The sequence below is a fragment of the Halichoeres trimaculatus genome, unplaced genomic scaffold (genome assembly GCF_033239565.1).
Source record: "Halichoeres trimaculatus isolate MK-OKI-2021-1 unplaced genomic scaffold, fHalTri1.1 fHalTri1_scaffold_12, whole genome shotgun sequence".
Taxonomy (NCBI): Eukaryota; Metazoa; Chordata; class Actinopteri; order Labriformes; family Labridae; genus Halichoeres; species Halichoeres trimaculatus.
Genome location: NW_027437190.1, coordinates 36,012,739 through 36,155,562, shown reverse-complemented (window position 1 = coordinate 36,155,562; position 142,824 = coordinate 36,012,739). Strand labels below are relative to the sequence as shown.

Below are 142,824 nucleotides of genomic sequence, written 5' to 3'. Positions count from 1 at the left end.
TGTAGCTGCAACTGAGGAGACTTAAGCCCCGCCTCTTAACCTTGTCTTCAGACCTTGGGTAACATCCACCTCCACAGAAAAACAGAGTCTAGTCAGCAAAGAGGTGAGTGGGGCCGTATGAACAGGATGGTAACACAGATCTTAGTATGTTTATTTACAGACAGTACGTCTGGTTTGAACGCGTATAGATATCTGAGTTAATCAGTCCATACAGTTACTAAGGCTGGGAGAAAAATCTGATGAATCCAAGTTTTAGGACTGTTTCTTTAACTTTTTAAAACTGGGATTTTTGTTCATTTTTTTCTATTTATTGTGTTTTTTTGTTTGTTTTTTTATATATATTTTTTTTAAATTATTATTTTATTTTATTTATTTATTTATTTATTAATCCTTATTTCAGACTTTGTTTATAAGCTGGGCTGGAAAAAGAAAACTGGGATGTCAGATCCCTTTTTATTTGGGGGGAAAATTTAGCCCCTGATGTAGTCTGTAGGCATCTTCTTCATCATCATCATCATCATCATCATCATCATCATCATTTAACTTTTTTACATGGTCTGGTTTTAAAAAGCAAACTTAAAAAAACCCCAGAAATATCAAAGCATTGTTCTTTAAATTAAATCAGCATCGAAAACAATCGTAAAAGAATCAAATCAGGAGAAAAGCAGATCCAACCCTACAGTAACTACCAACTAACCACAGTGAAGAAAGACAGATCACTGGTTGAACTCTGACTGGGTTTGTTGGGTCACTTTGGACTTTTTGACCCACGTCAGTTTCCCTACTGTTTGCATCAGGCTCTTTGTAACTCTGTGTTTACACCATCAGGTTAAAACAGGATCACAAAGTGAAGCAGGTGTTCTCCAATAGAAAACCCTCCATCAGCTGGAGTCAGAGCAAACAGGCCTGTTTCATCCTCTGAGCTGTGAATGAATACATTTATTGTTTGTCTGGATTTACAGTGAACTTTTCAGTCCATGCAAAACAAATTCAAAGCAGCTGAAGACTTTCTGTTTGAGTCTTTCTTCTGGTCGCTCTGTGAAAAGAGGAGGAAGGACCAACAGAGATGAAGAAGACAAACATGTTCAGTCTTGATGGAGCTGAAAAAAAAAAACAAAAGTCTGAGCCTGTGCCAGTTTTAGCCGCACCATGTGAACGTTTATTCTTAGCACACGTCCTCCGACTTCCTTCCCGTCTGTGACGAGCTGAGGATCCAGAGAGAAACACCTCTCCTCTCCCTGAAGGAGCGCCTGCTCTCACCAAACTGCTCCTTCCTCCTGAAACAAAACACGGCACCGCTCCAATGACCTGACGGAGGGTCAACAACCTGCTGAGGGAACACGGCGTTCTGAGAGCGCAGGCGGCGACAACATCAGCTCAGGGAGGGAGAGGACGCACGTCTGACGGCAGCAGGAGCAGTTTGACAGAGGAGAATAATGGAAAAGAGAATCATGTTCAAACCTAAAAAAAGACTTTGATAAGATCACAAAGGAAACAGTTACCAGTTCAGTCTGCTCATGTGAAAAACTCTGACAGGAAACTCTGAGAGAAGGAGGAAAAATCCAACATGTTCCCACAGCGATGATGAAGAGACAGTTTTAACCTCAGTGTAAACATTTGGCATTTTCAACACTGGAAAAACTTTTTTTGACATTAATATGAATACATGTTTAAATATTAGTGAACTATGGAGGAGTGTTAAGGTGGAAATGTACAAAGTGATGTAACCAGAATAGAGCAGTAACATAACGAGTTAAAGGTGGTAACGTCTCCAGATTATAGACCCAGAGTTACAAGAATAAAGTTGAGATGACACAGGATCGAAGTCACAGCGTTAGAAGGTTAAAGTTAAAATTTTACAAAGATAAAGTCCTAAGTTTACGAAAGAAAGTCTTAATGTTTGAAGATCAGTTGTAACCTTACAGTATTAATGTTATAATTTTACAAAATTTAAGTCTTAAATTTAGGAGTGAAGCCATAAACTGATGAGTATAAAGTTGTGATGTTACAAGAATACTCGGGCTGCTCGCAGTTTTTTGGGAGCTGATTCAATTTAACTTGAGATTTAATTAATGTTTCTGATTTCTGTAATTTTGAGTTTTTCTTTTTTAACTCCAGACTGTGAAAAAGTTTAATGATGATGATGATGATGATGTCTACAAACTGAACCATTTTCCCCCAAAATTAAAAAAAATCAGTGGATCTGACATTCAAACTCTTTCCAACCCAGGTTAATTTAAATTGAGTGATTTAAATTGAAAAAAAAAAAGGAAAGGTTTATTTTAACAAACAAAAAATAAATTAAAATAAATAATATATAAGTATAAAATAAATCAAAATAAATAAAACATGAATATAAAAGTAATAAAATATTAACAAAAATGAATAAAAATATTAATATAAAATAAATTAAACTAAATAAAATATCAATGTAAAATAAATAAAACTAAATAAAATACTAATATGAAATAAATATAACTAAATAAAATATTAACATAAAATAAATTGATAAAAAATATTAATATAAAATAATTAAAAATAAATAAAATCTGAATATAAAAATAAATAAAAATAAATAAAATATGAATATAAAATATAAAAATAATTAAAAAAACTCTGGATATTGTGAAACATTGATTTTTTTCCTCCAAAAGAATCCAGTCTTAAAGTCGGGAGATGAAGGACGAAATAAAAATAAAAGCAACAACATGAGAAATTCAGTTTTAATACTTCAGAGGTAAAGATGTTATATTTTGTAATTTAAGAAAGTAAAGTCGTAACATTCCAAGGGTAAAATCTGTAATATGAAATGATCATGGTGGTGATGTCACCAGAATAAAGTTGTCACGATCAAAGATTAAAGTCTTAATGTTACCAGATTAAGTTGTTACGTCAAAAAAATTAAGTAACATTTTTAATTAAATGATGATGAAGTTGTAACGAGATTAAGTAGGAGCAAAATGAACACGTGGTTAAATGTTGTTGGTTCCTGGACTCCACATCATCTGGTTCATGTCCCCCCCTGACCCCCCTCGTCTCGTGTCCCTGTCTGTCTCTGCTGTGTCGTCAAATGTCTTAGATTTATTTCATCTACAGCGTGTTTTCCACCGGCCAGCAGGGGGCAACTGTGTGTGTAGCAGAAACATCTGGTTCAGCAGAACTCTCTGAGACACTGAGCGTGCTCAGTGAAAGTTTGAAGACTAGTTTAACTTTTTCTGGTGCAGTAAAGTGAGCTGGTCTGGATCCAGGGCTGGTCTTATCAGCACCATGTGGTTTCCCTGGGAGCAGGAAAAACACGCTGCAGCTCTGCTCCACTTTCACATCCAAATAAGGTCAGAGGATCTGGACACGGAGCAGCCCACGCTGGACGTCTGAAGCTCTGAAGTCTCTGATCCGTCATTTCATAAATCAGCACATCTACACGTTTAACCCAATCAGCCAAAGTCTGAACGTCACGTTTATTGACGTGTTTGATGCCAGACAAAGTCTGCTAAGGTCATCAGCCTCAGACCGCTGCTGCACAGAAACGATAGCACGCTGCCAAGGATAAGCCATATCTGAATGCTGCACCACTCACCAGCCAGACTCCAGTTCAGACTCCAGTTCAGACCCCAGTTCAGACTCCAGTTCAGACCCCAGTTCAGACTCCAGTTCAGACCCCAGTTCAGACTCCAGTTCAGACTCCAGTTCAGACTCCAGTTCAGACCCCAGTTCAGAGCAGAGCTGACTCAGACCATGCTGGAACAGGACACATCATCCCCTGGATTAAATCTGACCCCTGATAACCATCCACACCACCAACACCTGAAAGACCAGAGTCCAGACCGAGGTGCTGATGAGTCCTTTGACCTCTGAGCTCAGACTATTTTTAACCTCAAACTGTTTCTCTGCACACGGTGACTCTGGACTGTAAACACTGCACAGAGAGAAGGAATAACCTGAGCGAGCACAGTCAAAAATTACTTTACGAAGTGAGAGGAGCGTGCAGAAGAGACGAGCACACAGCAGGTTAAAGGCTGTTCAGACCTTCACAAACCTCCAACACGTGTCCGGTTCAGAGCCGTATCTGAAAGTGGACTGACTCCACAGTGTCAGAGAGACCTGTGCTGTTCACCCTGTCAGACACGGAGCAGATACGGGTCACATCTGAGCCAAGAAACCAGGTTCAGGCCACTTCACTGCAGAGAGGAAACAACACTGACACCTATCAGGCCATCACCTGGGGTCAGCGCCCGTGGGGGGAAATGAGCTCACAGCAGCAGCAGCACAAGCTGTTTGACGTTGGCAGAGACAGTCTGCCAAGTTTTTTCAACCATCAAGCAGCATCGTTTCAACACACGTCCCAGCTTCTTAGGCTAAATTCAGTTACAAGTTGCTTTAGGAAATCCCCCAAAACATGTTTGTAACTTTAAAACAGATCAGATGAATGTCTGAGGAAGTGACGTGCAGAGACTTTTTCAAAGGTAGGGGCTACAAGGAAAAAAGAAAGGTTCATGAGTCTGTTCTCACCACCGTAGAGGCACTTTACAGATGAGCATCATGATTTAATCAGACAAGAGGGCCGTTCAGTGTGCTCTGCCAACCAAGAAGACACTTTAGCTCACGTTTTAGGTCCATGGGGCACTAAGGTGTACGTTTTGGCACCAAAGGAGGCACTTTGTCTCATGTTTAGGATCCAGAGAGCACTTTAGTGCCCAATGGCTCCCGAAAGAGCACCTTAGCACGCTCTTTGGCTCACAGAGGGCTCTTCAGTCTGCATTCGGCTCCAAACGGGAACTTTTTTATGTATTTTGGCTCTAAAGGGAGGACTATGGCACATTTTGGCTCCCAGACGACACTAAGGCATACGTTTTAGCTCCAAAACAGCCAGCTTAGAGTGTGCTCTGCCAACCATGAAGCCCACATTTTAGATCCATGGGGGGCACTCGAATGCACATTTTGGCTCCAAAACAGGCAGGTTAGTGTGTTTTAGCACACAGGAAGACACTTTGGCATGTATTAGGATCCCGAGAGAGCACGTCAGCACAGTTTTTCACCAATTGTGCCATGACCCCCCCCCCCGTTGTACACTCCTGTGGTCAGGGAAAGCATACAATAAACTATGGTGTTTCTAAACTGAGGTGTGGAAACTCTGTTATCTCTTCATGTGTTCATGTTTTGTTGATATGGTCTCAGGTTTGAATATGCTAATGTTCAGACGTGTGTATAAATACCAACTTTGATCTGTTCCAGGGAAAGCAAACAGAGGAAGCTGTGTGTTAAAGTATCCACAGTCTTTTTTCAAAGTCAGGACTCGCTGATGCAAATGTAGATATTTTGCATCAGTGAGTCCTGCTCCTGTCCTCTGACAGACCAACAGACGTGTGCAGAGTCAGTGCTGGGATCAGGTTTATGAATGCATCTCATGACAGGATGAAAACATGGACTGAAGAACTCATGTGTGAGGTTTGAACTACATTTAGTGACTGATGATCTCTGGGAAATGTAGTGCAGGAGCACCACAATCATCAACTCTTTAAAAAACAGTATTTCATGCTAACTTTGAGACACTGATGGAGGATTCAGTAAAATCAGATCAGGAGCCTCAGGACTCATGTTTCAGAAAGTTTGTTTTTAATGTGTTAAACTTGATCCTGGGGATCAGGACTCTTCATGAAGCTGCTGCAGAGACTTCTCTAAAGTTTTAAGTTTCTTTTTCAGCGTATTAATCTGACTAATCATCTCCTGATTGAGCACGGTGTGTCTTCACGGCCCAGCCGAGGCCTATCTCTGCATCTCAGGGTCAGGATTCTGAGTATTTGCAGCTGTAACTGCTAACAGCAGATGAGTACTTCTGTTAAAGATAACCGTGCGTCAGCTGACTTCCCAGAAACTGTTGCTTTTTCTGAACGGGGGGGCGGGCTGTTGCTACGAGGAAGTGCAGAGGCCTGCAGCCAATGCGCTGGCTGGGTGGAAAGGCCTGCCTCAAAGCTCCAGTTACCGAAATGCAAAGTTTAGAGCAACAGGCTGGTTCTGAGGGAGAGGCTCTGAGCAGTGAAACCTGGTGAAATCCACTTCATACGCCTCTGAAATGAGCTGAACCCTTTGATTTCAGGGACTTTAACAGCTGTGTGCACAGAGAGACGTCCTGTTGGTCTGAGTTTCTCTCCTTACTCCTCCTGAAGTCCACTTACTGAGGCTGTGCTGCACACAAACTCCTCGTCTGTCAGCACAAACTGGTCCTGGGTTGTGTTTTGGTTCGGCTCCTGCAGGGCTGGGCCGTAGTTTTATATAATCAGTCCTCCCCGCTGTATCTGAATGTCTGAATGTGAACTATGCGCCCAAACAATCACTTTAACCGCTCCTTCAGACCATCCCATGATGGGAATGTGATCACCTGCCTGAGGGTTTGTGCTCCACGTCCCTGCAGAGGATTGACTTTGACTTCTTTGACACGTTTGTTTAAGCAAATCCAAAGGAACTGAACGTTTATGTTTGTTGTTCTGTAGTTTGGAGGAAGAATATTGTTTTTCTGTTTGTTTGACATGTTTTAATGTCTTCTCCAGTATTTTCTGTGTCACTGTAAAAACAGTGAGTTTTCTGCAGGGTGTGATGTGTTAAAGTAATTAAACCTCCATCTTTCTCACACCTTCCTCCTGTCTGTGTTTTTTAAATGCTAAACTGCAGCGTGATGCCCTTTGTGTCTGTTTCTGGCACTTTACGGCCAACATCAGGAGTTATCTGGATGAAATCTGGAAGGTGATAGAGCTGCAGCTCTCTGCAGAAATCTGGAAAGTTCTAGTTGTTGCTTCCTGCAGCCTCTCGTTTGCCTTCTGCAGAAGAAACTTCTGGAGAAATGATTGTGGCACAGAAAGTAGAGAAACTAGTGTTTGGTAGATGATGATAACGCCTCATAGAAATAAATCTGATATTGTTGTAAAGTCCGTTTATTTCTGTTTTTTATGAACCCATGAAAAATTTACTGAATCTTCTCCGTTAGTGCCAAACAGCTGCTTCTGCCATCGGCTCTGGTTTGGTGTGTGTTGGATGAATACAGGAAATAAGACATATTAGCATCGATATTGTCTGTATCTGGAGTACCAGAGGCTGAAAACAAGAGTAACTGACAGAAACAGCAGAATAAGCTGTTTGGTATTGGCAAGGAAGGAGATTTGGCAAAATTTTTTTTCCTAAGTTTATTACAGTACATCAGTTTTATGAAGTAGAGATCTGCCTGGTAACACAATCACCAGGTGGAACGGACAAGTTTTTAAAGATATTACTGTTATTATTCCATTTTTAATTTATTATTGATTCATTATTTTTATTATTGTTATTATTGCATATTTTATTCAATTGTCTATTTATCATCACTATTATTATTACACTTTCACTTTATTTTTGTTATAACATTTTTATTTATCATCTAACTCTTGTTTTTTGTTATTTTGTCTATTATTACTTCATTTTATTTATTTATTATAAGGTTTCTATTTTATTATCTAATTCTTATTTTTATTATTATTACATTTTTATTTTATTATCTAATTCTTATTGTTTTTATTACATTTTTATTTTATTTATTGTGTTTCTTTTATTTTATTATCTAATTCTTATTATTATTACATGTTTATTTTATCATTTTTTTATTATAATTACTATTATTACATTTTTTATTATTATTATTTTTTATATTACATTTTAATTTTATCATTTATCCTTTTATTCTTATTGTTAGTACAATTTCTATTTTATTATCTATTATAAGTACTAATATTATAACATTTTTTATTTTATTATTATTATCATTTATTAATATCATTTTTTTTTTTATAATATTACATTTATTTCATCATTTATTTATTTATTTATTTATTTTACTTAGGGGGAGGGGTTGGAAAGACAACCAGGAAATGGTCCATACCAAGAGTCAAACCAGCCGCTTGGCTCATGGTGCTCCAACCCTTCCCAGTCTGAGGCATGGTTCAATCATCCCTGTATTAGATCCACCTGTTCATGTCACAAAGCTCAGATCAGCTCAAACTGCTCCCTTCAACCTGACGATGAGTCCCCTGGTCTCCTCTGGCCTCCACAGTCTCCAGGTCTGAGTCCAGCAGAGCTCCTCTGGGACGTGGAGGAGCAGGAGATTCTCATCATGGATGTTCAGCCACAGACCTGCAGCAGCTGGTGATGGTGATGTTGTCATGACGACATGGAGCAAAATCTCTAAAGATTACATTCGGAGTATAATCACTCTCGACTCACTGCTTTAAGAATAATGTGCAGTATACGTATTTGATGACAACATTTGTGCAATAATGTTTTTGTTTTTTAATTTATGTCTATTTTTAAACCATAGTCATAGTAAATGTTCACACTTATATTTAATACTTATATTCAGTTTCACAGTGCATCATGCTTCCATTTCTTCCATTCTGTACTTCTTTCTTTTTTTTTTGTACTTTTTGTTTTTAACACTTTTGAAGGGATTCACTGAAACTTAAAAGCAATTTCTCCTCAGATCAATAAAGTATTTCTGATTAGGAATCTCTTATTGAAGGTAAAAGGGTCAAAGCTGGTACTAAAAAGGTCAACATAAGAAATCTGTTTAACCATAGTCATGTAATGTTTGCAGGAGTGTGTTGTGTCAGCTTTCTGTTTGTGCAGCTCAGTCAGAGATGGAAACGTTGTTACTCACAGCTCCTCATGGGTTTAAGTCACATTCATTACATGTTGCTGATGATTCCAGTTTAGTGATTGTACATGTTGTGTAATTGTTTGAGTGTGGTCACCTGGCTTTAATGTTTCATCACACGGTTCATGTCACTGTGAGGCTAACAGGAGTAGCTGTATGGTGGTGATGAGTGATGTGTAACTGTTTGTTTATAACAGAGGCTTTTTCTGTGTCCTGCTCAGAAACTACAGACGTGTATCTGCACACTGGGAACTGCTGAAATGTACTGATGATCATTATTTTCTTTAGCAAATATAATCATGAGTGGATTTAGATTTCATCACTTAAAGCTTGTGATTTAAAGAGGTTAAAAGGTAGAAAAATGTAAACACCACAGACTCCTGAAGGTGGTCATTAAATCAGTGATTAAAGCTCAGATGAAGAGGATTTACTCCATCAGTAATGTATTCACAGTCACTTCAATAATGCATGTTTTAAAGTCGTTCAGAGAATCGTACACTTTGCATTTTCAGCCCCAAGACACCACAGTGCTCTCTGCACCACCCCCCTCCACCAGAGCATGGTGCAAACTGCTGGAGAGCATTGCCTCAGCTTCAATTCCCCTCAGAGCAGCAGCAGCAGCAGCAGCACAGCGTGATGTTCAGCGTGCTGGGTAACCTGTGGAGGCTAACATCATTAGCAGCAGAGGACATGAGGAGGTCTGCTGTGGAGCGTCACCATGGAGAGCAGCGCTACTCCATTTCCTCCTAAGGCCTCCATGAGCGCCGTGTTTGTCCTGTAACCCGAGACAACGGGAGGATCTGAACAAACAAAGGTGCAGCCACTCAGCGGCTCAGGGATCCTGCTGTCTCAGACACATCCAGGAGGACGTGGATACATTTCTACGTTTATGTTAAACCCACAGAACAGGAACCTTCCTGACTCCTGAACAGTTTACAGCCCTGAACCATAAAGACATAAACTCCTGGTCTAAGCAGCTCAGACTCTTTGAGCAGACAGAGCAGAGCTGTGAAACTCTGAGGCTGTTGTCAACTCTTTTTTTCTTTACCCCAGTTTCACAGTCTGGTTTCTGCCGCTGCATTTTGCTCTGCTGCACCAGCTCTTTGCAGATAACAGCCCGCTCTGCTGCAGCTCGCAGAAAAGCTGCAGATGCAGCTGAGCGACGCCGGTGACCACAGACACATCTCATTTCTAGGAAACGAAAGCTACGTGTGGGGCGTGGCGTGAGCTAACATCAAAGGCTGCGACGTGCGGGGGCGTTAGTTTAAAACGAGGTCATTCGACATGTAACAGCTCCAGGATGAGTGCGTCGACAAGCTTCAGCCACTCATAGAAAGTTCAAACTAAAAGGTCAAAACGTGATTTAAACTCTTTTTTATTACTTTATACAATTTAACTAGCTTACAACTGGATGTGAACTAATTATCATTGTCTGTTGTTATGCTCTGACTTCTACCAAATGAAGTCAACTTTGGTGCAAACAAGCTGCATCCTTTCAACTCACAGTCCTGGTTTATTTCAACCCAAACAGACTCAAACTTTCCAGCATTCAAAACTCAAACAGTCCTGTGTGTAGCATCCTTCGCTTTGTGCCGATCCAACATTTTCACAACCAACCCCTCCTCCTGTCGTTCAGACGTGTCCATACGAGGGGTCCAGGTGCTACGAGTGGGCTCAAAAGAAACACCATCACATGAGAACTGTGATGAAAAAGCAATCAAGCCAAAAATCTGGTCAACTGTCTGTCCGTGGACTTTTTAATTTGCATTTACATTTCTTAAAAAAATAAATTTCTTTGTGAATTAAATAAACCTAATGGCTGGGCTGCTGTCAGAGCAGTCTCTTATTGTGAGGCTGGGTGTGAAGAGGAGACAGTCCAAGGTTGAAGAGCTGAAACGCAGCCAGTTCAGTTTCAGAGTCCTTTCTGAGGGAAGTCCTGGGCTCATGAAAAAACAGTCTCTAAAAGTCCAAAAGTTCACCTGATCAACAGGGCCAGTGTCGCCCCGATCCCTGCAAAACCAGCAAAGGCCATGAGCGTCGTCCTCACCGTGGACTCAGGGTCTGCTACTCTAAAGAAGTCCACAAAGCCATCCTGGAAACACAGACAGAGGAAGATTAGACTCACAGGGCAAAGACTGCGCCTGACACGTAGCCTCACTTGCACAATGAGGGCAGTTATGCAACCCTTTTTTCCTACAGACGGTCTCTCAGCTCTTAGTCATAACTCACCCAGGAGTTGTTTTTGACCAGCCAGTCTCTCTGGTCAGTCAGCAGATATGAAGAGATCCCCTCTGCCACCAGCTCCACACAGTCCCCCCGTCCATTGTCTTTCAGGCTCTGAGACACAGCTGCTCCGAAGGCCATCAGGCTGGCGATTCGGCCCCAGTTGGTCGTCCCGTCTGCAAAGAGGCTCTTTGCTACTGCACTGACGAATGTGGCGTCCTGCCCTCTGTCATCCAGCGACAGTTTGTTGATCATACCTGCATGGGGAAAGGTTACAGGCTTCAGTTTGGCATCTTGTTTGAGCATTTTCATGCAAATAGAAGTGAAAAGAGGGATAAAAGCAGTGCACTCTTTCTGCATTTATTTGGTGTTAACTTTATTCAAAGTATGCACAATTTATAAAAAAAAAAATACTTTTATCATTTGAAGTTCACATTTTCCTATGACTTCCTGTACCAGCTCCTCAAACAGTGTCCACTGTAAGTACAAGTTTTAATTTCTTGGATGGTATTTGGATGCAGCAGCACAGTCTGCTGAAGTAAACATTAAAAAAAACACAATTAACTCCTGATTATAATCTGTTTCTATGATCAAAGGAAGCTTTAAATGAACAATACTGATCAATATAAGGCAAAGGAAAAAAAGTGAGACTATTTTAAATTACATTAAAGCATATGAAGTGTAGTTCCTCAATGTAAATGTGTCCAAAAGCAGTTAAATATAAGGTGTCTGTAGTGTAGCTGAAAATGCTAACTGCTAACAGCTAACAGTCTGAATGCCACACATACAATAACCCTCAGTACATACCATTGTATGCGTATCTGTGCTTGGCCAAAACGTCCTCCACCACTCTCTTCATGGTGGTTAGTGCACTGCTCTCCTTCCAGCCCGGCTTTGACAGTCCCGTGTACTCTCTGAGGAACCGGCTAATGAGCTGCCTCGTGTCGATCTCAAACGCCTCGTACGCCGACGGGCAGCTGGACACCTCGGTTTCACTGTCCGTCTGATTGTCGGGAGTGCACGGCAGTGAGCCGTCGATGTCCTGGCTGTCTTCCCGAATCCCCTTTGTAGCTGAAAATCCTTTCACAGAGTCCACTACTAGCTCCCTGGGCCTCTTTGGGGTCTCCACGTTCCCGTTGTGGGAGTCCAGAGCAGAGTCCATGGCGACTTGAGGCGCGGAAGCTCCCGGGCCGTAGTGCATCGGTCCCTCCACGACTCCATTTTGTGGCAGAATGTAGCTCATGACTCCGGTCGTTACGTTGAACGCGGCCCGCTTCGTATGCATGATATTCATTTTGACTTCTGATTTCAAGTTTCTCCTTCTTTAGTTACCTTAGAATTAAATTTAAAAGAGGATAGTCCGTACAATTAAAATCCTATCCTAGCTCTTGACTAATCTCCATGACAGGGTCGGTTGAAACGGAAGTGAAGGTTCGACCAGCGTCCCCTATATATTTGTAACTGGGCGTGATTACGTACGTCATGCGTCACCCTTACGTACGAACAGTAACTTCCCCAAACAGCTCTTTTCAATTTCCTTCCACATTTTTTTAGATTATTGTTTTTATTTTCAACTCACAGAATTAAAAAAAAAACAAAAAACAAACAAACAAACAAAAAGTAACAAGACAAACCACATATATTTATTATTTCAACAAACCAAAAGACAAGATTACGTTTTCGCGTTTGTTTATTTTCAAACCATCTTCGAAATACAGTTGAAAATAAGATTAGTTTAAATAAATGTTGAAGCCGGGCTAATTCTTTTTAGGCTAAAACATATAATCGGAGGTTCCCACAGTGATTGATTCTCAGGTTATTTTTGTATTTTTCCATGACATCAATAACGGTATGTTCGGTATGGGGCTACCGGAAGCACGCCTAACAACTCATCAATTGATCATAGTAACTACATAAACAACAGCATATTTCACAGATGAATCAAAGAGAATGTAAACAGTGACCAATATTTTTTAGAAGTAATTTCATCGAGTTATTTATCCATTTTTACAACATGGTGTCCTTTTTACACCATTAAACTGTATTTTAAGTCAATTATACCAAAGCCTAACAGCATTGGCCTTTATTCTGGCATAATAAAGCTTCTTTGTATTCTGATATATGAAAATGTAATTAGAAACATCGCCAATCTATATGGATAAACAATATTTGTAAAGCTAAACAACAAAAATAATATTACCCTGTGTTAGAAATGAGCACATACTATTGTAATGTATAATTTTTTAAGAACAGCACATCTGTTTTCTCTGAAACATCAGATTTTGTGCTGTCTGAGGTGTTCCCAATCTGTTTTGGTTGCTAAATGTTCTGTTTATGTGTCCTGAGGCTGAATTTCTTATCACACAGCCCCTCTGTGTTTACACTCTTCATAAACACAACTTTCTATTTCTGGTTGAAAAAAAAAAAACAAAACAGAAAAAGCCAGAACTTTCTGTTCTCATCGAGCAATGTTAGAGTAAATACTGTGCTTCCCCCTAGTGGTCAATGTTTGGTAGTGCACCTGTGCATTCAGATCTGTTCATGTTTTAAAAAACATCAACGAAAACAAAACCAGGCAGAATCTTATTAATGTAAAAGTTTATTTCAAATACTGACAAAAATCCTCTCACCCACTCCCACACAACTGAAACATTCCAAGTACGCCTGTACTTTCTGAAGTCTTAAAATCATTCCTGTGTTTCCAGTCATCCTCTTTACCATGTAAACCCTTTTTTCATGGAAGCTAGGGTTCCTCTGATTTCCCTGCAGTTAACCCGGGCCAAGATGACATTTATTTCAATGCAATAAGAGAACACAAGAAACAAACAAACAAACAAAAAAAAAAGAAACAATTTGCAAAAAACAAGAAAACAGGTCAGGTAAAAGCAGCACAAAAGTACTTCAGAGCACACAGCCTGTCAGTTCTTTATACATTCTGGCACGTGTTTATCAAAGCTGAACAAGAGACACCCTGTGAGTGGGGCTGAAACAAACCCTGCTGGTTCCTCCTCAAGTAGCGTTCAAGACCTCCTGTTCACTCTGTTTCTACCAACATGCTGCTGCTCATTCACCCGTCTCTTTAAGCAAGCAGGAGCTGTCAGCTGTCCAACAGAATACAATGTGAAATGATCCTTTAAAGTGACAGCTCTGAAGCAAATTCAACAACGCATCATAAAAACAAAGAGTGCAGAGCTGACATCGAGGCTCGCCCCAGTCCCAGTGAACGGACTTTCCCACAGGAGATCAGGACTGGGACAGAGAGACCTGGAGAGGAGAGGGATGGACTAGAAGAGGACAGGTGTTCTTTACAGGGTGGCATCTCTCAGATTTGTCTTTGAATCAGCAGCATTTACACATATTTTCATATGATACAGATTCACAAAGCCTCGAGTAGTGTTAACAGAGCGGAGAGAGGAACCAGTGAATCAGAAACCAGCTCAGGCTGTCAGACGCTGAAAGCAGGTGGGAGAAAAACACAGACGCCCCTTCCTGTCAGACTCTATTTACATTGGCTGAAACGGCGAGAAGCGACGACTCGTCCAGCGCCGGACTGAGCACGCGTTCAGGTCAGGTCTGTTTCACCCCACGGCAGATTTGACACGTTTTAAAGAGACGGTGGAGTGTGTGTGTGTGTGTGTGTTAGGGTTCCCTGAAGCATTTTCATACAAGGAGGGACGACCACTTTGATCAGAGGTCAGAAAAGCAGCCGCTTAAAGCCTGTGACGATCAGCTGAGGAGCTGACACCTGTGGTTATCAGGTTACCGGCTGTTTACTCTTTAACGCCTCTCAGATCAACAATCAGTCTGTGTGTGTGTGTGTGTGTGGTAAAAGTAGGTCTCCACTCTAAGGTTTGAGGGACGTAAAGTTTTGCTTGAATTAGTGTTTTGAAAACTAACGACAGCAGAAGAAGAGAAACCTTCTGCTGGACTTTCATGAGTGTATCCTGAAAGCTGAGAAACTCCTACTAGAGATGAAAAATTAAGTTTTTGAGCAGCTAAGAGGAGAGATTCTTCAGGGGAATCCCAAATGAGTAAAAACATTCACTGTCCATGAAGGCTGTGACTGCGGCCACTTTCATCTCCTCGATTTAGACTCGAGAATTTCGCTTGTGAGACTCTGACGCTGACTTTCAGCAATCTCTGGATCCAAAGCTGACATAAAAGTAGGATATAATCTTTTTTACTTCTTATTTTCTCAGATAAAGGCGTCTGAACTGAAGAGACCGCAGTTTGGGTGTGATGGTAGCTGCAGTGAGATTTGGCTCTGTTGGTGGTAAAGCGTCAAACATCAGAGCCAGAAACTTCCAGATCTGATCCTCGTGTGTTCAGCTCTACCATCTGTCTTAGGCATGTTAGCAGGTCTGGGCCTCAAAGTGCCAAGCTTATCACAAACGGCGTGCTTTAGAAGTTATTTACAGAAGCGTATATATATATATACTCTATGCAGGGAGCTCAAACCCCCCACCAATCTTTTAGGCTCTCAGTAAACACACACGTCTGGATGCAGCTGAGCTACGACTGGGCTCAGGTACCGGTGGATGAGGACACACCGTGTCCCCGAGCCGCAGCGTGTGTGAACACATGGATTGTCAGGACAGCAAACAGGAAAGGAGGGAAGGAAGCACGGCGCTGACGTCTGAGGGCGTGTGTGATTTGTTTTGGAAACCTGTGATCGCGAAGCTGACGCCACGCTTGTGTCACAAAATGAATCTGTTACAATCATGCAGCGTTTTGAGAGAACGAGGACTTTGAGCAACACGAGGAAACGTTTTCACGCCCGCTGGCTGAACCAGCTCAGGTTTGATCGACGTAAAGAGTGAGATGAGAGTGATCCTACATTCACGACCACATCCTCCCAGCGTGGCGTCAGAGGACGCTAAAGCAAGGCCCCGCCCACCCACAGGTCATGGAGGTGAAGTCAGCGAGCGTGCTGCGGTGATGGTTCCTGACTCCCTCTCACGCGTTAATTTGGTGTCATCAGATGCAAACAGAGAACAAAGGCATACTAACAGACTACAAAGTGCATTAACTCCCCGTCCAACCCGCCATGACGCACACCCACGGAGACGCATCCTGGAACACCCGAAACCAAGACAGGAAGGAGGCGGTGGAGCAGAGTGCGCCGAGGGGGCGGAGCTGTGCGTGGTGGGAAAGCAGAGAAGGCTGCGACCTCGCCGGGTCGCCCGAACCTTCGTCCCTCCCACCCGGCCCCGCCCACACACAAGCAAAATGAGTTCTTAAACGATACAGCTCTGCCTGACATGTCGAAGCCAGCGGTGCCTGGGGATCAAAAAGGAAGAGAGAGGGCTGGATGTTTGGGACGAGGAGGAGGAGGAGGAGGAGCGGGAGGAGGAGGAGGAGGAGGAAGGAGAGGAGGAGGAGGGGAGCCCCAGGGGGATCGGGTGCTTCTCAGGCGGCGGCGGCTAGCCCGCTAGTTTGCTGGTCACCAAGGAGGATTTCCTCTGAGGCAGGTCCTGCGGCGTGGGAATGTGGTCGCCGGTCACCAGGTTCTTGTCGGGCCCCGCCACAGGAAGCTGCTTGTTCTTCATCTTGGCTTTGGCCATGTTGTAGTCGCCCGAATCAAAGTACTTTTGCTGCGTGGGAAAAGAGACGAGTTAATGTCTCTCCTAATTTCACACAGACACACACACACACACAAACACACACACACACACACACACACACACACACACACACACACACACACACACACACACACACATCAGCAGTTGTTCTTCAGTTTCTGCTAAAACAGAGCCACACACTGGACCACTTTAAAATCAAAACCAACTTTAAACTAGAACCCACCTGATTAATCGGCCTGATTAATCGGCCTGATTAATCGGCCTGATTAATCGGCCTGATTAATTTGGAGGGCAGATTAATCAGGCCGATTATAGCCCATCACCAATTAATCAACATCGGCTAAAATGTAGCCGATTGTAAAAAATTTTGATCCGCGGAGATTCTGTCGCTCCTGCTCCTGTGTGTTAATTAATATAAGGCTACTACACAGCGTCTCACTTCATAGTGCCATGCAGGATTAACCTGGGCTTATTAATTCACAAGTTATTGTATTCGTTGAAATAATTTTTGTGAATGTTTCAATGTATTCTGTTGTAATTGTATTTATTGCATGTTTTGAAAGCAGCTTCATTGTTACTTAAAATCTAGTTTAGTCCCATGCATTAAATGGAAGATGGAACTTTTCAATAGCTAGCCATAATTTGTGTTCATATACAGTATCAATCCTGTGTATATCAATGAATTCATTACATATTTCAGTCGATATATCGGATATCGGCTTCTTTTTGGCCCCAGTATCGGTATCAACATCGACCCCAAAAATCCCATATCGGTCAGGCTCTACTTTAAACACCACAAAAACTGAAACCTCATCAAGCGTTTTTGTCTTATTCTAGGTAAAAATTAGGGATAGGCCGATTATCGGGGCCGATATTTGGCATTTTGAGGAATATCGACCTTTTTTTAAAATCTGACGGCCAATATTAAACCCTTTCAAAACTGTGTTGATTTGACTCTGATGCTTCTCTGCACAGAGTTTCTCCCTGTCTAAACTATGGAAGCCCTAGATGGTCATTTAAAATCAGTCATGTAAAACCAAACAGAAAATTAATTGAACTGCATCACATGCCTGTAAAAAGCAGCACAAACTCAATTTTGTCCAGTTTTATTGCCGTTACAAAGAATTTGGAAAGCTTTATGTACCGTAGAAAACTTTAGCTATTTATTTTTAAAGTTTTCATTTAACTTTATAAAACATGCTGCTGAGCCTGGGAGCTGTTTGATAAACATATGCTTAAAGGCATTTGATTGCAGTGAAGTGTTGGAGTTTGTATTGTTCAAATTGTTTACGCCAATATTTTCACTTTGACTGCAAGTGAATATCAGCTTCATATATCGGTTATCAACCTCCTTGCCCACTAATAATCAGTATCAACCTAAAAAAATCCATATCAGTTTATCTCTAGTAAAAATTGTCTTATTACACTCTGTTTTTCACCTAACCAGTCCAGAAAAAATGTCTGATTTCAAGTTATTCAAAGACAAAATGAGGTTAAAAAAGTGAAAAAAAATCTGCCAATGGAAGAAGAGAAATTGCTGGAAATTTTTTCTTGAAATTAGAATAACATCTAAATACAAGAAACTTTTCTCTTGTTCCATTGGCAGATTTTTTTTTCACTCTTTTAACCTCATTTTTGTCTTTAAATATCTTGAAATCAGACATTTTTCTGGAATGGTCAGGTGAATGTGGCTCAGATTGAGTCTAACAAGACATTTTTACTGAAAACAAGACAAAAACTAGGGGTGCACCGATCACCGATCTTTGAAAAGCCTGACCTGATGATGTCGATTTGTATTTTTTTATTTTTTATAACTGACAGCATACCTCCAATGTCCTAATTTTATTTTATTGAAAATCATTAAACAATACCTGTGAAACAATAAAATCTTTATGTTTTAACGAACCCCAAAGTTAAGGAAATCAGCACCGATCGATCAGTGCATGTCTAACAAAATCACTTGATGAAATTTCAGTTATTGTAGTAAAATCCAGGAAGCTCAAACACATAAGGACAGCTGGGACAGATTTCAACATGACGATCTTTGGATCACACTGAACATCTCCATAGGCTCCTGAAAGAAGACACTTAAACACAGAGCATCAGCTGTTAAAGTGTCAGTACCCATCATCCTCCTGTGTTTCAGTCTGTTTTAAAGAGAACTCCCTGTGGTGCATTAATGCAAAGAGCCATAAATCAGATCGTGAACATTTTAATAAACTCTCTGTAAAAACAGACGGACAGGAGTCTCTCAGACACCACGGCTCTCTGACGTTCACAGAGGAAGTGTGGTGAGGACTAAATGCTGTAATTTACTGTCCTGCTTCCCCAGCCTGCCTCAGCTACTCCTACTCCCCGTCAGTGATTTCCCACAATGACTTTCAACAATCTCCAGAGGTGGAGGTTGTCAGCGCCATACGCAGCACGCGTGGGTGGAGACAGGGAGAGGTAGATGTTCAGATGAAGATAAGTCATAGAGGTGGAGAATAACTGAGCGAATCTCCAAACAAAGGTAGAAGAATATCCAGCAGATGGGTTAAAGCTATAAAACTGAGCAGGAAACTAAAAATGTTGTTTGTTGAAAATCAATCCTAGTAAAAACCCACTTTCTCCACATCGCCCCCTAAAGGAGAACCACTGAAGTGAAAAAGGTGGTCACATACCCCTTTCTGTAGTCTCTTCATCAAAAAGTCTGATCCTCCGGGCTTCTGGCCCAGACCGGGGTACTTGGCTTTCAGCTTGGCCTCCTCGGCCTTCACTGGGTTAGCGTTCTTCTCCTGACAGTCCTGTGGAGACAAACACAGACGCACGTCAACACCTCCTGGTTTCTGGTATCGGTGGATCGGTGCCCCTCAAAGCTGGATCGGTATCAGTGGGAAGGTTCTGATCCATGGTGCCGATCCAGGCAAAAAGCTTTCTCCCTTTTCTTTTTTTATTGACGCTCTTGGAAACTTGATTTGGAGTGTTACCTCTGATGCTCTGTCTTTGTTTTTTTGCTAAAATTATTAATTTCTTCACATTCTGAAGCTTGGTTTTTACCAAACTGCTGGTAAATGATTAAATATTATAAATATTTTATGGCATAAACAAATATTTACTGTAGTAATTTTATCTACTCATTTTTTGCCTTTCACCTAAAACATTAGCACTCTGATCCCACAGTAGAGCAAACAGGTCATTATGTAACACTGGTATCAGACCAGGTATCGGTATCAGAAAAGTTGGATTGGTGCATCCCTATCAGGAAGTGCTCTGCTTGTGTGACAGGCGCTGATTTACGGTTGGACTGCAATTCCAAAAATGCAGCTTCTACAGGAAATCCTAAACTGGGTCACTTCAGTCTGAAATACAGGACTGAAAAAACTTTCTGCAGTCAACGGGGCTGTATACGCTGAAATCCTGAGGTTAACTTCAATACCTTTTGAAGACTTTTTTAAAAACATTTTAAAAAGTCTTAAGACCTTATCATGACTAAGCTGCTGTTAGCAACCGGTCTTTGACAGTTGTAGTTTGCATTTAATATTGTATTTACTATTTTTCTCTAGTACTTAAGCTCTATTTTTCTACTTTTTGTAATATTTAGTGTTTCTCTTAATGTCTTTCTATTCATAACAACTGTACTGAGAGAGTGCAGTTTAAACCGGCGTCAAATTTCTTGTATATTGAAAATACTTGGTGAATAAAGGCGATTCTGATTTCAACATAAACTAGGTAAACTGAGAAGGAATAAAGCTTGAAAGAATAAATCAAACTAAAGGCAGGTTGATTCCCATTCCCACAAAAAGTAACAGCAGTTATTCAACGGCCAACTTGCAGAAAAAAACAAGAATTTATTTCATCATTATCAAAATTTAGGACATGTGCTCCAGATTGTGTTATTTGCTTTCTATCAGCGCTACATACGGATGATGACTGTACGAATTGAGTTTGTCTGAGTTTGTCACATTAGCCTACGAATAGGCTAGGTTGTCACGTTTCAAACAACAGCGCTATGTAACTGTATTGATAAATATACTTTTTAAGGGCCTTAATTTCCCACAACTGATTTATCAACTTTCAATACTTTTTAAGACCCCGTGGACCCCCTGGACAGAGGAGATACCTTATGTTAGCATGAGTCAAAGCAGAGCCTCCTCTCTTCCCATCAGACGTGAGAGGTGAGAGCTCAAAGGAGAACAAACCTGAAAGGCTCTCCACAGCTTTTACTGAAATCAAACCATCAGAGTAACAAAGTTTATCGTCTCTAACGTTTGAGACCAGACGCTGATCTTAACATGTCCGTACACGTCCTCTCAGTGTTATGAAAGCAAACGTAACCAGCACTGGATGAGCTGAAGTCACAGCACAGAAAATCTTCTCCTGGCACAGCACGCAGATTAAACATAAAAACATAAAAGAGGTCAGCAGGTTAGTGTGTGAATGAGGACAGCCTGAGGGTGACTCAGGTTTGTGTTTTCAGGACAAAGAATGAAGAGCTGTGATGAGCTACCACACAGGAATGGTTGTATAACTTTAAAAGAAGGTCTCTGCTTTTACAGCAGCTCACTAAAACAAAACAACATCGTTCTGTTAAAGGTGCTGGGAGGACTTTCTCTTTGGGTGTGGACTGCAGTGACACCTGTGGTCAGAATGGGTACTGCTGGTCCAGGATGAACACTCATGAGCAGCATCACCTGCTGTCCTAAAGCGACCCCTGCCAAGGCGTCCAAAAGATTTTCTTTTAACACAACTTTCCTTTGTTTAAGAAGTTTTCCCACGATGCAAAGCGGCATGGTAACGACAAGCAAACTTTGTAAACTCCTGGTTCTGTCCCACCATTGCTCTCCTACTATTTCAAAATCCCTAAAAAACCCTCACAGGCCCTCAAAGGATCATTTCAAAAGCTTATTTGGTTTTTGTTTTGAAGCAATCATGACCTCTCACTGCACGCTGCTCGACATCAGGAAACTCCAAGAGCAGACTTCCATCTCGATAAAATCACAAACTTTATTAGTTTGTTCAGGGCGTCACACTGAAGCAGCCGTAGATAACGAGGTTTACAGTTTAATCTCAGCTCTGTCTTCATGTTTATTCTCTGGTTGTGTAGTTATAGGTTAACCCAGGGGTGTTCAACCTGTGGCCCCTGAGCCTCATGTGGCCCTTTGACTCCTTTGCTGTGGCTCCTTGTAGCTTTAAGAAATATTATAGAAATAAAGAATTTTTTTTTCTTATTGTTACAAAGGGAATTAATCAAAACAGCCGGACACTAAGTAAAATCACAATTTAATATTTTCTACTGAAAATGCATCACCTCTTGATTTAAGGCTTTGAATGTTTTTTTTTTGCAACTTTTTTAAAATTCAATTTTTTAACATTTTTTCAAATTAAGAAAAAAGAATCCAAATCTTAGCAAATTTTATTGAAATCCCCTTTTTTGCAACTTTTAGAACTTTTGGCAATTTTTTAGGAAATGAAGCAAAACGTTGAAATTGCATTTTCTGGGTTTATTTTTGCCAATTTATTTCAATTCGGCATTTTTATTAAATATCAAAATTTTTCACATTTTTAATGCCATTTTTTTAATTTTGCAATTTTTTAATTTTTTCATTGAAATCCCCTTTTTTGCAATTTTTGGAAATTTTGACATTTTTTTGGAAATGAAGCAACATTTTGAAATTGCATTATTAAGGTTTTTTTTGCAAATTTATGACAGTTTTATTTCAGTTTTTAAATTTCTAATTTTTAAAAAAATTTTGTTTAAAATTTTCAACTTATTGAAATTTCATCAATTTTTACAAATGTATAAAACTTACGACATTACAAATTTCCCTTTTTTAAAAAAAATTTGCATACTTAATAAAAATAAAAAACTATAATTTTTCACTGGATTATTGGCTTTTGTAACCTTATTGTGAAGATAGAGTAGTTTTTGTGGCTCCTTAATGACTTGAATCCAGCTGAGCTGAGGCTAAATGGCTCCTTTGAAAGTAAAGGGTGTAGACTCCTGCGTTAACTAGTTAAGAATCACAGGAAAGAGGAGCTCTCTGGGTCAGGAGCAACAAAAGCAGGAGGTGCTGACTTGTGTACACAACAGAAGAATCTGTGTCTTTCTGTGACTCCCACCAGCCAAACTGGTCAGGTACGAGTCAATCAGGTCCCTGTCAGGTGGAGGTGGAGGTGGAGGTGGAGGCCGGTAATTCGGGCCATCAGGACACACCTTGTTTGTGTGAATCACCTGCTCTGACTGCTCTTTCCAACACTCTCAGGGTGAAGTTTCTGCACGGGCATGTTCGGCTGCAGCGGACAAACTCCAAAGGCCGTTCATGCCCTCCCTGGTTCGCACACACCTGGAGCGGGCAGCGTGCAGAGCAGAGAGGACGCTCGGCCCGGAAAGCTCAAAAGTGACTCAGGACACAGGAGCCGATGCACTGACTCCCCGAGGAGAGGAGGGGGAGGGTGGTACGGGGTGTGCTGATTCACTTGGGTTCATGACGTAAAAATTTATGAGATACTATATTTGACCCCGATGCAGGGGAGCTGCAGAGTCCAGAACCAGAGGACTGGGTTTTACTGGTCGTGGGCAGAAGAGGGGAAAACATGCTGCGGTAGTTTCACAGTTTGACTTCAGCTGTGCTACTCAAACTTTAAATATTTACCCAACCTACAAGCTGAGTGATAAATCAAATCGATTGTGCAATTCATTGATTTATGACCACATTCACCTCCAAGTGAAATACTTCAAACTGGTTCTTCTTTCAACCCTGATGCCTGAACATGAATGAGAGTTCATTCCCCCTAAAAGTCTCAGTTGTTGGACCTCTGGCTAACACCTGTTTGCAGATTTTCCAAAGCACATGGAAGGAAACTGAACCCACACAAGAACGCTTTCATTCCAGCAACAATGGCACCAGTCCCAAAAGCAGCAGCTCGCATTTTAGTGATATCAAACTTCAGCCTGAAAATGGATGTGTTGTGATAGTAACCTCTACTCCTAACTCTGAATAATGTCTCTTTTTCTTTCCTGCACCTTATCAAAACTGTTTCCCAATGAACCAGGGGAGCAGAATCCCCAAAATACACATGAACTTACTTAGAACGTCATTTTTTTAGCTCGTTGTGTCTTCAGAGGCCACTAATGTGCTGGAATTTTAAAGAGGAAGTGTTAAAGTGAGACAATAACAACCTCAGTTAAGCTGTATTTATCAAAACATTTCAGGTATGTGCACACGTCTGAGTTTAACCATAAAATCCAACAGGTGTGCCGTGCACCCAGGTGAAGTAAGGCCAAGGAGAAGTCAAAGAAAAACATCCACATCTGTATTTCATTAACCGTAATATACATCCACAGTAAACATATGTTAATCATAAAGCTAACTAGTTTCTCCCTGAGTTCCTGAAAGGATGAGGCGCAGGTTGGGCCCAGCCCTCGGCATGGGCGGCTCAGATTATGATTCCAACCTGTGGCCCATTTTACTATCATTCCCATGTGACTATCTGAAATAAACACATTGCAAAAGTCTGGACTGTTTCCAACAGAAACATATTCCTCATGTGAGGTTTTCAGAAAAACATGCACACAGGCTCCCAGCTCAGCTAACTTCTTAGTGAGGAAACAAAGTTGTTTCAGAGTCAGGAGGTTTGAGCTGTTAGTGCATAAAACATAAGGATGGTAGATTAAAACTCACCTATTTAATGTTTATTATGTATCTTATATAATTACACTGCCTGGATTAAAGTCATTAAGGAGCCGCAAAAACTACTTTATCTTCACAATAAGCACATAAAAGCGGATAATCTAGTGAAAAATTATAGGTTTTTATTTTTGTTAAATTTGCAAATTTATAAAAAAAAGAGAAATTTTTAATGTCACAAGTTTTATACATTTGTAAAAATTGATGAAATTTCAATAAGTTGGAAATTTAAAACAAAGATTAAAAAAAAAAAAAAATTAAAAACTGAAATAAAAAAATGTGCAAAATTTTGATATTTCAAAAAATTTGCAGAAATGTCATTAATTTGTAAAAAAAAATAAAAAATAAAAGAAAATAATGCAACTTCAACATTTTGGCTTCATTTCCAAAATATTGTCAAAATTTCCAAAAATTGAAAAAAAAAGAGGATTTGAATTAAAAAAAAATCCAAAATTAAAAAATGACATTAAAAAATGTGCAAAATTTTGATATTTAATAAAAATGCTGAAATGTCATAAAGAAAACCTAGATAATGCAATTTCAAAATTTTGCGTCATTTCCCAAAAATTGCCAAAAGTTCTAAAAGTTGCAAAAAAAGGGGATTTTAATAAAATTTCAAAATTTGCCAAGAATTGGATTCTTTTTCTTAATTTGCAAAAATGTTAAAAAATTGAATCTAAAAAAAAGTTCCAAAAATAGCAAAAAAAAAAAAAAAATATTAATATATATCAAAGCCTTAAATCAAGAGGTGATGCATTTTCAGTACAAAATATTAAATTATGATTTTACTTAGTGTCCGGCTGTTATGATTAATTCCCTTTGTAAAAATAAAAAAAGTAAAATTCTTTATTTCAATAATATTTTTAAATTTACAAGGAGCCACAGCAAAGGAGCCGCATGAGGTTCCAGAGCCACAGGTTGAGGACCCCTGACATGGACGTTAGATAAAACTCTGATCTCAGTGCACATCCCTGCTGTTGGAGCGGCCCTGTGTGGAAATGCGGAACTCCCCCTGTCACATTGCAGATGTTGTCCCTGTCAGTGGGAGACCATCTGGAGTGTCAGGCCATGTGACAGTCAGGACTCAGGGTTACATTAGCCTCCCTGGTGTGTGTGTTTTCACCAGATCCCCTTAAATTAACCTGGTTGTGCTTCTATTTGGGGACTTTCGGCCTGTCACGGTACGTTTCAGACCCTCCAGGACAGACCAATGAGGCCCGAGCTGCTGGACTCTCCAGCCAATGACACAACGCAAGGGACAAAACAAAGTGACACAGCAGCAAGGTGCTCTGCAAGCAGGGTGAGCCACAGTGGAGACATTTCAGGCCCACGGGTGGATTTATCACACCTCTGCGTGTCTCCCGGGAGTCTCCCCCCCACCCCCGTTAGCTGCCGCGCTGAGCAAACACAGTTGACTGGAGCTAGCTGATGTTAGCCAACAACACTGAGACAGCACTGAGGAACCCACCTGTTTTTCGTCCTCATAGTCCACCTGCGTGTCGGAGTCCAGGTTTTCTGTCGACATGGTGTGTGTGTGGCACAAAGCAAGTGTCCCGTTGTACGGACAGCTCACAGGGATGAAAACAGAGGTACCGTTTGGTGTACCTGTTCTGGATCTGATCCTCCTTTTCTGGACACGACTGCTGCTCCCCAACAAAAATGGCGTAACGAGTTGTGACATCAGCCCCGGTAGGTTTTCCACCTCCTGATTGACGTATACAGTAACCAATGGGCGAGCGACTGCTGCCAACTTGGAACCAATGGGGCGTCGTTCTCAGATCTTCTCCTGATGATTGACAGCCGCGTTGTCCAATCAGCTTGATTTGTTGTAACAGGGGGCGATGCGGGGGCCGCACTGCATCAACACAAAGCACCTGTTTGACACTAAAGATAAACCACAGATTAAACTTGTCGACATTCAGTCTGATAAACTCTGTGTGATTTCAATACATGAACACATTCACAGGACTACGATTGTTATTATTCCTTACACACCGAGTACAAGCTGTCTGATCAGTGATTGGCTGCTTTATGGAGCTGTCCCGCCCATCAATCAAACAACAAGCGGGAAAGCGTCGCGCTAACATCTAACTACGACTTTTTAGCTAACCTGACTCCAGTAAAATCGGCAAAAAAAAACAAAATAAAACTCGTTTTACTACATTTAGTCCGTCCCCTTCGCAAAATAGTAATGTATTATTGACATGTGAGTACTAAATTGTTAAAGGGTTGGTTACAATTTAAGCTCACGCTGTCCTAGCAGGTGTTTGCTAGTTTTAATTTACTGTAACTTTTATGTAAAACAATATGATATCTGTATTTAGTCTTCCTCACACAACTCCTCCTTTTTTGCAGCCTGTTGTTATATCTTCCAGCAAAGTGATGGCGTGTGTTCAACGAGTGAGAACTTCACAGGTAAAATACACTGATAAATATTGTAGAGTCAGTGTTTTGAGATGTTGCAAACACACAGTAGCACTGCCAATGCAGCATGCTAAAGGGGTAGAATAATAAACTTCTGTAAAGTGGTAGCACTGGTGTAAAAATATGAAAAAAAAACACGCTATAGTGTTTAAACTGAGGTTAAATGAATGATTAAAGTGGCAGTCCACTAGTCAAGGAGTTTAATTGTAGTATACTGTCATACACGTGTGCTTACAAAACACCATGAGCAGAGGCAGATTTAGCATTTCGGGGCTAACACAAGCACAGGCCCTCTGTTTATGTCATTCCAGGGTGTGCACAGGGTCTTAAAAAGTATTAAAAGTTTATAAATCAGTTATTGGAAAATTAAGGCCCTTAAAAAGTATTAAAAAGTCTTAATCATAATGTTATGAGGTATTAAATTTTATTAGTTTTCAAGCTTTGACTCCAAACGTATTCATGGATATTTATTTTCCTCCTTGCAACTGTTACAAACTAACCTGACACACCAGACAGACACGGAAATAGTTTTTTTGCATTTGGAAAGCTGTATTTTTTCTCCTAACAAATGCATTCTTGCGTATTTTTTTCTCATTTGAAATTTAGATTAGTTCATTCCACAATTTGACTGTTTTACATTTTAGTTGTTCATACCCAAGAACCCATATAATATAAATGTTTCAGGATAAGAATGGTCTAAAGAAGGCATTTCAAGACCTGCCAAAGTTAAAAAGAATTTAATATTGCATATTTTATCCATTATTCTAAAAATGTTGAAAAAAAAAAAGGTTAAATTTGCCACGAGGTCCCTGAGGTGACTCAACCAGGATTACAATGGGTAGAATAACATGATTAGTCTATTTATCTACTGATAAACTAAATAAATATTGCTTTATTTTCTGTGTTGTTATATGTTATAAAGATTGTGAATTTAGTGTTTTATTGATGTTTTTGTCCGAGGTCAAAGCTTTGGTAACATGTTAATGCAGATTTTCTTTGGATAGAAAGTTGAGTTGTTGTTGGTCTTTGTGTTTCACATGCAGCTGTTTTCTGCTGTTTGTGTGTTGACTGTAATGACTAAGCAGACCTCGTTGTGTGTGATTCACTTGTGTCTCTCTGCAGGACGCTCAGCTGTTACCCAATCAGGTCCTCTCCGAGCAGCAGTCCTTGGTTGTTATAAAGAAACTGCTGGCTATTGCTGTATCTGGCATCACCTATCTCCGGGGCCTTTTCCCAGAGAAAGCCTACGGGAGCAAATATGTTGAAGGTTAGATTAGTCATGGAAGAGTGGCTATCAAACTCTGCTTTTGCATTTGGAAATATGTATAAAGGAGATTCTTTCTTTGCTGTTTTTCTCTCCCCAGATCAGAAAGTGATGGTGCTGAGAGAGGAGCGCAGCTGTCCTGGGGCCAGTCAGATTGTCCAGTGGTAAATATTAACAACCTTATAACCACTTACTAAACAGAGTTATGAATCTGTTCCACCGGGGAAACCACATCCTGAGTGTGTCTTCTCTTAGTGTTCAAAACTGGAAATAATACCCGTCTTTAAACAATATCTCAGTGAGTCACAACACTGACTAAACACCGCGGTACATCTCAAAACTCTGACCATCAACATACCCGTCATAACAGTTATATGATAGTATCTTCAGGCAGAGTGCTGCCTTCAGAAAGCAGACGTATGTACATGGTCAGATTCTGTCTAAGAGGGATATCAGTAACGTAAACAGGATGAACAACTACCCAGAAGCATCCTGTGTTTGCTCCTGTCTGCTGAACGCTCAGGTACGGCACATAAAAGGCTGTGAATCATACCTGTGGTGTGATGCTGCCCTACTGAACTCCAGCTTGTTTTTATATAGAGAGTTTTGTGTCTGTATAGCATCAATCAGAAGCAGAGGATACAGTATATGAAGCTGTCTGAGTTTTATGCCCACGGCCAAAATCTACAGAACAAGCTCCAGAAGTTTCCAGTCCCTGTTTATGACCAAATTAGAGCCATGAGACGTAAAAAAACACAACAGTTAGGACAGTTTGTGCCGTAAAAACATTTCATCGTTACACCTGAGCTGTTTTTGGCCTGAAATGACTTACAGCTGACTCTTCTTCTTTTTCCAGGATGCAGGGTTGTTTCGAAGCCATCCAGAAGAGATACGTAAGTCTCACCTGAGTCAGACGGCATCATGTAGACTTCCAGTGATAGATGCTCACGCTAACAACCTCCTCTTTCCTCTCCTTCCAGCTGCGAATGGTTATTTTGTCTGTAAGTATGTTTTTATCTTTTTATGTTCAAACCTCATGAGAAACTTCTTGGGAAAGAGATAAACAGAGAAATGCTTACAGATATTAGCAAAGCTTATCGTTCTGTGGAGACGAGCTTTCATGCTGATGCTGCAGCTTCTTATTAAGCCTTAATGAAATATTCATGTTGACAATCTTTATTCTGTTTTTCCTCAGATCTACACCGACCAGGAGCACCCTCAGGTAATGCTCAGGCTGCTTCTTGTCTTGGTTTATGTTTAGCAGAGCTGTTGTACTCCACAGATAACAGTCAGTTTCTGTAATAACTGCAGCTGTTTGCGCTTTTCTTACAGAGCGTGACCGAGTTTTATCAGTTCAGGATCCAGTACAACACAGAAGGAGCGCAGCTGGACATCGAGAGGTGAGTTTGTTTCTTCATGGTTTGACTTCAAGCTAACCCCTTACTGCGTGTGGGTTAAGGTATCTGTTCAGACCGTAGAACGTGTAGGACATAGATGTAGACTTCTGTCTCTGTTGTTTCCACAGCAGCAGCAGCAACACGCTGTCGATGTCGTGTGGAAACACAAAGAAGGCGAGCATCCTCCTGGTGAGGAAGCTCTACACGCTGATGCAGAATCTGGGACCTCTGCCGGACAACGTGTGCCTCAACATGAAGCTGGCGTACTATGACGATGGTAACACCAACACACAGACATCTCAAAATAAGAATCTCCAGGTTTGAGAGTTAACATGATGAGCTTCTCCTGAGCTTGTCTACGGCTCCTGTTGATGCTAAACTCTCTGAATATCAGAGCTGACTTCCATCAGTGTTCTACAAACTGAAAACTGTTTTTACTGTTGGTTTTTAACACCAAAGCAGCCGTCTCCAATAGGGATCCAGCTTTTCTGGTCCCAATACAGATACCCGGGCTTTGGGTATTGACGGATACTGATCCTGATCCGATACCAGTGTTCAGTAATAACTTGCATGCTCCACTGTGGGATAAAACTGGTAATTTTTGGAGTAAAAGCCAAAAATGAGTACATATGGGTTAACTGAAGTTAATATTTATTTAAAGTATGAGTATTTAAATATTTAACAGCAGTTTGGTAAAAAAAAAGGTCCCAGAATTTACAGAAACGACTATTTGATTTTAAAATTTTACAGCCTTGAGTCAATTTTAGCCTTAAAGTCAAGTTTGGACCGATCGTTTCCCACCAAAACCCAATACCAGGATTAGATCGGTGCATCCGTTGTCTCCAACAATGCAGTTCCCGCTTCTGATTCACCTGTTTACCTGCAGATGAATATGATTACCATATTGATCCCATAGACTGTAAAAAAAAAATGGACGTCATTTTGCTCGGCTCAAAGTGAGGTCTCCACAAAAAACTGCTCCCCCTGGTGGCTGGCTGCAGTACAGGTCAAAAAATCCGCCTCCCCAGTCATTCCAGATGGGCTGTGGTCAAACTTTAAAAAATTAATACACCTGGTAGAAATGTTTCTCACGTCTGATTGTTGTGGTGATTTGAAGATATCATTTGGCTGTCTTGTATCCAAGTCCTCTTTTTTCTGAAAAGTTTTGTTTTCATTAGTTATACGAGGTTAAAAACGAGGCTTTACGTAATGTTTAATGATGATTGACAGCTGACGTTCTCGTGTATTTTTTTCAGGGATTGTAAAATATGTCTGGAGGTAGAGTCAGGAAGTGATTCGACTCTCCAAAGAAAAAAAATATGTATTATTTTTGTCACCCAGCTCCACTCAGATTCTCCCAGAATCCCTCACAGTCTCTAGTGCACAGACTCTGGCTGCTCCTGTGACGGAGGAATTTTGGCTTCAAACCCGTACAATGATAAATGGCAGAGCCACGCTGTTCACTCTATGAACAGACTTTAGTTGATCCTAATATAAGACCATCCTGGATCTGAGACAAACCCTCTTTTCCAAGACAAATTTTTGGGAAAAGGGCTATTTAATGACAAAATCTCAAATTTTTATCACAAAGGACATTTTATTTGAAAATTTTAATAAAACATAATAAAAAATTTGTCATTTATAATTTATAAGATTTATTTTCCTCCCCCAGAAATCAGGTTTTATTTTGATTTTATTTTCTAGACAGCTCCAGATCACAGCAGTAGTAATTTAATGTTTCCTCTGTCATAGATCAGATCTATAACTAGTTCTTTTATCTAACAGACTAAATAGCCTTAGATTATGTTTCTTATTTTCATTATGGGATGTCATTTCTGTCTCTACATGGTCTTCGTAGACACACAAACAGGTGTTCACACACATATAGACGAGCACACTGTATGAAGTGAATAGAGTCAGGAAAAATAATGTTGCAACCACCACAAGAAACGTAGCCGTTCAGAGCTTCGTCCCAGAAAATAAAACACCCCATTCCCTCGTCTTATATTCAGAATGATAACGTAATCCTCTCACGAGATAATCTTGAGTCAGATTCAGTTTTTGGTTTTTGTCCCTCAGCACGACCTGATTCAGGGCTTGTTGTAACCAAAGATTTATCCAAACAGAAACTCAAATGTGTGAAGTCAACATGGTAAAGGTCAACTGGTAAGGTTTTGTTTGTCTCTGTCCCTCTGATCCTGTTTCTCCGTCTGTGTTCAGTCACTCCTCAGGACTACCAGCCTCCGGGCTTCAAGGAGGCCGATGGAGACAGCATGGAGTTTCAGAAGGAGCCGGTCAGACTGACCATGGGCGAGGTGGTCACTCCTTTCCACACCCTGAAGCTGGACATGGCCACAGAGAGACAGAGGCTGCAGCAGGTGAGTGGGAGGATCCTCTGTGAGCTCCTCTTCCTCCTCTTCTTCCTCCTCTTCTTCCTCCTCTTCTTCCTCCTCTTCCTCGTTGTCTCAGTCTGATCCGCTCTGACTGCAGTCTCTGCCTCTGGGAGCTGTTTTCTCATCGACGGCCATGCTTGTTGTCAAATGTCTGCAGGTGGACGTGAGTGTGACGGAGAAGTGGGTTCTGAGGATGGAGGAAGAGGAAGAGGACGTCATGTCTCAGGTCAGCAAACCAGCAGAGGAAGAGGAAAAAACCAGGTCATCACTACGTTTGGTGCCACACGCTTTCTCAGTCTGAGATGATGATGGTCGTCAAACCATGATGATGTTACAGGTCGTTTGTGACGTACTCTGAGATCTCAGTGAGGTTAGCTTCAGTGAGCTGACTGTGGCTGTGAGATCAGCAAACGCTCCAAATAAACGTCCTGTCTGTGTTCAGTCAGGTCAGGTCAAGTTTGTTTGAAGCACATTTAAAAACAACAACAAGGGTCTCACAGCCTGATGGAAAGACAGCTACAGATATCCTTCCTGTTTTTCTAAAGATTTTTTCTTTGCCCCGAAACAAACGTCACATCGCATCTCTTCCTTCCTTCCTTCATTCCTTCCTTTCTCTATTCTTCCTCTCTTCCTCCCCTCCTCTATTCTTTCCTTGCTTCCTTGCTTTCCTACCTGCCTTTCTTCGTGCCCTCCTTCCGTCCTTTCTTCCTTCCTTGCTTTCATCTTTTTATCTTCCTTTCTCCCTTCTTCTCTCCTCTCTTCTTTCCTCCTGGTCTTCCTTTCCCTTATTCATTCTTTTTTCAGTCCTTCATTTCTTTCCTCCCGTTCTACCTCCATACTTCCTTGTCTCCTTCCTACTCTCCTTCCCCCTTCCTTTTCTCCTCCCTACTTTCCTTCCTTCCTTCTTTTTCTCCTCCCTACTTTTCTTTCTTTCTTTTTTCCTTCTTTCCTTTTCTCCTCACTACTTTCCTTCCTTTCTTCCTTCCTTCCTTTCCTTCATTCTTTCCTTTTTTATTTTCTTCTCCTTACCCCCTCTTTTTCTTCCTCCCTTTCCTTCTTCCTTTTCCTCTCCTTTTCTTCTTTCTCGGTTTCACCCTTCCTTTCCCCCTTCTTCTTCTCCTACCTGCCTTTCCTACTTCCTTCCTTCCTGCCTCCTTCCACTCTTTCCTCTCTTCCTTCTTCCCCTCCTTCAGTCCTTTCTTCCTTTTACTCCTTTTTCTTTTCCTTTCCCCTTCCATCCTTCCTTTCTTCTTTCTTTCCATTCCTCTTTTCCGCCGTCTTTCCTTCCCTTCCTTTGTCCTTCCTTTCTTTGTTCCTTTGCGGTCCTTCCCTCCTTCTATCTTTCTTTTCCTCATTCCCTCTCCCTTTTTTCTTGTCTTTCTTCCTTCCTACCTTCCTTCTTTTCTGCCCTCCTCTTTCCTTAAAGAGATACTCTGGGATGGAACAAGTTGGGTCCTATCACAAGGTTTAGGGCAGAAATTACCCCTACAGCAGTGTTTTTGTGCAGCAGAAGCCCAGAGCGCTCACACCAAACACCCCCTCCCTGCTCCTCTGCAGGTTTCCTCTGCACTCAGACGGGGCCATATTTTACTTGACCAAAAACACAAATAAACAGACTCCCACCAAAAAGTCTGATATGGGTCTGCATTCACGCTTTATTTAGAGAATTTTCAGCGCATTACTTTCACACAAAAACACCGCTAAATAAGGCTCTAGTTCTCATTGGGTCTCTTCGTCCTGGCAGACTACCTGCGTTTGTTTATATCTGGCACGCCGTGCACGGACTGATACACTAAGCGACGAGCGCCTCGTAGCCAGCTGTGGCTCTGCAGCGGAGGTTAGCACCGTTTTACGACACGATGAGAACTAGAGCCTTATTTAGCGGTGTTTTTGAGTGAAAGTAACGTGCTGAAAATTCTCTAAATAAAGCGTGAATGCAGACTGATATCAAATTTTTTGGTGGGAGTCCGTTTATTTGTGTTTTTGGTCAAGTAAAATATGGCCCCGTCTGAGTGCAGAGGAAACCGGCAGAGGAGCAGGGAGGGGGTGTTTGGTGCGAGCGCTCTGGGCTTCTGCTGCACAAAAACACTGCTGTAGGGGTAATTTCTGCCCTAAACCTTGTGATAGGACCCAACTTGTTCCATCCCGGAGGATCACTTTAAAGTGGTGGTCTGTGTGTAATGGAGTGGAGGGTGGTGGGTTTTAGACCCTGATGTAGAGGAGCTTGGTGTGTGTCTCTGTTAGCGTGTGATGAATCCTGAAGCAGACCATGAGTTACGCAGCAAACAGAACTTCTCCTGGACTCAGGAACCGGTCGACACAGGAACTAGTTTGTTGATAGTCACTGGTGCTGCTCGTTCAGCTGACCGGCTCTGATCTTCCATTTCTTTCAGTACCACTGAATGTTAATATCAGGCCTGACTCACCTGTTAATACAGTAAAGTTTACAGCAGGAGGTTATCGTGGTTGGAAACACAGATTACAGTGAACTCTGACACCACTGATCCATTTTGCTCCAACATCACAGCCTGTTTCTGTGCTGCAGGCTGAGGCAACCTGCTGAGGAAACTCCTAAAGATTTATTGATAGTTTCTGTTATTTGAAATGTGTTGAGCAGCGTTGTTGTTGATGTTTGAACTGGGAAATGCTCAGAAGTCGACCTTTAGGCTCCGTGTCAGACGTGTGAGTCACTGTGTGTGTTATCAAAGCAGGTTGTTGTTGTCAGGTTGTTGACATACGGTTATCCGTCTTTAATCTTCAGAGCCATGTGATCGAGGACGTGGAGAAGCCTGACAACGAGAACACAGACCTGGATAACACGGGTAAATCCTCCCTCTGTCTTTACTTCAACTGTTTACCAAATAAAAGCTCCTGAAGCCCAACTCCTCACACCATAAAATCTTCCTTACCCTGCGTCGTTTCTCTCAGATCGTTGAGCATCTTTCTCTTTCTAAATGTAGAGCTGCAGATGAGTCAGCGTGAGAAGGTTGAGAGCTGCGAGGAAGTCATAGAGGTAGGTGTGATAGAAGCTGCACTGACCACAGCACAAAGGGAGCTTTGCCCAAACCAGCGTGCACACTCTGCTGCAGAGGGTCCTAAAACAAGAGTTTTACTGATGAATCAGTTTGTTTCAGGCCCAGGTTTGAAAGTTGAACACATACAGGAGGATTTCTCTCTGGAAAAGTTTTATTCTGACCTAAATGCTCAAACTTGGGCTCACGGTTGCATCAATTTCTCCATCTGTTTGCTGAGAGCTGCTGGAAAATAGGAGGCATATAATCTCACAGTGACACACTGCTGCACCTGCAACATGTGTGTGTGTGTTGGTGCTCTCAACTTCACACACCCTGCTATGGTGGGCAGTGTCCCCTGGATATTTAACATTTAAATGCAATTTTTGTCAAGGTTGGACGAGAGAAATAAAGAAGGTTAAAGGAAAGAAGGAGGTTTTCTTAAAGGTACAGAGTGTATTTGATATATATATATAAGCATGAAAAACTTGGTTGAAATGAAATTTAATCTCCATTAGTTGTTTAAATTAGTGAAAAGGGATTTTGTTGAATTAGAATGAGCATTGTATATCTGCAAAAGGAGCAAGTCCCCTTCACAAGGCCTCTACCTTGCATCACTTTGTTCCTATAGCAGCGCAAAACAATCAAACAGTAACGTGTGTTTTTGTATTTACCTGGTTTAAAAAAAGGTTCAAAGGCGTCACTGATGGTAAAACTTGAACAAATGTCATAATTATCATGTATTTACTGGAGCTTCTTGTCTTTAGATGTTGCGAGTAAGGAAGCGTGTCAATCTAGAGTCTGACCTCTAGATCTCGCTGAATGTTCGGATTGATTTCTACGCACTGTCCCTTTAAGAGGTTAAAGTTCTGTTTGCAGCTTTGTGATTCAGCAAACCACAGACTTTCTGCTTCTTTTAAGAGCAGAAACATTTGAGAGACTGTTAAACGTTAAATAAATGCTGTAAGGTTCGATGCATCATGGAGAAATTGCAAAAAGAAGTTTCTAATTTATTTATTTATTTTTTGGTAAAGGAGCAAGAATGACGCAGTGGAAGCTAAGCCACACCGTGACATTTATAGCTTTGCAAAATATTTGAACTTATTTCACAATTTTTTACTTTGTATATTTCATAGTTGCTTAGCTTTCTAATCCTCTGATGCATGCCTATAACTTTCTGAACTAATCAAATATCTGAAAAAAATCAAATTAATTTTTTTCATTCTCTTAGAAAAAACAAAAACAAAAGGAAAACATCTGAACACTGGCTGATTTGCAGTTTAGCCATAAAGCTTACTGCATTTAGGAGGAAATGACTTTACACAGCTGTCCACTGCAGTGATCGCTCTGCACCAGAAGTTTAATACCTGAAAAAATATCAAGTTAAAAAAAAAAAAAAAGATCCAATCCAACGTTATTCTTTATGCACTTTAAAATACAGACACTGTTGACCAAAGTGCTGCACAGAGAAATTAAATAATTAAATCTAAATTAAAACAAAATAAAATAAAAATATGAGGCTAATATGACACAAAAAAGGACACTGGAGACACTCCATGTAAAATACAAAAAAAATTAAAAATTAAAAATATAAAACATAATTCAAACACAATTAAAAGGCATGTTGAGGAGCAATCAAATAAATATTTAAATGAATAAATAGAATTGAGGATTACTGTGTGTTAAAGCCAGAGGAGCTCAGAGAGGTAGGACGGGGCCAGACCATAGAGAGACTCTGAGCTGTCGTGAATAAAATCGGAGTACACTGTGTGCAGACAGAGGAGTTAGATACTCTGAACCAAGCCTTGTTGTTAAAATACAACATTTAATAGGTGTGTATGTGGATTTTGGTGTTTCTGCTGCGCACAGACTTCATATTTGTAGAGTGGAGGTTGATGCTCGTTACGTCCATTATGGCGTAGAGTCCTCGCAGTACAAAGCAGGCTCCAGAGTTTGAGTTGGCTCACAGTGTAACACCGAACCAAAGGCAGCGTACAGCCATGTTTGGTGACACTCTGAGGGGCCGTTTATACAACAACGGATTTAGAATGGGAACGCAAAAGTTTTGTTGCGTTTCAGCCTCGTATTTACACGGAAACAGCGTTTCAGCCGACCTAAAACGCAAACTTTCAAAAACGTCCTCCAAAGTGGGATTTTTCTGAAATGCTGCTGACACCGTTGCAGTGTAAACAGTAAGCTGGCGTTTTCAGTGGATGTCACACTTCGCTTCGCACTTCATGTATACAACAGGACAACAGTACAGCTGTTTTTTTATTTATTTATTTATTTATTTTTTGATACGTTATTGCAGGATTTTACAGTACATTTCAGAGTTCATTTAATTCATGATTACAAGCTCATTTTTAACTTGTTTCATTTCATCCTGTTACATTTATTATTATTATTATTTTCTTTTTTTTGAGGAAGAAAAAGAAACAAAACAAAACAAAACAAAACAAACAAACAAAAAAAAAACCACGCAACAGCAAGAAAATTATCTGCAGTGACCAAAATACTACCAAAAAAAAAGATAATAATAATACATAAAAATAATTTAAAAAATAAATAAATAATTGGGAAGAAAATACAGACAAAGGGACAGGGTGGGGGGGGGTTGTTGCTAGTACAGTTGTTACGATCGTCGCGTACGACTGTGTTGATCTTGTGCTGCTGAATCTGCTGACGTTTGTTCAACAAAATGTGCATCTGTTGCTCCACTCTTGAACGATGTGTTCCCCAATACACCAGATGATCGGCTCAACTCCACTTAGGTGGAGATATCCCAAAAGCGAATTCTGGACAAGACGGTTATAGCACCACCTACAGGCCTGGCATGCTCACTATAGAGATATTTTTCACTGCGTTTTAGTGTTTTCAGATGAAACGCTGTGGTGTAAACGGGGCCTGAGCCTCTCCCAGAGCTGCTGCAGCTCCCGTTAGTTCAGAGAGGTGACGGCAGAGTGTGTGTAAACAGAGCAGAGAGCAGCTTTAAGTGCTCCTCATGGTGGAAGGCGTCACGGACCATCTGTCCCCTCTCAGATGGACACTCTGGTGAAGAGGACCTCAGACATGGAGGTGGGTCTGAAGAGGACCAGGAGTGGACGGATCATCAAATCCATAACGGTCAGTCAGCCTCTTACTCCTCTAATAAGATACACAGAAACAGCAGAAACAGCAGAAACAGCAGAAGCAGCAGAAACAGCTAGGTGACCTGAGACCATGGCTCTCTGTGATCTCTGTGTGACGCACAGGAAGTTACCTCAGCAGCTTTGAGTTTACTCAGATGTTACCTGATGCTAAGACGTGTTTATGCCTGTAGGATTAAGCTCACTGTAAATAAAATATGAGCTCATAAACATCAGGTGGTTTCCTCTCATGCTCCTGTGTTGGTCGTTGTGTGAACAGGAAACTAACCTGAAGGTCAACAACAACAACAGCAAGAAGAAGGCGACGCCTGTGACCGCCAAAGAGGTGAGAAACTCTGCGTATGAAGATCTGCTCTCTGATTTATGGAGCTGTAACAGCTGTTCCTCAACCAGTGGAGCTTTTCTGCTGAGATGAGTCTGAAAATGGAAAGTGCGTAGGATCCCGTTTGCTCCACAGATGAGTCAGCGCTGATCACTTTGGTTTCTGAGTGGGATGCTGTCTGTCGGTGCACTCAGAAAACTCAGCGGTTAGCTCAATGCTGGCTCAATGTTTCCTCTGCTGCTTTCAGGTTTCTCTGTACGACATCCCCAACAGCCAGGAAACGCCGGCCACCACCGCCGCACCTGGGAAGAAACTCAAATTCAGCGAGCCCAAAGAGCGCTTCTGACCTCACAGGAAAGCATGAACCCTGCTGCGTTGGTTTTTAAAGTCTGCTGTTTACAGAGAGTTTGCTCCTTTTCCTGTTGGTGTTGGTGTTTGTTACTCCACTGTTAGTTTAACACAAGAAGATCCAGTTAGCGAGCTAATTGGCCGCATAAAGCTCATATGTTGGTTTCAGTTGTTATGTTTGTGAACATGTTAGTCTGAGTTATTGTTTACTGAAAAAAGATTTCCTACTTGAATAAATATTTTTTAAAAATCAGGTGTTTTTGGATGTTGTAGGTCATTTAGATGAACTTGGTGATGACTCACAGTGTTTCTCAGCTGCCTCACGTCAGACTGAATGTTCACCTGTCCAAATGTTGTTGTGGTTTCCTGACAGCGGGGACGTTACTTTGGCCTCTTGTTGTGGTTTCAGCCTGAGCAGCGTGTTCAGTCTCTCCTGTCAAACGTTGATGATCAGCTTGTTTCCTGTCTGTCTCTTCTCTTCACTCAGTAACTGATGCAATGTAACATGTAGTAAGTACAAAACTTCAAACCATAAATACTCGAGTCAGTTTTAGAAACTGCAGCTGTATCGTCCTGCTCGTCTCATTGGTCAGAGCTGGTGGTTTGTTGGACGCCATCAGAACAGGAAGTCGCTTTCAAATGACCCTCAGCTTCCAACATATTGATCACGGCACTGAGATTATTAATCTTCTAAATTATGAAGTTGTCTACATCAACATTTGTTGATAAGCGCCTTTCCTTTCCTTCCTTTCTCTCTCCACTTCCTACCTTCCTTTCTGCCTTTCTGTCTTTCTGTTTCCTCCTTTCCCTTCCTTCTTTCCTTCTTTCCTTTCCTCCTTTATTACTTCCTTAATCTACTTTCTTTCTTTTCTCCCTTTTACTTTTTTCTTCCATTTTTGCTTTTTGCTTTCCCTCTTTTTTTCTTCCCTCCCTCCTTTTCTTTCTTTCAGTCTCTTCTTCCTTCCATTTTCCTCTCTTTTTCTTTCTTTCTTTCTGTCCTTTTTCCTTTTCTTCTTTCCTTTCTTTCTTTCTTTCTTTCTTTCTTTCTTTCTTTCTTTATCTTTCTTTATCTTTCTTTCTTTCTTTTTCGTTCTTTCTTTATTGTTTGTTTCTTTCTTTGTTTGTTTCTTTCTTTCTTTCTTTTCTCCTGCTCTTCATTTCTTTTCTCCCTTCTCTATTTTTGTCCATCTTACTGTCTTCCTTTCCTTCTTTCTTTTCTTTCCTTTTGTCCTTATTTTCTTCTTTTATCTGATTTCTTCCTCTTCTTCCTCTTTTTTTCTTTATCCTTTTTTAATTTTCCTCTCCTTCCTTATCTTTTCTTGCTTTCCCTTTTCTTTCTTTCTTTTGTCCTTTCTATATCTCTTTCCCTTCTTCCTCCCTCTTTTCTTCCTCTTACCTCATTTTTACTCTTCTGTCCTTTCTTCTTCTCTTTCATTCCTCCCTTCTTTCCTTCCTTCCTTTCTTTCTTTCTGCTCTGTCTTCAGGTCAAACAGTCTGAATCTGAAAACCAGTTCTGATCAAATCCAGATCCTGATCCTGCCATAAACCATCCTGACATGTTTCCCCCACAGCGCCCCCTGATGGAGAACATGTTGCTTGGTTAGAAGCAGAGTTTGCTGAGGTTCACGCAGAAAAGTGACCTGAGGGACAGGTGAGCTGTGATGTCATCAGTCTGTGACGATGGACTGGTCTGAGCTCACTGAGGGGATGATTTTACAGAAACCACTGAAAGTATTTTTACGGTCTATAAATTTGTAGCTTCTTGCTTGTAAAAAAAAGACAGAAAACACAAGAAAAGGAAAACCGAAGCCAGATATAACCTTAAGGAAATACCCAACCAAACAACGCCCAATCACAGCTTTTACAGTTAAATAAAGAGATCAATACTCCCTGTTTTTAAATACAGCCCTGAAGTGAGTCGATTGATTAACGCAGAAATAAAATTCCTGCCATGGAGGCCGTACAGTCCGCTCACCGAGCAGCTGCTGAAGATGATGTGTCCTTTGTTCATTAGAAAAAAGCTCAGCCGTCTTCTGCTGCTGAAACATTTAACAGCTTCCTCTTCCTGCCTCCGCGCCTCGGACAAAATTCAGCTCACCTCCCTCCTGAAAAACAAACCTTTATCTTTGAATGGACCCTGAAATGCCACCATTTGCATGTGAGGTGCCTTAAATGAAGCTGTTAAGTGAAAGTGGATTATATCTGTACACAGTGACCTTTGGGCCCAGATAAGGGCCCATCAGCAGCCTCCCGCCCAGCAAGCTGTGTGTTTTTAATCTCCCATTGTTTTTCCCAGAGAGAGGGACATTTGCTGATAGACTGCCTTAACCCAGTGCGGATCAATACTGCAGGAAGCCTTTGTGATGCATATCCAAGCAGCCCCCACTCTCCGGGTGTCTGCAGCCGGCCAGAGGGGGGAGCGAGGCAGAGACTCCATCAAATCAGCCCTCACTTCCTAACACGCCATTGTCTCGGCCACCACGTTTTTATTTCATTGTCTGAGCGCTTTTATGGGCATTTCTGATAACGGGGACGCGTAAAGCAGAATGGACTGGGAAATCCATGGTGGACCGTGCCCACTCTCCAGCACATTGACGGGCTTTATGAGCTGTGAAATGAATCAGGGTTACCTAACCTCACAGCCCCACTCCACGGCCACTTTTCAACACTTTTTATTATTTTGACAGCAGGGAGGTCTGAGTATTGATAAGAGATGAAATGAAATAACGGTAAAGGCAGCTTTTGCAGGTCTGCTCGTGTGTTGGAGATAACCGTGTCTCTGTTATAGATATTACGGCAGGGCTGTATACAGGAACGAGCAGATAAATCGCACCCAAAAGGCAAAAAGCATCCAGCAGCGTGGAAATAAAAAGACTTACACATCCCGAGGAATCGTCTTAACCCTTAGAGATCAGACACTTGAAGGCACTAAACTAATTCATGGATGACTCTCAGTCCTTTCTTTGTGAACAATAAAACGCGTTTTGAGGATGGACCAGCGTCTCCGTCCAGCACAGATTCTCGATGGCCGTTTTATTTCGCCTCCACCCTCAATCTTTCCCCGGATCCTGGGACTCTACATCATTTCTGTACACACACGTCTCCCAGAAATGAATTCTGAAATTAAATTCAGGGACACACGTCCAGCGGCCAGTGTTAACAGATCAATCAGTTGGCCAAACAGCAGGAGGGGCCCGCCGGACGCCTCTGCAGACCAATCAGGGATCTGGGTCGGCCCCGTCTCAGTCGATAGCTTAGGTCCAGGGCCGCCTGGGTCCGGTCAAGGCAAGACACGCTGACAGACTGATGGACAGACAGCCGCAGTCCATCCCAGGGCTCCGTATAGATTAAAGCCAGCTTCTGTGAGCCTATAGTTGTGTTGTGGTGATTGTGCCTGCAGGGCCTATAGGCCCCAAGGGGGGGCTGGGCTTTACACCAGGAGGGGGAGGAGCGAGGCATGGAGTGGACACCCATCCCAGGGACCGTGACCCTTTTGACCTTGCCAGAAGGGCAGCAAATGTTTCCGAGCTGATTAGCGCATCCCCAGCAGAGTTAGCCTTCTCACTGTTAACCCTTTGGAATCAGGCGGTCGGCAGAGGCTTTGAGCAAATCCTGGAAAGACGTCATTCAAAAACTTCAGCTGGATTCAAGGGAGTCCTGGATCCAGGATTTTAAAGGAACCAGTTCCCTTTGTTGCGTTTTATTAACTTAAGCTTTTTCCATCACTGGTGTTCCTCATTCAGTGTTTTCAGTGAGACTTATCAGACAGCCACGGCTCTTCTCCATTTTCCTGCTTTTATTCTGAAATCATCACCATCAGCTCACACCTCTGTCATAGATGTACCTTCTGTTGATCATTCACTGAAAGGTGCTTTGCAACTCGGGAAGTCAAACAGGAAGATAATCAAATGATGCAATAAGGCAAGGGTTGGAAAACACCACAATGCAGTTGTTTAATTTGATTTAATCATTCATTAACTGTCCATAAGGGATGCACCAGTACCAGTACCAGTACCTGGGCAATGGTCTGCCCGGATACTGATCATTCTTTGTTCCTTGATGTAAGACTGAGGATTAGGTTTTGGTAACTTCAAGCTTTTTTAACAGTTTAAACCAAAGTCAAATCAAAAAATATATTTATACTGACTGAATAATTACTTAAAGCAGGGTGTCTGCGGGACCTTAAAAAGTATTAAAAGTTGATAAATCAGTTGTGGGAAAATTAAGGCCCTTAAAAAGTATTAAAAAGTCTTAATCCTAATGTTATGAAGTATTTAATTTTATTAGTATTCAAGCTTTGACTCCAAACGTATCCATGAATATTTATTTTCCTCCTTGCGACTGTTACAAACTAATCTGACACACCAGACAGCTCCATGTATCCTCCACAGAAACAGTCCATCTGGTTGGAAAATGTTTTCAGGGTCTGAACCTTCAAAAATAACCTCACCTGGTGATTGGACGATCATTCTGCTCGTTACACTCGTCACAGACCAGCGTGAGGATCTAGAAAAAGCTTTAGCATCTCAAAATATTTCTCTCTAGATCATCAGAGTTTCTCGAGCCTCCTGAGAAAATGTCTCAGACTTTTGACGACCTGGGATCTTGGATCCTGACGATTAAGAGAAAGCGTCCCCTGATCTCAGTAGTTTTGGATCAAATTTTTTTTGATAATTCACCTTTTTACTGGATACAACGTGACGTGATAAAGGATTTATCAATACAGTTACGTAGCGCTGTTGTTTGGTTGTTTGAGACGTGACAACAAGCAAAGTTGTAATTTTGTGAGGCGCGGGCTAAACGTAGCGCTAGTAGCCCAACATATCCGTAGGCTAATGTGACGACAAACTCAGTTTGTACCGTAGTTTAGTAGCCATCCGTATGTAACGCTGATAGAAAGCAAATAACACAATCTCAAGCACATGTCCTACAGTTTGACAATGATAAAATAAAATTCTTGTTTTTTTCTGCAGGTTGGTCTTAAACAACTGCTGTTACTTTTTTGTGGGAATGGGAATGTCAATTAACCTGCCTTTAGTTTCATCTATTCTTTCAAGCTTTATTCCTTCTTAGTTTACCTGATTTATGTTAAAATGCAAACTACAACGGTCAAAGATCAGTTGCTAACAGCAGCTTAAAGTCGTGATAAGGTCTTAAGACTTTTTGAAAGGTTTTTTAAAAAGTCTTAAAAAGGTTTTGAATTTAACCTCAGGAATTCAGCGTTTATCCTGTAAAGGGAATATAGAGGTGTTGTTGGGTAGATCTAAGATACTAACAGGAATTACTGTAAACCCTCAGCAGGAAGATGAGTGAGGAATCAAACTTGCACATATTGCAAGTTATCGTCATAGATGTTGAAGAAACAAGCGTGAAATATCTCCAAACAGTTGAGCTGCTGTAGTTATCTTCCTCAATGATATTTTACATTTATGAACATAGAAGGGCATAGAACTATGTTTAATAGATCTGCCCTTTGGATTGGCCCTTTGTGATATCTATTCTCGATTCTTTAATCTGTGTCAGACCTGATACCAGGACTGGATCTGGACACTCTCCAAACACTGGGTACTTTTACTGAACGACTGACAGAGTGAATGAGTGAATGATTAAATGCTTTATTTGTAACATGTTAGATTGATACAAAGAGGAAAAAGAACAAATGAAAACACAAAAATACATTAAAACAACCAAGAAAAACTAAGCAAAACAAAACAATTGAAACAATATTTACAGGACGACAAATATGTGAGTGTGCCACTGAACAGATCCAAACCAATGCAAATGTGTACGCCTGAACAATACAGCATTAGAATAATATATATAACACAAATCCTTACAAAGATCCCTGCATGTTTAGTTTATATTAGTCTATAAACGTATGAAACGACCAAGCATGGAGCTGAATCAATAATAACAAAAGTTGTCTCATTTTTTCTTGTTGTGGTTTTGTTTAGACCTCCCAGCACTGCATGCTTACATAGACTGTAGAGATCTGTATCTGTGAGTATAGCCAAGGACTTTTCCTGAACAGCCACAAGGGGGCGATAAGCAGCCATGAAACAGCCTGCCAGAGTGAGGCCTTCATGGACGGAGCTCCTGCTGCCTCGTGTCAGGACAGAGCGCCATCCTGCTTCTCATGCATGCCTTAATCAGCCCGTACAGTCGGCCCTCACACTGTACACAATTTAAAAAGCATGCGATTCTCCTAAGCAGCCGACACCGCGCTATTCACGTTGTCTTTTGAGAGACACTGCAGTGGAGTCAACAGTATTGATCCGAGTGAGGGATGATAAAAGGAGGGGAGGCTGAGAGCAGGTGGTGGTGGGCCAGCAGATTCAGGGATTTAGTCGCTCACCGGGTATGTATGGTCAGCGCTGGCGAGCGGCGAGGGGACCATACCTACCCGAAACAGATGCTCAAAGCAATGGGATGTGCCCCCATTGTGATCAGAGTGGACAGCTGAATTGTTTACCACCAAAGGCCCTTTTCTTCAGCAGCAGGCCACGCACAATGGGGCCCCCTCCGCTCTGACACACGGAGGATTTCTGCAGGGTGGAGCAGGGGAGGGTGGGGGGTAGGGGGTTTATAGGGTGAGCCTCTGTCCGGACCCCCTCTTTTCTTTCTCTGTGCTCAGATGGACCTCTACTTGCCCCCCCAACTACTCCACAAAGCCCCCCTAAAGCTACCGGAGGGCAGGGGTTTAAATGTCACGCTTGGCCATCAGAGCGCCCAGCCCCTGGCTCGTGTCTCCAGGGGGACGCACGCCAAGAGACAGGGGAGAGGAGAGAGGAAAGCTGAGGGGAGGGAGGCACTTGCCCTTGCCCCATTGTCCATAACGATAGGCATGAGCTGCTAACTGACTCTGAATCAAGTGTATCCTCTCGCCACGCGCCCGGGCCTTGTCCTGCCCCTGCTCCAACACAAAGACCCTCTGTGTTTTCATTTTTTCACCCATCCATAGGTGAATAGCAGCTTTGGTCATGGTATGTTTGACGGAGCAGCTTAAAAGGAGGCTGTGGAGCCCAGATTCAGCTGGCCGCTGAGCTGAATGATAAACACAGTTTGTCAACCATCCTGCGGCGCTCAGAGTCCGTCCACATCGCACGCCCGTGTGCTCGTACACGACCAAAATCAATGCAAACTTTCTGCGTGGGGCTGGCTTTGAGAGGGACTTTAAAGCAGGCGAGGAGACGGGGAGAGATGTGGGTGACAGAGTGTCAGGCTGAAATACAAGTACAGGACGAAATATACGAGCTGCCAGCCAACTTTATCCCAGCCCAAGGTCCCGGCCCGTACTTAACCTACCTACAAGATGGAGTGTTTTATGTATCTATTTGTTCTAAATAGTGGCACACTTGACCTTGAGTGGAGATGTGTGTGCTCGCCGCCGAGCCCGGGAATCATCCCTCCTGTCAGGAACGGGAGGGAGTGACCTTGAACCGGCGAGGCGCAGGCGTAGCTGAGTGCACAAACTCATTTAACTCCTGGGTTTGTTATCGACATGCTGTAATCGTTAACATTATGGATGATGAATAACTACTCATGCCGTATACCTGTGCAATACGTCGCCGTGCCACGCCGGCTCGGGCGGGCGGGCGACGGCGCGCTGATGGTCAGGTGACTGCAGGGCCACATCACTTACACTTGTTTTTCCATCCAATCACGGCTGCAACTCATCAAGAGTGCCAGCAAAGCAAACTGAAGCGCTTAAGGACATAGATCACTTTAAGCCTTTTCCTGTTTTTTTTTGGGCGCACATACCTCCGTGTGCTCAGGAACACTTAACCTCCAGCATCAGCCGCGCGGGCATCCAGGTTTTTCCCCTCTTACTTTTTATTGATCGTCGTAAATGGGTGAATTTACTGTAGTTTCTGAAAAACATAAAAAACGGACAAAGAGATTATTATGGTCTCAGAGCTGCAGGCATGAATTCATCATTTTAGGTTTTAAAGGAAGATAATTACTGGTTTGGTATTCATGGGGTAATTTGTGGGATTGGTACAGAATCAGGGCCTATGGTGGGCTTATTTATCTACACACTCATTTGTTTTTTCGTTGTGTGTTTTGAGCTCAAACATAATGACCCCTTAAAGGTCCCAGAAACAGCTCACAAACGTCTTTCCATCAACTGTCTGTGGAAAAAAGGAGATTTTTAAAGAAATTAGAGAAAGTCCGAGAAGGGCAATGAGAAGAGCAAATGTTCAATTTCCACTTTACCGTCTTTAACCCTAATTACCAAAGGGCTCAGACAAATGATCAATAATGCGATATGTCATGATGTGCTCTCCTGTGATATGGTATCGATACTCTGGTTGGGGTGTTTCTAAAGCTCCTCTAACGTCCTGGTCGTCTTTGCTTTCTAAATGAGATTAAAATGACCAGAGAGCAGCTCCAAACTTTACAGATAACTCTCTGAATCCACATTTCAATCGTAGAAAAGTGACGTATACAAAACATACGGCCATTAAAAGTTTAATTAAGAGAAAATCTGAAGGCAGAGGCGTTTTTAATCTTCCCATCAAGGAAATCCACCTGTTTATTTCTGGTGACTTTCTTTCTGTGATGTTAATTTTAATCTTCCAAACAATGACTTTTGCGATGTTCACACCTTTAAAGTTGCCAGACCACAATCAGCTTAAAGAGCAGGAAAGACTGGGTCCGCCTCTGGACTCAGAGTAGATCACAGGCAGATCAGGTATCACTGGGGATGGTGCCTTTTAGATTTTAAACAATACGGTACTGATGCCCAGAACTTGGCATGGCAATAAATATCAATTTGTTTAATAATAAAACCTCAAAGTTTTTCAATTTAACAACGTTGCAATGCTGTGTTTATGTCCAGCATGGAAAACCACCTACTCCTCCACTCCCTCACGGTAATAAGGATGTGTTTAGGTACCCAAACATGGTACCATTAGAGTATAATCGGTTCTCCGCACTACAGATGCAATTAGGTTGTAACCCATAAAAGTACCTAATTTGGTACCCATCCCTACTAAAGCCACATGGGTGCGTCAGAAAACTGTTACCCAACTTTAATTTTCTACGGATCGGCTAAATCAGGGGTTTTCAAAGTGTCAGTGAGCCTCCCTTCAGAGAACACAAAGTCATTGGGGCCTCCCCTATTTTAATAAAACAAATACTACTTCTAATAACTGAATAATCCACTCTGATTTCAACAACAAATACATATACATTTTTATTTTAAACATTCTGTCCTAATACAGTCTTCCAAATTTTAGTTAAAATGGGTAAGATTTAGATGAATTTAGGTCAATGCCTATTTGTTCATTTATTACGATGACCAAATGAACATCAAACACTAAAATAAAATGAGATGACAGCTTTTGAGCCAGGAGAGAGAGCATGGCCACTGTGGCAACAAAGAATAAAAGATCAATCAAAATGCAGTGATTAAAACATTGTTCAGTAACAGATCAATCATACACAGAGCTGCTTTTAGCATCTGCAAACTCTTGTTTAAGGAGACCGTTAAGAACAGCGTCTCAAATGCAAATAGATTACAAATTCACAGTAATAAGGTACACACTGTGGCCTTGGAAGATCCGGTCTAAGAAAAACCCAACTTTAAACATCTGTCGGTGCAAAATACGTGGGGTCTAAGGGATCTGGGACCCCTAATTTGATATATGGGACCGGCTAAAATGCTCGACAGCAATGTTTCCTGAGGTCTCTTAAGGACTACATTTCTTCATACATTGTTTAGCTGAGTTCATATGTTCACATACGTGTGTTTGTGGACACATGCCCCTGAGGGATCCATGAGTGTCCTGTTTGGTTGCAGAGCAGAGCAGTTGTAGCGTTGTCCTGTAGTTGCGTGCATGGTCGCACATTCACAGCTCTCCTTCGCTCTCTACATATTGCATGGCAAACTTTCACCCTGATGCACACACAGACACACAAACGTGCACACGCACATAAAGAGACGAGCACTCTGAATGGCAGACACCATTGGGGAAAACAAAGATGAAACCATGACACGCTTGTTTCCATACTTTTTCTGCTTTTCAGACACATTTTTAAATCATTACTATTATTACTTTGTGCCTTTTTTTTTGGTTCCTCTTCTTGTGCCTCCCCTCGAACTATCTGGCGCCCAGCACTGTGAAAACCCCTGGGCTAAGTGAAGTATCTTATCCAAAAAAAAAATTGTTGTTTTCCTGAATTCATTTATATCCAACCTACCATCGGTCAGTCAGTGCGTCTAAGGTCGGCAGTTATTTCTATAAAACATTTCCTTTTTTCATAAAAATACATTTTAATCAGTGAGTAATGGAACGTAAAGTCGTACTGTAACCATCGAGAAAGAAGGAATAAAAAGTTAGCGGGTCCGTTAAAGGTCTGCTGGCATTGGGATGACATTTAGCGATATTCTGCCCAAACCACGTTGTCATTCGACTTTTCTGGGAAGTACCAAGTGTGAATCTACGCAGACCCAAAAATGTGTTCTGCATTGGGCACCGTTTGTCCTGATTACAGCTAAAAAGCAAAAAGCATGTCTTCCCTTTTTCAGGGATGGGGTAAATGGCATCCAACCATCCTTCACAAACGCATCCTAAATAAAAAGAGCAGACACTTTTTAAACAAGCTTTACCAAAATGAAACCACTGAACACCACAGTATGCAACGCTTGGGGCGTTTGAATAAAATCGTGCTGAAATCTTAAAAAAAAAATGGAGACTGCGAGACAGTGAAATACTAAACACAAAACCAGGTCACTACAGTCTTGCAGCCTTTCACAAGTTGTCCAGAAGTTTGCATTGAATGTATATTTTATATACAGTAACTTGCAGTTTCCACACCAGGTCTGGTGGTTTGACCACATACACAGTCCGCCCGAGGGGAGGAAGAAAGTTTGGTGGATTTTCCTTTCTCTCTCCGACGGCCTTGGGAGTTTGACTTCTGCCCTGCCAGTGTTTTCCTCCTCTCCAGGCTTTGAGGGCTTTTCATCTCACCAAGGTGCAAGGGCAGCCACTTCTCTCCTCTCCCAGCCCCTTCTTCCCATCCAGCATGCACATACACATGCGGATTTCCATTTTAGCAATAGTGCAAGATTAGCAGCTCCACCACCCCAAGGCTGGCTTAAGACAGGAGGGCAAACATCCAGCAGTGTTGGTGGGATGCATGCGGGGGAGAAGCTCCCTGAAGACTTGTTTGAGGCCGCCTTGGATTCTATAGAAGAATCCTCAAAACACAGACGTGGTTTGTTTGGGATGAGCTGTGATGTGGAGTGTCAATTTGTTGTCAAGTTGACGGCCTCAGAAGTAGCCGAAGCTTTGCACAGCAAAGACGGGAAGATGTACGGGTACTTAAAAGTGTTAGCTGTACTCCTCAAGATGTTTGCTTTAGGCTTTGATAAGCAGCCGACACAAGGTGGGATATGTACACCCCTGTTACATCATTCAACCTGCACGCTAGTTAGCCTTACTAGCTCCTACGCTTGTTATATAGCCTTGCTTGTGGACAGGAAACCATGTGAATCCAAAAGTTGGAGTTGGAGCGGATAAATGAAGAGCAGCCATTGATTATACTGTAGTGACTGTGAAGAAGAAAACAGAGGAAGTGGCTTTGAATGAAGTAATGATGATGCTAAGCAGTAAACCAATCACTGTGCTCACAGTCTGCATCGTCTCAGCGCGTCGTTACATTTTCGAGGAGGTGCACATCAGGCTCAGTACATCAGCTTTTACAGAGATTCAAGATTTATTCTTTTATCTATGTACTTTATTTTTTCATCCAACACCAATATGTGACGAACAACAAGGCAGCCCGGTTCATCACTGAAGACAGAAAAGAACAAATAAACAAACAAAAAACAAACAATAAAAACAAAGAAGAGAGGACTAGCAGTGTGGGAAAGGATGAGCACACACTAAACAAACAAAACAGAGAGTTAATTTTGATCAAAGAATTGTTGTACTCAAAAAACAACTTGCTCTTTCCTAATCCTCCCCACTTCACTTCCAATCTTTCAATAAACAAATCCAATTTTATATGCAAGGTGTTTGTGAGACAACATAATTCAAGGAATTCACTGAAATAACATTTATCAACATCTAGAATAGAATAGAATAGAATAGAATAGAATAGAACTTTAATTTCATTGTAACAATTACAACAAAATTGAAGTCGCAGCAGCAATCAAGAAAACAAAAGTAAGAAAGTGTATAGAAAGTGCAAAAAGGTGAAGCTCTTCCAATGTGGCCTTGGTGTCTGGTGTTAGCTCTGTTAGCCATTTCTATGAATAGCATGATGCTACTCTGCCCTCTTGTATCCCCTCTGTTGCTGGGTTAGCACAGCTAGCTCGTCCATCTTATTGGAGATAGATCTTACGTTCCCAATAACGATGGATGGAAGGACAGGTCCATGTCGTCACTTCTTAGCTCACACCTGAGAACCAGCACGTCGTCTTCACCTCCTTCTCCTCACCTTGTGGGAAACATCTGGCCTAGCGCCAGTTAGCATAATATATCAACTAATCTTTGCTACATGACCTATAAAATAGTACTTGAAGAAAAATGTGTAAAGTGTTCCCTATGTTTGGCTGTCGACTCTAATCTTTGTTGTCATTTACTCTGCACATACATAGACATGCTAATACAAAACCATACATATTGCCATTACTGTTTATACAAACACCTACCTACCCATAAATATATGCACAGATATGCACCTGTTCTCTGAATCGCTTACAATACAAACATGTGCATACCTTTGGACCTGAATACTAGTTTAATTTGTGTCACAGGCTAAGACACGACATCTCTTTACTGTCTGATGTTGCAGATTTCCACTCCCACTTCCTATGTACCTCTCCCATTTGGTCCACCTCGATGGGCTAGTTTTAAGGGATCTTCTGAGAGATTGAAGATTTAATGTGGATGTGCTAACCAGGCTTGAGAATGTGCTTCGGTTTATTTTTTCTCCGGACTTTTTGCATAATTCCCACATCCCAGGAGCTTTTGATGAGTTTCAAGTTTAACTTGTTAAAAGGCAAACTGTGGATTTAGCTTCTCAGTGGCTCTTGAGTCTTCACTTGCAAATGTTGGTGAATCTCTTCTTGCAGAAAGCTTTAAAACAGCTGTTGATGGAATTTTGACGGCTGAATTTTTCCTCGGTCGCTTCGTTTTCTGTTCCTATTTTCGTATTCTACCTGACATCCATGCTTGCTCCTGTATTTGACTGAGTTTTGTTTGTGTGGCTCTTATCGTTGTATGTAATTTGGAAATCTAACAAGATCAAAATATTTCAAATCTCTGAAAGAAAAAAAAAGGAGTTCCTACAGTTCGTTCGTTAATTCCCAGGGTGAAGTACAACTACAGAAGATGTTAAGTTTTCACCCCTGATTAAACCCCTGATAGATAACTTTCTCTTAATGGTTTCTATATCCAGATATCTGTTTTTATTCATTTAACCACTGAAAATACGCAAAAGCAGGAAGTCCAGGTGGGTCTGAGACTATTATCTTAGTTTTAAACTGTCTGTTGCTACAACGTTCGATGGAGGTGGTAGGTCATCAAATTTCTTCCTCTGTCATTTATACATTGAACAAGTTCTCTAACCTGTTCTTTTAAATTTGGAAATTACTGCTTTCTTTAATAACATTTATTGTGTTATCAGTGTTTTTTGGAAAGAAAGGAGACAGTGAGGGTCAGTTGTATGATTATAGTGCACAGATTCATCACAACAGAGTCCAAGGTTCACTCTTCACTCTGGCTTTTTGTTACGTTGAAAGATTTGAAAACACTGTTTTTGAATTTAAGACACAAGTTTCATCACCTGGGGGTCATCATTTAAAATGGAAGTTGATTAAAAAAAATCACATATATCAAGCACTGACTGACTTTGCTTTCCAGCTTTGTAGGGACACAGATTTACTAAATGAATGCCAATTAGCGTAATCTGTCTGTAATCACCACGAGCAGAATGACTCTGAGTGTTCGCCAAAATGTAAGACGCCCATAATCTGGAAAACTAGTGAGTCTCTGTATGTTGATTCCTGGAGCGCGCAGACGAGAAATCCAGACTGAAACCCGTAAACATGCCTGTTTGCAGAGTTCAGCAGATTTACAGGACGTTTAGACCGCCATCAGCCTGACCACAATGGTAGGACATCAGGCCATTTGACCGCAAACGTGCACTGAACCCATCAGACAGATCCGGCATCCTGTGGCAATACTGCCCGTTACAACTGACCCGTAACATGTGGCCCAACTACAACTAAATTGTGGTTGAATTATTGATACAGTGGCGTCGGCCGCTTTGCAAGTGGGGGCATGAAAGGGAGCCGACATGGGAATGGTCAGCTAATTTCATATGGAAGCCTCAGGGCACATTCCTCCCAGTGAAGACCAAACATATTGACATATGTGTGTAGGGGGAAAGACTGTATATATCAGCCCGGCGTTTGGAGCAGAAAATGGATAATACGACCCTCCATATGGACCGGATCGAGAGGCTTTTGTTTTGTTTCAGTTCAAGTTGTGTTGCATGTAAACATACCTGTTAATGCATGTATTGAAAGATGGCAGGTTTGAGTAAAAACGTACATAATGTCCTTCCCCTTTTTCATATGGCTCCCCTGGAATCATTACAGCTAAACTGTCAGATTCACACTCATTTGTCAGAGTAATATCAATACGGTATGGAGAAATGTTGTGGTGGATTGTGATGTATGGGATCAAGTCGTTTAGAGGGGGAGACCAGAGGGGGTTGGGGCTGTTTGTAGCTAAGCCAAGGTTGTTGACCATCAGTGAGCTGGGCGGCTAATTTCTCCAGAAGTGTCCAAAAGCCTTTGTGTCCTCAGTACACTTTTATTTCCACCTTCTCTTGGAATTGTGATGACCGTGCCTCGGGGCGACAGAGACACCTTGAGGAGCGCCCACCTTTAAATCCGCTGCTCTATGACTTCAACCATGACCCCTCGCTGGAGGGATCCCTCAGGCGAGATTTAAACGAGCTCCCCCAGGTCCGCCGCGGCTCCTCTATTCACCGTCACACTTTTAAAGACTTGACTCGGCCCTCTCTGATGGCTGGTAGTGAAATACATTTGAATCTTAAAGAGAAGATTTGGATACATTGATATAAAAATGTACATATGTTGCTAAATGTGCCGTGACATACGTGTAAACAGCGTGCTTAGAGAGGCATGTTGTGGTTTCTGAGCGGCTGTGACAGAAATAGAGAGGGAAATCTGTGGCCTGTTCTTCGTTTTCTTATGCAGAAATCAAAAGACAATCCAAGACATCAAAGCACAATTACAAGCATACAGTTTTCCCCTTTCACCACACGGCCAGGCGTTGTTCTTTTAATTGCACCATCTATTATTTGAAATCTTCTTCTTTTCAGGGTAAGTACTATCGCTTACAGTCCCCTTCTCCCTCTCTCTGTGTTGCTGTTATGGAGGACGAATGGTGAGAAAAGCATACAATATACAGGCTATTGATCCACGCCCATCACTGCAGAAAAAAAGTCAGTTCAAGGGGGAGGAGGGGAACGCAAAGGGTAGGGAGGGGGGGACTGGACACAGCGATCGATAACCTACTCTATCAGCCGTTTCCATGGCAACCGACCGAGCAAGGACAGAGGGCTGCCATGCATTTTGCACCTGTCTATTTCATATACCTATTGTGATAATGAAAGTGTCAGGAAAATGAATGCAAAGGTGACGTGGGGCTCCAGCCCAGCGTCAACTTCTACAATTAAAGAAATTACATAAAGGTTAACAGCTGACTGGGAAAGAGATGAGAGAAATGGGAGCAAGGGCAGGGGTAAAGGGGGGGATTTTGGTGACCTCCTCCTCCTCCTCCTCCCCTCAATGATACAGGCTGAAGGACGCTCGGAGGCAAACTAGGTTTTTGCGGCAAGTCGGGTGCAAATCCGGGTGTCTGGGTTTTGGTATTTTAGAGAAGCATAAACCAATCCATGCATCCATCGAACACCAAAACACTTTTCCCTTTCGGATTTGCAATCAGGCTGGAGCTCATCCCAGCTGTCAGGTCACCGTCCTATCAGAGGGACAGACAACCATTCACACACACTCACACCAGGCATCTTAGAGTGACCAGTCGACCTCATGAGCATGATTTTTTGGACTGGGGATTTGAACCAGGAACCTACCTCCCCGTGCAGCCGCTTGCACAGATGACAGTTTGAAATTGGCAGCTGTTGCAGAGTGGAGAAAGGTCGATTCAGAGGTCAGGCAAGCATGATCAGTGCACCGACCAGTGGTTTACACAACTCGGACAAGAAAGAGAAATAGAAAAGAAATGTAGTGAACAGGGCGGGCAGGAGGACGGGCGACCAGAGTAAGACCAAGAAGACCAAGTCAGTCAGTCTTTCAGGAGAACTTGACACCCAGACAATCACCAAACCTTCCTCTGTCTCGCCATGGTGGGCACTGAACTTCCAGCCCTCTCTGAACCGTCGGATCACCGGCTCCAGAGAAGTGGCGCTGGTCCGGGTCTGCCCTAAGTGAAGGGGATGGATATCATGATCTGGGGCCCGTGTTGATCATGTGCCGTATTGATCGACAATCGAAACTACTGCTGAAAACGCAGGATTGAGAGGGAGAGAGCGGGTTAGAGAGCGGGAGGGAAGGCAATCAGCTGTGGCTTCTTGCTACGGTCAGTGGCCTTGTCTCAGGCTGCGGTGGTTACCAGCAGCGCTGCAGATGAGGAAATGGCGGTTGTGCACTGCAGACATGCATCGTTTGAGTGTTACCACTCCAGACTTAAGCACCCCTTCTTCCTTCATTGATACCAGACAAACAGACTGCTTTGAATCTGCCTGAATGACCGAAAAGTGAAATTGAAGCTCAGCGTGTCAACGACCGTCAAGCTGCACCACCATGGCAGCAGTTGTCCTGTTTCACCAGAGGCACTCTGTGTTTTGTGAGCTGTGACAGCCAGCTATTGATGGGCACGTGGCTCTGCAGTGCTGTGCAGCAGCCACTGGCCGCCGCTCCGACCTTTGACTCTCCATCTCTGCAGCGGCCCTCATTGTTCGGGGAAAGGGAGGAAGAAAGAGGAGCAGGAGGAAGAGGGGAGATAGATGACCCTTAGGTTCCTTGCGTTTGGACTCTCCCTCCCCCACAGCCTCACCCCTCCCATCCCAACACCTCCATCCATCCATCCATCCATCCCTCCCCCCTTCCCTTACCCTTTCCCCCCCCTGCACATACTCCACCTTATGCCGATCAATGACAGTTTCATGTGGCTTCTCTGGGCCTGCAGTGACGTGTGTCCTATTGATTTATCGACATTACTCCAGGCAAGCGAACCCAGAAGCCCCCTCTCTCAGTAGGCAGCCCGGCTCCAGCCCAGCAGAGGCGTACCTCCCCCTGCGCCGGGTGGGCCTGTGCCAAGTCATCCAACTGTACCGGGCAGCAGCAGCGCATTAGCTGCACACAACCCAACAGTTTTTTTAGTGTGGCTGCATGTCTGCGTATGTCACCGAGAATGCTTTTAAGCATCGACCCCTCCCTCCAGCCCATCCAGTCTCTGTTTGTCCCCCTTTCTCCCCAGCACTCCATGGGACATGTAATGGGGACAATGAGTGAGACACCATGGCACTCACAAACACATTTACTGTCGCCTCCGATTTCCAGAGGCGACTATTCCACTTTTATGGTTAAAAGGTTCTTTTCTTTCGTCCGTGTCAATGTCATGCCTCTGTGGCCATGGCTCATCCTCGTGGCTATTGCTCTCATCTGCCCCCTTCCTATCTTTACTGGAGTGGGGGTGCAAATCAGACAAGCCCATCTTTTTACACTCTGCCCCCCCACTAACCCCCCTTAGGCTCTCCTGTGTCCAGTGAAAGGCCAGTGGATTGAGGACGGGGAGGGGTAGAGGGCAGCTGGACACTCCCCATGATCTGACTCGCCGCTGATGTGGGGGTCGTAGAGGGGGAGGAGAGGGGGGTGATCCAACACCATTAGGGTAGGACTGCTGCGATGGCAGCTGGCCCTAAAAAAGGAGGAGGAGGAGGAGGAGGAGGGGAGTCAGGGGAGGCTCAGAGATCAGTGACCTGGCCACAGTGTCCAGCTGGGGGGTCATTTCACGGCCCACCTCCAGCCACGTGCTGGATGACCATCTGGGGAGCAAAACCCAACAACAGAGGTAGCATCATCTTCTTAGCTGAGACGACAACAACAAAAGTCAAGAAATCTGTCGGCCTAATCTGGAGAGAGGTGGGAGGGGGCTCTGCAGCTGCCTGTTGTTGTTTGGCATCAAGTGTTGGGCACATCTGCTGCTTTTTGCTTTGCTCTGAAGTGTTTCAACCACAAAAGAGCAACAATCTATCAGATTAACACCCAAACTAATGCCTTTCATGTTTGGGTATTTTTGATTGGGCTGCGATCGTCGGGTCAATCATGACTTATTTGTTTATTCCTTGAAACTTAAAAGGGGACTGGTAAAAAAAATCTGTCATTAATCCCCAGAGCTTAGTCTAACTTTTTTTATTAATTTATATTCATTATGTTAAAGCAATGTTGGCTCCGTCTCATGTCCCTTTGGTCAAAATACTCTAATCCTGGAAAAAAAAAAAAGGTATATATCGTGGTTACGCTCTATTCCTGTAAGGTTCCACGTGTTTTTTATACAAAAGTAAACCTGGCGCCAAAAAAAAGAAATGCCTCTAAAGTCTTTAAGTTTTTTTTCAACTTGTATGGTCAGCGAATGGAGAAGGAAGTGTCTGAACTCTCACATTTCAGAAGATAAAACCAAAAATGTTTTATTCGCACATCTGATGCTTTTGTTTCAGTCTTGCAGAAATTTCTCCAAAAAATTTTGTAGCCCTACTTCAAGAGTTGACCTCCATCAGCCTTTAGTCTAACTCTTTTGGCTCTAAAGGGAGATTTTTTTTATTTCTGAAATGAGCCCTATCACCTTCTCTCGTAAAGATGAGGCTCTTGCCAAGGCATGCATTTGTTTTGGAGTAGATTTTTGTTTTCACACTACTTTTCTTTGTTTAAGGAAACTTTCTCTAGGATTCAATGTAGTTGCAAGGTAATGTTTTCATTTTATGTCAGTTTTAATTTATTTATTTGTTTTTAACTTTCTATCATAATTATTATTATTATTATTATTACACAACAAGCATATATGGAGGAGATACATCACAATACACTGGTGAAAGATGTATCTTCTAAGACCATTTCCTGAGGAAGAAAAAAAAAAAATCATCATCTTTACTTAACTGTCTGTGTTGTCTCGTTGACATCATCCACACATTTCATATTGTACATTACAAAATCATTCAAAGTGAAATATCAACAATAAAAAAATAAAAAATAAATACATAAATGAAATTAATACTAAATAAGAGATAATTAGAGATCAGGCACTGAAGTTATACCTGGTTCCTTTCTTTAAAAAAAAAAACAACTTTTCTGTTTTGAACTGTAGCCTTGCAGTTATTTTCTCCATGACTAAAACAGCTTGGACTCGGTTTCTCCATTGCATAATGCTGCCCTCAACCAGGATGCAGGTTTTTTATTTATTTATTTATTTATTTATTTATTTATTTATTTTTTTAACTGCTATTAAAAGCAAGGTGCTCAGTGAGTAAATTAACGTCCCATTATTGATACAGGAGGTGTTATCCCAAGTATAAGAGTGAAGGGTTTAAAGTAAAGCAAGCAGGGTAATGTTCTTACCTGCAGACTGAAACGTGAGAAGCAAACTTTGTAAACTCAGTTTGTAACAGAGTTTAGTGTCCAGACGGTGAGCAGACTATCCGTTAGGGATGGGTACCAAATTAGGTACTTTTAAAGGTACCAACTGAATTCAGTCAAAAGTACCGGGAAGAGATTCACGTAAAATCAAAAGGTATCATGTTTAGGTACCTAAACGCATCCTTGTGCCTGTGAAGGAGTGAAAGAGTAGGAGATTTTCCATGGTGGACATGAACACAGCATTACATGTTATATATTGAAGAATGAATATGTTAAGTTGAAAAAATATATATGTTTTCTTATTAAACAAATTGATATTTTTTATCACATAAACACAAAAAAGTCCCCAAAATTGGTACAGTTGATTACCGCTACCGATTCCCTACTATCCACACACTACACTCCAGCTCCAGTGTCCACTGTTACCACACAATAAATCAGAGAAATCCCCCCATCCTTCCTCAGACCAAGAGATCAGATCTTTCTTCTCATGGCTGAACCTCGTCAGTCGGAGTGGTGTTGGAAAAAACACATCTTGGTGCAGATAGTGTTATTTTATTATGTGTGTTATAAACAAGCAAATATTTAAAAGTGAGACTCTTTTAAAGATCACTTTAAAAAGTCCAAGCAGAGCCTGTAGGTGGTACCAGGGACAGCTGAGGGGGTCACCGAGCAGATGGACCAGCAGGCTCTCCTTTCCTTCAGCTGGTCAGTTTGATAAACCTGATCGGAGAACCTGATTGGAGAACAGATTAGCGCTGGTTTGTTGTCGGGCTGACCTCCTCTCCGCTTTACCTCTCCTGTCCCCCATCCTTCATCGTCCTCCTCTTCCCTCAGCCCTCTGTCCTAAACTGTTTAAGGTGATCGAATCCTGCCCATCCTCCCAGAGTGGTCGGAGGGGATCAGGGGTGGCTGACCCCAGCCTGATTGTAAAGGATGTGAAGGGGGACCTCTGTAATAAATAGAGGTCTCACTAAGCAGATCTGACCTTGGATGGTCTCTATGAGCTTAAAAAACCTTCATTTTTAGGGGGACCTGTAATCCCTTTAACATTTTTCATTGTTCCACTAATGAAAGTGATCTTTGCATTCATGTCTGATAGGTTTCTAATCAGATTCCCATAGACCCGCGTGGAGATGGTCCAAAGGATGAGCCAGAGCAGGATTGGAGTGGAGGAGTTATTGCTTAAAGAAACACGGAGGTGCTCCAGTGTGCTGAGGGAAACTCATAAACGTGGTGGAGGAAGGGGTGGGTGCAGCTGTGCTCCAGCGTAATCTTCGGTCAGCACTTCTTCACGGCCCGAACCGCCACAGAAAAGAGATCCTCTCCTGAAATTTGATTAATTGCTGTCTCTCCGCCTCTCAATCCAAACATTGGTGGAAATAGAGGCCGGATGACAGGACAGATACATCAGCCTCAGGAGCCGCGAGCCCCTGGCAAGCAGAGGCATTTCTTATCCTGTAACAGGATATCCACGTACAGCGAGGTGTGGAAAAGTGAGAACTGCATCGTCTTCATTTGGCCATAACAAGGGAGAGGGGGAGGAGGCGTGTGAGGAGGGAGGAGGAGGAGGGGAGCAGGAGGGGGAGTCAGCCAGCCAGCCAGGCAGGCAGCTCGCTAGCCTGGGCCGAGGCGTATCGATTGATTTCCCAATAGCCTCTGGTCCATGAGCGGCGAACCCTGGCCCTGGTTGCTAGGTGACCACACCATCCAAGATGGAGAGCGGGGTGATGAAGGGTGACAGCAGCTCTGAGGGTCAGCAGGGCCACTGGTCATTCTGCAGCCCCTCTGGGACCATCCGGACATGCAGATAATGCAGTGAAACTGGACCGGGGCTCGTCGCGAGAAACGAGCAGAGACGGCGTTAGAGAGGAGAGGGTCGTCCGCCATCTTTGTTCTGCCTCTGAGATCAATGCAGAGCGCGCCATTCGCATTGCAGTGCACATGTGTGACGGGGAAACCAAATTGGAAACCGGCTATTAGACGGTTTTTATGGACATGAGACGAGGTTTGAGGTGGAAAACGTTTACGACGCCCTCGTGATTTTAAAGCAGGCGACGACCATTTATGAAAATATTGATTCAACAAACAGACGGCTATTCAAATACCTATTCTCCCAAACATATTGCCTATATTTTAAGGTAAGGGATATTACACAGCCCCAGTTAAAACACACCTCAGAAAAAGCAATTTGCCCAAATGCACAATTCAGTAAATTGCAGAAGAGTTTGAGAAATTTATTGCTGTGGTTTTGTCATGAAACACACACACACACACACACACTCTGATCCAGGAGTAAAAATCCTCATTCCTGCATTTTTATTACAGGAGTAAATGCACCCATATCTTAAACAGCTACATGCTACATTTTTATGCTTTTATGACTCATGACGAGACCTCCCCGTTAGAGAAATCAATGTTTTTCTGCTTCTTCTGTTTTAAATGATAAACTTCCAACAAAGAGCAGATTCAATGCAAAGTGAACGCGAGCGTCTCAAAAAGCATCCGTGATCCAAACGGCAGGAAAGAAAAATACTGTAAACATGAAGTGGCCATAATCTATATCACATATTCCAGCGTGATACATGAGACCGTGGCGCTTTTCTACATATCGATTGTTCCACTGTGCGAGTGAAAAATGATACGCAGGGCGAAAGAGAAGAAGAAGAAGAAGAAGAAGAAGGAGCAGAGGGAGGAGGAGGAGGAGGAGGAGAAGCAGAGGGGAGGGGGGCGGATATAAACTAGGAGACGAATGTAAAAGGATCTACATCACACTGTAAGCCTCACACACACACACACACACACACACACACTCAGAGAGAAGTTACCAGAAGGCAAAAGAGGCTGTGCACAGAAGGGGGTGGGAGGTTTAGTGTGTGATGGTGTGTCGGTGTGTGTGTGTCGGTGAGGGGTTATGGGTCACGGGGAGAAGCCCATGCAGTCGGCCCTGAAAGGCCACCTCGCGTTCTGGCGCTTGCCTGTGTTCTTCCTGTATGAAGGATTTCCCTTCATCCCGTGCCATGCCTCTCATGTCGTCCTCAGAAGGAGCCTGAGCGGTTTCATGTCTGTTGGAGTTCCATATCCCGAGGAGGGAGGACTTATGTGTCTCTGTGTGAGCGCCTGTGTGAGCGCCTGTGTGTTTTCCTCCCTTCTATCTATTAATAATATTGGGGGGAGAGACAGGCAGATAGAAGTGGATGTTTGCTTTGGTACAAGGCGAGATGTTTCTCCGTTTGCAGCCCTAAGCTGTGCGAGTACTCAGCTCTTAAATATTCCCTTCCCCTGTGACTGAAAACTATCTGTTGCCCTTCAGGGCTGCATGGACCTCCCTGGCCAAATATCCACATACCTTTAACAGCAACTGGCAACCAAAATTCTTCAAATGGGAGGATTTAGGGCCTGTATGGCTGTGAGAGGTGTGGAAGGAGGCCAGAGGAAAGAAGTCTAAATCCAGGTGTGTGTTCGCAGCACTTTGGAAATGTTGTTTAAACACATGAATAAGACGTTTTCAGCGAGCGGAGAAATCCAGAAGCTTCAGTTTTCAGCGGGTAAATCCAAGTTTCCGTTATCAACACGGCGACTAAAATCTCCAAGAAGTTTTGGAAATACGTGTGCTTTATCTTTTTGTCTTTGGCCCCGATTTAGATTCTGTCTGCAATTTTCTTTCCTTTCTTTTTTTTGTGTCAGACAAACCAAATTTATCTCCAGTTTTTTAAAACACAGAAATGATGCTCTTACACTCATGACCTTTGGCTTCGGAAGTGAAACAGTTTGTTCCCCTAAAAAAGTTCCTGTGAGTCTTAGAGAAGCGGTTCAGTTTTGCAGAGTCGAACCTGAAGATGTAACGTTTTTAAAAAGTCTGCAGCAGGAAGTAGAAACAGGATGAATTCATCCTGAAATTAAAGAGGATTACAGCCCAAACGGGGATGGGATATTTTCCTGTTCAGCCTCTTATGGGGGATATTTCTCAGTTGCAGAAACTGAATGTGAAGGAGAAACAAAGGTTAAAATGGACCAAAACAAAAACGAGAGGTGAACAGATCAGATCGGAAATCGCGGTCAATCAGAATCGGACATTACATCCTGATCAGGGATCATATATATATATGTAACCAAGTAAGGACTGGGAGGGAATTCTGGTGCTAGGGGGGTTTTTGCCCAACAACGCCACCTTGGGACTCTCACCCAAAGAGTAACAACAAATATCCTTTTTTCCTACTGACCCTGAAAAATATAAATACAACTTTATTTTTTATTTCACAATAGAAAAATAGTTATTTTAAAAATTTAGATTTATAATTAATTACAACAACAGTAAATGGCAACTGTAGCAATGCTCAGGGTACGCCCCAGGACAGAGACACCGAACGGTGCCCGACGGACCCAAGCTAAAAATAAAGAAGAAACACAACACCTCTAATGGCAAATAGAAATGTGCCTTAACTCGTACAAAACTCAAACAAAACAAAACAAAATGCCTGACTATAAAAAGTGCCAGACTCCTACGGTCCCCCCAACCCAGGATGATCCCTAAATATTACCAAGCAGCGTTACTGAGCGGTGTCTTTCTGCAAACTGAGGGAAAAGAAAAGACAGAAGCTTAACCCTAAACAGAAAGCCAAAAAGGAACACTAATGCAACTCAGACAAAGCAGAACTTTACTAAACCCACAGCGAACGTAAGCTCGACCAAGGTGACTTAAAGCTAATGATCTCAACTAAGAATAACAAAACAAAGAGGAAGACACAGAGGAAGAAATAAGGCAAAAAAAAAAAAACAAAGCAAAAGACAAGGCAACAGTGGCAAACTGTAACACAAACATAACATGTTAGCCACAGCTGAAAACACCAGTTTAGCATTCACAGTGTGCTGGATGCTACAACCAATCATTGATTTACCTCGGCTGTCCACAATCACAGCACGACACTCCGCCGGTCATCACTCGACGTATCACCACACAGCCACACACACACACAAACACCATCCTGGGATTAAATCATTTTTTATTTAGTTAATAAGTCAAACTTTAGCTTCCACAGCATTGATCAGCACACTGCAAAAAACTGAAACCTTATCAAGTGTTTTTGTCTTTTTTTAAGTAAAAATTGTCTCATTATACTCGATATGAGCCACTTTCAACTTATCAATCCAGTGAAATGTCTTGTTTCAAGTTATCAGAGGACAAAAATGAGGTTTGAATCGCTTGTAACCAGTAAAAAAATCTGCCAATGGAACAAGAAAAAATTGCTTGAAAATTTCCTTGAGACTAGAACAATGTCTTATTACAAGTAACTTTTCTCTTCTTCCATTGGCAGATTTTTTACAAGCAATTCAGACCTCATTTTTGTCCTTAAATAACTTGAAACAAGACATTTTTCTGGATTGGTCATGTGAGTTTGGCTCATATTGAGTCTACAAAGGAATTTTCTACTGAAAATAAGAGAAAAACACTTGATAAGATTTCAGTTTTTGCAGCACAGCTCAGAGCAAATTTATCCCCCTCTGCGGGAACAAACAGGAAATCACAGTGCCACATACCGTCGCGGGGCTGCCTTAATAACCAGCGGGTTACATATACATTTATTTACTGTCATTATTTTTTATCAGATCTTTAATGTTTCAAAACAAATGGGAAAAAGAACAGCTTAATATAAAACATTACCATTTGTTGGGGCAGAAATATCAGATCAGGACTCAGTTTTGGCTGATTCTCAAAATCAAATGACTCAGACTCAGGAGGAAAAAAACACATCGGGACATCCCTAAAAAACACCTGAAAATATAAATATAATATAATATAAAATAAACTTTTATAACAAATGAAAACAAGAATGATAAAATAAAACAATAAAAAATGAATAATAAAAGACGTGCAGTGATGACGTATTGATGTGAGTCCAGATTTACAAGAACCAAAACCTCACTGCAAAAAACTGAAATCTTATCAAGTGTTTTTGTCTTATTTTAAGTAAAAATTGTCTTGTTATACTTGATTTAAGCCACGTTCAACTCATCAGTCCTGACAAAATGTCTTGTTTAAAGTTATTTAAAAACGAAATGAGGTCTGAATTGGTTGTAACAAGAAAAACAAATCTGCTGATGGAAGAAGAGAAATTTCCTCAAAAACTTGTTTAAAACTAGAAAAATGTCTTGATACAAGAAACTTTTCTCTTGTAAATGCAGCTTATATTAAGTCCAAAGAGACATTTTCAACTCAAAATAAGACAAAAACACTGGATAAGATTTTAGTTTTTCCAGTGCTGATCCAGCAGTCACTGCTCCCTGTCCCCGCTCGTCCTGCAGACCTGAGCAGATAGAGATCCATCTAACGACCGTGCAGCGTTAACGCAGACCAGTTAAATATGATAAACACATGTGCATGATCTGTATGTTCTAGTTCTACCTCTCTAAGTCAGCCCTGATCCTTCTTTTCTGATTGTTTCTTTAAAGAAGTTCCTTCAACAACTCTTTGGTGCTGGTGATGATATTTAACAGCGGAAAGGAGAACAGCTGTGTCACATTAAAACCAGGAAGTATCAGAAACAAGACGAGGATTTTATTTTCTAGATGAGATCAGAGTCACGTGAAGTATTTGATTTTTTAAATAACAAAACTGTTTGTCAGTGGAAACATTAATCGGATGTGGTGTAAAAAAAACAGGGTGTTGTCCGGCTCCATAATCAATGGCCTCTCCCCCGACCTTTGACCTCTTAAGCCCTCTCCTCAAGGACAAAAGCTGTCCACGTTCAAGAGTGAATGAAGAGTGTTTTTCTGATCAGCTGGTTAAAAACAGACGCTTGGCTTTGGATCGTGAGAGAGTGGAGGAAAGAAAACTGAGGTTTCTGCAGATTTAAAGGAGGTGTTTTTATTTAATCCCTGTTTTGTTTTTATTTTCACACTTATGGATAAATGTGTAGTTGGTGATAGTTTTTGGAAAGGATGCTGTGTCAGAAGGTGTTTCCATGACGCCTCACTTTGGGATCCTCTGGTGTCGAATGAAACGACGTCTGAGGTGATTTTTGAACAAACATCCATCGATTGTTGACGATGGAAGCTTCACACTCGTCTCTGAACCTGAGTTTTCCTCCTTCGAGCGTCAGCGACATCATATGTGTCAGAATCAGCCTGACTGTACGCCGTCGTGTCCTGGTGCACGGCTCCCTTCTCTTTCTGCATCAGACGATCAATACGTGCGGTCGCCTTCCTGCAGCATCAGCCTCCATCTCAGCGCTGGAAGTTGCAGCTGTGAGGATTCGTCTCAGAGGCCGTTTGTGCTCCTGATGAGGAGTGAGTCTGTGTGTGCTCCTGACTCTGCTCAGATCTCCTCTCTACATACAGAGAAGTGACTGAATTTAGGCCCAGCTCCTCCGACTGTCCTCCTCCGCTCCTGCTGTGTGTTTGTGTGTGTGTGTGTGTGTGTGTGTGTGTGTGTGTGTGTGTGTCACTCTGTGTGTGTTTAGCCGACGGAGAGCGCGAGGGGGAGGTGGATGGAGATGGTATCAATCGCCAAGCCAGGCCATTGAATGTATTGATTAGTTACCTTTCTTATTAACATGCTGATTAAAGAGAGGAGGCAGAGGGAGAGGGAGGCAGAGGGAGAGAAGGAGAGGCTGCACACACGCTCCTCGCCTTCGCCTCGGACGGACGGACGAAGAGGAAGCAGCAGCAGCAGCCGCCACCAACGCCATCGCCGTGGAGGGAGGAGAGGATGCAGAGTGGATTTAACAGCCGAGCGAGGAAGGAAACTCAGGGAATAATTGGGAAGAGGAGGAGGAGGAGGAGGAGGAGGAGGAGGAGGAGGAAGAGGAAGAGGAGGGGGGTGCAGAGAGAGGGGGGGGGCTGACCTGACTGGAAAACTAAGGAAGCAAAAAGAGAAACCCCGCTGCCTTTGATCCCCCACCGAGCTACACGGGCCGGCTGGAGAGACTGACACACACTCTGCGCTGTGAGACACACTCGCTGCACCCACACACACTCTGCATCTGCAAGCTGTGAGGCTGACAGGCCGAGGCGAGAGCCGTGTGTGTGTGTGTGTGTGTGTGTGTGAGTGTGTGTGTGATCAATATGTAGGCTTTCTAAACTGTATTTTTATCAGACAGTGACCATGTTAAGCAGCGTGCGGTGAGGGATTTCTTAAGATGCACGCCAAGGTTTTCCAAGAAAGGCGCTTTTTATTCCGACGGGGAGCGGAAGGTGTGGAGGGCACGGCGAGGGGGGGGGCAGACTTGTTTATTTGTATGTTTGTGTCGACGTGTGTGAGTGGGTGTGTCTGCATGCGATCCTGCATGGAGGAGGAGGAGGAGGAGGAATATTTGCGTGTTTTACCAGCAGAGAGTCGATGTATGCATGGAGCCTGGTGGTTGTCATGGCGCCCGCAGTGAGAGGACGACAGGCCTCAGAGAGCGTGTGTGTCACAGGCCTTGATTTTACCCAGTTTCTTTTTATTTTCTTCCTTACACTGATCCATCAGGCAGTTTTAGACCTTCAAACTTAAACATCCTGCAGCAGATTTCATAAAAACAGCATCTCTGAGCTGATCCTTACATTTTATCAAAGATGGTAAAAACATTTTCAGTCTGGTGTCGTGTTAAATCACAATCACACATCAGCTCTGTGTGGGAAAATTAAAGTTTAGAGGCTTAAAAGTTGAAAATACATTTGAGCACTAACTTAATATGCTAACTTAAAATGATGTCTCACTCTGTTCTTTTTTTAAAATCCATAATTAGACAACTAAAAACTACAAAATACAGTGTTTATTTTGGGGTTTTAAGGTGTTGGGTTGAATCACTGTCAGACATCGTCTCTGTGTGAGGAAATTACTATTTTAATGCAGAACTAAAAACAAAATGAGCGCTAGCTTACAATGATGTCTCACTCTGTTATTTTTTTAACTCTGTAATTAGCAAAACAACTAAAAACTATAAAATATAGTGTTTGTTTTGTTTTCTAATGTCAAATCACAATCAGACATCATATCTGTGTGAGAAAATTAAAGTTTAGGTGCAGGATATATGAAATTTAATTCAAAAATTGAGCACTAACTTAATATGCTAACTTAAAATGATGTCTCACTCTGTTCTTTTTTAAAATCCATAATTAGCAAAACAACCAAAAACTAAAAAATGCAGTGTTTATTTTTGGTTTTTAAGGTGTTGGGTTGAATCACAGTCCGACATCATCTCTGTGTGAGGAAATTACTATTTTAATGCAGAACCAATAACAAAATGAGCGCTTACTTAAAATGATGTCTCACTCTGTTCTTTATTTAAATCTGTAATTAGCAAAACAACTAAAAACTATCAAATACAGCATTTGTTTTTGTTTTCTTATGTCAAATCACAATCAGACATCATCTCTGTGTGAGAAAATTAAAGTTTAGATGCTTAAAATTTGAAAACAAATTCAAAAATTGAGCGCTAACTTAATATGCTAACTTAAAATGACGTCTCACTCTGCTTTGTTTTTAAAATCCGTAATTAGACAACAACTAAAAACTACAATATACAGCTTTGTTTTTTTAAGTTGTTGTGTTAAATCACAATCACACATCAGCTCTCTGTGAGAAAATTATAGTTTAGATGCTTAAAATTTGAAAACAAGTTTGAGCGTTGACTTAAAATGTCAAACTCAGTTCTGTTTTTAAAATCCGCAATTAGACAACACCTTAAAACTAAAAGAACTACTGCTCTTGTAGTTTTAAGGTGCTGTGTTAAATCACAATCAGACATCATCTCTGTGTGAGGAAATTTTAGCTTTGATGCAGAACAATCTGACACATGAGCGCTAGCTTAAAATGATGTCTCACTTTGTTCTTTTTCTAAAAATCAATCATTTGACAACGGCTAAAAACTACAAAATACAGTGTGTATATCTGTGTAAGAAAATTATAGTTTAGAGGCTTAAAATATGACATTAAATTTAAAAATTGAGCGCTCACTTAATATGCTAGCTTAAAATGATGTCTCACTCTGCTCTTTTTTTTTAAATCCATAATTAGACAACAACTAAAAACTACAAAATGCAGTGTATTTTTTTTTTTAAGGTATTGTGTTAAATCACAATCAGACTCTGTTTGAGGAAATTATAGTTTTGATGCAGAACAATTCAAAAAATGAGCACTAGCTTGAAATGATGTCTCACTCTGTTCTTTTATTTATTTTTTTAATCTGTAATAAGAAAACAACTAGAAACTACAAAATATAGTGTTTGTTTTTTTTAAGATGTCTTGTTTAATCACAATCACACATCAGCTCTGTGTGAGAAAATTATAGTTTAGATGCAGGAAATATGAAATTTAATTCAAAAATTGAGCTTTTACTTAATATGCTAACTTAAAATGATGTCTCACTCTGTTCTTTTTTTAAATCTGTAATTAGACAACAACTAAAAACTACAAAATACAGTGTTTGTTTTTTTAAGGCGTCTTGTTAAATCTCAATCTCACATCAGCTCTGTGTGAGAAAATTATAGTTTAGGTGCTTAAATTCAAAAATACATTTAAGCGCTGACTTAATATGCTAACTTAAAATGATGTTTCACTCCATTATCTTTAAAAATCCATAATTAAACAACAACTAAAAACTACAAAATACAGTGTTAATATTTGTTTTAGGTGTGTTGTGTTGAATCACAATCACACATCAGCTCTGTGTGAGAAAATTATAGTTATGATGCTTAAAATTTGAAAACAAGTTTAAGTGCTGACTTAAAATGATGTCTCACTCTGTTCTTTATTTAAAGTCCGTTATTAGACAACTAAAAACTACAAAATACAGTTTTTATTTTTGCTTTATAAGGTGTTGTGTTAAATCACATCAGAGTCTGTGTGAGGGAATTTTAATTTTGATGCAAAACAATTTAAAAAATGAGCGCTAGCTTAAAATGATGTCTCACTCTGTTCTTTTTTTTTAAATCCTTAATTAGAAAACAACCAAAACCTGCAAAAAACAACATTTATCTCTCATTTTAATGACTTTATTTACACTCATTCTCCTTTATTTATTTATTTATTTATTTTTACTTTTACTTAATAAAAATAATCTGTTTAGAAAAAAGCTGCAGTCACACGCCTTCTGTGCAAACTTTAGTTGGAGAAGGGAGCATTTATGCATATTGTGCAGAAGTCATGACTTTAATTTCTGCAGCATATTTGTTTTTAAGCCCTTAAAACTCACATTTAGTATAAATAATAATTAATATGATGTGTTTTTTAATGATTATTAGCTTTAGGGGGTGATGTGTAGTATAAAGCATCAGTTTGAGCCGTGTACTCTGATAACACACTGACTCTTCTCTGCTCTAAGGATGGAGTGAACTTCCTCTCCTTCCACTCTTTAATCCCCTGAGAAAAACTGCACCTGTAGCCCAACATGTGAGAGCAACACTTGACTTCTCCTGCAGCATGACTAACGATGGAGAGCACTAATTGTGTAACTTTTAAAAACTTCTAATGAGCACTGACTCCAGGCTTAAAAAAAGAAGAAGAAGGGAGTGAGAGGCCTGGAGGAGGAGGAGAGGAAAGAAATAAACTCAGACAAGTAGTGACTTATCGACCTTTGCTCCCCCTTGAGCTCCTGTTGGTGCATAAATTAAAGCTGCTTCCTGCCCCGCGCGGCTCGGGCCACCAGATAATTTCATTTGCATAAAGAATGCGGAGCCAATTACGGAGGGAGATATTTACATTTTATATGAAAAATAGTTGTAGGGCAAATGGGAAGCTGATTAAAATGCGTGGATCGATACTGGCTCGGCGCGGGCACGGCGCTGATGCGCGCGCACACACACACACACACTGAAAATCAGACTTCCTGAAAAGAAAAAGTTAAAAAGTGAAGCTTTAATTTCTGCTGTGGTGAAAACATCCATACAGGTGTTAAAGGTGTGATGACACGTTTTCCACAGCAGGACACTTTAACCAGACCCTCCTGCAGGTGCAACTTAACTTCAAACACCCTGACCCACCTCCATCACCTCCACCTCCACCCCCTGCAGGAGGACGTGCATGCAGGCTGCACATTATTGGCTCCTGTGCAGCAGGAGCCGAATGCAGTGAATTAAAGGAGTGAATTTGCATTAATCCGAGATATGATCGATAATAACATTATTCACGCTGCGAAGTCAAGTTCCACATCATGGCGTACACGATCATTACTGCAACCAAAGCTGCAAATAATGGAGGAAAATAATGTGGTTTCCATTCAGTCAGGCAGGGCGGGCAGAGTTTTCCAGGAGAGGCGTTGATGCTGGTTTATTTTCCTTTAAGAGGACACGTCGTTTTATTGCTCCTGCACGTTTCATCCATCACACAATGACCATTCTGGGATCAATCAGACATTAAAATATAAAATTAAGCTTCTTAAATAATAAAAAAAAATTAATATCCCTTTTAATTTTTACTATTAGGTTTAAAAACTGTTTTAGGGGCAGGTTCCTCCTAAGCAGAGTGTGTGTGCAGCAGGCCACACGCTGTTAATGCACATGATGTGTTCAGGCCTGCACACACACACACACACACACTGTTATGAGTGTGTGTCTTAAAAAAAAAAAAAAAAAAAAAAAAGACTCTAATTCAGCTGATTTAATTTTATTATGATGCGTGATCTGAGACATCCAAAAGTAAAATAAAATAAAATAAAATAAAAAAATAAAATCATGTGCAGCTTCCGGTCCGTCTTGCTTTAATGACCATTTTCACCCTTATTATCTTTTTTTCTTTCTTTCTTCAATTTTATTTTTTATTATTTGTATCATTCTGGTTCGTTTTATTCCCTTTCAGATGTAATCCGGTCAAATTAATTCAGTTATCGATTATTCACATTGTGATCTGCGTAACGCCAGGTCTCGTGGTAATAATTGATTTTATCGATTGGATGAGGGTGGGAGCGAAATAAATAAAAAAAGAAAAAAAAAGAAGAAGAAGAAGAAGAAGAGGGAGATGACAAAAAGAAAAAAGACAGAAAAACAACAGCACAGATTCATTATGTCACATTGAGATATAGTGCATTTATATTTTTTAAAATGTTTAAATCAAATCAGGTTATTAAATTTCACGAGATTAAAAAAAACTTATCATTTTTAGATCTTCTTAAATCGAAAAACACACATTTTTATTTTTTATTCCTTTTTTTATTTGAGATATTTTCATTATAAGGACACTGTAGCTTTAGCTGCATTAAACACACATCGTGAGCTCACTGTTGGCTGCAGATTTCACAAAAGATGGGCTGCAGGATATTTCTAAAAAAGGAAAATAAAGTTATATATTGGTTCATTTAAAAAATGCACCTTCAGATCTAAATCGTGCATTAATTGTTTTTTTTTCTGCATGCGGTGTTCTTGCACTGAATATGGTGATGTTGTCTTTAGGCTAATGCAGCTGTTGCGTAATTGTAGCTTTAATCATTTGTCACACCTGCAGCTGCACCAATCAACTTCTCTTTATTTATGTTTTTATTCCCAGGTCTGGGTAGAAGTTTGAACTTTGTCACATTTATTTAAAAACAAATGTGCGCCACGCATGCTCACTGTATTCAGCAGAAAATAAAAAATAAATAAAAGTCAGATATAAAAACACAGAGACGCTGCCATTCACAGAGTTTCATTCTGACATTTGAAACAAAGTTTACTGAGAGTTTAAAAAAAAAAACAGGCTCACAGATTTAAAATAAAAATCCTTCATTTTGCAGAAATGTCAAATTTAAAATCTTCTTTTTTTCTTTTTTATTGTTGTGACGAGAGATTGCGTGGTGCGCATGTGCGAGTAGACTCACAGGTGTAGCTCATTAATTAAAGCAAATTAAATGGAAAGAGTTGCAAATAGGGATTTAAATGGTGATTGGAGAATTATTGAAGTGTGTAACCCGGATGTTGTATAATATGACCATCCGCGTGAGTCATCACCTGGATCTGTCCTCGTGCAGTGTGGAGGATACACACCTGGTGTGTTTATTAGGAGCTGTGTGTGTGTTTATGTGTTAATTTTTTTAACTTCTTGAAGTTTTGTTTCTGTGAAAGTCTTGGAAAATGAAACTGTTTTTGTTGTTTCAACATTAACTTTTGTTCCCTTTCAAAATAAAAGCTCGAATGTATTTTGTTTAATGTGTGTTTGTACATTTCACAATAAAAACGGTTTGAAAATAATTTGTGTTCTGAGTTTTTCTTTCATTTTTCTGCGCTATTCTGTTGGTACTGTGTGTGTTTGGAGTGTGTGTGTGTGTGTGTGTGTGTGGTCACACAGTGGAAATGCATGGTATTAATAGGAGTGTGTGTGAGAGAGAGAGAAAGTGTGTGTTTGTGTGACACAAATGAGATGAATGGAAAACGACACAAAAATACTTTTCAGCATTTAAAATGAAAAAAATCCCCTTGTCTTAGAATAATAAATAAATTAATAATAAATAATTAAAGTCACGTGGTTTCCGGTTTCACTCTCACAGGTATTTTAATCATCTTCGTCTTCGCTGCGTAAAACGCGTCTTTCCCTCCACTTCCTTTTTGTTTCTCGCTGCCACAAACACACACAGTCAATATCTCATTCAAAGCCCTGCTGCATGTTCCCTCCATCTGTTATCATTTACCAATAAGTGATCACGGTTAGCCGGTGATTAAACAGCTGCTTTTGGGGGCGTTAAACGCTGTAAAGTACAGGATGAATAATGAAGCCTGCTGTTTTTCCTCTCTGCGTCCTGCTGCTGCTGCTGCTGCTCCTGCTGCAGGCCTTATGGGACCAGGGTGCACCACACATGCATGAAGCTGCAGGGATATAATCATGCAATGCTCCTTTAATTTGTATTTCCAAATAAAAATCACTTCCGTTAGAGGAATCATGGAGTAAAACACACCCTGTGGTTTCCAGCCTCGCCTTTCCTCCTCATGCTGCTCACCCTGCTGCACCTAAATGGTCACTTCAATGTCACGCCGGTGTCCTCTGACCCCTGACCCCCCTGGGTGTAGTATGGGTGATGCAGGATTTGATGCTCGTCCCTCAGGATGGCAGCGTCAGGAGGCAGAGCGGGAAACCCTGAACAGGCTGAGGTCTGGCTCCAGATTAAAGCTGATTCTACTGAAAAGTGGCTGAAAAAGTGCATCCTGGGTGATATTTATGTGAGGTTTGATGCCCTGCCTGTGAGTGTCTGTGTGAGAGCATCAGCTAAATGGATGTAAATGTTTTGGCTGGAGGAGAGATGAAGATGTGTGTCTGTGTTTTTCATCAGGCATGCTGATTTCCTGTTATTACATTACGGGTGAATCTGTGTGACCCAGTGTGGACAAACCCGGGCCCTGAACGCCCCACAGGGTGTCAGCGTCCCCGCGTAAACACAGAAAAGTTTGGGGCCTGCGCGGCTCGGGTGTCAGCCTCTCCTCTCGGGTTTTGCAGCCACAGAAGGTGAACTTTCACCCCGACCTTCCAGAAGGAGCTTTTTATTTTCGCTGTGTAGCTGCTGACCATTTTACCTCCAGCTACTCGCCATCCATACGCGCATCCCTCCGCGCTGGCTGCGCGCGGGGCGGATCGATAGGGCAGCATCTGCTCCGGGAAGCCGGCGGTCCCACACCGCGCACCGCTCCGCTGTTTCCAAACGCCAGAACTGCTCATCTCTGAAAATTAAACTGACAGACAGATATGATTAGTATGCGCGCTGCCTCCCTGCTCTGTCTGCCTCTGATTCTCTGTGAGAGGCGCGCACACACACTCACACACACACACGCACAGGCCTCCCCATGCAGATGTATATTTATGCTTCTTCTCACTCTCAGGCGCCTGTGTGCACATTAATGGGACACATGGACGCGCCTATAGGTGCATGTTTTAAAGAGTGTGTTGCAGCAGCAGCAGCAGCAGCAGCAGGTCGAGGGTCGCATTGATCCTGCTGAGGGACTTTCCAGACTGAAGTGCTGGCTCTGAGAGCCGATGAAGAGCCGGGATAAGACCGGGCGTCACTTCACGGCGTTTATTCCTGAAAGGCTGAGGAGGAGGATAAGCAGGAGGCATAAAGAGGGCTGAATGCTCAGAGCTTAACGGAGGAGAGGAGAGTGATGGATTTTTTTCTGGGGTCAATAAGTGAAAGAGGTGATTTGCATAACTGCATATTCACCCTTCATCTGTTTTTACGCGGAGACCTCAGCGCGCTCCAAAGATCCAAAAATCCAAACCACACAAAAACAGCGCAGAGTGTGTCCGCTGTTTCCTCGTGTTACTGATAATTTTTCACACTGACAACAGCAGCAACAGCCTCACTTGTTCCATATAAAAGAACTAAACGACATTAGCTGCTGCTGCTTGTAAAAGTCCATTGATCAGACACAGTAAAGAGCCGAGCGCAGCACAACGAGCAGGATGTGCGCTCATGATTCAGAAGTTGTGCCTGCAATCACTGGAAGAAGGCTTAACCTGTGGGGTTATGAGAAAGAGAGCATCTCCAACCCCCACACACACTCACACACACTCACACACACACACACCCATCCGTCCGTCCGTCCGTCCACCACCCACCCCCCTCTCCGGAGAGAAAGGGTTAATTGGAGTAGGAATTTCATCGCACATCTGTCAGATTTTTAAGGCCGTGACGCACTGAAAGCAGAGAGTCAATGTGAGCAAAAAGGGGGAGGAGGAGGAGGAGGAGGAGAAGGAGAAAGAGTTGGTGGTGAGATCGATGAAGTGGCAGGCAGAGGGAGGAGGAAAATCTCACGAGATAATGAAAGAAAAAGAGCAGAGCAGCGAGTGAGGAGCGGAAAAAGCAGGCTACAGACCCGGAGATATCCGGAGTGGGAAAACAAAGAGCGCGACCGTGGATCCGACTCTCTGTGCCACCGCAGATGGTTTCCCCCTTTTTTTCCTCCTTTTTTTTTTTTTTGCTCTCTGGTTTCGGTGAATGTAGCACCCCGGGGCGCAGAGGACCAATTGTGTGAATCTGCAGGGCTGCTCGGCGACACAATCGGAGACATGCACAGGACGGACAGCAGCCGAGGACGCGCGCTGAGGAGCCGAGAATAAAAGGTAGGATTCCCTTAAACCTCCAAAACCTCCAGCTAGAGATGATTTCAGCTTCACTCGGCTTCATGTGGTGTTAATATGCTAAATGTAAATTTAAAAATAAGCTCGGTGATGTTTGGCTTTTCGCATCATCATCAAATCAGCTCCAGATTACGCGTCAGTGGAAGTGTTCAGCTCAGAGATGCGCGATGTGTGAGACACATTCACAGTGTTCCGTCTCTAATTCACACGATTCAGGAGGAAAAGAGAGAGAAGGAGGTGATTCAGGATGAGGAATGAGGCGTTTTCAGGTGTTTCCCTCTCTGAGAGCATGAAAGTTTAAACCCAGCGCCTGTCTTGTCTCTCCCAGGCACAAAGCGAGGCTCCGCCAGGATCAGACCAAAGACTGAGAGAGCTGCTGCTGCTGCTGCTGCTGCTGCTGCTGCTGCTGCACAACACAGGCTCCAAACACACCGAGAGCTCCGGATGCTGCTGCAAACTGCTTTTCTGGGACTTTGAGGGAGCTTGAAGACACTACTTAACGTTATCAGATAATTAATTAGACACCCCATAAGCCCGGAAATCAATTAATTCACCAATCAATAAATCCATAGTCTGGTGTAAGAGGAGCTTCCAGACGAGCTGCTCAACAACAACAACAGGAGAGACAAACAACAACAGGAGCAGCAGGAGGAGGATCTGCTGGACCTGACCATGGACGGGGGTCTGGGAGAGATGTCCCTCCACAGCCACGCGGACCTGGCCCACAGCCAGGACGGCAGGGCCATGCTGCACTCGCGAGACCTCTCAGCTGCTTTCCCCAGGCCGTCCCTGGGGGGCCCCTCCATGTCCCTGGAGCCGGAGCCGCGGCCCCCAGGCTTCGACCACTCCATGTCGGCGCTGGGCTACAGCGGGGACTCCCCGTCCAGCTCGGGCAGCACCTACACCACGCTCACCCCGCTGCAGCCGTTCGACGACAAGTTCCACCACCACCACCACCACCACCACCCCTGCCTCCCCGTCAGCAACGTCATCGGCAGCTTCACCCTGATGCGCGAGGACCGGGCGCACCTCAGCACCAACTTCTACAACCCCTACGGCAAAGACCTGGCCATGTCCCAGAGCCTGTCGCCGCCGTCCGCCGCCGGCTCCGGCCTGGGCTCCGGCCTGGGCTCCTCCATGCACAGCTACGGCAGCCCCAACGGCAACGGCGGGCAGATGCTGCACGGCGGCTACGACGTCCACGGAGGGAGCCTCTTCTGCAGGACCGCAGACTTCGGCCGGGAGATGTCCCCGCCGGGCCTGGGGGGCGGGGACGTGTCGGTGGGACACCAGCTCAACAAAATGGAGGCTCACCAGCACCCACCCAGCCACCACCCTCACCTGTACAGCCAGCACTACCAGCCCCACCACCACCCCAGCCAGCAGGCCTCCAAGATGGCCGAGCACCTGCACTCCTCGTCCTCCGCCTCCTGCTCGCCCGGGGAGGGCATGCTGGCGGGCGGCGGCGGAGGCGGCGGAGGAGGAGGTTCTGCCGGGGAGGAGATCAACACCCGGGACGTGGCCCAGAGGATCATCACGGAGCTGAAGAGGTACAGCATCCCCCAGGCCATCTTCGCCGAGAGGGTGCTGTGTAGGTCACAGGGCACGCTGTCCGACCTCCTGAGGAACCCCAAGCCCTGGGGCAAGCTCAAGTCCGGCCGCGAGACCTTCAAGAGGATGTCCCGCTGGCTGCAGGAGCCCGAGTTTCAAAGGATGGCCTCGCTGCGGCTGGAGGGTAAGATCAGACTCTGCTCGCTGTCTCTGTCTCACACAACAACAAACACACTCTGCGTCTCCTGAACCCGGGCTGAGCGGCTCAGGCTGCGGCTCAGACTGCGGCTCAGGCTGCGGCTCAGGCTGCGGCTCAGGCTGCGGCTCAGGCTGCGGCTCAGGGAGCAGGTAACGCTCCATCCTGATGCCTCCACCTACGCCTCAGCTTCCTCCTTGTCCCTGCAGCCCGGGCCGCTCCTGGGGGTCAGTGCGAGGCGGCGAGGAGGCCATATGTGGCGCTCCTTTGTTTACTCCACCACCCCTATTGATCCGTACAGTAGCTACAGTACAGCGCCGCAGACGTTCGCCCTCCTCTCAAACGAAGCGTGAAGATCAGCGTGAGCCGCGGCCGGTTTGTTTAATCGCTTTCGAGCCCACGAAATAATTTGTGCAGATATGCCACTCCGGAGCGATTGATTAATCCGAGCGGTGATTTATATCTGCTCCAAGTCGACTTGGCGAGGTAGCTGATGCAAATTAGACTTGAGCTTTTGCCAGACGTCTTTTATCAACGTCGTCGCCGAGACGATTACACGGTGAGACGCTGAGAGCGGAGGGAGGGAGGAAGCAGGAGGTTTCATTTCCTGTTTTGCATCTTTTTGGGTTTTGCACGTGGATGCATAATTCACCGTGCGGCGTTCACGGCCTTGTGGCGTTTCCGCAGATTTCACAGGGTAAAGATTTTCTAGAGAGGCGCGTTGTGATCCATCCCGTGTCGGTGGGGGATGTACGGCGCCGTGTTACAGTGTCGTCCCTCCGCAGGGACCCAGGGCCCATCTGATACACGGCGCTCAGAAAGAGATCCAAGTGAACACGGCAATGTGAGACGAGTGTGTGAGTGTGTGTGTGAGTGTGTGTGCTCACTGCAGGGGTCTGTGAGCGCTACGTGTGTGTGAGCCTCTCCTCTTGATCACTGCTCCTCGCTCGCTGTCAGCAGCTCCACTGATTAAGCCCAACAACACAATGGGGTTCATAGGTAATGATTGTGCGCTCTTGCAATCCCTTCACAATTATTGATCTTTGATTGTTGGACTCTGGGAGCACATGTGTACATCCTCCGTTCAGCAAAACGCCGCCTCAAATCCTCTTATCAGGAGACGACTCATCTCTGCAGCTCCTCTTTGTCTCCTCATGTGACAGAAATGAGCGTTGATGAAGCTCTGTATGCAAAACGCCTCCGTCCTTCCTCCCTTCCTCCCTTCATTCCTTCCTCTCAGAAACTCTTTGTTCCTTCCTCCTCATCATCAATCATTCCTCTTTTATTTCCAGCTTCCTTGTTTCCTCTTCTTTACAAACACAGACGTTATTTTAACGAGTCCGTCCTCCACATCCGAGGAGCCGATCAATCAGACTCATAAAAAATTAAGGCCTCTACACGGAGGAGAAGTGTGCTAATGTTCGACCATGCCCCCTCCTTTCCTTCCTTCCTCCCTCCTCGTTGGTGAAAATTGCATATTTACTTCTTGGCAAAGAAAGCCACGATTTGGACAGCTCGGCACTTTTCTACATAACCTACTTTCCGGACGGGGTTGTTGTGCCCCCCCCCCCTCTCTTGGCCAACCCCCTTTTGTTTAATTACAAGCCTCTATTGATTTCCATGGGAAAGAGCAGCACGCCGTGCCCACACACACCTCGGCCGCAGCGGCGAATCGAGACCTGAATTAGAAATGTTGCCGTGCGCTCTCAGTCTGAAGATAGCTCAAGATCCCTGCTTCAAGTTTCCAGATGATCCTCCTTAATGCAGCACTCGCTTAAACACACACACACACACACACACACACACACGGCCTCCCTCTCCAACACCACGGCGTGCTTACTGAACGTAGCTGCTGCCATTTTGTCTCCTCGAATAATTGTCTTTCTGCAAAACACGGAGGAGGTGATCCCTCAGATTTATCCGCAGTGTTTTCGTCTTTGTGCATCCGTGTGTGTGTGTGTGTGTGTGTGTGTGTGTGTGTGTGTGTGTGTGTGTGTGTGTGTGTGTGTGTGTGGATTACTGTATATGAGATGCATCCCAGCCCAACCCCAGGCAATCAGGGTGTAGTCGGCGAGGAAGACCACACAGCCTCTGCTCGGACACTTAAAGTCAAGGAGTGAGGAGGGAGGGCAGGCGGAGGGAGGGGGTCGGGGGGATCAGAGACTATAACTTTAAGGATGATGGCCGAAGCCCTTGACTAAAGGTCTAAATGAATCAGAAAGGTCAATGCGGTTTACGTGTCGGCTCCAGCGCCTGCACCACCCCCTCCGTAATGAAAGCCCCAGACCTGGTCCAGCTCTGGCTGCGTACAGTCCTGAGCCCAAAGGTCAGCGCCCGCTCCCATTTGCATATCAGGGATAGCGAAAGCAGCACCTCTCCAGGAAACGCCGCGTGTTTTGTTGGGTTTTTTTGCTGTTTTTTTGTTGTTTTTTCACCGACTCCTGCAGCTACGCCGGCGCTGAAGGGGTTAACCAGCCTCTGTGGGTCGAGGAGTCTGAGCTGCACAGATTTAATCAATAATTTCTATCAGCCCCTGGCCCAAGAAATCAGCAGGGGGTGGGCTGGGGGCTGGGGGGAGGAGGAGGAGGAGGAGGAGGAGGAGGAGGAGGCGGTGGGTGTTGTGGAGGGGGGTGTAGGTTGAGACGCCGGGGGGTAGGGAAAGGGCTTTCGATCACGTTTCAGCAACACGAGACAGGGGCATACATCATGATTAGGGCTGTTCCCACGATCATAAGACGCCTATAGGGGAATATTTACGCCTCCCCCCGCGCCGCCGATTTACGGCGCGGTAATTGTGAGCCTTTTACACATGATTACAGCATAAGGAAGCATTTACTTAATGGGTGGTGTTATGAGGGAGGGAGCAGAGGATGGGATGGAGGAGAGCGCCAGGACACCCTGACTCCTCCAAGAAGCCATAAATCGGCGCTACGAAGAGGAGGAGGAGGAAGCTAGCCAGCGCTATCATGTCCGTGCTTTCCTCCATGAGCTGAGTGCACCGCGGCGTACACGCTCACCCCACCCTCCCCTCCCAACGCCAGCCCAGAAATATCGACGGTGTTACGGAAAATGTAGCATTTGGGAGGAAAAATAATTCCACTTGTAGCGGTATTGACACGGCGCTGACATCCTGGCCTGTTCAGGTTTTAATGAGACGTGGTTCGATCGCGCTCAGAAATGCAAACGAGCCGTGGATGCCTAAAAGCTAACAGGCACCTGTACGCTGAGGCTGACGAGCGCGCGTCCTGGAGTCAAACTCTTCCTTCAGATAATGATTTCAGAGGAGGACGCGCTCGGGGAAATCAGCTTTATTTACGTCCAGCGCCGCGCTCCACTTTCACAAACTTGGCGGCACGTCAAAGCAATCAGAGCCCGACCACGTGACTTCCACGCTGCGGCGGCTCCTGTGCTCAGAGTCTGGCAGTAAGGTCGTGGTTATTTCTCCTGCGCTCTGCTAATGGAGGAAATCTGCGGCTGGGATTTGTGGAGAAAGCGGGTCATACAGTAAACATCAGCCGCCGCCTCCGCCGCCGCGGCCCGGCCCAGCTGTGTGAGATGTTTGTCAATGGGGAGATGTAAGCCAATCAATCGATCCTGTCAGAGCTGCTTTGAGGGCATCTGTGCTTTATTTATGGTGTGTCTGTGGCATGATGGGGCCTCTGCCGGCGTTAGGCTTTAAAATATGTGACTTCAAGGTTAGAGCGGCTGATATCTCCATCCCATCAACTCATTTTTGTCAATAATGGACTTCTATCAACCTTGTTTTCTTAAAACAAGGACGATATCTGGCTGCGCTGCCAGATTATATCTGCCAATCTCTGCTCCCAGGCTCTGGCTTAGAAATGAGGAGCTGGTTTCTTTTTTTCAGCTCAGATTTAAACAATCCTCCACATACACTGTGAAAAATAAAATCATTTAAAGTGTTTTTGTTTTATTTTCAGCATAATTAGTCTAATTATTCTCAATTTGTGCCTGATCAGTCCAGAAAAATATCTGATTTCAAGTTATTTAAAGACAAAATGAGCTCTGAATTTCTGTAACAAGAAAAAAAAAAGGAACAAGAGAAAAGTTTCATGCATTAAGGCATTTGTCTTAATTTTTTTTTCTTGCTCCAAACATTCAGACCTCATTTTGTCTCTACACGATTTAAAACAAGACATTTCCCCAGACTGATGAGGTAAATTAGGCCCAAATTAAGTTCAAAAAGACACTTTTTACTTAAATTAAGACAAAAACACTTGTTAAGATTTCATTTTTTGCAGTGTAATAATTAATCCAGACCTGATTTTGTCTTTAAATAACTTGAAACAAGACTTTGTTCCTGGCTGAACACATAAAAGTGTCTCATATTGAGTTGAACAAGACATTTTTGACTTAAAATAAGACAAAAACAATTAATAAGATTCATTTTTTTTACAGTGTATTAAGATTTCTTAATCCTCAGTAAATATTTCAGACACTCTGACGCCTGAATACAGGACATAAACGCCACAAACGAACAATAAATTTTATCCTTTTAAGTTATTTAAAGACAAAAATTAGGTCTGAATTGCTGAAACACATGAAAAAAAAATTGTAAGAAAATTTGTGTAAAACTAGAATAAAGTCGTTATCCAAGAAACTTTTCTTTTCTTACATTGGCAAATTTTTCTTTACTTGTTACAGTAATTCAGAGCTCATTTTATCTTTAAAAAAAAACTTGAAATCAGACATTTTTCTGGACTGATGAGGTGAATGTGGCTCTGATTCAGAAAAAAAAGACATTTTTACTAAAAATAAGTCAAAAACATTTGGTAAGATTTCATTTTTTGCAGTGTAGTAAGATCTCTCAGTCCCCTGCAAACATTTCAGACACTTTGAATTAATGACATAAACGCTACAAAGGAGCAAAAAGTAATGTTTTTTTCCAAGGGTGGGAGAAAAAATAGATCCACACACACTGCAAAAACTGAAATCTTATCAAGTGTTTTTGTCTCATTTTAGGTAAAAATGTCTTAATATACTCGATATGAGCCACATTTAATTAATCAGTCCAGAAAAGTGTCTTGTTTTAAGTTATTTAAAGACAGAATGAGCTCTGAATTGCTGTAACAAGTAAAAAAATTGGATCAAGAGAAAAGTTTCTCATATTTAGACATTTGTCAGGTTTAAAGCAAATTTTCAACCTTTTTTTTCTTGCTCTAAAAAATTCAGACCTCATTTTGTCTTTACACAATTTAAAATAAGACATTTCCCCAGACTGATGAGGTAAATGAGGCCCAAATTAAGTACAAAAAGACATTTTTTACTTAAATTAAGACAAAAACACTTGGAAAGATTTCATTTTTTGCAGTGTAATGAGTAATTCAGACCTGATTTTGTCTTTAAATAACTTGAAACAAGACTTTATTCCTGGCTGAACAGATAAAAGTGTCTCATATTGAGTTTAACAAGACATTTTTTATTCAAAATAAGTCAAAAACACTTGGTAAAATTTTAATTTTTTGCAGTGTAGTAAAAATCTGTCAGTCCTCTGGAAACATTTCAGACACTCTGACGCCTGAATACAGGACATAAACGCCACAAATGACAATAAATGTTATCCTTTTACACTGATTTATCACGGCGCAGTCATATATTTAGTTCACATTAAAAGGAATCACATAGTAAAGTAGATGTTAGAAAAAAATGATTCACATACACTGCAAAAACTGTATTCCTATCAAGTGTTTTTGTCTCGTTTTAGGTAAAAATTGTCTGAATATACTTGATTTGAGCCACATTTAACTCATCAGTCCAGAAAAGTGTCTTGTTTTAAGTTATTTAAAGACAAAATGAGCTCTGAATTTCTGTACCAAGAAAAAAAATGGAACAAGAGAAAATTTTCTCATATTAAGACATTCGTCAAGTTTTAAGCAAATTTTTGCGCATTTTTTTTTTCTCGCTCCAAACAATTCAGACCTCATTTTGTCTGTACACAATTAAAAACAAGACATTTTCCCAGACTAATGAGGTGAATTCGGCCCAAATTAAGTACAAAAAGACAATTTTTACTTAAATTGAGACAAAAACACTTGGTAAGGTTTAAATTTTTTGCAGTGTAGTAAGATCTCCTAGTCCTCTGCAAACATTTGAATTGTAAGAAAATTTGTGTAAAACTAGAATAAAGTCGTTATCCAAGAAACTTTTCTTTTCTTACATGGGCAGGTTTTTTCTTTACTTGTTACAGCAATTCAGAGCTCATTTTATCTTTAAAAAAACTTGAAATCAGACATTTTACTGGACTGATGAGGTGAATGTGGCTCTGATTCAGAAAAAAAAGACATTTTTACTAAAAATAAGTCAAAAACATTTGGTAAGATTTCATTTTTTGCAGTGTAGTAAGATCTCTCAGTCCCCTGCAAACATTTCAGACACTTTGACGCCTGAATTAATGACATAAATGCTACAAAGGAGCAAAAAGTAATGTTTTTTTCCAAGGGTGGGAGAAAAAATGGATTCACATACACTGTAAAAAATTAAATCTTATCAAGTGTTTTTGTCTCTTTTTAGGTAAAAATGTCTTAATATACTCGATATGAGCCACATTTAATTAATCACTCCAGAAAAATGTCTTGTTTTAAGTTATTTAAAGACAAAATGAGCTCTGAATTGCTGTAACAAGTAAAAAAAAATTGGAACAAGAGAAAAGTTTCTCATATTTAGACATTTGTCAGGTTTAAAGCAAATTTTCAACCTTTTTTTCTTGCTCTAAAAAATTCAGGCCTCAGTTTGTCTTTACACAATTTAAAACAAGACATTTCCCCAGACTGATGAGGTGAATGAGGCCCAAATTAAGTACAAAAAGACACTTTTTACTAAAAATAAGTCAAAAACACTTGGTAAGATTTCATTTTTTTGCAGTGTAATAAGCAATTCAGACCTGATTTTGTCTTTAAATAACTTGAAACAAGACGTTGTTCCTGGCTGAACAGATTAAAGTGTCTCATATTGAGTTTACCAAGACATTTTTGATTCAAAATAAGTCAAAAACACTTGGTAAAATTTCATTTTTTTGCAGTGTAGTAAAAATCTCTCGATGCTCTGCAAACATTTCAGAAGCTTTAACCCAGTGTTTCTCCATCCTGGTCCTGGGGACCCCCTGCCCTGCATGTTTTAGATGTTACCCCTCTCCAGCACACCTGGTTCAAATGATCAGCTCGTTATCAGGCTGGAGCAGAGCTTGATAACGAGCTGATCATTTGGATCAGGTGTGCTGGAGTCAGGTAACATCTAAAACATGCAGGGCAGGGGGTCCCCAGGACCAGGAGTGAGAAACACTGCTCTGATGCCTAAATGCCACAAAGGAGCAGAAATGAATGTATTTTTTCCTGATTTAGCTCTGCACAGAATCAAATGTTTAGTTCAAATTGAAAAGCATCACATCGTAAACTAGGGGTGAGAAAAAATGGATTCACTTACACTGCAAAAATCTGAAAAATGATCAAGTGTTTTTGTCCCATTTTAGGTAGAAATTGTCTTATTATTCTTGACATGAGCCTTATTTAACTCATCAGTCCAGGAAAATCTCTTGTTTCCAGTTATTTAAAAACAAATTAGGGTCTGAATTGCTGAAAAAAAAAAAAAAAAAAAAAAGAAATTGTAAGAAAATTTGTGTAAGACTGGAATAATGTCTTAATACTTAAAACTTTTCTTTTCTTACGTTGGCAGATTTTTTTTTAAACTTGTTACAGTATTTTGTCTTTAAATAACTCAAATCAAGACATTTTTCTGGTCAGATCAGGTGAATGTGGCTCAGGCTGAGTCTAAAAAGACATTTTTTTACTGAAATAAGACAAAAACACTTTTCATTTATTATTAATTTCATTTATTAGCAGTGTAGTTAGATCTCTCAGTCCCCTGCAAACATTTCAGACGCTCTGACGCCTGGATCCATGACTTAAGTGCCTAAAATGAGCAAAAAATTCATGTTTATTTCCAAGGGAGAGAAAAATTGATTCACATACACTGCAAAAACTCAAATCTTACCAAGTTTTTTTTGTCTCGTTTTGAGTAAAAATTGTCTTATTCAACTCGACATGAGCCCCGTTAACTCACATATTCAGACTAATGTCATGTTTTAAGTTATTTTCAAAGACAGAATGAGCTCTGAATGTTGTTGCATGTAAAATAAAAATTTGTCAGAAAAATTTGCTTTAAACTTGAATAATATCATAATACAAGTAACTTTTTTTTCCTCCATTGGAAGATTTGTTTTCTTACTTTTTACAGCAATTCAGACCTCATTTTGTTTTTTAATGACCTGAATCGAGGCATTTTTCTGGACTGGTCAGGTGAAAGTTGCTCATATTGATTCTAAAAAGACATTTTCTACTCCAAAAGGGCAAAAACATTTTATAAGATTTCAAGTTTTTCCAGCATATGTACAAGGATTTTTTGTTGAAGGACACTAAAATCAGGATTCTTAGTTAAAATATATTTTTTCCCAAATGTAATTCCTTCGTTTTAGTCTTTGTTTTTAAGCTGGAATTGAAAACATTACCACTTTTCTCCAGCAGAGGGCGACATGTTTTTTTCTGACTCATGGGGAAATATGGCTCTGATATAATCTGTAGACATTATCATCATCATGATTCAGTTTTTTCACACAGTCTGGGTCAAAAAAAAAAAACTAAAAAGCGCAAAAATAGGAAGCATCGAAGATTCGTAATTTTGATCAAAAATCAGAAAGAATCGTGAGTGAAGCGAATCATATCCCAGCTCTATCGTAACGTATGAAGTGAGAAAAAGACATTTCCCTCATCCTGCATCTGCTCTCCTCCTCCTCCTCCTCGTGTGTGTGTGTGTGTGTGTTCTGCTCACACACACACACACACACACACACACACACACACTCCAGTGCTTACTCTCACAAACTCATTTGACACCATCAGCAAACCGTGGCTCAGCCGCACCGCGCTGAGTGAAACCTCTTTAAAACCTGCTTTTAGGTAATTGCACGACTCTCAAATATGTTTGCGTCCATTCACGGCTCAAACACCGGGGGGCGCTGCGGACGCCGCTGGTTCGACTCAGCCTGACGTAACCCGCCTTTAATAGAAAATAAATAAGTTCCTCTAAAGTGATTATTACTCGCTCAGCGCCGCCACATGTAAATGACTTTACGAGGAGCTAACGATGTGGAAGCGTCCGCTCAGGGGAAGACAGGAAGTGGACGGAGGAGAGGAGGGAGAAGAGGAGGGAGGAGAGGAGGGAGGAGGGGGAGGAGCTGGCTGGTGCACACAGGCGTAAGCTGGGTGTAGTGTTTCCTGTAAACAGAGAGTTACAGCGTGTTGGGGGAAAGGTTGGGCCGTGGTTATGCAGAGGAACACGCCGCCTGAATGCAAAACGCTCGTCTGATTCTCCGCCCACGCACGCCGCTCTCTGTTCCTCAACAAAAACAGTCATTTCTCCAAATCCAGACGTTTTTTTTTTTTTGGAGAGCAGATATTGATTGTATAATTGGGCCGGCTGCTGCAGCTACAGTGGTGTTTAACCCGGACCCTCAGAGTTTCCTGTTTTAAGCTGCTGTAAGCGAGACTGACATTAAAAAGCTCTTCATCACCTCCGCCGCTGATTTACAAGTTAAAAAACGCTCAGAGCGAGACACAAACGCTGCCTCCTCCTCCAGAAACACGAGCATGAACAAACACAGGGTTTGTCCAGGAGGGATCATCACAAATATGGAGGCAGAGGAAGCTGGTCTGGTGAAGACCGAGGCGTTAAACTGTTTCATTAGGAGGATGGTTTTTTCTAAGATGATCCTTCATGATCCTGATGTTTTATTCAACTTCATCCAACCAGAAAAAAAGCAACAATATGTGAAAAAATTACAGAGTATTCAAAAAGCTCCTTTTCTAAACTAAACACATTTAATCTGCCTTTTTTTTTTTTCGTCCTCATGAAGGTTGAAGGAGAAAAGCTCAACAGAAACAGAAACACTGAAAATATAAACTGTTGTTTTTTAAATAATCAAAAATTTGCAAAGATATAAAACTCCAAATTTAAAACAGTTGAGACGTTTCTGTTTCATATGATCCTGAGGTGTCGCTGTCCTCAAACTCATTTTGTAGAAAATTACAAAAAAAATATTTCATTTTTAAACTTTGACACCTTGTCTATAAGGAGTTGTGAATAAAATATGAGTCATTGAAATGAGCAAATAATCACATTTTAAATAACATCCCAATTTGTTAATATAAGCTTTTTCTTTTTTTATTTATTTATTTATTTATTTTTATTTTTGTATTTTATTTTTTTTACAAAGATTCGTCTTTTTTTATAACGATTTAATTCTAAACTCTGGAAAAAACAGAAATTAAGATTTCATTCAGCTACAAAAAAATGTAACACTTCTTGGAAAACATTTTTTCTTCAAGACTAAATCAGATTTTTAAAATCCAGATGTAAGGGTTCAAAAAATAATAATGAAATAAAATAAAATAAATAAATCGCTCTGAACAAAAATAGAGAATTCAGATAAGCTTGGAAGTTTTGGTCAAAAATGTGCAAAGTAAAAAAAAAAGGAGGTTGAAAAAGGAGAGTAAGAGGTTTGTTTTAATGGTTGACAGGATTTAATTTAATAAATTAACAAATTTAAGATTCAAATCAGATAAAAAAATTGATTAAAAATTTCATTTAATTAAGAAAAAATAAATATTTTGTGAAATATAATGTTTTTTGATGAGTTAATCTAGTTTCTGAGAAACTGGTGTAATGAATTTTAATTTTAGTTTAATTTTATTTTTATTTATGTGAGTGATTTAAAACAAACTTAGAATAAAAATGCACAATTAAAGTTTGATCAGGAGCTACCATTAAAAATGAGCCAAGTTATGGCAGTAAAAGGGTTTTTTTCTTTATACCAAAAGGATTTTTGTTTTTTTTTGGCTTCAATAAAACAACAACAACAAAAAAAAACAGCTTAATTCATGTATCTGATGTTTCAAAGACTAGTTTCCCTGATTTTTAGATTTAACAATCAACACTTCGGAAAAAAAAGACATTCAGATTTCACTCGTCTTAGAAAAAATTCAACATTTCTTGAAAGATTTTGTTTCCTGATTTTTTAGGATTCAGGTTGATAAATTCACTGTGTGTTAAAGTGATTAAAAAAACACATAAAGCTCTGGATAAAAAAACAGAATTCAAGTTTTTCCAGGAGCTCTTTGAGAAATGTGCAGGCAGACTGAATTTAGCTTTTTCTGCTACACGGCGTTAGACGAAGCTCCTGGAGTTTCAAAGCCTGGGTTCTCTGGTTTTCAGTCCAAGCTCCTGGTGAAACAGGCTTCAAAACTTCATGGTAGCAGGAAAAAACAGAGGTGATTATTTTTAGGAGGCCAGGTTTGTGAGATCCAGGCTGAAACATTCACTGGGGGGCGATAGGATCCAGATCCAGCCCTGGCCTCAGATCTGAGCGGTTTCAGCGCCTCCAGCAGCTCAGGGGCAGGAAGACGTGACGGTCTGAACGTCTCCATTCCTGCAAGATGCTGATTCATCTCTTTAACTAATCAAAGCTGCTTCGCTAATCTGTTTTCTTTCAACAAATCCACTTTCCCTGCGCTTAATCCATTTGTCCTCGTTAGAAAGCCGCTCCGCTCGCTAACCTGCTTCCTCTTCTGATTCCCCCGCAGCCTGCAAGCGCAAGGAGCAGGAGCAGAGCAAGCTGGAGCGCAACCAGGGCCCCAAGCGCACCAGGCTGGTGTTCACGGACCTGCAGCGCCGCACGCTCCTGGCCATCTTCAGGGAGAACCACCGCCCCACCAAGGAGCTGCAGGTCACCATCTCCCAGCAGCTGGGCCTGGAGCTCTCCACGGTCAGCAACTTCTTCATGAACGCACGCCGACGCAACATCAACAAGTGGGCGGACGAGGGCCGTCCCTCCTCCACGGGGTCCTCGGGCTCCAGCGTTTCCTCCTCCGCGGTGTCCTGCAGCACGGCGTGATGACGACCGCCCAGGAGGCGCGGCCGGGAGGGAGCAAGGGGGCACATAGACTGGTCTGGGTAGAGATCAGCCGTAATAAATGTCCTCCTCGTTATCAGAAGGAGTGACGCAGCCAGCTTTAAAGATGATCCTAAGAAGACGAAGATTTCCCAAACCAAAGTCGATCGCTCCCTGAAATGAGAGGGAGCCAAACCCAGAGTGATACGAGCGCGGGGCAGAGGTCCCGCTTGTACAGCCGAGGGTGCAAAAATGATCCCATGACTCGCAGACGAGTCACGCCCTCACACAGACTCCATCTCATGGCATTATTTTGATGATTAGATTAGAGATAACGAGGGTATCACAAATCAGGAGAAGCATATTTTGGTGTACCTTCACATCTACCGTCATCTCTCCAACGTGAAGAATCAAGAGGTGCCGTTTGCTCGCACGTGGAGAGCTCCATCGTGTAACTTTTAATCAAAGGTGTTCGCCATCATCCAAAGACGTTAACCCCCCTCCCTCGGTTTTTACGCTCCTCCTTTTCCTCCTCGAGAATCAAGGTGAGAGGAGGAGAAGGCCTTTTTCGTTTCAACCCTCCCCGTCTCTCCGCATGTGTCCGCGCGACTGTGTGGCTCATCTCACACCAGGAGGGTCCGGGTCAGCGGGCGGCGTCCCCGTGTTTCTGTGGAGGCGGTCCCACCTTGGATGAATCAGAGTTTTCAAGGTGGAGGAGGAGGAGAAGCACGGGGCGTCTTCGCCGTCTTCGCCGGGACAGATCAACACAGCAAAAACCACCTGATTGGTGCGACTGTCCACGACTCTCCTGAAGACAGCTCCACGCCACGTCTGACGCCAAAAAAAAAAACGAAACAACCTCTGAACACAAGGGGGAGCCGTCACCTGACACAATGTATAGTGACATTGTTTTAGTTTCATTCCCAAACCGCTGTCGACACCTCGACTCCATCGTGAAATCTTTTTTTACAGATGTCTAGGAAAATGGAGGAATGTGATTCTTTCAGCCCTTTTTGTACAGATTTCAAGCACATCGCTCTATTTATAGACCTCAACACGTTGGCAGAGCGGGGCGGTTTGTTTCAGCCCCGCTGACGTACAAGGTCGTGTTTTTGGTCCACAAAGGAACGGCTTTCACACGCCTCCTTTTAGCCAGTAGAGAAATCAAACCTTTCAAATGCAACTGCTGATCTGATCAATGTATTTATTACTGCATTTGTGTATTTATTGTTTTCCCTTTTCCTTTCCTCTCTATTTATTTGGTTATTTATTTATGCTATCTATATACTGTAAGTATTTATTTAACGATGCTCTGTGTGTCTGTGTGAAACTGAAGACTTTTTCTGATGGGCACTTTTAGCTGTAGGATCCCATCGTAATACCAAAGATTAACATTGCCTCCCTGAATGTACGGCCTGAATCCCTGAATCCCTAAAACCCAGTCCCCGACCCCGTCTGATCTAGCCCCGCCCCCCCAGTGATGTATCTCTCTCTCTCTTCAAGGCCTGACCTTTCTTTCTATTTTCTTTCGTAGGATAACGGGGATTTCTTTCTGCAAATGTCTCTGCGGTCAGCTCCTAGCGCCAAGGCCAAAGCTTGTTTGAATGTTGTGATAATATTTAAATTAATGAAACTAAGAAAACAATAATAATAATGATGATGATGATGATGATGATGATGATGATGATGATGATGGGGTCACAGGTTGCTTACCAAGTTGCGCTCAGACCGATGCCATCTGGCAGCGTCTCTGAAGTGTCTGGGGACCCACTTAAAGTGCCATCTGAAGGCCCCATTAAGTGCAAGTCCTGCAGGGTCACATGCAAACATGCGTCCTGTATGTCTGCCTGGGGAGATGCATGGTCCTGCCCCCCCCCCCCACATGTCCCTCACCAGCCCCCCTCCCTCCACAGCGCAGTGCAGACGCTCCTGTCTACGTCCCCCTCAGTGTGATTCACCGTCCTCCACATGCCAAGCCCTTCTGCCAGTTCTCTCAGTTCCATAACGGGGTTTAGGGGGTTCTTCGTGGACCTTGTTCCTCATTTTTGGGGATTTGGGGTTTTGAGGGTCTTGGGGTTTGTCTCTGGGATTCTTTCTGGGTTGCTTGTCGTCCTCTCTGGATCTCCAAATGGATTGTAAGGCCTCTGAGACTTGACAGATGTTTAGTTATAAATCCTTCCTGGCCTTTTTGTTTTTTTTACATGTTTTTCTGAATTTCTGAGTTTCTGGACCACGGGTGCCACTTACTTGAATTTAGTTCCTCGGGTCTCAAAGGTCTAAGGGTTTGTCTCTAACTGTCCGGGATTCTTTTGGGTCTTTTCTCATCCTCACTGAATCTCCGGATCGATTGTAAGATCTCCAAGACCCGTCAGGATGTTTGGTTCTGAAAGACTTCAGATTTTGTTCCTGGTCTTTTGTCTCTGAACTCAACAGGATTCTGGTTTATGTGCCAGGTGTTCTGATGATTTTTGGTTTTCTGAGTTTGTATCACATGCTTGAGTTGTGTTTTTTGGGCCCTGAAGGTCTCAGGGTTTGTCTCTGTCCTTCTTGGAGTCTCTCTGGGTCCTGGATTGGTTGTAAGGCCTCTAAGACTCGTCAGGAAGTTTGGTTTCAGTTTGTTCCTGGTCTTTTTGGTTCTTTGATGTGTTTTTCTGAGGTTAATAGAAGCTGGGTTTCAGAACCAGATGTTCTGAAGGTTTTGTTGTTGGACTTTGGGGCTTTCTGAGTTGGCATTGCTTGAATTTCGTTCCTCGATGCTCTGCAGGTCTGATGAATTTGCTGCCGACCCTCTTTCTTTCTGAATCCAACAGAACTTGGGTTCATGGACCAGGTGTCCTAAAGGTCTTGTTCTTGGACCTTCAGGTTTTTAGTTGATACCACTTACTTGAATTATGTTCTCTGGGTCCCAAAGGTCTTAGGGTTGGTTCTGGGTCGTATGGGTTGTTCAGGATGTTTTCCGTGGAAAGCTGTGCCTGACGCTCTGATCTTTGGGTTTTTGCTTTGACTGTTTCGATCCTGGACTAGTCTCATGTGGATCTTGAGTTTGTTTTTTGGGTTCTGAAGGTCTTAAGAGTTTTTTCCTGGCCTTCTTTGTTCCTTTTTTCTGTTCTTCCTTCTGAATTAGAGAGAACATGGGTCCATGTGCCTGGTATTCTGAAGGTTTGGTCTTGGACCTTTGGGTCTCCTTGTTCTTTTGGTCTTTGGGTCTTTGGGTCTTTGGGTCGGTTCTTTGTCAGATGTTTTCCATGGATCTCGTGATGATGTGCCTGATGCTCTTAAGGTCGTTCTTTGACTGTTCTGATCCTGGATTGGCGTCACTTCACTTTAGTGTTTCTTGGGTTTCTTCATCTTTATCTGTTGGTCCCATGATTTTAATCCGGGTCGTCGATCATTATTAGTGAATTTTGGATTGCCTGGACATTCGATTTGATTTGGCCCTCAAGGTCCGAAGAGTTTTATCCTGTAGGAATCTGTTTTCTTGGCCTTGAAGGGTTGTCCTGGACTTCACAGGGTTTTGTGTTTTGTTCCTTATCCTCTGTAGTTCTCTGGTTTGGTTGTGAGGCATCTTGTCGGCATCGTCTTTGTACCTCGAGGAGTCCGACTGTTTTCCAAAGATCCCAGAGTTTGAGTCTGTCCCTTGTTTCTCTAAAGTGTTTGGGTTTAATCCTGATCATCTTGGGTTTTGGGGGATTTTCAGAGTCTCTTGGTGATTTGAATCGTCAGCATTCTGCTTTGTTGATTTCCAAATGAGGAGAAAAACCGACCAGAGTCCGTGACCCTGGTGTAAATGCTGCCAAAGAGCAGCGAGGACGGCCTGGCTGTTCTCCGCTCTTTCTCTGTTTCTGTTTTTTTCCGTCTTTAGCGTTGGAAGGGGCGGATTGCCAGGGCCCCCTTCACAGCGTGCACTTGAAAGACGAGCGGTCATGAAAGAGGCCATCGACTTTTTCGCAGACTTCAAAGAGCAGGCTTTTTTCATCCCGTCTCCTCTCTGGGTATCTGGTCTGGGGTCCGCTCGTGGCCAGACCTGTGGGCTTTAGGGGGCATTCAGAGGGGGCGGGGGAGATCAGAGAGGAGGCTGAATCACCCAGAATGAGGAGGAGGAGGAGGTGGTGGGAGGGAGGTTGTTTGAGGATGGGAGGTGGAGGTTGGAGTGGTGGGGCATGGAGCTGAATTAAACTTTAATGAGCAACAATTGTAAGCATGCTGAGAGCAAAGGGGGGCGGCGGTGGGGAGCGCGGGGGGGTGGCTCCTCTGCCGACCCCTGCTTACCACTGTCATGGTATCAAAGCTGAGGTGACACCTCTCAGGTTCCTCTTTGTCTCTCTGACTGGGAGCCCAAAATGGAGACAGGGCTTTTCGCACCGCGCCTCCTTCTGCTCCTGTCAGCTCGCACAGATCTCCCCTTTCTGTGCAGAGGAGGGAGGAAAGGAGGGAGGAGGAGGCTGCTGCAGGTGTGGGCCGCAGTGCCAGATAAACCTGCAGCACCCCCTAGTGGATTTTCTGGAGACATGACCCAGAAACAAGGGTGGAGAGAACAGGAAAGCTGAGAGATACTTTCAGATTAAAAAAAAGACAAAAAAGACCAGAAAAAAAAACAGATTTTTTTGTTTTGATAAACCAAAAAGAAAACAACCAAAGATTGATGGGTTACTGCTGAATCAAAATGTATCATGGGTAGTTTTAGCAGTTTCCTATCGGAGCTACCGTAGCACTCAGAGGATTCAAAGCACCAGTGGGGCTTGGCGTGCTCTTTACGTTTCATGACACAGTTTTACGTTGGACTGGAACTGAGAAACTGACATGAGGCAGTGTCTTCAGATGGAAGTCTTTTGACTCTGTGACCCCAGTGTCCCCCCGTCCGTCCGTCCGTTTGTCCGTCCCCGTCCTCTCCCTGTGTGTACATGAAGACTTTACCCATCTACCTCAACTGTGTGAGATGTTGTGTGGCAAAGATATTCCTTAACCAAAGAATCCATCCTGTCAGGGTGTCTGTCTAACTATCTATCTATCTATCTGTCTGTCCATCCGTCTCTTCTTCTTCTTCTTCTTCTTCTTCATGCCTTTTACTCCAAACCAAATGTGCTGGAATCAATCCGCAACAGGAGCCCGCCGCGGCCCCCGTCCAGCCAAAGCTAACGTCCGGTATGCTCGAGCGTCCCAACCGTCCATGTCCTGTAAATAAAATCATTCTCAAGACCAAAAAAAAGAAGGAGGTGACAATCCAAGCAAGGAGGATCTTGCTGTAATCAACGTTGCCTATTCCTTGTTTTCCCAAAACTCGAATCATGTGACTCGCTATAACCGAAAAGCCCAAGAATCAAGCACTCATCCCAAAATAAAAAAGGTCGGAGGAGTCAGAAGCTATTTTTCCACATTTGTAAGCCACCCCTCCCACCCCTGTTTTTCCAAAATGTTTAGTGTAGTTGAAATACTGTTTGATCCCACTGTTGTAAGTAGGAGTTAATGAATCCATACAAAAAGCTTTAAGCGGGGACGAGCCCAGGGAAATATTATATTTGACTGAGTCGGACTTTCCTGGGCTCGGACTCGACCCACCATGCTTATCGTGCCATTCTTGTCCATGTGTTAGACTTACTAATGAATGTGGCTAACCAACCAAAGGCTTTAAAAAAAGATACACAACACTTTAAACGTCAATCATGGTGGGACATTTTGTATCAACAACTAAAGAAAATCCCTTTGAATACCTCATGTGAAAATTGTTTGTTGTGATGTTGCACTAAAAAAATAAAAATGACTCATTTGTAACCCAACTCTGATCTCTGTGACTCATTCGTGGCCCCGCTGGAGGTGTTAGCAAGACGCTAGGAGGTGTTAGCAAGACGCTAGGAGGTGTTAGCAAGACGCTGGAGGTTTGAGAGGCCGGCAGTGAGACTGCTCCTCTGAATCCTCGCTTCATCTTTGTACTTTTATATAAGTCACAATCTAACGACTCGATTCTGCTGATTTACTGGTTTCCTTCTCAATCAGGAATCAGGAAAAGACTCGATTGGGTATTTATGCTGTTAGCTAACATCCCACTGAGCAAAGAGACGTTCAGACGTCCTTTCACCGTTGTTTTTAGGCATCTAGCTTTGGTCTCCTGATTAGGACTAAACAATTTTGGAAAATAATCAAATTGCGATGATTTTTTGGACCAATTTTGCGATTGCGATTTAGCATCTGATTTTGTTTGGGAGGGACATTTATCTTCTGCGTTATTCACCATACAGAGTCACTAAGTCGTTCCATAGCACGACCAACATGATAAAGAATACTGTCAACATATAAACATTTCTTTCCTGCAATTTTTGATTGAAAAAGAAAAAAAGGAACACGGAAATTTGGCTGACCAGCAGTTGTCAGTGAGAAAAACAAACTATATAGAACAAAGTGAACAAAGGATATTAAGGGATAAGATAAAAGCCACTGAACAAAATAAGTAAATAAATAATATTTTAAGAAAATTCAGAGTTCTGACTTTAGTCTCAGAATTCTCACTTTTTATCATAAAAAATAGTATTTAAAAATAAATGAACTTTTTCTCTTTTTTTTTGTAGAGGTCCTAATCCTCTTCCACAGAATTCTGACTTTAATCTTAGGAATTCTTAATTTTTTGTTCAAAAATTTAGTAATAAACAAAAAATTGGACATCTATTTTTTTTTTAAATATTTTTTTATTTTTTGTTTTATTTCCTGTTTTTTTTTTTTGTTGTTGTTTTTTGCGGCCCTTATCCTCTTCTGTAGGGTCACAGTCATTCTATTGTGGATCTCTGTACAAGTTCCTGTATTTCCTCCAGGTCTGTGTACATGAAACTCTTTTTTTTTTTTTTTTTTGATTAATTGCAGACTTTGTGATTTGAAAATTGCATTTCATCATGTTGCGATGTCGGCTTAATTGTTCAGCCCTACTCCTGAAGCAGCAGACTGTCCCTCAGCGATGGGGATCAAAACCAGTTCCTTTTCAGAATCCATGAGAAATGGGTCAATCCGTCAACATCGTCAGCGTTTGTGCTTTTTTTACATTACACCAGATCTGCCAGACCTTACATTAGGCCCATTTCCACCAAGCAGTCCGGTTCAGATCAGTACGGTTGGGTACGGGTTGGCTTGGTTGTACAGCGTTGTAGCTCCACTTTCCCATAATCGGGTTAGTCTGGCAGTGGGTGGGCTCATTTCGGTTATTTGGGGGTCTGTCCCGGTATCAGTGGAAATGCCGTAAAATGTGTGCTGTGCTGAGACAGACTGAAGTGAACCATTTGGGAAAAAAGGGGGGGGGCTATTGACTTGTCCGCCGCAGCTAGCTTAGCTTTCCGCCGCAGCTAGCCTAGCCTTCCGCTGCAGCTAGCTTAGCTTTCCTAAGAAAACTCTGATTCAGGATTTTCAGCTTGAAGTTTGACTGAAGAACTAAACTCAGAAAGAAATGAGCTTTACTCTCTGACAGGAGATTCCTGTTCAATACTTTCAACAAGGCATAAATCTCCTTATTTACCAAAAAACGGCATAAGTCAGTAGTCAGGAGGCAAAAACTTGCAAAATTGGCAGTATGCCAAAAATTGCCGGATGTCCTACTGATCCAGGGAATTTTCTCAGTATGCAACGGACCAGTCTACCTGGCATACTGTTTCCCACAATGCACGGCACTAACACTGTTTGTCTATGTAAGGTTAGGGTTATGTGGCAGGTTTCAGTAAATTACTGCCATCTACTGGAATGAGTCAGCATTACAACTACAATACAACAACACTAATGTTAGACGGTCCGTGAGATAGAAGTGAAGTGATGAGAAAGAAACACCTGTAAATCTTGTCACTTCTGGTTGTAAAAGAGTTTTTTACCTCTACAAATTGATTAAAGTCCATACAAACCAATAATTATGTTTTTTTAATTTGTTTTTTTTTGGTGTAAGATTCTAAATTAAATCTGATGTTTCTGCTGTGATGTGATGAACAAAATAACTAAAATATTAAGATCTACCCAAAGTTTGTTTTGTACATTTTTAATTAAGGTTAAAAAAAAAAATCATTAGCTGTAGCTCCGCCCTCCGAAACCCAAAACCTGAGCAGTTTACTACAAAACAGACCCAACAGAACAGTCAGACTACAAACTACAGTCACACGTAGTCCGTCATACGTGGTTTGGAAAACAGTCCAAACATCAGATCCTGGAGGCCCATGGCGGCTTCATAACTACGGCAAGGTTCCAAACAACTCAGAGCAACGCTATGACCACTTTGAGACACTAGATGTCGTACTTCAGTCAATAACATCACAAACAGTACATCAACGACACATGAGGTGTGATTGGTTCATATCTTTATTTATTTACGCCCAGAGAAATCCAGATCCAGAAACTAGCTTCATATTTATTCCTTTATCAACTCAATTAAAAAACCTGTCGAGCTTCTTTTTGTACAGAGAAAACCACAGAATTTATCAAGAATTGGATCAATAAGAGAAATTGATAAGGTCATTAGTATCAATAAAATCTTTTCAATACCATCACTACTGTTTCTCTGGACGACTTCTTCTTCTGACGGGTACTGAACATTCATATGTATATATATGATGGCCACAGTATCTCCTGATAAGAGGAGGAACTGTTTTTGAAATTTCAAAAATTTTACAAAAAAAATGTAAAAAAAAAAAAAAAAAAAAAGGAATTTAATAAATTTGGAAAAAAAAATTAAAAAAGGAATTAAATATTTTCTAAAATATCCAAAACTTTGATAAAGTTTGATAAATCTGCTCAAATTTTAAAAATCTGAAATTTAAATTTTTAAAATTTTTTTTAAAAAAGTCAAATGAGGCTCTGGAGCTACAGGTCGCAGACCTCTGATCCAGGAGGAGGAAAAGAAAAAGCAGAAAGCTCCAGAAGTTTTTCTTTGTGACGCTGCTTCCTGCCTGCAGGGGGCGGGCTCAGGACACGCCATCACATCAGCATGAGCACGAGACCGGAGAAACACCGAGCGCCCACGGTGCCATCGATCTCTGCAGCTCCTCCTTCCTCACATGTAAACACCAAACAAACCAACAAAACAATTTCCCAATCAACAATGAAGACACGCAGAGCTGAAAGTGATGATGTAAAATCACATCCTCACGTTCATCGCCTCCAGAAACAACCAGAGAGGCAGACGCTGAGCTGATCAGGATCTGATGGAGTGACCTGAATCTGTGTCTTTATTTCAGATTTAAAAAAACAAACACTTAAAGACGTTAACGAGGCACAAAGAGTCGTTGTAGTATCTGAGGATTGGTCATTTCTGCCCGTCGGAGGCGTTAAAGTGAGTTTATCAACAGGAACAATAAAATCATGATAAAAAAAACAGGTAAAAATAGATAAAAAGGTGGAGGTTGGAGCTGCGTCAGGCCCTCTCAGGCTACATGATGGGGTAGCAGCCGTACAGGGCGATGCCACACTGGTTGTTCTTGTTGCGGGCCATCCGGATGTAGCCTTTGTCTCCAAATCGCTCGCCCCAGCTGGAGAGGAAAGACAAAGAGCTGTTAGCAGAACGCTCTGAGGCCGTTTCTCCTCCGTCACACCGAAGGTTTCATTTAGAGCAGCTCTGCAAACACCACCGCTCCACACGAACGTGTTTGTGGAGCTTAAAGTCTGTTCTGGTGTCAGCACAGTCAGCAAACGCTGAGCCCCGCCGCCGCCGCCGGTCTCACCTGTTCTTCACCAGCCAGTAGTCCTGTCCGTTCAGGGTGCCGTAGCCCACGGCGAGCACGCCATGGTTCACTTTCTGCGTGCAGCTCTGGTCGTCGTACACGCCTGAAACAGAAAAACAACAGATCCAGATCCTCTGATTATCGTTTCCCATGAGCAGTTAAACCCTGAAAATGTTTTCAGAAACAACACGCAGCTCTCATCGCTAAAGCTCACACTGATCCCCAAAGTTTCCTGAGGTCAGACTTTTTAAAGCTCCCGTCACGAGGTTTAATCACCGACTGGAAAACACTGAAACCTAAGACTTGCTGTACCTGTAAAAAAAACAGCAGGGATGAACCATAGCTTCTGTATTTACAGCATTTAACTCGTGTTTCACTGTTAAGGAAGAGAAAAATGAGAGTTTTTCATCAGCAGGTTCAGCAGAAGATCAGCAGAAGGATGTTTGTGTGTTTGACCAACAGGAGGCGCCAAAATTGATGAAACCAGAAAGTTTGAAAGAAAACTTTTCAACAGTGTCCTCAGAGAAGCTTCAACTTCTGCAGTTTGAGGAAGTAGTTAGGTCGCAGGAGGTCAACCCCCAGCTCCCACCTGTTTCCTGCCCTGTCCTCTTCAAAATAAAAGCATAAAAAGACACAAATACTTGCTCATATTTCAGTTTTTGCAGATCTGAACTTTGCAGCCTGAAGCTCAGAAAGCTGCAGGTATCAACCGTTAAAAAGCTCTGGAGCAAACTTGAGCTTTAATCTGCTCTGAGGTGAAACTGACAGATGCAGAGAAAAAATATTCTTCAGGGGTCCTCAACCTTTACTCTGAAGGGAGCCATATTTCCTCAGCTCAGCTGGATTAGAGTCATTCAGGAGCCAAAAAATCTACTTTATCTTCACAATGAAGACAAAAAGTGCATAAAATTCCATCAAAAGGAAAATCTAGTTGTTCATATTCATAAAATTGAACATGTAAAGTCGTAGTATTTTATTTTGAATAAATTTGCTACAAAAATATAAACTTAAACAAAAGAAATTTTTAAAAAATAGAAATTGCAAATTTTGCAGAAATGTTCAAAAAGTTGCAAAATTTTTCAAAAATCACAAAATTAATCACAATTAATGTAGTTAATCTGCAAAATATGTTGTTCATTAAATTATAAAAGAAATAGTCCAAATAAAAAAAATGAAATTTCAAAAATTTGCCAGAAATTGAATGAAAAATAAAATTTTCAGAATTTGCCAAAAATTAAATAAAATGAAATTCCAAAAATGTGTTAAAAATAAAATAAAAATTGAAATTTCAAAAATTTAATTAAAAATGAAATTTCAAAATATTGCCAAAAATTAAATAAAAAATGACATTTTAACAATTTGCCAAAAAATCATTAAAAATTGAAATTTTAAAAATTTGCAGAAAATAAAATAAAATAAAAAATGAAATTTCAAAAATTTGCCAAAAATTAAATAAATAATGAAACTTCAAAAATTTGCAGAAAATAAAATAAAAAATTACATTTTAAAAATTTACAAGAAATTCAAAAATCTGTGAAAAAAAACTTCAATCCGATTTCATATTTTGATCATTTTGCTGAACATTTTGCTTATGTCTTGCTAGATAAAAAGTATTTTTATAAAGTTGGAAGTTTAATCAATCCATCTGCACAGAATTAAAACCTCTTTTTCCTTTTTTCTGTCTATTTTTTTTTAAATTTTATTTTAATAATATTTGTTTTAAGCTACGAGGAGCCACTGCAGAGGAGTCAAAGGGCCACATGAGGCCCCAGAGCCACAGGTTGAAGACCCCTGGTCCAGAGATCTGAATCTCTGTGTCTGTTTCTGGTCTTAAAGAAAGGCGTCTGTGACGTACCGCTCCTGTAGAAAGCAAATCTGGGCCGCGTGGCGTCGATGGCCACGGAGATGGGTCCGATGGTGGCGAGCCCCTGCTTCAGAGCGCCCTCGTCCCCCTCAGGCAGGAAGCTGTAGCTGGAGCAGTTGGCGGCGCGGTACTGTGGGTTGTAGTGACACTGCTGCGACTGCTGAAGAGGAGACGGTAAAAGTTTTTAAAAATACAGACGAAGAAGTTTCAGAAACGGTTTGAGAGCAGCTCCTGGTTCCCAAACTCTGACTGAGCTCATCAGGAGAATATTTCACACACACAGAGGTTTACTTTGGTAAATTAGAGACTCAACACCTCCACCAGGCTGCTGGATCAGCTCAGACCTGCCCTCCTCCTCCTCCTCCTCCTCCTCCTCCTCCTCCTCCTCCTCCTCCTCACCAACTCTAACAGCAGTGATCAGATGAAGCCTGGAGGACAAACATGTTGTCCGCTCCGATTAATTTATTGTTGCTCCAAAGAGACATTAACGCAGAGAACAGAGGAGTGAGGAGAGTGTTTGTCTGCAGCCTCGAGGGTCAGACTCAACTTCTCCTCCACCCACATCCTCCACTCTCAGACACTTCTCCACCAAATCTGAGCTTGCTCTGAATTTACATGTTTCCTCTCAAAAACAACATTAACATTCGAGGAAAAACCAGAATCAGAGGAGAGAAGAAGGTTACTGTGAAGGAGGGAGCTTTCTGAGGAGTCAGCTGCTGCTTTTTCACGTTACTGATCCATAAACTCTCTGAGCTGAGTTCATCTCTGAGGAAACTAGACGCAGAAGACTTCCTGCTTCAAAATGTTCAAATTAATGTCGAATTTGCTGCAGATGAGTGTTAAGAAAATAGTTTAGACATTTCAGAAACAAGACGATTGTGTCTGAGCGTTTGATCGAGCATCAGGAGGAAAAGGAGGAGAACTGGGCTACAGGAAATCATTTGTCTCTGTGCTCCTCTCTCTGCTCAGCCACACTTATCAGATGTAGTCCCAGTCCCTTAGAGAGCGGCTGTTCTGCTTCCTCATGTTTTAAACATGGATTAAAAGTAACAATGTGGGAAGTTCATAAAAATCGTGAAGATCTCCCAAAGTTTCCATGAGATTTTCACAAGACTTGTTGAAATAATGAGTTCATCTCATAAGGACCACCTGACTGGGCCTCAAACACCAAGGCTGCCCCAACTATAGATCAGGGCTCTGCAGCCTTTACTTTCATAAGAGCCATTTTTCCTCAGCTCACCTGGATTAGAGTCATTCAGGAGCCACAAAATCTACTTTATCTTCACAACAAAAACAAAAAGTGTATAAAATTAAAAACACAGAAAAATCTTGTGAATAATTATCTAAAAGAAAGGTTGTTGAAATTTATGAAATAGTACACATGATGTCTTAAAAAATATATATACAAAAATTGCAAAAATATTTTCAAAATTTGCATAATCAAAAAATCACAAAAATAAAATGTTAAAATGTGCAAAAAAAAAAATTAACTGAATTAAATAAGTTTGTAAAAAAGAATAAAAAAATATTAGATTAAAAAAAATTGAAGTTTCCAAAAGTTACAAAATTATAAAAAATAAACTCAATTAATTTTGCAAAAAAAAGAATAAAGTAAATTAAAAAAAAATAATAATACATTTCAAGAATTTGCAAAAATTTCAAAAATTAAAAAGAAAAAGAAATGAGTATATTTTTTTTTTTTTAAATTTACCAAGTATCTGCAAAGGCAGAACAGCAGAAAAGCTAGTAAAAAACAAGAAAAATTATCTCCAAGACGTCAGACGGAGTGTTTCCATTTTTTTTTAAAAAAAGCAGACCTGAATTTAATCATTGTCTGCTGTAAAGTTTGTCCAGAGAGCTGGCCAATCACGCTGTACTTACGTATCCGGTGTAGGGGTAGGACGCGTCGGAGTCGATGCCCTGGTTGTCGATGACGTACTGGAAGGCGCGGTGCATGAAGCCTCCGTCGCAGCCTTTGTTCCCGTACTTGGAGGAGCAGTCCACCAGGTTCTGGGGGCTCAGGTCCACCAGTCTCCCCGTGGTCTTTGCTAACTGACCCTCCAAGGCCCCCGCAGCGCTGAAGGCCCAGCAGGAGCCGCAAGAACCCTGGAGGAAGAAACACCTTTAATATCCTGAGCGTGTCCCTTAAGTTCACTTTAACAGGTTTAAAGTCTCTGTTTTCAGCAGGTCAGGGCGTTTCTGAAACAGAAAACCTCTGATGTGAAGTTTTGGGAAGTTTTGGAAAGATTTTCTCCAAAGATTCACTTCACTTTTCTCCTGACTCTGAGTGTTAAAACCTCTGACCTCAGATAGGAAACGCTGATTTAGCCGATCTTCTCCTAAACAAAGTGATTTCTAACTGAAAATGAGTCACGCAGAGATCTGGGAACACTAAGTGTTACTAAACCATCTGCTGTGGTGACGACTTCCTGTTTGAACACCATCTCTGTGACAGCAGAGGAACAGGAGGATTGTGGGAAACACGTCTCATGTGATGACTACAGCGAGTTTCCAAACCTGCATCTTGACTTTGGTCACCCAGCCCTTATCCCTCCAGTCCAGCGTGTCGGGAGCATCGGCGCCCGTGGCCCCTGCGAATGGAGATGGCGCCCTCTGGATGTCGGTGGGGGGCGTGAGCGTGGCGAACTGCTGCAGGATCTCCTCTTCTGTCTGTGAGGAGGAGGAGGAGGAGGACAGGATCTGGTCTCAGACTCATTCATAAAACATATTTCACACCACAGTGATGTGAAATGAAACTGAAACTTCAGTCAAACATTGATTATTTTATATTTTCAATCTAACTTCTTTCATGTTTAACTGAAGTTGTTTAACTGAATGTCGTTCAAACATTAGCTGTTTGGATCGAGGGTGTTCAACCTGTGGCTCTGGACCCTCATGCGGCCCTTTGTCTCCTCTGCTGCAGCTCCTTGTAGCTTTAAAAAATATTATTTAAATAAAGAATAGTTATTTTTCTTACAGAGGGTATTGATGATTAAAGACACTGACACTAAATAAAATCATGTGTTAATGTTTTGCTGAACTAATTATGCATCACCTCTAGCAATTAAGCTTTAAAAAAAATTGTGACAATATTCAAATTTTGAAAAAACATCCAGATTTTTGGAAGATTTTGCAAACTATTGCAACTTTTTTCAAATTTAAAAACTTTTACATTTCTGAAAATCTTTGCAAATTGTTTATATTAATTTTTTGGGGGAAAATAATTCATAATTTTTTTTTGTTTTAAATCACACATTTTTTTAAAAAAACAATTTTTTAAAATTTCTGCAAATTGAATAAATTAATGCAAATTACTGCACATTTTTAACAGTTATTTCTTTAAAAAAATAACCTTTTTTTCTTAATTATTTTTTGCAAATTTATGAAATTTTAGCAAAGTTTTGCAATTTTTTAGAATTTATTTCCTTTAAAAAATTGCAACTTTTTGAAATTTCAAAATTTTTGGAAGATTTTGCAACTTAGTGAATTTTTTTTTTTTTCTCAAAACTCGTTAAGTATATGGCATAACTATTTTTCATTTTTTCATATTTGCAATTTTCTAAATAAAAGACATCACATGTAGAATTTTATAAACAAAAAAAAATCTTGTTTAGATATATGTTCAATAGATTTTAACTTTGTTTTGAGCTTTTTACATTTTATTTTTGTCCTTTTAAGTGAAGATAAAGTAGATTTTGTTTCTCCTGAATGACTTTAATCCAGCTGAGCTCAGGTAAAATGTCTCCTAATAAAGTAAAGGCTGCAGACCTCTGGTTTGGACGATCAGGAAGTGAAACTAGAGAACAGGGGATTTACTGCAGCCTGGTAAACATGAGGAATAACTGACGTTCTGTGTTTTCTCTCTGATAAACCTGGATCAACCCTGGGGACGTCTGAATCTCACCGATTGTTTTCAGAGCTTTTCAGAGAAAACAGCTGCAGCCACGGCTGAAAGTCACGTCAGGTCAGCGAGCGGAGCAAAGACGCTGAAAGTCTGCGTAAAGGTCAGGATCTCTGGTTAAACTCTGCTCAGACCCTCACAGAAGCTCACCTCAGATATTTTATTTAAAGTCTGATGTTTGAGACACGTCGCAGATTCAGGAAGAGAAACGTGTTTGCTCCTCCTAACATAAGGAATGTCTGCAGGACTCAGACTGTGAACTACAGCTCAGTCTGTGACCGACAGAGTTAAAAACTTCACTGAGTCCAGTTCATCCATCTCTGATCACAGCAGAAGGAACAGGATGGGTTTTTGAGGAGAGAGTAAGGTTGGCTCTGAAACGGCTCAGAGAGCAGGGCTGTGTTAGTGAAGGTGCAGAAATGTTCAGAGGACGATAAAATATAAAGTTATAAAGTCAGCTGATGTCACAGATCTTACTTATAATCTCTGATAATGCAAAAAAAAATGTCTTTTTATTCTTTTTTATTTTGAAAATTTGTAGATTTAAAGTTAAAAACAGTTTTTTTTTTATTCTCCTTCAAATTCTTTCTTGGTTTTCTCAGAAGTTTTACTTTCTCCCCAAATTTCAGGATCAGAAACACTCTGTTAATCCCACGGGGAACGTTTGGTAAATTTAGCTGGTTGAAAACTGATTTTCTCATTTACAGACTTTTCATTAAATAGAGGCAGACTCTGTCACCACTTTTTTACCGAGCTGGTCCTGGTCCTGGTTCTTTGTGTTTCCACAGACAAAGCTCTGGGTCCAGGGGCTAAAAACTGGATCTTAGCAAACACAGACTCTTTACTGGGTCAGAGCGAACCACGGACTACGTCAGGGGCCAGGGGGCGGGGCTACAGTAACCAACGAGCAGTGGTGAAAACAGTCGTTGTTAAAAAGGAGAGCTGCTGAGAGTCATCTGTGGTTTTGTTGGCATTTTTGCACACACACACAGATGAGCACACTCACTATGAATGACGGTCAGGAAAAATAAAGCCACAACCACCACAAGTCACAGTCTCCTCAGATGTCTGTCTAACATGAGTCTGGTTCTGTCCGAGGTTTCTGCCTGTTAAAGGGAAGTTGTTCCTCTCCATTGTAACTTACTAAATGCTGCAAAGTCCTGTTCTCATGGTGGATTTAGATAAGATCAGACTCCTTATCTTGTCTTGATGTTGGGTTTCTGCTAATAACATTTTATTAACATTTACGGGTCTAGACCTGTGAATGTTTTTGTAAAGTGTCTTGAGATAACGTTAGTTATGACTTAACGCTATACAAATAAAGATTGAGTGACTGATTGATTGACAACAATCACAGATTAAGGCCCTTTTTCACCAAGTTTAACCCCAAAATGCAAAAATGCAGAGAAAAAAAATCTGTGTTTACGCGGAAACAGGTGACGCAATGACGTAGCTCCAACGTGGCTCCTTAGTGATGGAAAACCAAACCAGTTCTTAGGAAGAAAGTGACAAGAACTACCAAACGAGCTTTGCTGGAACAGGGGTCTATGATGTCACCCATTCGTTTCTGATGCAGAGATTTGAAGCCCATGGTCGATGGCGGCCATATTGAAAACACTCAACTCTACCTGGCTGTTTGAGTTACGAGGTAAAGAGGCCGGACTACATCCTCTCCACAGACAGCTGCAGGGTTTCCACCTGTCAGTCAACTCAGACATGACCATATATGGGCAAAACTCGTCACTATAATAACAAGTTATTAAAAAAAATAAAAAAATAAAGAAATGTTGAACTCAGACTAAAAACTGTTTCCTGAGCCAGAGTCTGAACCTGTTTGGTTTTGCTGTGAGGATCAGCTGCTGGAGCTGATGTGTCTGTGGTTTCTGGTTTAACACTTTCACTCAGCGTTCATGTTTTCAGAGCAGAGCTGGCTGCTGCGTTTGGCTCTGAAAACTGACTCTTTCTGTGTAATCAAAGAGACTTTTTGTCTGTAAATGAATTTGTGTTCTTCCTGGAAACCCTGGACGTGGATGGTGAGCGGGTAAACACAGAAAGTGAAGTTTCGTCTGGAGAAACTTTGGTGAGATCTTATGAAACGCGTTTCCTCTGGCCCCGCGGCCCCTGAGGAGATCTGAGCTCCGACTCCTCCTGATGCTGGAGTCGCTCCTCGCTGTCAGTCCTGAGCTGCAGCCATGAATATGTATCCTCCTGCTTCATATCCCCAAACTAAACTGCATCTGATTAAATTAGCAGGAACCCACTGACACGGCGCTCGCGCAGCCCGTGGGGCCTCCTGGGAGCCCAGCGTGGTCAATACGGCAGCGTGGAAACAAAAACTCTCTAATCTAAAGATTATCTGTGAGCTGGAGGTTCAGACTCTGCTCTGTTCCCGCTCCGCGCCTCCCTGACCTCCTCCTGTCGTCAGCATCCGGCTCCTTAATGAACAAAGGTGATCACCGCGGATCGATGCGGCTCCACGCCGCGGCGAGGAGGAGGTGCTCACCATGTCTCCCATGTGGTTCATGCTCAGATCGTAGGTGTGGAGCCCCATCGAGGCCTCCAGGTTGTGCATCGTAATGAGCATCAGGTTCTTCTCCCACAATCCCCGGCGGCGCACATCTTCCACCTCGAGAAAAACACACACGAGGTCAGAGCGCGTACGGGGAAATAAATCGCATGTATGGATTTTTTCTGCGTGGAAACAGAGAGTTTCACGTTTCCGTCCACAAACCTCGTTCGGGTACTTTTTCTCGTGCGTCTTCTTCCACAGCTGCCAGTGGTCGTCCAGCCGCCAGTCGAAGGCGCTCGCCACGCCGAGAGACGAGGAGACGAGCAGGAGGCTCAGCAAGACGAGGCCTGTGAACACACACACACACACACACACACACACACACACACACACACACACACACACACACACACACACACACACACACACACACACCACAGAGGAGTCAGGATGTCAGCTCAGACGGTTTTAGCGTCAACAAACTTTAAACTGAATAAAAACAGAATCAGCTCCGATCAGCTGAGGTTAAAATCAACAAATAACGACCCTCTGGATCTGAGACGCTCAGAGACGCTCGGGGAGCTCGCTATGTGAGGGGGAAGTGGTTTCACAGGCGGGTTTCAGGGACCAGCGGTGAGGTAAGAGGTAAGACGCCTGCTGCAACTCGTCCTCAGCTCCCACAGAGTTCAGCAACTTCCTGTGCAGCTCGTTTTAAAGCGCAGAGATAAATTTATCGTGTGTTTCTGTATTCACAGCAGACAGATCGATCCGTCTCTAACGTCTCTTTTCGATCAGCTGATTCAGGTCAGGGGGTCACGCCGTTCTGCCTCTCCACAGACACTTTGACCCAACAGGAAGTCAGGGTTATCAGTTTCCTCCACTAACAGCTCTGTTTCCTTCAAACCAACAACGTAAAGCTTAGTCACACAGCGTCAGAGTTTCTTTCATGTCAAACGCGTCTTTCTGGGAGCTGAAGCTCGGCTCAGGGTTTGTGGGGTCAGGGTTTGTGGGTCAGGGTTTGTTGAGTCAGGGTTTGTGGGGTCAGGGTTTGTTGAGTCAGGGTTTGTGGGGTCAGGGTTTGTGGGGTCAGGGTTTGTGGGGTCAGGGTTTGTGAGGTCAGGGTTTGTGGGTCAGGGTTTGGGGTTCAGGGTTTGTGGGGTCAGGGTTTGGGGGTCAGGGTTTGTGGGGTCAGGGTTTGGGGGTCAGGGTTTGGGGTTCAGGGTTTGGGGGTCAGGGTTTGGGGGTCAGGGTTTGGGGTTCAGGGTTTGGGGGTCAGGGTTTGTGGGCTCAGGTTTTGTGGGGTCAGGGTTTGTGGGGTCAGGGTTTGTTGAGTCAGGGTTTGGGGGTCAGGGTTTGGGGTTCAGGGTTTGTGGGGTCAGGGTTTGTTGAGTCAGGGTTTGGGGGTCGGGGTTTGGGGTTCAGGGTTTGGGGGTCAGGGTTTGTGGGGTCAGGGTTTTGGGGTCAGGGTTTGTTGGATCAGGGTTTGGGGAGCTGAAGCTTCAGGGGTCAGGTTTCAGGGTGGAGTGGCGGTCTTTGGGGGAACAGTTAGTACGGTGAAAGGGTTCATAAATCATTCGAGGTTTGACGGAAAGACAAAGTCAAACAGGGTTAAGGCCCCACATCCTTCACATCAGGAAACAAAAAATTTAGAAAATTTTGTTTTTGACAGAGGCCACAAGAAAAATTAGCTTGAAACTAGAAAAATGTTTTAATACAAGAAAAATTTCTCTTCATCCACTGGCAGATTTTTTTCTTACTTGTTACAGTAATTCAGACCAAATTTTGTCTTTAAAAAACTAAAAACAAGAGGGTTTTTTTGGACTGCTCAGGTGAACGTGGCTCAGATTTTGTCTAAAAAATCATTTTCTACTGAAAATCTGATAAAACCACTTGGTAAGATTTTAGTTTTTTGGAGTGTACAGAGCAAAGCTAGTTTTGTAACCTGAAGTAAAACAAATTAAAAATGCACAAAGTTGTATTTTTGCCAAAATGACTTTATTTTCAGAGTTTTTTTTTTTTTTTTATTCTGCTCCAAACAAACGTTTTGTTTGATTGTTAAGAACACCAAATCTTAGAGGGGTCCGGCTGCAAAGTCAAGTCACATAAGGATCTGGATTTATTGTTGAACCATTTTTAAATCTTGACTTAATTTGTTCCAAAATGATTATTGTTTTTTTTTTTTTTTTTTGTCAAATTGAAATCCTCAATGTGAGTCATTGATTACAAACTGGATAAGAAAAAAGCTACCTCTTTCCTCCAGCAGAGGGCGAAATGTTTCTCTCTGACTCATATGATATGTAATTTTTGGGGGGAAAGTATAGCTTCCGATACAGTCTGTAGACTTCATCATCATTATCATCATCATCATCATCATCATCATCATCATCATCATCTAAATCACATGGTCTGCTGTTGTAGGAGCCATGAATGAATTTATAGTTTCTTAGATTTAAGGTTTTTGGGGTGTGACATCGTTTGTTTATTGTTTGTGAGGCTGATTTGTTGATTTCAGATGTCTCTTAATTTGACAAACACTCTAAGTGGTGATTGGTGGATCATATGGGACGGGGCGGAGCTATGAAATGACTTCCTTTCTGAAGTCAGCTGTCACCTTCTGTTTGGCGTGGCTGAGGGCGGGAGCCTGAGCCGGAGTCACTGAGTTTTTTGTTGACTGCTGTTTTTATTAGATCACTGTTAAAGTCATTTTTCACCTTACCCTCAGTTCATCATCAGTTTATTGTTTTTTTCATCAATAAAAAGTGAAACGACTGTTTTTGGATTGAAGTGATTTTTTGATTTAGTGAGTCAAACACATTATCAACCACTTCTTGGTTTTTCTACAGGTGTTAAAGAAGCAAATGAAAAATTCCCCAAATTGAAAATATTTAAGAACCACATGAGTTTAAATGTGCTTTCATCTGCTTTTGAGGCTGGCCTCCAGTGGACACTCGTGGTACTGCAGTGTGAAAAACGACCTGTTTCCTGTTTGTCTCCAGGATTCAGCCTCAGCTGATCGAAGATTTAGGATTTTGATCTCAGCTCAGAAACAGAGTCAGCATCAGTCATGTGACCTGCCTGGTTTTTGGTTTTATCCTCACAGATTGTTTCTGAGCCCGTGGTGTCGAGCTTTCAGGTCTTAAAGGTGTAAAATTATCTGTTTTTGTTTTGGTCATTTTGCCGTTTTGCTTTTCCCCCTTTATCTCCTCAATGTGACCTGTCTTTATTTAAATTGACTTTATCTCCATATTTCCTCTTTTTATCCCAAAATAGTGACTTGATAATTGTCTTTCTTTCTTTCTTTCTTTTTTTTATGTGTGTGTGTGTGTTTTCATTGGTCAGTTCTACATTCTATTCTGGAACCAGAATGCTCTGAGTTCTACAGATGATGCGTCTTAAAGAGACGGTAACCAAAATGTGTTTGGTTTTATCTGAAGCTGTGTGAAGCTTTACGCACCGATCTACAGCCCAGCTCAGAATAACCCTCACAGATCTTCATGTGTTCACCATCGTCCTCCTGATCAGACGTTCAGCTTCACTTCCTCAAATTATGAAACTATTGAACTTTATATAAACCACTCTCTGCCGTAGTCACAAGACCAGAAATGAAAGTGATGATCAGGCCATAAATTCATCTGGAGGCGTCAAAGAGTCATCAGCTGCTGCGAGACCACAGGTGAGGAGTGAACACTCAAGTCTGAGCCTGAAAACAAGCTGAGAGCAACGTTCAGAGACGTCACGCAGGAAATCCAGACCGACACGGCTCTACAGTGACAGGAAGTGAGCCACACACCTGTTTCTACACCTGGAAACAACAAAGCAGCTCAGTGTGTAGTTTAAGTGTGTTACACTCACACCTAACAGTCTGACAGTCTGACACACAGGAACCAGAAAACATCATTAAAGAGGAGAAACAGGAACTTTTTTAATTTGATAAAAGCAAATATCTGTGATGGACTAAGAGGAAAAAACTTGGGTCAAAGTTCAATCAAATAAAAGTGATTAACGAGTGTAAAATTAGAGTTTCTGTGACGTTTTGGCTTCCAGCAAAATTTCACCAACTTTAGTCCAGATGCTAAACTTTTCAGAAACTTTAACTGATTAAAAGTTATTTTTCCTCTGAGCTATATCATCCAAAAACAAATGAACCCCTGGATAATAAACAGTAAAAGAGTGGTCGAAGCAGTTTCAGGTTAAACTTAGTGACTTAAAGCTCTTTCAGAGGCCAAAAGGAGAAAAATCAGTCAGAAACATCAGCTCCAGACAGATTTCTTAAAGTTTAATTAATCTAAATCAACATTAAAGCCAGCCTGTTGGTGTCAGAGCCTCCAGCTGACTGAGGTGATAAATTAAGCTCGGTTTGATTAAAGCAAACAGTCTGTAACAGACTCAGAGTCAGTCCAGGCTCTAACTTGTGAACATTAACTTCTTAAAAAGTAATATTTGACTTTCTCCAACTAAAACCTCCCAAACTTTAAAAACTGCAGAAAAAACACAAACTTCACACTGAGACAAAGACAAAGTGCTGAGGATATTTTAACAGCTCAGATAAACTCACTCGACCTGCACCGAGCGCACAAAGGAAACTTCAAACCGAAACTAAAATCTGAAAAACAATAAACGTCATAAATCTGTGATCTACGGATTGTTTCCGTCACAAATGTTCCGTTAGTTCAGTAAAGTTTCAGGTTTTTGATGAAAGTTTGGATTAAAGAGTTTAACTCACCTTGATCTGTCAGAGCCATCGCTGTCAGTGTGTGTGAGTGTGTGTGAGTGTGTGTTCCTGCTTGATATTTCTGAGGTGTGTGTCACATGATCAGAGTATCACTTCTTCTTCCTCATCAGACACACACACACACACACACACACACACACACACACACACACACACACACACACACACACACACACACACACACACACACACACACACACACACACACACACAGCTTCTCAGTAAACACCTGAACCAGAAACAGAGGAAGAGGAGGAGAGTGTTCGCGGAAACAAGAGAAAAATATCGGTTAACATTTTGACTTTTACCGCTTTAAAACATGAAAATGAAGAATGAAACTTTATGAAAGTTCACGAAGAGGAGTTAAAGTCCATCATTTCTTCTAAAACCATGAAAATATATCAAAATAGAACCGTTTACAGAGAAACTCAAAAGTCCCTCTGGCGCCCTCCGCAGGCTGAAGCGTGAATTACGTCATCAGCGTCATAATGAGGAAACGTGATGGAAACACCAGATTTAAGAAAATAAGATGCTCAGTCATCGTTTTTATCGACGTGAAACATATAAAAGAGGAACTGCTACGTCAAAGAAAAGGAAATATATACATTTAATGAATAAAAATGGACAGAACGCAGACAAAAAATACCGAGTGAAGATATTTAATTGCTATTTATTTAAATTTCCTCTTTTAATCAAATATTTTTGTGTATGTGAAAAGGAAATATGTTTTACCAGATTTCAATTTTATACAAAGCCTATTTTTTTTTCAATTCCTTTTTTTTTTTTTCATTTTTTAACTTCAATAATTTTCTAAAATGTGTACATTGTTCTAAACTCCAGTTGAATGAATTATGATATATTATATTATATATTATATTATATTATATTATATTATATTATATTATATTATATTATATTATTTCATATTATTTCATATTTTATTACATTACATTATATCATGTTATATTATATTATTTTATATTATATTTTATTTAATTAAATTATATGATATTAGATTTTATTATATTATATTGTTTGTTTTTTTATATTTATTCATTAATACATATGTAAAATGTTTCTTTTCCACCTTTTTACCCTCTTTTATGTACTGAACCATAATTATTCTTACTATTACCATAAAACTACTAATTCTGTACCATAATTCTTTGTCGATTTCTGTTTATTTTCTTATTCATTTATATTTCTTTTCTTCTTATTGTGAATTGTGGCTAATTTATGGCTAGGACCTTATTTTTGAGGTACTCAAACAAATATTAATGGAAAAAAAGAAAACAAATACAATGATAACAAAAATGAAAATGAACCATATAAACAATCCATAAAACTATTCCTGTCCTACCCTACAATGTCCGTAGTTTGATGAGACTTTCAGAATAAAAGCTGATAAATCCAGGAGCTGAGCTGAGGATTGTTTGAGGTGAAATAAATGTTAGAAATAAAAATAGAAAAAGCTGAGACGAACTAAATGGAGGTAATACAAAAGACAATGAAGCATCTAAAACGGTAATCTATAAAAATCATCTGGAATAACACGGAGGAAAAATAAACTCTAAAAACAGAAAGATTAAAAACTGCTGAGTTAAACGATGAACAGTTTGCTCTGAGGATGAAACACTCAGACATCCTCCGTCTGGAGAAATAATCTGATTAATAATCTGAGCGAGGAGCTTCATCAGGGGGTAATTTTTCAGAGTTTAGGAGAGAAACGTTTGTTTTGACTGAAGCAGAGGTCACAGAGGTCACTGGATGTCTCCCTCCGTCTCTGAAGTCTGGTCTGGAGCTGCTCACAGAAACATGGACCTGGACCAAAGTCTGGGTCAAGAGCCGGAGTTGACCCGTCGGCAGAGGTCAGGAGGTCGTCGGTCTGCGTGGCGGTCTGCCAGATGGTTCTGGGCTCTGAGCAGGAACTAAAGGAAGTGAAAAATCAGATTCTGACAGGACTGAATTTAAGGACGTACTGTGAGGATCATCATCGACGCTGGGACGACGTGAACGCCATCGTCTGTCTTTGGAAAAAACAAACAAACAACGTCTTCAAAGTCAAAATGAAACCTTTATTCATCTTCTTAGAAAACATCAGTTTACAGTTTGATCATCAGGAAAGTGCTTCACAGAAAAACAACAACAACAACAAAAAACGACATGACCGAGAGGAACACGAATCAAAGATGGCTACCGCTCAGCAGGAGGGAGGAGCTCCCATCGTCCAGCAACGTCTCCTGCCGCGAAAACATCAACCAGGAGTCTTTGGACAAAGAAGAGACGAAAACAGACGCTGATCATCTGGAGTACGGTGATAACCCTCAGCAGATCATAGGGTACACTCGGCGTGTGGCGTGTGGCGTGTGGCGTGTGGCGTGGAAGCTCAGATCATCTGTTTGGGTTTGTAGTGGTCGGGTTGACACGTTGAGTTAACGTCTCATACGTTTCTGAGGATATTTTGGCGTGCAGTCGTCTTCTTCCCCTCGTCTTCCTCTCACACCGCGCTCCGCTCTTCACATGACGGGGTAGCTGGCCAGGTTGGTGATGCCGCAGAGGTTCCCGCGGTTTCGTGCCATCAGGATGTATCCGTTCTTCCCCCAGCTCTCGCTCCAGCTGTCGGAGAAAGAGGAGAAAGAGGCGTCAGACACCGCTGCGGGGGAAACATCCCATCAGCTCGTCATCCAGTCAACGCCACAGCCCATCAAGGTGGCGTCTGATTCCACCTGATGCTGCCGACAGGTGACGGGACCCACCTGTTCTTCACGATCCAGTATTTCTTCCCCTTGGCGGTCACGCCGTAGCCCACTGCCAGCACGGCGTGATTGATGTCGTCTTTGTTACACTGAGGGTCGTAGTAAACACCTGAGCACAGGACAGAGAGGAAGACGAGGTGAGGAAGACGAGGTGAGGAAGACGAGGTGAGGAAGACGAGGTGAGGAAGACGAGGTGAGGAAGACGAGGTGAGGAAGACAAGGGGAGGAAGATGAGGTGAGGAAGACGAGGTGAGGAAGACGAGGGGAGGAAGACGAGGGGAGGAAGACGAGGTGAGGAAGACGAGGGGAGGAAGATGAGGTGAGGAAGATGAGGTGAGGAAGACGAGGTGAGGAAGATGAGGTGAGAAAGACGAGGTGAGGAAGACGAGGAGAGGAAGACGAGGTGAGGAAGATGAGGTGAGGAAGACGAGGTGAGGAAGACGAGGTGAGGAAGACGAGGTGAGGAAGACGAGGTGAGGAAGACGAGGAGAGGAAGACGAGGTGAGGAAGACGAGGGGAGGAAGACGAGGTTAGGAAGACGAGGTGAGGAAGACGAGGTGAGGAAGACGAGGTGAGGAAGACGAGGGGAGGAAGACGAGGTGAGGAAGACAAGGAGAGGAAGACTAGGGGAGGAAGACGAGGTGAGGAAGACGAGGGGAGGAAGACGAGGTGAGGAAGACGAGGGGAGGAAGACGAAGGGAGGAAGACGAAGGGAGGAAGACGAGGGGAGGAAGATGAGGTGAGGTAGATGAGGTGAGGAAGATGAGGTGAGGAAGATGAGGTGAGGAAGACGAGGTGAGGAAGACGAGGTGAGGAAGATGAGGTGAGGAAGACGAGGAGAGGAAGACGAGGTGAGGAAGATGAGGTGAGGAAGACGAGGTGAGGAAGACGAGGTGAGGAAGACGAGGTGAGGAAGATGAGGTGAGGAAGACGAGGAGAGGAAGACGAGGTGAGGAAGACGAGGTGAGGAAGACGAGGGGAGGAAGACGAGGGGAGGAAGACGAGGTGAGGAAGACGAGGAGAGGAAGATGAGGTGAGGAAGACGAGGTGAGGAAGACGAGGTGAGGAAGATGAGGTGAGGAAGGACTCTGGACTCTAAGTCCATCTAGGAACCAGGACTCTAGGAGTCCACTAACAGGCCCCGCCCACTGACCTTTGGTGTAGAACTGGAAGCTGCTGAGCGTGGCGTCGATGCCCACGGACACCGGACCCTCTTTGTAGAGCGCCACGGCCAGCGCGTGCTCGTTGCCCTGCTCCACCTCCCTGTAGCCTTTGCACTGAGCCGCCATTCCTGTGGAGTTGTAGCGGCACGGCTGGTCCTGCAGGGACCAGGAGAGACCGGTTCAGACTTTACACTCTACACTGACGATACCTGGATATTCACACCTGATCGTCTCAGAGCTTTAACGCTCAGGAACACTCAGCTAGGGATCTGGAGTAACACGAATGTCTATAACAATATTTTCAGCAAATTTTTCAGTGTGTAAGCTGATACACATTTTTTTTGTTGACTTTTATTTCGTGAAACCATCAGGAGGAATTTCTTCTAGCCCCTGCCACTGAATAAAAGTCTCATTTATGAATTTGAAGCAAACTGCAAAAGCTGAAACCTGATCCAGTCTCACTCTGAGTAAAAACTGTGGGAGTAGATTCAGTATGAGACAAATTTATCTGACAAAAAAAGTTTTCTTTAAAAATATGAAAAGACAAAAATAAGAAATGAAATCAGCAAACTGGGAATGAACGAAACCAAAGTTTATCTTTTTTACCCACTGACAGATTTTTGAGAAGATTCGAGCGTCGTCTTTGTCTTTGGTCATTTTGCCTTTTTGTGTTTTTCTCCTTTAATCTCTTATTGTGACATTTCTTTAGTTAAACCGACTTTTATCTCCAAATTTTCACTTTTTATCCTGTAATAGTGACTTACTAATTTTCTTTCTTTCTTTTTCTTTTTTTTTTTCTTCTGTGTGTTCTGTGTTTTGATTGGTCATTTGTACAGAGAACATTCCGGAACCCCTCATGTCTCTGAGTTCCACAGATGATGCGTCTTAAAGAGACAGTAACCAAACTGTGATCTCAGACTGTACAGACCAAAGGAAACTTTACAAACCAAACTCTCAGTTTTCATCATTTCACACTTTCCAGTGCAGTCGTGTCTTGTTTTTCTCTTTTAGTGTTCTTGTGATTTCCTGGTGTTGTTGTATGATGCTGTTGTCTTAAACGTTTGGGTCGCGTGCCTTGAAATAATTCTTGTCAAAAACATCAGCTCAGTTAGCAAAATGACAAGTTTAACATCTCAATACATGAGGTTCTCGGCTTACGTGGTTCCTGGTCTACTTCATTTCAACTTTACGACGCCAATAAATGTACATCAGAAAATAGAGAAGGTTTCGAAGTTACGCTGATCTGTTTGTATGCTACTACAACGTGTACTCGTTTTTGATGCGTATGAATCCACATCTAGGCAGCGCTACGTGGTCATCAGCATCATCCACTTTGAGTTGCGTCACAGTGTGGACTGTCTGTGTTTGTGCCCCATAGTTTTCTCGTTATCCTCATCTTTTTCGGTCATGGACACAAAATGGAAAGCAGGATCTGTTTTGTTTTTCATGTATTTGAGAGGTTATTTAGAGATTTAGGGTAGAAATCAGAATTTTGCAGAATTCTGGGTTACGACATGTCCTAGGAAAGAAAACTTGTTCATAACTCGCGAACAGCCTGTATAAGAAATCTGTCAGAGAATAATGTTTGGATTTAGAGGATAAAGCTGAAATATCTGGATCACTGCTCAAAATACAAGAATTTAGACAAGTTTTCAGATTAAAGCTCATCTTCAAAAATATTTATTCTCATTTTCTTATAATAATAATAATTACTTTAGTTACTTTTCATCATTTTTTGGCTTCAATTTCAAGTTTCAGATAAAAAGTTGAAGTTTTGTCTTTGAAATATTTCGCTCTAGAGTTAATCTGTGTCTTTTAGCAAACATGACGAGTGTTTTCTGCTGTATGTTCTTAACTTCTAAGAATATGAAGCGATTTCTTGTCTATTGCTGAAGTTATCAATCCGCTGTGTTTGGACGGTTCAAGGAAAAACATTGTTACAGAAATTTAGTAAAATGTAGAAAGAAATGAAGCTGAATCAGTTTTTGGTTTTTCAGTCACACGCTCACACACGCCTGATTATCACGTCTCTGTACAGAATGACGGTAATGAACGTCTGTTTTATCGTTAGCGATCAGTTTCTCTTCCTGTTTTTACTCAGACTGAGGATCTCTGAGGAGGAACTGATGTTTAACTTCTGTTTAACCAGCTTCGTTCAGTTTACAGCTCCTTCATTAACTCCTCTCTCCTCGTCTGAATGTGAGCGGGCTGATGTGACCTCCTGACCACGGAGACAGGAAGTGCCCTGTTTCAGTCTGAGCCAGCAGGTTTCTGGAAGTTGACGTCATTTCATCGAGATGTGCATATTTTGGGGGACATGAATGTGAGAAAATGCAGAAAAAGGGAGATGAAAGGATAAAAATGATGACAGCTAAATGTTTTCTGCGCTGTCAAAGCATCATGGGAAATGTAGTTCAAAGACTGAGCACATGATAAACCTGAAAAGTGGCTCAGACGTTTGGCTCAGGCTCTAAGTAGACGTTAAAAACCATGTGAGGTTTGTTTTTCCTGCTGAGGAGGGTCAGACCGGCTGGGTTTGAGGTTTTCTGCACATTAACTCAGAGGAAAAGGAGAAACTGAAAGTTTAGTGACGCTCTGACCTTTCCAACATAGGGGTACACCTGCTCCGAGTCGATGCCTCCGTTGTCCCTCACGTAGTTGAAGGCGTTGGTCATGTATCCTCCTCCGCAGCCGTCGTTCTCCTTGACGCAGTCCACCAGGTTCTGAGGACTCAGGTCCATCAGCTGACCCGTCTTCTTGGCCAGCTGACCCTCCAGGGCCCCGGCTGAGCTGAAGGCCCAGCAGGAGCCACAGGAGCCCTGAAGGACAGAAAACCACATCTCTGAGTTAGACTCTCACTGGAGGACGGGAAGGAGGAAACAATGACAGAGACTCGAACAAAAACGTCTGTGAGACCAGAGGGTTTGTTTGAGTTAACCTCTTCTCCCAGGTATGCTAGCAGCTAGCAGCTAGCAGATCCAAGGTTCTCCCACTCCGAAGTTTGTTGTTTGTTTGTTTGTTTGTTTGTATAAAATCCAGTAAACCCTTGAGACCATCTCACATGATTTTATCTCCTCTCTTTTGGACTACTTGCCCAAAATAATAATAATCATAAAAATAAACTTGATTTACAGCAACTTTCAAAACAGGATTTCAAAACTGTTACCAAAATACAACAGAAATTCAAAGAGAAATTAAATAAAAAATTAAATTAAATTAAAAATTAAATTAAATTTTTGAAAAAAAAAATAAATAAAAAAGAAAGAAATAGTTAAAAAGAATTTGAAAAGGCTTGAACGCCAGCCAAGAAAAAAAAACACAACTTAACATAAAAAGATTGGAGATTAAATGAATAAAATACTAAAGATCCTGTCAGTGATGCTGACTCAGGGGTAATAAAAATAATTAATTTAAGGATTTCAATGTCAACTTTTGCAGCAGACTCTGGACTTGAGGAGAGATAATTTTTTAGTCTATATGTGCTCGGTCATAACTTGAGTTTCTCATCCAAGACTCTGCTCGCCGTCCTAAAACCAAGGCTGAGGGGCAAAGATGACCTTTGACCTTTTCTGTCAGAGCTCCCAACCTCTGAAAACTCTCCATCCTCTTTAAAAACACGTTTATATCTCTTTAGTTTTCACCTTGAATTGTTTAAAATTTAATGGTTTTGTTGCTTCTTCTGCTCCATTTCATTTGTTGCTGGTCTTTGGTCTTTTGTGTGATTCTTTTCCCCAAATATTTTATTTTTATTATTAATAATAATATTGGTATTATTAATCTTTTATTTTGAAAAAATGCTTCAGAATAACCCTGTTTGGAAAAATACTGAATGTTTTACATTATTATTATTATCATCATTGTTATCATTATTATTATTATTATCATCATCATCATTATTAATATTATTATTATTATTATTATTATTATTATTATTGTTATCATTATTATTATTATTGTTGTTGTTGTTGTTGTTGTTGTTGTTGTTATCATTATTATTATTGTTTTTTAATATTATTATAATAATTATTATTATTATTATTATTATTATTATTATTATTATTATTATCATCATCTAAATCCCAGGTTAAAGTAAGATACACTCAAAGATTTCACTTGTTAGTATTAATATTTCAGATAAAAACAAAGATGTCAGTCAAAAAAAAAAACAAAAGTTGTAAAAATGTGATTTTTCCAGTCTAAATAGCAAAGATGTTCCTGTTTTATCTCTCAGATTAATTTATTCCCAGTCTTCCCTTTTCTGAAACTACATGAAGCTGTAAATCCGAGAGTTTTCAGCTCTAAGTGAGTCTAAAAAAAGGGATGGTGACAGACATTAATCTGTGTTTTGGGAAGTGAATCTTTAAAGAATGAGGGGGTTATCTGAAACAGAGCTCTAAATAAGTATTCAGCTGAAGAGAAATCAAACTGATGAATGAGCTGTGAAGAATGTCAGGTTAGTGTCTTCTCCTCTCCGTCCATCAGGGGGCAGACTTTGACAGCTTTGGTTTCCAACCTGTTTCTGTTTGATGAATCTGACCTCAGACTGAAACACAGCGTGTGTTAATGAAGGTGAAACCAGCTCAGACGGGTTTGATCATGTATGTTCATGTCGTGTTGCTAACCGTTTCCTGTCCGTCAGGAAATAAAGAAACTGCTCCATCAGTCAGAGCCGACTGTGACCGTCTGAACACGTCTGGACACGTCTGGACACGTCTGGACACGTCTCCTCTGCTCAGCACCCAGGGGAGCAGTTTGGGCCTTTCCTTTCTGAGTGTCTCTGTTAAAATCTCTGTGAACGTGTGATCACATCCGCTCGCTGGGGGATGTTCTGAACGCAGCTTCCAGCTTTGGAGGAAATCATCCTCCAACAAACGAAGATGAACACAGTATCGAGAGCAGAGGCTGTTAGTATGCAGGCAGTGAAGCCATGCTGCTGCATAATTCAACAGGAAGCAGAGCAGGGATCAATAAATCCTCTGTAATGGCTGCAGTTTGCAGCTCCAGCCACTAGAGGGCGGTAACATCCAGCACATGACGTGATGCTGAGTTTACAGGAGCTGGAAATAAAGCCTGACTGCAGAAAGCACAGGTGTGCTGAGCATATTTCCATCAGCGCTGTGTCTGTTCAGCTCCGTGTTTACATGAACCAAAGCGTCTGTTCCTCGCTCTCACGATGACTCATCACGTTCATCGTTAACAGCGTCTTTGTTTCCTCCGTCTGCTTCACGGTTTCTCTCTGCGTGAAGGAATGTTTCAGGTATTTCTGTTTATCAGCCACAGGAGGAAGAATCCAGCACAGAGAGTGAATGAAAGGCCGACACAGCGCTGACTCACTCTTTATCAAACAACCACAGAAAAAAAAAAACACTTTCTGTGAGGTTTGAAAGGCCGAGTCCCTCTGACTGAATAACTGTCATTTCTCTAAAAGAGTCAGTAATTAGTCAGAAATTAAAGAGCTGAAGGTTTAGACATCGCTGTCCTCTGACTCGTAGTTTGAAGGTTTTAGTCTGAGACACAGATTTTTATGATTATTAAAGCTCCTGTCAGGAAGTTTTGGTTTGTATTGATTTAGATTTTTTCAGGATTTTCACACATGTTCCTCACTGTGGGGAGTTTTTCTGGTTAAATGAGGGGAAAGATGAGTTTTAGAAAGTAGGATATGACATCAGAAAAACACTGCGTAACATCAAACTTCCACCAGATCCACACCTGGTCCGTCTCCGTCTCCGCTCCATCACAGCACCAGATCTGATTGGTTTCAATCCTAGTCATTGTATTAACTTGATCACCGTGTCAGCTTCGTTATACTGTGACGCCATAGACTGCTCCTCCATTTATCATTGGACGGGTTTGAAGCCAAAATTCCTCCGTCTCAGGAGCAGCCAATAGCAGCCAGAGTCTGTGCAGTAGAGACTGTGAGGGATTCTGGGAGAATCTGAGTGGAGCTGGGTGACAAAAATAATAATATTTTTTTTTCTTTCAAGAGTCTAATCACTTCCTGACTCTACCTCCTGACATATTTTACAATCCTCGAAAAAATACACGAGAACGTCAGCTGTCAATCATCGTTAAACGTGACGTAAAACCTCATTTTTAACCTCGTATAACTAATGAAAACCTGAGGACTTGAACACAAGACAGCCAAATGATATCTTCAAATCACCACAACGATCAGACGTGAGAAACATTTCTACCAGGTGGATTAATTTTTTAAAGTTTGACCACAGCCCATCTGGAATGACTGGGGAGATGGATTTTTTGACCTATACTGCAGCCAGCCACCAGGGGGAGCAGTTTTTGTGGAGACCTGACTTTGAGCCGAGCAAGATGACGTCCATTTTTTACAGTCTATGTGCGACACAGTGACAAGACATCCATCAATTCGTCTTCTCTGTGATTAGCATGTGGCTCTTTGTTACAAAGAAATACAGCAGCCGCTGTCACACAGGAAGTGACCATTCTTTCCACCAATCAGCAGACTGCAGAGTTTCTAGCTCCACCTTCTGGGGTTGGATCAGTATGCCTGTCATCCCAACAAAAGGAAACCAAAAAGTGGGATGGTACAGGTTGGTGATTTGGGGACCTGTCCTGGTTTTAGTGCTGTACTGAGACAAACTGGACTGACTGGCTTTAGTTGTTTCAGAGCCTGACTTCCTGTCCTGCTTGATCTACTCATGCTGCAGTTTTTCTGTCAGCTCTGGAGCCGTGATGGAGCGGAGACGGACGGAAAAAGGATCTGGTGGATTTTTGGCGTAGGCCTCTGTTGGCAAGGTGATAGATGAGTGATGAAGACGGTTTTTGTATTAAAATCAAAACTATTCTCAGTATTAAAATAATCTTATTTATCCTGCTATGTGTTGCTCTTTAACTGTTTGATATTAACGTCATCCACTCAGGTGAAGTCAGGGCGAAAACGTCCGATCGGTGCGTTCAGGCACCTGGGAAGTTTGGGGCGTGTTTGGGAGTTTTGTGCACAGGTTAAATAACTGGATGAGGAGATCTGGTTAAATTACGTCTTCATCCTTTACTCTGCGTTTGAGTGATCTCTGACCTGGTCCTTGACGGAGGTCACCATCCCTTTCTTGCGGTAGTCGACGAATTTGGGCAGCTTGGTCACTTGTCCGACGTCCAGATCCACGGTGAAGCTTCGGTCTCTGTTATCAGGAACCAGCAGACCGGTCATCTTCTCAGACACCTCCTCCGAGGTCTGCGGGGACGGAGACAGATCAACATTTAGACAAAGACTGAGACAAACATTCAGAAAAACACAGCGTGAAACCTTCCCTGGTTGAATAATGTTTGGGGACAGGAAGAAGACACGAGAGCTGGACAGAGGGTTCATTTTAAGCTTGAAAAGTGTTTCATGAAGAGACGACTTTGAGCGTTTCCTCTGAGATGAAACGTCTCTTCTCTCCTCCCAAAGCAGAGCCAGGAGAAACAAAGAGACGCCGACACTGAGAGAGAAATTAAAGCAGTGAGTCCTGAGCTGTTTGCTCTCTGCTGCAGGATTATTAAGTAATTACTGAGCAAAAGGCCCCATGCTTTGGTTTTATCTCCCTAATGAGAGAAATTCAGCCCATCTGCTTCTGGTTTCACTGAGGAGCTTCCAGAGAAACGTCCTCCGCTCCTCGACCACCTGTTCCTCCACAAACAGGAAATCAGACGTTTCTCCTGGATCTGGTTTGTCTTCATGTTCCTCTCATTGATTAATGATCTGCAGCACTCACGCAGCGTGTGGCCTGTTTCCTCTTTCTGTGATTTACGGCGTGTTGCACGGATCCCCGTCACACAGCCATCAGTCATGACCCACTCAAACGCACAAACAGCTGACTGCAGCTGATCCAGAGGCGTCAGACCCTGGTTGTGTCACCTCAGGGAGCTGCAGGAAGCACGGCGTGCACGAGGAGCTCTGACGCCGTGGGCGGAGACTCGAGGACTCACCATGTCGCCCAGGTGGTTCATGCCCATCTCGAAGGAGTGCATGCCCAGCGCCGCCTCCTGGTTGTGGGCCTCGATCATCCTCATGTTCTTCTCCCAGATGGCTCTGCGGATCCCCTCCTCATCCTGAGCAGACAAACACAACGATAGCAGGGTCAGACTCTTTCCCACAATGCACTGCAACAAGGTAGAGTATTTGTTTTGGTTAGGGATGGATACCTTTCACATCTGAAATGAAATCAATGACTGGTTCCTGACAATCGGTATCGGACCTCAATGGTACCAGTTTTTGGCTCTTTGTGTCTTTATTTGGTAATAAACAATAATTTGTTGAATCCTACAATCTTAAAGTCTTTCAATTTAACATTTTTATTCTCATTTTATAAACTTGCAATGCTGTGTTCATGTCCAGCAGGAAAATGTCCTACTCTTCCACCCTCACAGTCACAAGGATGTGTTTAGCTACCTGAACATGGTACCTTTGATTTTGCATGAATTGGTACTGCAGACAGAATTCAGTCAGTACCTATTAAAGTTCCTAATTTAGTAATCACCTATTTTATCATTATTATTATACCTTTATTTAACCAGATAAAACTCATTGAGATCAGGATCTCATTTACACGGGTGACCTGGCCAAGAGGTCAGCAGCACACATCATAATTATGCAAGTTCATGTTAAAGTTTAAGGCAATAAATAGCAAACCACAATAATAAATAAGGCAGGGCACTGACTAAATAAGTTGAAGGAAACAGTAACTCTACAATTTTTGGATTTATGTAGCTCTGTTGTTCGAAATATGTAAACAAGCTAACCTTGTAGATCTCGCTTCTCTCTGCTAAACTTCATCAAAGAGACTTTCACTCCTTGTGTCTTTAGCCAGGTTTATCAAAGTCAGACTAAGGACCAGTTGTTCCCTTTAGCCCAACATCTTTGTCTTTCCCCTTTGTCTCCCTCTTTCCCTTTGGTTGTCTGCTTTCAGGGCCGAGAGGAAGGAGTGAAAACACATCTCTTAGAGACAAGACGCCACCTGATTGCCCAGATGTCATCACCCCTAGCTGCTTGCTAGCTGCATCGTTAGCAGATGCTGCAGTTGTTTAAATCTCTTGTGATGTTTCTCTTTTTTTTTTAAATCAATAGTTATACTTCTGTCGGTCTCTGCTCTGCCATCTTGTCAGTGGGTGTGGTGCACCATGGGAAAATTCTCAGAGGTCCTGGTTTGTCTTGGTTTGCCCCTTCACTATCCCTCTCTCTCTGTTACCCCCCCCCCCCCCCCCCTATACTTCTCTCTCCCACTCTCTCTCCTCTATCTGTCTCTCTCTAACCCCATCAGTCTCCTCAGATGTCTGTCTAACATGAGTCTGGTTCTGTCCGAGGTTTCTGCCTGTTAAAGGGAAGTTGTTCCTCTCCGTTGTAACTTGCTAAATGCTGCAAAGTCCTGAACTCATGGTGGATTAAGATCAGATCAGACTCCTTATCTTGTCTTGATGTTGGGTTTCTGTTAATAAAATTGTATCAACATTTATGGGTCTAGACCTGTAATTGTTTTTGTAAAGTGTCTTGAGATAACGTTTGTTATGATTTGGTGCTATACAAATAGAGATTGATTGAATGATTGACTAGACATGACCGCGCTGAACCGAGGGCTAAGGGGGTGGGACTGGGTCTGGTCCACTTCTAGAGGACTTACAAACTCCTCACAGGACAAACCTGATATCTGCACATTCCTGGCACTAATTCAACAATGACACGGCTCCTTTTTATCGTTAGCAATCAGCTTCACTTCCTGTATTTGCACGACAACTGTAGATAACTAAAGAGGAACTCACAAAGAGGGAGTTCAAGCTACGCTGATAACCCAGAACCACATCAGATCAAAAATATAAACAACACGTCACGAAAAACTGATGTTTGATTTTCACATTTTGTTAGCGACACATTTATCAGGCCGTGTTTCACGCAGAGGGTCCAGGAGATTTAGTTCCTGTTAAACATTCCTCAGACTGAATAGTTCCTGGTGACCACGGGGCCAACAATGACGTATGGAGTAAAAAATACAACAAGCATAGACGGAGATGGACAAGCTGTGAAGCCTGTTGGCCTGTTAGCCTGTTAGCTCCCTGTCTAAATCATGAAGACAGCAGAGATCGACCTGTTTTAGCTTAGCATACATCAGACTAAACCAGGACGACTTCCTCAGGACTTCCTCTGGATCTCCTCTGACACGTTCAGCTGAAGGTCTCCAGTTTACAGGGTCACTCTTTAAACTGGAACACCGGGAGCTTAAAGAGACACAGTCAAACCATCAGGATCAGAGACCGTTGGTTAGGAGGAACTAAACCAGTTCCCAACAGTGGCCCAAACTGTGGCCTAACTTACAGCCGAGCCGACCTTCCTCTGTGGTTTCTACGATCGGACTCTGAGTGTTTTCTCTTCCTCTGAGTTTACTTTGAGTTTGACTTCCTCTCTTTTCTTCATGCATTAGCAGCGAGCAGCTGAGAGAGAAACTAATCCAGGCAAATAGGACAAAATGTATGTTTTAATTAGCGAGGGGCCGAGGCTTGTCTGAGTTACAGCCTCGTTTGGATAATTAGGCCAATTAAATCAGCTCAACAGTCCCAGGCAGAGTCCAAAAAACGCTGAGTTTTACAACGTTAGCGTCGCTGTGAGAGCCTGCTGCTCATTTAAATGCAAATTATAGACATCTGTAAGAACAGGGACAGAGACGGGAGGAAGAGCTCGGCTGGTTGGCTGAAAAACATCCACTTCCTGTTTAGTATTCGTCCATTAGCAGAGCTACAATCATCATCTAGTTTCCATCCTGCTGATGGGAAAATGCAAAGGACCAGAGCGACTGATTCTGTTACAGAGGTGACGGGTCAAGGAGGGCTGGACTGGAGGAGCCCAGATAAAAACCAGATCCAGATCCAGATCCAGAGGAAGGCTCTGTGCTGAGTGAACAGGAAACTAATGATCACATGAGCACACGGTGAACACATGAACGTGATGTGATGACCTCTAGCCGGAGGTGAACAGATGGTTTAACACCACCTGATTGTTACACTCACACACACACACACACACACACACACACACACACACACACACACACACACACACACACACACACACACACACACACACACACACACACACACACACACAGTGTGACAGGTCAGAGCTGTTTCCGCTGTGGGCCCTTTAACACCTGGCTCCTGCTTTAATTACCGTTAACGACCGTAAACACGTTAACTTCAGCGTTTACCGAAGTCGTCCTGGATCAAAGCGAGCCGGCCTGGATTAATGGAGTCCCAGCGGTCGGGTCCTCCTCCTGAATCAAAGCGGATCTAAACAGCGGCTCTGGCAGAAGTGGGTCCAGCTCCTCCCTCCTGGAGACGAAGTCTCCTGAAGAACTGGCGCAGCCTCACAGAGAGACGTACGCAGTCAGTAAATTCTCATTGTGACTGCCCTGCTTTACTTCCTCTCTGCTCTGACTCCATCTGTCTCCTTCTCCGGGGCCAAAACAAAGAAGTAGAGCGACGGGGCCGGCCTCGTATTTCTCCCTCTCAGGGTCAACATTGTTTCATGAGGTTTCTGCAGCGCAGAGCTCGTACAGAGGCCTGATGGTATGACTGTTAATGTGTACAGAAACTGATTAAACTGCTCAGGCTGCAAGTTATCATGTTGACTGTTTGATTCAAGGAATGTCACCATTAGACCTCCATTTTTCTTATCATCATTTTCTCTTTTTTTCCAAGCTTTTCAGCAGATGGTGGGGCAGTGGTTAGAGGAGAAAACAGAGCAGGAGAGGGGAGTGACACGGGGAAAAAAGAAGCAGGGTGGGTTCAAACTCAGACTGACCGCTTGATGGCTTACGCCTCAAATACACCAGATATTTCTGCGTCTGTCAACTCACACCTGCTGCGTATTCTTCCAATTGAATAGAAAAAAAACCTGACATTTTTGCAAATTTTCAAATATCAAGAAAAAATTACAAATGCTTTAAAGTTCAAATTATTTATAAGTTCTGGAAAATTTGATTTAAATTTCATTATTTTATATTTTTTTGCAATTATTTATTTCAATTTTTTGCATTTTTTTATTTCACTTTTTTTGCAATTATTTATTTCATTTTTTTTGCATTTTTATTTTAATTGTTTTGCAATTATTTATATCAATTTTTTGAAATTTTTTGAAATTATTTATTTCAATTTTTTGCATTTTTATTTCAATTGTTTTGCAATTATTTATATCAATTTTTTGAATTTTTTGCATTTTTTTTCAATTTTTTTAATTGCTGCAAATGTATTCAATTTTATATACTATTTCTACGTTTTGTTTATTTTTGAAAGTAATTTTTGACATTTTTTCAATTTTTTAAAATTTTTGAAATTTCCATTTTTTTTGACATTTTTGCAAATGTATTCAGATTAAAAAACTAAAACATCACATGTTAAATTTCATGAATTTAAAAACCTTATAGTGTAGAAAATTATTCACTAGATTTTAACTTTGTTTACAATTTAATACACTATGTAGCTTTAAAATGATTCAGCTTTAAAATTGAAAAAAATAAAATAAAATAAAGAAAAAAACTGGAAGATGTCTAAAGGTTATTTTTTCCACCAAACTTGCATTAGTTTCATTCAAAAGATGAGACTGAGATTTGGATTAAGTCTACAAACTCCAGAAAAAGAGACCAGATTTGTTGCTTTTTTGAAATAGTCATCAGAGGGGTCTGAAACTTTCTAAATATAGAGACAGAGTCGTTAAGTTGGCGACTCTGGATGTGGACACCCACACTTCTCAGTGATAGTTGTAAAATGAGTCAGTCTTACTGTAATTATTCTGCTTTCTTGAACAGCTCTTTAAAATCAACATTTTAAGTGAATTTAGAGAACACTTGGTAAAAATGTCCCTGTGTTTTTCAGAGTCTCTTTAACCTCTCTGTAATTTTCTCAGCCCATGAAGTGGATGAAAAACGGTGCGTCACAAACTAACTTATAGATAAATGATTATTTCCAGCTACCAGTCTTTCAGAGCACGCTAACGAGCTGGACCGGGCCCAGCAAAGGACCTGAACCAGGACCCTCCTTCAGCAGGAGGTGAGATCCCTCTGCTTTAACATTTAACCCTCTGTCACACACACACTCAGACGGTTTGGGGTCTAAGCAGGAAACACCAGCACACACTCACCAGGGCGTTGTACTCTCTGGAGTGTGTGATCTTCCACTGCTCCCACCGAGCATCCAGGGAGGCTTCATCCAGGTGAGCCAGAGCTGAGGCTGCTAGCAGCAACACACACACACACCGCAGCATCCTGAAACAGAAAACACCAGTTAACACACACACACACACACACACACACACACACACACACACACACACACACGCACACACACACACACACACACACCGCAGCATCCTGAAACAGAGAAACACCAGTTAACACACACACACACACACACACACACACACACACACACACACACACACACACACACACACACACACACACACTGCAGCATCCTGAAACAGAGAAACACCAGTTAACACACACACACACACACACACACACACACACACACACACACACACACACACACACACACACACACACACACACACACACGCACACACACACACACACACACACCGCAGCATCCTGAAACAGAGAAACACCAGTTAACACACACACACACACACACACACACACACACACACACACACACACACACACACACACACACTGCAGCATCCTGAAACAGAGAAACACCAGTTAACACACACACACACACACACACACACACACACACACACACACACACACACACACCGCAGCATCCTGAAACAGAGCAAGACCAATCAAACCTCTTTCTTTCCTTGCTTTTTTCCTTTCTTTTTTCTTTTTCTTCTTTCTTTTTTCTTACCGTCTTTTCTTTTTGTCTTTCTTTTTTCTTTTCCTTTCTTTCTTTCTTTCTTTCTTTCTTTCTTTCTTTCTTTCTTTCTTTTCTTGCTTTTTCCTTTCTTTCCTTTTTCTTTTCTTCTTTTTTCTTTTTCCTTTTTTTCCTTTTTTTCTTTTCTTGCTTTTTTCCTTTCTTTTTTCTTTTTCTTCTTTCTTTTTTCTTACCGTCTTTTCTTTTTGTCTTTCTTTTTTCTTTTCCTTTCTTTCTTTCTTTCTTTCTTTCTTTCTTTCTTCCTTCCTTTCTTTCTTTCTTTGTTTCTTTCTTTCCTCTCCTTTCTTATCCTTTCCTTTCCTCCATCACCTATCTTTTTCCTTTCAGATCCTTGTTTTTTTCTTCCTTGTGTTTTTTTTCTTCCTCTCTTTTCCTATCTTAGCTTTCCTTTTTCGTTCCTTTCCCTTTCTTCCCATCCTTCCTTCCTTCCTTCCTTCCTTCCTTACTTCCTTCCTTCCTTCCTTCCTTCCTTCCTGAACAGTCTGAATCTGAATCCAGTCCTGATCAAATCCAGATCCTGATCCTGCCATAAACCATCCTGTCATGTTTCCCCCACAGCGCCCCCTGATGGAGAGCAGAAGCAGAGTTTGCTGATGTTTCTGGTGATGTAGAAATAGAGCAATCAGAAGTTTCTCTGAGGGTGAGTAAATCTGTCGGAGCAGCTGGACTTTGGTCGTTTTGAGCTGTTGCTCATCGATCATGTGACCGTTTCAGTTACTGAGTCTAACTTCAGGAAACTCCTCTCAGGGTCTGGTTTGGAAACTTGCAAACTTTCAAACTGCTCTGAAGTTTTCCAAAGGGAAAAAAAAAGCTGACTCATTTCCTCTCCTTTTGCTGAACACACAGAAACCTGATGGTAACCAGTTTCAGAAACTTCTCAGAAAGTTTGGAGAAAAACTTTTTGTTTACATGTTTGAAGAAGTTCCTGGAGTCTGAACGTCTTTCCTGCCATCTGTCGTCCATCACCCTCGCCCCGTGTGTCTGTTGTTTTAACGCGTCCTCCCTCTGATCTCTGTTTTCAGCGTTTCTGCTGCTCCCAGTGACGGCCTCTGACCCGTTCAGATCAGAGTGAAGCCACACAGACCAGTTTTTCTGCTTCCACTTTGAAGCCTGTTGCTCTGAGCTGCTCCGAGCTGCTCCGAGCTGCTCTGCACCGTCTCCTTCCTACACGCATTGATTTGCAGCACAGTAAAGTTTAACCTCTGGCTCTTTCTGATGGAGAGGCTTTAAAATAACTGGGTTTCATTCTCTATGCAAATAATAAACAGAAAGCCTGTGTGCTGTGTTTTCCTCTCTGCATGACTCGCTCCTAACTTCAGTTCAGAGGATTTTTCCTGCTGTAAAAACTTTTCCATGAACATCAGCTGGGTCAGAACCAGGACTGAGAGACTTAAGCTGCTGAAAAACTCACAGATGAGCTCAAACTCAAAGGAAAGAATCCCAAAACTCCTCAAACTGAAAGTAAAACTGCAGCAGGAAATGAAGAAACAAACTTTACCTGAAGTCCAAAAGTCAAAGAGTCCAGTGCAGGTCTGAGGGTGGGACTGGGTCTTCCTCTTCTGCTAATCTAGGTCAGTGTGTGAGTTTATATGGTCTGGACTTTGAGGAAGTACCGTGAGGGAGCTCCGGGTTCTGGGGAGGAGTTTCTGTGGTTTTTTTCCAGGCGGGGATTTTCATCTGGTTTCATTCAGAGAGCAAAGACTCCAGATGATGTCAGGTGTCGGATTACACAGAGACCCTCAGCACGTCTGGATGATAATCCAGCTCACACTGAGGAGACTTCACAGATTTAACAGAGAGACGGTTTCTCAGACTCTGACAGAGTCACCTCCTGAATTATCTAAACTTTGTCTGAGCTGAAATATGAAACAAAGCTCAGAGCCGACGAGGAAACGTGTCCAGACGTGTGAATCTGGAGCGGCACGAAGAATTCAGTTTGTTTATTTCAGACCTCTATAACAAAAACTCCTCTACATGTTTGATCTTAAACCAGTCAGACTCTGAGTTACTCTACTGTGGAGTGAAAACTGCTTTACAGATTGAGACAATAAAACTAATACAGGATTTGAAAAAAGAAACTGTGCTGACAAACTGAGGAAACTACGGTGGAAGATAAGGGTCATGATAAAGAAAAAAAGAAAAAAAACAACGCTATAAAAATGTAAGACTCAAATAATACAGTTAGAGTTTGTTATTGATTGGAAAAAAAAAACAGGCTCATCATTTCCTAAACATCCTCTGACCTTTTTCTTCCGATGTCTAATTTTTATCCTGAAATGATAAATTTATATTTTTGCTCCTAAGAAAAAATCTTATTTGAGAAACATTACAATTTAAATCCAGTAAATTATGACTTTGTCTTGCATCATTCTGTCTTTCCTACTTGTTACATAAGATCTTTTAACATCCAGGGTTCATTCTCATGATGTTACAACTTTCCTCTTGTGTGAATAAAACTTTAGTTTTGTGAAACAACAACTTCTGTTTCATAAGGAAGCGACTTTAACACTGTGTGATGGACTAAAGTCCCTGTGAGGAGTTTCTAAGTGATCGTGAAAAAGTCTCTCTTCTAGATATCTGCCTGAGAGAAGAGAGATCTGAGTTTTTCTCTGCTAAAAAACGATTTCTGTGATTAATTTTGTAGTGATGGTGGACACTGGAGCCTAACTGTCAGACAGAAAAAGGACAGAAGAGAAGAAGAAAGAGAAACAGGAGAGAGATAGAGCACAAGCTAAAGGCTAACAAACCAGCTAAGGGGTAACACATGAGCTAAGGGCTAAAAAACTAGCTAAAGGCTTACAATCAGGCTAAAACATAAGCTTAAGGCTAAAACAAGAGCTACAGTCTAACACACAGGCTAAAGGCTTAAACACACAGGCTAACTGCTAAAACACAAGCTAGAGGCTATAACAAAAGCTGAAGGCTAACACACAGGCTAGAGGCTAAAACACAAGTCAAAGGCTAACATACAGGCTGAGGGCTAAAATTCAAGCTTAAGGCTTAAATAGAGCTAAAGGCTATCATCTGAGCTAAAGGCTAAAACACAAGCTAAAGGCTAACACAAGAGCTTAAGACTAAAACACAAGCTAAAGGCTAAAACACAGTCTAGAGGTTAAAAAATGAGTTAAAGGCTAACACACAGGCTTAAGGCTAAATCACAAAGTTAAAGGCTAAAACACAAAAAAAGGCTTAAACACACGCTAACTGCTAAAATATGAGCTTAAGGCTAACACACAAGCTAAATGCTAACATGCAGGCTAAAGGCTAAAAAAACAGGTCAAAGGTATTTAATAGTTATGTATTGAATAATTTACTTTCCTAGAAGTTAGTGTACCAATGAAATAAGTGATTCGTTATGAAATATCATCTCAAATTATGTTGAAATACTTTATTTCTAAACTTGATGACATGGTTTTGTTTTACTGTGGGGCTCAGTTTGACGTAGACATTAATATTTTTCTCTCTATTGCTGGGTCTGCTGGTTTAAAATCATTTTAATTTTCACTTTTTACTGTGTAGTAGACTGATAAAATCATATACATAGCAACTTTTTTGGAGCAGATTTTATCAGATTTTTTAATGAAAATGTTGATTACACAAATTGACATTTATCAGTTTTACCAACTGACCGTGTCAGTCAACTGTAGAAACATGTACAGTTTATGAATGAATAAAATCAGCTCAGTATGTTCATAATTATTTAATTTATTCCTGTATGATGTATGAAACTATTTTTAGTACCATGTATGAGAGTGTTTTAAAAACGCGTCAGAGGAAGATTGTACTCTGGAAAGCTACACATTTACAAACTTTAAACTGTGAATTAAGCAGAAAATCTCAAAGTTGAATTTAGTAAATTGAAGGTTAATGAAGTAATTTCTGAATGAACCACAGCGCTCTGAACATCATCATCCAGTCTTTCTCCCAGGTCGGTTAAAAAAAGCTCTTTATGGTTTTTATTTTCCTGCTGCGTCGTCTGGTTGGATGACACTTCCTCTTCAGTGGGTCAGCGGCCTGATGTGTCACGTCTGTGTGTATATATGAACACGTCCTGTGACTCCTATGGTCATACAGCAGACATATAGTCACTACCTAAATATAAGACGGTCCCGTGTGGCTGTGTGGACGTTACTCACTCACACACACACACACACACACACACACACACACACACACACACACACACACACACACACACACACACACACACACGCACACACACACACACAGCGATCAGAGGGGTCAGTGGGTTTACACCATGATGGCACATCAGTTTGATTCCTTTGATTAAGACCTCTGATTAAGATCTTTGATTTCTGTGAGACTCTGGATGTGTGGGTCACTGGGTCAGGGTCAGAACAGCACACGTCTCCACGGCCTCACCGTGTAGAAAAGTTTTCACTCAGTAAAATCACTTAAAGGCGAAAGTAGACACAGGTTTTTGTTGGTCGAAAAAATGAAATTTTATAATTTTGGTAATAAATTATTAAAAGCTGAAATTATATTAATTAGCAAATTTTGCGTTTTTTTTACCCCCCCCCCCCCCAAATAAATAAATAAATAAATAAATAAATAAATAAATAAATAAAAAAAATAAAAAATAAAATAAAATAAAATAAATAAAATAAATAAAAAATAATAAATACATAAATAAATTTACTATCTGAAAAATATGCAAAAAGTTCAAAGAATTTTGAAATTTAAACACTTGCTAAAACTTAAACTAAACTTGAAATTTAATACTTTTTACAAAAGTTTAAAATTATTAAAATACAACTTGAATTTGATAACCCATGATTTTATTTAGTGTCAGTGTTTTTAATGATGATAATTTTTAGAGTTACAGGGAACTGCTGCAAAGGCTCCCATCACCATGGCTACCATCGCTCTTCTTCAGGAGGAAGATTTTACTCTGATGGAGACGAGTTTGAGTCTAAACTTTTGTGTGTGTCCCTGTCATGTATCCTGCTGCCTCTAGATGGCGTGGATGTTATAATGGCTTCAAATTTTCTGTTTGATTTTATTTTGTGGATTGTAAAATGTCATGAATCTTTAGTAACATTGCAGTGTGCAAACAGGAGGTGACGCACCGACAGATTTAGACTTATAGAAGACCAAGACCAGATCAGGGTTTTGGTCCCTCAAGGTCATCATCGACCTCCGCCGTGCTGTGTTATGATCTGAGGCGTGTTAAACGGCGCCTGGGCTCAGCCCCTCATCACTGACAGCTCACTATCTCTCTGATCGATGGCTGTTTTTCTTTTTCCTCCTGGAGCCTCTCTGGGTTTCAGCGCTCTTTAAGACTCCTCCTCACCGCTCCTCCTCACCTCCTCCTCACCTCCTCCTCCTCACCTCCTCCTCACCTCCTCCTCACCTCCTCCTCACCTCCTCCTCACCTCCTCCTCACCGCTCCTCCTCACCTCCTCCTCGGCCACTTTAGATAATGAGCCTGTGGACCGTAGTATCTTGATTGATCCCTCATTCTGCTCCCATCCCCCGCTCCCAGCAGCGGCGAGCAGGCAGGAGGTCACGACCTGAGTGTAAATGTGTGTGTGTGTCAGTTTGATGAAAGGGGGGATGGATTTATAATCCAATGCTGCTCACTCAGGTGATTTCCAGGCGGTCGATGGCTCTATTTTTAACTGCAGTGTTAAGAAATCTATTAATATCTGTACGTGAGGGTGTGTTTGAGTGATCCAGAGGCTGGGCTCTGAGAGGACGTTAGCTAAACGCTCTGATTGATTTTCCCTGCTCTCTTCCTCAGCTCTGGAAAGTAATCTGAGCGCTGGTGAGGCGGTGAATTCCTGTTTTCTTCTTCCTCTTTGCGAGCTGCAGCTGCATCCTTTGCTCCTGTGGTCATGTGACCAACCTGCTGACTCAGGCCATCACAGGACGCCAGCTCCTCGCCTTTATGGAGCATCTGTAATGGCAAAAAGTAATCTTGCATCACGGCGACGTGGGGCCCCGTAGAGGGAAGCTAACGACATCCCATTTTCTATACGCGGCCCTGATCCATACGGGTCCCCGGGGACGGATTACGTAACTAATGCTGCTCCTGCAGCAGCGAGCTGTGTTTAAGCAGCAGAAAACATCCAACATGTTCTTCTCTCTGAGCAGCCGACGCAGAGACGGTAAATCCCGCGCTGAACTGTGTGCACTGCTCGGTGACCAGTTCAGAGATTAGCGCCGCAGACAGGAAGAGGTTTTAAAGGCTTGTTTTGATTCCAGCAGATTAGACTGTGTTGTCTTTTTTTTATTTATTCTGACCTCAGAGCGTTTGTTGATCCACTCAGGGTCAGAAAGATGTTCACGTCCTGAAACTGGGTCTCTTTACTTAGTCCACATGAATCCACTGCAGACTTTAGAAAAAGACCAAATAACATCTGTGTCTGAGGAGAAAACCGTAGTTAGCATGAGTCTGAAATTACCATGAGGAAAAATCTGACACAGGCTCACTAATTTTTTTTATTTGATGAACTTTACAAACTCTGTCCACTACTGGAGGAAATCAGCAAGTGTCTCTTTCAATCACTAAAACTCTGAATCAGACAAACTAAGAGAAAGAAACCAGATTAAGTTATAGTAACTAACAGAGACTGACACTAAGGACATGAGCAGGGATCTGCAACCTTTACTTACATAAGATTCAGGAGCCACAAAATCTACTTTATCTTCACAATTAATACGAAAATAAATAAAGTTGAAAACCTAGTGAATACTTATCTCAGCTGCTCATCTATGATTCTTCTGATCTATGATTTTTGAATTTATGAAATTGTACTTGTGATGTCTTTTTTTCTTTAATCTTAATTAATTTGCAAAAAAGGCCCCCAAAAATGGAATTTAAAAAATTTGAAAAGTTTGAAAAAAAAAAGACGCAAAAAAGTTTTTAAAAAAAATTAAAAAACTGAAAATGTCCCATGAAATGGATTTTTTTTTTTTTTAAATGCTTAATTTGCAAACATTTTAAAATTGAACAAATTTGCAACAATTGCAAATAAATAAAATAAATAAAATTTGAACAATTTTTTAAAAAATTCACCAAAATTAAATCAATTAACTGCAAACAAGTAAAATAAATAAAATTTGAACAAATTTTCAAAAATTCACAAAAAAATAAAGTAATTGCAAATAAATGAAATACATAAATAAAATTTGAAGACATTTTTAAAAATTCACCAAAATTAAATCAATTAACTGCAAACAAGTAAAATAAATAAAATTTGAACAAATTTTCAAAAATTCACAAAAAAATTAATAAAATAATTGCAAACAAATGAAATACATAAATAAAATTTGAACAAAAAAAAAAAAATGAAATTAAAAAATTAGCAAAATATTTAAAAACTTTTGGACATGACAGACAACCATGTTTTGCTGATGGTCCAAGAACTTCTAGTACCGGTTCAAACATTTCTCAGGGCTTAACTGTTCTTGTGGCTCCTTGTTTGTCTGACTGCGGGCCTGGAGACACAGGTCAATAATGCAAAACAAGATGATGACATACAAAGAAAAAAATACAGGTATTTAAAAAAAAAAAAAAAAAAAAAAAAACATTAAAAAAGGGACCAATAAACAGCTCCAGACCAGTAGAGGGCAGTAAGACAGCTACAAAGGCCTTTCTGCATAAATTACCCCAAAGAAGGAGATAGACAGGCGGTGTAGCTCTGCAGCTAGCCTGTTAGCCTGTTAGCCTCTTAGCATGCAGGACACTCAGCCTGTGCTGGTTTTGATGGTGATTTATTCCACTGCTGATGGATTTGTTGATATTTGACACTTTTCAGCTTCACTAAGCAGACGCTTTTGTCCAATGCAACGTACAACACTGAGCAGCTGAGGGTTTGGTGCCTTGCTTAAGGGCACCTCGACACTGCTCAGGAAATTATGCTAACACCTCTCCAGCTATCAGCCCAATTCCTGATCTTGGTCCATGCCGGGACTTGAACCAGCATCCCTCCAGTTACAAAGCAAAGTCCCTATAGACAGACTGAGCTAATGCTCCTCTGAAAACAATGCAGGACAGGGGTCTCAATCACCAAGGCAGGAAGTGCAGTGACCCTAAGGGATAAACGTTCTCGTGTCCTTTGTATGGTGTCTCTAACCAAGTCTAATCGCCATGTTTCAGTCTTTGACTTCCTTCTCGACGCGTGGCGCCCTGGACATCGTAAACACACGTGTTTCAGCCATGTTTCCCTCTCTGAGCGTCTCCTCCTGACGCTCAGTGAACTTCTCTGACTGTCACACAGAGTCGTTAACCTTTTCTCTGAGACGTGTTGAGTTACAGATGCAGAGCGAGCAGCGTCACAGCTCCAGGAGTGAGTCGCAGTCATTAGACGGCTGAGCGCAGCGACCTTTTTATGGAAACGAGGCTCAGAGCGTCATCAGGAGCGCGGTGAGTCAGACTCCTCTGGTTCTCCTCAGGAGGTCAGAAATAATGAACGGATGCTTTTAGTGTTTTTACTTCTGTAACTGCTCCTCTGTACAGCCTGCTCAGTGGGTAGGTAGAGGAGTATCAGGCAGGGCTGAAAAAGACTTCATGAAGACTTTATTTACGTCTGTTAATATCTCCAACCACAGTCTTCGTCGCCTCAGACCACAGATCAGCGTAAAGCATCAATAATCTGTAGAAAATGAAACCTGTCGGAGAAATAAAACTAAAGATGATGAAGACAGAGACGCAGAGAGACTGAGGGGATCAGGAGCGTCCATCGATCACAGTCTCTCCTTCCTCCTCTACGCCCGAGGAGGCCGATGGATCCTAACTGTTCGTTCAGCGTTCGCTCAGATCAACGCCGTAAATCAGCGTCTGCGTCTTTCTGCAGAGAAACAAACACTCAGAGGTCGTCCTCCTGCTCGGCTGCTCGGTGTGTTATGTAGAGCTTTATTTTCCCAAACAGACGCTGACTTTAAGGCCTCACCTCGTCGACCTGACCGGGCAGAGGAGAGAGTCTCATCGGTCAGAATCTGGACCAGAAGTTTCTCATGTTTCTCATTAAAGCAGTGAGTCGTCGCTGCGCTCCCGCCGTCAGTCTGTGTGGGAGGGGTTTACCTCAGAGTGCTGTTGGAGCGCTGCCTGGACCAGCTGGTTCCTCTCAGCAGATCCTCCAGGTGCTGCTGGGTCCGCCCAGTCCGAGGGTCTCAGGGGGCGAGTGGAAAACCCGCCGAGGGTTTGAAACCAGTTCAAGCTTCCCATTGTTACTTTTTTTTTTCTTATTTTGGTGGTTGTTGATGATTTCTTTCTTTTTTCTTTATTTATTTTCTAAGACAAAGGTTAAATAGCACGGAGAAATGAAAACGAGACTAAAGTTGAATTATGAGGTTAGAGTTGAAATGAAGTCATACTTAGCGACTGTAAACATGACTGTTTTATCACCACTATAATCCTGTACGGGATTAAATTACAACTATAATCCCAGATATTTCAAAAAAAAAAAACTTCAGTCTTACATCTCTTACTGCCACCTTTTCATTTTAATTTCATAAATTAAGATTATTTCCACCTTAATCTCATTACATCATGACTTTATTACGATTATAATCTCATTCTTTCAAGTTTTATTCTCAAATTTAATTTTGTAAAGGTAAAAATTAAATACCGGCTTTCAAAGATAAAAGTTACGATTTAAATTAACTTTAACCTTGTAATGTGAAGTTAATTTTAGCCATAATCTCATAAAGTTACCAGTTTCATCTTGTATAATTATTACTTTCATTTCATGACTTTATTTCTACTTTATTCTTGAAAAGGTAAACATTTAATCCTATAAAGTTACAACTTTAATCTCTAAAGGGCTATGACTTAATTTCTACTTTAATCCTGCTAAGGTATGAATTTAATTTGTTTAAGTTAAACTTAAGTTAAGTTATGACTTTAATTTTGCGAGATTACGCCTACATTTCTACTTTAATCTCAAAAAGTTATGAAATGATTTGGGGAGGTTACGTCCTTCATCCTCCAAAATTAGGATTGATTTTAATTTAAATCTTGTAAAGTTGTGATTTTAATCTCATAAGGTTTAAACTTTTATCTTGTAAGATTAAGGCGTCATTTGGACGTTAATCTGAAAAAGTTATCACTTTAATTTGACAAGGCTTCGACTTTAATCTGGTTAAAAAAACGTCTATTTTATGATTGTATTTCAACATTTATCTCATTTCAAAATGACTTTATTTGATCTTTAATTTTATAACTTTACCATTCTTTCCCTAGTTTTTCTTTACCATTATTTTATCAGAGTTTTAATTTGACTTAACTTTAATCTTTGCATTGATTTAGTCTAGACTCAGATTCAGTGACAAGATTTATTACCAACTTAAATCCCATTCAGTCTGACATTATTTGAACTTCGACCCCAAACATTTAGACTTTTTTTAATTTAAATTGACTTTTTTTTTTCTTTATTTTATCTCAGCTCCTTATCCTCTGTTGTGATTTTTTACTCCTACACTAATGCTGATCAAAAACTAGTTAGTTTAAAAAATGTTTGAAGTCTTTTCTCCTGAAGCTAAAGATGAATTTATTCTTCATTGAAGAATATCTTTTCTCTGAGTGATCATTTCCAGGAGAGTTTAATGCAGGTCACAGGGAGGCAGAGGTGACGGAGCTGTCAGCAGATTTTTCTCTCACTGACAGGAAACTTTCTCCATCTTCATCACGTGCTGAGGAAAAAATTATCAACGAGTCTCTCCAGAAACTGGCAGGAAACAGCGTCATTCATGTTTCCTGGGCTCTAATCTCTGCGTGCTGCGGAGCTGCTGCTGCTGCTGCTGCTGCTGCGGTGCGTCGCTGCACATGTGCTCTGATGTTTGAGGGATTACTGCGAGCAGAGAGGAGAAAGCCCCGTATCACGCACACTGGAAGGCCGGCCGATTCACAAACACAAGCTGTCGACTCACATTCATAATTTTGCAGCGGTTGATCCGTCACGTGCTGAACCGTCTCCAAGTGCGCCCCGCGGGGATTAGTGGACGCCGTGACATTTGGAAAGTGCTGCGGAGCCGGCCTCTCTGTCCTTTAATTCATATTTTTAGAAGAAACTGCTGACGCTGAGAAATGAAATGAGCTGGAGGCTAATAGCGTTAGCGACGCTCTCTTTATAGTCGTGCCAATCTCTGAACTCAAAGTCGACTCGCGGCTCGGCGCGGACGGACCCTCATTAGAGGAGGCAACAGCTGAGACCTCGACCAGGATTTAGAGGCTCAGAGGTCTGTGGGACGGCTTCAGGACGACCTGTCTGTCCATACAGACCCAGATTAACACCAGAGGTTTCCCACAGGAGGGTTCAGGTTTGGAAACGCAGAAGAAGAAGATGAGAAAAAACAGATTACTGACGTTTGATGGAAACATCAGATTTAAAATCTGCACGAAACTTTGGTCCCATTGGTGCAGAGGTGCCCTCATTATGCAATCTGTACGGTTTAGGATTCTTGGAGTTTGTTTGTTTGTTTGTTTGTTTGTTTGTTTGCTGGGACGGTTCGACCAGCTCTGCCAGAGAAATAATCCCTGGATGATTTTCTGGTTATAAGACGAGGCCGAGCCGTGGGATGGCAGCAGGATAACCAGATGTCACTGGCAGCCGTTCCAAAAGGATGAGCTCTCGAGAAGCCTCCCCCTCCTCTACCCCTCTGCGCTGAGGTGCCTGCTGGGAAGGAGCCAGTGCTGCGTTGCTGATTCAGACGGTGGAGTAAATATTATATCAGCCACTCGCTGTTGTTGCTGCTTCACTTTAATGGACACGCTGTAAGTCAATCTGCTGTAATGGAGTCAGGGGGACTGGTCCCAGCGGAGCTTTCTGGAACTTTTCCATCAAGAAATGAAGAAACTGTACGATACTGTCGCAGTGGACGATAAAACTACAGCCAGTAAAGGCAGCTGCACAAATATTTCAGGAAATCCAAAAATACTTACATCAGACACAGATGAATGAAATAAAAAGCAGAGAACATCACAGGAAAACAAACATACTTTACAAAAACGCAACAAAGTCTCATTCAGATCTCTGAGAAAAACAGACTTTGGGGGCCGAGTAAAAAAGGTCAACTCTCTGAAAACAGCTGAACTTCCCATCTCTACTTTCCAGAAATCACTTTAAACGACAAACACGATACACACAGACACACAGACACAGCCTGTCACCACCTCTGAAGGTGAGGAAATGAGTCAGCGCTGAGACCTGGAGCCACAGAGCGTTCAGTAACTTCCCACAGCTGCTCCTGATCAGGAGGAATCAGACACACACCTGAGCCTCTCTCTGACGCCGTCACCTCACAGAGCTCAGAGAGAGGATCAGCTCAGGCCACGTCCACACAGAGCCAGGTGTTAAAATAAACAAATACCTGTAATATGTTCATCCTCACGCACCGGGAAAGTCTGTGATAGGAGCTGCTCAGCCAATCAGAATGAGCCCTGTCATCCAGCTGTGACGTCTGAGAACCAAGAACTCTGTTTCCCGGCGTAAACATGAAACCATGGAACTGGAGTTGGCACTAACTTCACTTTAGCTGGAATTTAACCTAATCAGCACACGCTGCACAGGGGGTGAATTTGTTTCTCACTCAGCCGTTCAGAGGATATTAAGTTCCCGAGCTCACCCAATCAGAGGCACAGCTGAGGGTCACATGACCGACAGGTGCTCTATAGCTGTACTCGAAGCCCTTGCCCCTACCAGTATGGCCGCTATAGCCGATCTGCTTCATTTTCCGTTTCGGAAACAGACGGGTGACGTCGGGGAGACTACGTCCATGTTTTATACAGCCTGTGGTGAGGTCATGGCCTCAGTGCCTCTCACTGAACTCTGCGAATTTTAACTTTGATTTCAGAAGTCTTTTAAGAATCCTGAGAAACGTGTTGGTCGTCTGAAGTTAATCTCATTATTCTGGGATTTGGACTTAAAAGACAAGATGCAGGTCAGAATTCTGGAATTATGAGAAAAACAAGATAATCATCATGGTCCCAGGAAAAAGTCCATCTTCTTTCCACTCATGTTTATGACTTTAAGCCAGAGCCCTGGAATTCTAACTGAGGAAAAAAATTCTAAGCTCTCAGAACTCTGACATCACACTAAGAGCTCTAGAACTCTGACATCACACTGAGAGTTCTAGAATTCTGACATCACACTGAGAGTTCTAGAATTCTGACATCACACTGAGAGTTCTAGAATTCTGACATCACACTGAGAGTTCTAGAATTCTGACATCAGAATAAAAACTCTGTGACAGGAGTCAGGATTTGGAATGAATTCTAACTTTGATTTCATAATCTCACACTTCTGACACAAAAGATAATGTACAATCCTGACATTTCTCCTTCCTTTACGTACAAGCTGAATAATTGAATTTCCCTTTGGGATTAATAAAGTACTTATCTATCTATCTATCTATCTATCTATCTATCTATCTATCTATCTATCTATCTATCTATCTATCTATCTATCTATCTATCTATCTACGA

The 142,824-nt window shown here is 41.9% G+C and overlaps 6 protein-coding genes across 10 annotated transcripts; 2 read left to right on the top strand and 4 right to left on the bottom strand.

The window, feature by feature from the left end:
* Positions 1-10,033: 10,033 nt before the first annotated feature.
* mcl1b (MCL1 apoptosis regulator, BCL2 family member b) lies at positions 10,034-12,357 on the bottom strand. Its single transcript, XM_074683463.1, has 3 exons — positions 11,705-12,357; positions 10,904-11,154; positions 10,034-10,766 (listed from the first exon to the last, which is right to left on the bottom strand). The coding sequence occupies exons 1-3, from the start codon at positions 12,189-12,191 to the stop codon at positions 10,650-10,652; spliced, it is 855 nt and encodes a 284-aa protein (XP_074539564.1). The 5' UTR covers positions 12,192-12,357; the 3' UTR covers positions 10,034-10,649.
* A 1,121-nt stretch (positions 12,358-13,478) lies between these two features.
* Positions 13,479-25,831, bottom strand: ensab (endosulfine alpha b). Its single transcript, XM_074683464.1, has 3 exons — positions 25,621-25,831; positions 19,146-19,268; positions 13,479-16,491 (listed from the first exon to the last, which is right to left on the bottom strand). Exons 1-3 carry the CDS (start codon positions 25,675-25,677, stop codon positions 16,321-16,323), a joined length of 351 nt encoding a protein of 116 aa, XP_074539565.1. The 5' UTR covers positions 25,678-25,831; the 3' UTR covers positions 13,479-16,320.
* A 347-nt stretch (positions 25,832-26,178) lies between these two features.
* Positions 26,179-38,679, top strand: hormad1 (HORMA domain containing 1). Of its 4 annotated transcripts, none has more exons than XM_074683460.1 (16): positions 26,179-26,358; positions 26,508-26,567; positions 27,699-27,843; positions 27,941-28,004; positions 28,697-28,733; positions 28,821-28,841; positions 29,036-29,062; positions 29,173-29,240; positions 29,372-29,514; positions 31,458-31,615; positions 31,788-31,856; positions 34,392-34,452; positions 34,591-34,643; positions 37,681-37,764; positions 38,047-38,112; positions 38,357-38,679. In XM_074683460.1, the coding sequence occupies exons 2-16, from the start codon at positions 26,535-26,537 to the stop codon at positions 38,453-38,455; spliced, it is 1,128 nt and encodes a 375-aa protein (XP_074539561.1). In that variant the 5' UTR covers positions 26,179-26,358; positions 26,508-26,534; the 3' UTR covers positions 38,456-38,679. The 4 variants fall into 4 exon arrangements, with proteins under 4 accessions (XP_074539561.1, XP_074539560.1, XP_074539558.1 ...); XM_074683459.1 differs by having other exon boundaries at positions 29,369-29,514; XM_074683457.1 differs by having other exon boundaries at positions 29,366-29,514.
* A 36,115-nt stretch (positions 38,680-74,794) lies between these two features.
* Positions 74,795-90,745, top strand: onecutl (one cut domain, family member, like). Its single transcript, XM_074683456.1, has 3 exons — positions 74,795-75,155; positions 75,502-76,908; positions 88,572-90,745. Exons 2-3 carry the CDS (start codon positions 75,846-75,848, stop codon positions 88,880-88,882), a joined length of 1,374 nt encoding a protein of 457 aa, XP_074539557.1. The 5' UTR covers positions 74,795-75,155; positions 75,502-75,845; the 3' UTR covers positions 88,883-90,745.
* A 6,957-nt stretch (positions 90,746-97,702) lies between these two features.
* On the bottom strand, positions 97,703-111,646 carry ctss2.1 (cathepsin S, ortholog2, tandem duplicate 1). Of its 2 annotated transcripts, none has more exons than XM_074683462.1 (8): positions 111,551-111,646; positions 107,050-107,174; positions 106,822-106,944; positions 102,935-103,087; positions 102,299-102,523; positions 100,409-100,574; positions 98,554-98,656; positions 97,703-98,361 (listed from the first exon to the last, which is right to left on the bottom strand). In XM_074683462.1, the coding sequence occupies exons 1-8, from the start codon at positions 111,567-111,569 to the stop codon at positions 98,262-98,264; spliced, it is 1,014 nt and encodes a 337-aa protein (XP_074539563.1). In that variant the 5' UTR covers positions 111,570-111,646; the 3' UTR covers positions 97,703-98,261. The 2 variants fall into 2 exon arrangements, with proteins under 2 accessions (XP_074539563.1, XP_074539562.1); XM_074683461.1 differs by having other exon boundaries at positions 97,706-98,361; positions 100,409-100,577.
* Positions 111,647-113,659: 2,013 nt separating this feature from the next.
* ctsk (cathepsin K) lies at positions 113,660-130,972 on the bottom strand. Its single transcript, XM_074683465.1, has 8 exons — positions 130,873-130,972; positions 128,614-128,737; positions 123,420-123,542; positions 122,530-122,685; positions 118,079-118,297; positions 115,469-115,634; positions 114,316-114,424; positions 113,660-114,175 (listed from the first exon to the last, which is right to left on the bottom strand). Exons 2-8 carry the CDS (start codon positions 128,734-128,736, stop codon positions 114,076-114,078), a joined length of 996 nt encoding a protein of 331 aa, XP_074539566.1. The 5' UTR covers position 128,737; positions 130,873-130,972; the 3' UTR covers positions 113,660-114,075.
* Between the last annotated feature and the right edge of the window lie 11,852 nt (positions 130,973-142,824).

Excerpts from the sequence above, each read along its gene's own strand:
- mcl1b (XM_074683463.1), bottom strand. The coding sequence starts at position 12,191 with ATGAATATCATGCATACGAAGCGGGCCGCGTTCAACGTAACGACCGGA. Across the intron at positions 11,155-11,704 it reads GCACAGATACGCATACAATG|GTATGATCAACAAACTGTCG; the intron begins GTATGTACTGAG and ends TTCCCCATGCAG. Across the intron at positions 10,767-10,903 it reads TGGTCAAAAACAACTCCTGG|GATGGCTTTGTGGACTTCTT; the intron begins GTGAGTTATGAC and ends CTGTGTTTCCAG.
- ensab (XM_074683464.1), bottom strand. The coding sequence starts at position 25,677 with ATGTCGACAGAAAACCTGGACTCCGACACGCAGGTGGACTATGAGGAC. Across the intron at positions 19,269-25,620 it reads ACTATGAGGACGAAAAACAG|GACTGTCAGGAGAAGAACGC; the intron begins GTGGGTTCCTCA and ends TTGTCTCCACAG. Across the intron at positions 16,492-19,145 it reads TGAAGAGACTACAGAAAGGG|CAAAAGTACTTTGATTCGGG; the intron begins GTATGTGACCAC and ends TTTCCCACGCAG.
- hormad1 (XM_074683457.1), top strand. The coding sequence starts at position 26,535 with ATGGCGTGTGTTCAACGAGTGAGAACTTCACAG. Across the intron at positions 26,568-27,698 it reads AACGAGTGAGAACTTCACAG|GACGCTCAGCTGTTACCCAA; the intron begins GTAAAATACACT and ends GTCTCTCTGCAG. Across the intron at positions 37,765-38,046 it reads GGATCATCAAATCCATAACG|GAAACTAACCTGAAGGTCAA; the intron begins GTCAGTCAGCCT and ends TTGTGTGAACAG.
- onecutl (XM_074683456.1), top strand. The coding sequence starts at position 75,846 with ATGGACGGGGGTCTGGGAGAGATGTCCCTCCACAGCCACGCGGACCTG. Across the intron at positions 76,909-88,571 it reads GGCCTCGCTGCGGCTGGAGG|CCTGCAAGCGCAAGGAGCAG; the intron begins GTAAGATCAGAC and ends ATTCCCCCGCAG.
- ctss2.1 (XM_074683461.1), bottom strand. Across the intron at positions 98,657-100,408 it reads ATTTGCTTTCTACAGGAGCG|GCGTGTACGACGACCAGAGC; the intron begins GTACGTCACAGA and ends TTTCTGTTTCAG. Across the intron at positions 98,362-98,553 it reads TACTGGCTGGTGAAGAACAG|CTGGGGCGAGCGATTTGGAG; the intron begins GTGAGACCGGCG and ends TTTCCTCTCCAG.
- ctsk (XM_074683465.1), bottom strand. The coding sequence starts at position 128,736 with ATGCTGCGGTGTGTGTGTGTGTTGCTGCTAGCAGCCTCAGCTCTGGCT. Across the intron at positions 123,543-128,613 it reads CCAGAGAGTACAACGCCCTG|GATGAGGAGGGGATCCGCAG; the intron begins GTGAGTGTGTGC and ends TTGTCTGCTCAG. Across the intron at positions 115,635-118,078 it reads TGTACCCCTATGTTGGAAAG|GACCAGCCGTGCCGCTACAA; the intron begins GTCAGAGCGTCA and ends TGGTCCCTGCAG.